The 131,834-nt window shown below is 60.6% G+C and overlaps 2 protein-coding genes and 1 pseudogene across 4 annotated transcripts; 1 reads left to right on the top strand and 2 right to left on the bottom strand.

Annotated features, from left to right (window-relative positions):
* Positions 1–14,259: 14,259 nt before the first annotated feature.
* Positions 14,260–92,603, top strand: CAMK2B (calcium/calmodulin dependent protein kinase II beta). 3 transcript variants are annotated; one of them, XM_046020294.1, is made up of 21 exons: positions 14,261–14,418; positions 42,153–42,247; positions 56,486–56,545; positions 62,277–62,331; positions 65,476–65,541; positions 70,559–70,631; positions 72,652–72,754; positions 72,841–72,924; positions 73,490–73,584; positions 73,730–73,852; positions 74,255–74,338; positions 74,899–74,941; positions 75,900–75,974; positions 80,359–80,396; positions 80,503–80,574; positions 81,745–81,789; positions 83,200–83,248; positions 89,961–90,036; positions 90,157–90,251; positions 90,386–90,620; positions 90,874–92,602. In XM_046020294.1, the coding sequence occupies exons 1-20, from the start codon at positions 14,354–14,356 to the stop codon at positions 90,616–90,618; spliced, it is 1,629 nt and encodes a 542-aa protein (XP_045876250.1). In that variant the 5' UTR covers positions 14,261–14,353; the 3' UTR covers positions 90,619–90,620; positions 90,874–92,602. The 3 variants fall into 3 exon arrangements, with proteins under 3 accessions (XP_045876251.1, XP_045876250.1, XP_045876252.1); XM_046020295.1 differs by lacking the exon at positions 81,745–81,789 and having other exon boundaries at positions 14,260–14,418; positions 90,874–92,603; XM_046020296.1 differs by lacking the exon at positions 75,900–75,974 and having other exon boundaries at positions 90,874–92,603.
* Positions 35,332–35,457, bottom strand: LOC123952330 (annotated as a pseudogene).
* A 1,680-nt stretch (positions 92,604–94,283) lies between the features above and the next one.
* On the bottom strand, positions 94,284–103,600 carry YKT6 (YKT6 v-SNARE homolog). The gene is made up of 7 exons (XM_046021438.1): positions 103,357–103,600; positions 101,231–101,313; positions 99,609–99,709; positions 98,687–98,791; positions 98,360–98,425; positions 96,234–96,335; positions 94,284–95,737 (listed from the first exon to the last, which is right to left on the bottom strand). The coding sequence occupies exons 1-7, from the start codon at positions 103,458–103,460 to the stop codon at positions 95,702–95,704; spliced, it is 597 nt and encodes a 198-aa protein (XP_045877394.1). The 5' UTR covers positions 103,461–103,600; the 3' UTR covers positions 94,284–95,701.
* Between the last annotated feature and the right edge of the window lie 28,234 nt (positions 103,601–131,834).

Genomic DNA, 131,834 nt, shown 5'->3' with positions numbered 1-131,834 from the left:
GACTCAGAATGGAAATAATTTTAATTCTGTATGACCTGAGCTGATTTAGTGCACACTACTTCCCCAGAATACTCGTGTGTGTGTGTGTGTGTGTGTGTGTGTGTGTGTGTGTGTGTCTACATGACAAGCTGATTCTGGGAGCTACCTGATATTGCAAGGGACCAAGAACAGGTAAGATGAATTGGAGGATGAGGAAGAACAAGAGCAGCTTAGCTGAAGGCCATGGGCTGGCAGGCATCACCCAGCAAAGCCACAGTGATTCACGAGGTGGCACTGGTCCTCGGTCAAGGAGAGACAATAGACCATTGGAATGGCACCCAGATGTGGCCGAAGTTGACACTTGATTATAATTGGGGGAAGAAGTGTTTTTCGCAAAATTATGGAGTACATATGTGGGTAACAACTCTTTTTTTTTTTTCACTTTCTAAAAATTTCTTTTCAGCGTGACAGTATTCATTGTTTTTGTACCATACCCAGTGCTCCATGCAATACATGCCCTCCCTATTACCCACCACCTGGTTCCCCAACCTCCCACTCCCCGCCCCCTCAAAACCCTCAGGTTGTTTTTCAGAGTCCATAGTCTCTCATGGTTCATCTCCCCTTCCAGTTTCCCTCAACTCCCTTCTCCTCTCCATCTCCCCATGTCCTCCATGTTATTTGTTATGCTCCACAAATAAGTGAAACCATATGATACTCGACTCTCTCTGCTTGACTTATTTCGCTCAGCATAATCTCTTCCAGTCCCATCCATGTTGCTACAAAAGTTGGGTATTCATCCTTTCTGATGGAGGCATAATACTCCATAGTGTATATGGACCACATCTTCCTTATCCATTCGTCCGTTGAAGGGCATCTTGGTTCTTTCCACAGTTTGGCAACCATGGCCATTGCTGCTATAAACATTGGGGTACAGATGGCTCTTATTTTCACTACATCTGTATCTTTGGGATAAATACCCAGTATTGCAATTGCAGGGTCATAGGGAAGCTCTGTTTTTAATTTCTTGAAGAATCTCCACACTGTTCTCCAAACTGGCTGCACCAAGTTGCATTCCCACCAACAGTGTAAGAGGGTTCCCCTTTCTCCACATCCTCTCCAACACACGTTGTTTCCTGTCTTGGTAATTCTGGCCATTCTAACTGGTGTAAGGTGATATCTCAATGTGGTTTTAATTTGAATCTCCCTGATGGCTAGTGATGATGAGCATTTTTTCATGTGTCTGATAGCCATTTGTATGTCTTCATTGGAGAAGTGTCTGTTCATATCTTCTGCCCATTTTTTGATATGATTATCTGTTTTCTGTGTGTTGAGTTTGAGGAGTTCTTTATAGATCCTGGATATCAAACTTTTGTGTGTACTGTCATTTGCAAATATCTTCTCCCATTCCGTGGGTTGCCTTTTTTGTTTTGTTGACTGTTTCCTTTGCTGTGCAGAAGCTTTTGATCTTGATGAAGTCCCAAAAGTTCATTTTCACTTTTGTTTCCTTTGCCTTTGGAGACATATCTTGAAAGAAGTTGCTGTGGCTGATATCGAAGAGGTTACTGCCTCTTGGATGTTCTCCTCTAGGATTCTGATGGATTTCTGTCTCACGTTGAGGTCTTTTATCCATTTCGAGTTTATCTTTGTGTACGGTGTAAGAGAATGGTCGAGTTTCATTCTTCTACATATAGCTGTCCAGTTTTCCCAGCACCATTTATTGAAGAGACTGTCTTTTTTCTGTTGTATATTTTTTCCTGTTTTGTCGAAGATTATTTGACCATAGAGTTGAGGGTCCATATCTGGGCCCTCTACTCTGTTCCACTGGTCTATGTGTCTGTTTTTATGCCAGTCCCACGCTGTCTTGGTGATCACAGCTTCGTAGTAATGCTTGAAATCGAGTAACGTGATGCCTCCAGTTTTGTTTTTGTTTTTCAACATTTCCTTAGCAATTCGGGGTCTCTTCTGATTCCATACAAATTTTAGGATTATTTGCTCCAGCTCTTTGAAAAATACCGGTGGAATTTTGATCAGAATGGCATTAAAAGTGTAGATTGCTCTGGGCAGTATAGACATTTTAACAATGTTTATTCTTCTGATCCAAGAGCATGGAACGGTCTTCCATCTTTTTGTGTCTTCTTCAATTTCTTTCATGAGTGTTCTGTAGTTCCTCGAATACAGATCCTTTACCTCTTTGGTTAGGTTTATTCCCAGGTATCTTATGGTTTTTGGTGCTATAGTAAATGGAATCAATTCTCTAATTTCCCTTTCTGTATTTTCATTGTTAGTGTATAAGAAAGCCACTGATTTCTGTACATTGACTTTGTATCCTGCCACGTTACTGAATTGCTGTATGAGTTCTAGTAGTTTGGGGGTGGAGTCTTTGGGGTTTTCCATATAAAGAATCATGTCATCTGTGAAGAGAGAGAGTTTGACTTCTTCATTGCCAATTTGGATACCTTTTATTTCTCTTTGTTGTCTGATTGCCATTGCTAGAACTTCTAATACTATGTTGAACAAGAGTGGTGAGAGTGGGCATCCTTGTCGTGTTCCTGATCTCAACGGGAAGGCTGCAAGCTTTTTCCCATTGAGGATATTTGCTGTGGGTCTTTCATAGATAGATTTTATGAAGTTCAGGAATGTTCCCTCTATCCCTATACTTTGAAGCATTTTAATCAGGAATGGATGCTGGATTTTGTCAAATGCCTTTTCTGCATCAATTGAGAGGACCGTGTGGTTCTTCTCTCTTCTCTTATTGATATGTTCTATCACATTGATTGATTTGCGATGTGGGGAACAATTCTTGAGGCCCACTGTTACTACACATGTGTGTGCATAGCCACGCACACACACATGTGAGCACATGCCTCGTTCCTAACGGTCATAGAAGTCAAAAGGGGGCACAAACAACAAAGTAGTAGGGAAAACACATAAGAGAGCATCTTTATGACCTAGAGGGCAGACAGTAGGTCCGTAGAGAGAATATACAAGCACAGTGCCGGTGAAGAAAACATTTGTGAATTTGATCATGTTGAGGTGAAGAACTTATGAATGTGAAAAGACGACCGATCATGTGCAAGCTGGTGAAAGGGCCAACCACAGAACTGGGAGAACCATCTGCCATAAACACATCTGACAAAGGTCTCTGAGCCACACTATAGAAAGAACTTGTACCCATCAATAAGAAAAAGGGAAATGGGTGCCTGGGTGGCCCATTAGGTAGAATGTTCGGTTCTTGATGTCAGTTCAGGTCTTCATCTCAGGGCCTCGAGCTGGCATGGAGCCCACTTACAAATAAGCAAAAAAAAAAAAAAAAAAAAAAAAGAGAAACAGCCAGTAGTAACTTCACAAAAAGGCTCAAACGGTCCAAAACCGTGAGAAGGTGCTCACCCTTGAGTTATCGGAGAAATGGAAGCTGAGACCACCGTGGGACATATACTTGGCTGGATGTCCCAACCTGGTGCAGTGCCAGGGCTCACGGGCCAGGTGGTGGGGCAGCTGGGACACCCACACTGTGTTGTGGGGACATAACCCCATGCTGCTGCTTGGGAAACTTTCTGCCGGGTCCTGAAAGGGGTGCAGACTTGTGTCCAGTGACTCTGAAATCTCACTCCTAGGTGTTTGCACACGTGTGCTCCCTAAGATGTGAGCAACGATGTTCCCAGCAGCATGGGACAGATGAATATAGTCACACGATCGGACACTTCACACCAACAAAATCACTGCTGCTCCTAGACGCAGAAACATGTTTGCATATCACAGCATAACTTTGAGGAGGGAAAGCCAGACAAGAGAAAGTGCAGTTCCAACTCTTAATTTGGCCAGACCGGACTAGCGGGAGGAGGGTCAGTGACTTGTACACTTGTCTGTGTGGATGTTAGACCTCAGCAAAAATACTTCCCCTCTGTGGCCCCTGATCCATTCTGTTGTTTTCTCTTCTTCCTTCTTGCCCCAAGGAAGCTGCTGTCTTCTTTTGAAATAATCTCAAATATATAGAAAAGCTGCAAATGCAGACGAAATTTCATATGTTCTTCCCCTGACCCCCCCAGTTGTCAACATCTCCCCACATTTTCCCTACAAATCTTTCTCTCTATAGGTGAGCATTTCTCTGACTCGTCTGACTAATGAACTGGAGACACAATGCCCCATTAATGATTCCCTCACGCCCTCGTGCAGGCCAAGGGTCCTTTCCCTTATAAACACAGTGCAAGTATCAAAATCGGGAACAGATCTGGCTCTGTTCTCACCATTGGCTCCGCAGACCCCACATCAGGATCTCTGTTGCCTTCACTGTGACCTTGACCCGCTCAGCACGCAGCCCAGGACCCTGCACTACCAGCGGCTGTCCTGTGAGTCAACAGCTGTCCCGGCCTCGTGGGCCTCACGGGCTTTGAGGGGTGGAGCTCAGCTGCCTAATGAATGAGTCCTGTTTCACGTCCCCTGTGTTTCCGCCTGGTCAGTGGTGGTGATGTCCATCTGTCCTGCTCCCCGTGGAGTTCCTTCCTATGGGTGTACCTTGAGCCAGGATCGTCCTCGGTGTGGACCGCACTGCTGGGTCCGTGCCTTTCTCTTAGTTTCCTTTATGCCGGCCTTGCTTTTTGGGGACATTTTTACTGGATGAGGACTTGGGGGGCACTGGGAAGATGCCATGTCGTCGCCATCTGGCCCTGGCGGCTTCTGGTGGGAAGTCAGTTCTGATTGCTACGGCTCCCCTGGGAGCGACGCGTCTGTACTCTCTGGCGGCCTCCAGGAGCTTCTCTGGTATTCAGAACTTTGTGTGACTGTTGTTCTTTTATATTTATCCTCACTGGGGCTTGCGGAGTTATTGGAAATGTAAATTCATGTTTTCCATTAAATTGGGGACGTTTTCTGGACATGATGTCTTCAAACATTTATCCTGCCTCAATTTCACACTTGGTCTGGAGATTCCAGGGACCCATGCAAGGGACCGGGTGACCTTGTTTTTCAAGGTCAGGCTGTGTGCTGGTCCGGGGGCAGGTTGCGTCCTTCCCACTCATCTGTGTGGTCACCGAGACTCCCATCCATTCACTAAGGCCACAGCTTCTCCAGTCTTCGAATGTGTTTATAACAGTGACCTTAAACTCAGCAAAGTCCAACATCTGGGTCATCTTGGGTTAATGTCTCAGTTTCTGTAGGTGACTTTTTTCTTGCCTGGGGATCCCATCTTCCTTTATCTTTGTATTCCTAAGTGGTTTTTTTTTTTTTTTTAGTTGAACAGTGGATGGTTGGGGTGGCTTAGATGTGAAGTTCAAGGTTCTGTTAACTTCCTCTGAAGAATGTTGACTCTTGCTCAGACCTTGAACTTGGCTTTGTGCTTTGTTAGCACAGATCCTGGAAAATCTGAGGTGCTCCCTGGGCCCTGTAATGGGGCACAACCCAGACCTGCCCCTTGTATGGGCAGCTGAGGACCCGCGGGTCCCTACCCACTGCTACCCCTTCTTTGGCGTCCTGTTCCTCACGTCCCAACTGCTGCCGAGGCCCCTCGTCCAGTTCGCGTGAAATCTGCCCTCCGGCGCTCCGAGCTACCGTCAGGGACTGCCCCCAGGTGACAGCCGAGCCTTTTTAAGTTGTACCCCCCACTTCAGGGCCCCCAGTCTGGCACTGGCTGGCGTTCATGTCCGAGAGCAGGTGTCTCCTGCATTCTGCCCAGGTGGAGGTTCCTTCCTGCCGGAGGGTGGTCCGCTGCCCGGGGATCCATGTCTGTAAGCGAAGGTCACATGTCCGCTTTGTGTCCGAGAGGGGAGTGCTCCGTGTCCACCCCTGACCCTACGCGCTACACCCCAGCACCCCACTACCCCACTGCACCCCAGCAACGTCTCCACGCGGAGACGCTTCTGCCTGGGCTCCCAGTGCATGTCTGTGCTGGTTCCCTCATCCTCCGTTTGCCGCTTCCTGTGGTTCCAATCAGCCCTCCTGCAGCCTCCCCTGCACTCCAGCTTCCCCGAGAGCCCCCCTCTTTTCTCTCCTCTTGGTAGCACTCACTGCTGTGGCTCCTGCCCCCTGCTGATGGTCCTGTCTGTCCCTTCCATTCCCGTCTTCACTGTTCTCACCACCCCGCTGCCCAGAGCAGGATCCCACACTCGCTGCTCACCTGCATGGCCCCCAAGGCCTGCTTTCCAAGTGCCTTCCAGATGAATCCTTCTATCCCCCCCATTATTAGTCTTAATATCAACACCATGAAGGGGGTAGTATGTGCAGTTTCCAGGCTGTGACCTCCACCCGCCGGTTTCTCTCGGGCAGGGGAGGGTTACGGAAGGTGGGGAGCGTTCAGGAGGCCCTGGGTCCCACAGAGGTCAACGGCCTGGCAGAGAGCCCTGGCTACAGGCACTCTGATGGGGGTCTGACTGGTGGGGGCTGGGACTGACCCGGCCCGCCAGGCCCAGGAGTTGGGGTGTTCCAACGGCCGCTGGCTTGGGGGTGACGGCAGGTGGGGTGGCCCACAGGATGGTCGCCCCCGGCTCAGGTTCTGCCCTCCAGGGAGGCCCTCCTCTTGCAGCTGTGCTGTGTGGGACCTGTGGGCTGGGGAGTGCAGCTGGGGCAGGGTGTGGGGACTGGGACAGGAGGGCCACGTCCATGTGGGAAGCGTCCACCGAACCCACAGGGAGACTGCAGGCAGCAGCTAGCAGAGGCCGAGACACCTTGGCTGGAGTCCTCCTGCCCCCCTTCTCCACCACTGCCCTCAGGGCCCCTGAAAGGACATGGGTCCAGAAGCTGGGAGTCCCTGTGGGGAGACTGGCAGAGCTGGAACTCCAAGCGTGGGGAGCATCGCAGAGGAGGGGGAGTCCCAGTAGGATGTGTGTCGGGGGAGGACTCTCCAGGGGAGCTTCAAGTCTTAGGTCTTCTCCTGCTCCTGCAGATCCGCCACCCGCATGACCAGTGGAGGCAGCAGGGAGCTCAGAGGTGGCTGTTGCCTCCCTGGGCCAAGGCCCGCGATCTTAAAGTCTGTTTCCATCATTTGGAGCCCGGGCCGTCATTTGGAGCCCTGGCCGACGGCTTGCTGGCCTGCCCGCGGGCCCTGCTGGGGGTGCCCAGGGCAGACCGCCGGCCTCCCACTGCCCCCCGACTCCGCCTCTCAGAGCCCCGTGTCCACATTGGCCAAGCAATGAGGGGACAAGGTCCCTGCGGGCCAAGGGCTGCCCCTGGAGCTGCTCTGGCTGTTTTCCGCTCAGCCTTGGCCTGACACCTGTAAGTCAGTGTGAGCCTGCAGTGTCCCGTAATTATGGTCGCTGTGTGCAAACTGCATTATATTTGGCTCCCCCCACGCACGGAGCTCCTGTCGCCACTGAGCTCCCCCTCCCCATGCGTCACGTGGCCAGCATCTCCTTCCCCTCCTCTGTGGATCTGCCAGGCCGGTCCCTGTGGGGGCGATTTGGGTTGATTCCAGTTTTCTTGGTTATAAATAGCACCTCTGTTCATGTCTTTATTACAAATCCTTCTTTCCTCTGAATCCCTGAATAACTGAGCCCCTGCGCCCAGGACTCAGCGAGCGTGCGCAGCTGACAAGACCCAGCTTGCTTCCTGGCCCGGCTGTCCCTCCTGGCCGTGCGGACCCCTCACTCTGCTGGACCAAGGGGGGTGGGGCCGGAGTGCAGGTTCATGGGCGCATGTGACCCTGAATCAACAGGGAGGGAGAAGCTCCCAGTGTGTGCTGACTTGTCCGCTCGGAGAGGGTCACGGCGCGCGCTCCCTCATCCACACTCTGCCCTTCCTACAGATGTAGCACGTGAAAACGTTCTCATTGTGCAAACTTCAAAGCTTCTACATTCTTCTACGGCATTTTACTTTTTTGTGTGTCGATATAAGTATTTATATTTTCCCAGAAAAATTTCCATTTCCACTGTATTTTTTCCCATTTATTGGCAAAATGCTGTGCATACTGTTCTTTTATAATCTTTATCTCTTTGTTTTGCTTTTATCGCCCTTTTCATACCTACTTTTGGGGCTGACTTGACATGTCAAAGATCTCTCTGTTTTACTGCTAGAAACGTCTCTTTTCAGGGGCGCCCATCTGGCTCATTCAGAGGAGTGTGTGACTCTTAATCTCAGGGTCGTGAGTTCAAGCCCCACGTTGCAGGTGGAGTTGAATTAAAAAAAAGAAATCTTAAAAAAAACCACAAAACTTTTTTTCTCCAAAGATCTAGCTTTTGTCTCACTGATTGGTTGTGCTATTTGTTATTTTTCATTTCACTAATTTCTGTTTGGTTCTATGAAACTCCTCCCTTTAGCTTTCTTGGGGTCCTTTTGTTATATGTTCCCAGTTTCTTCAGCTGTAAACCTTGGTGTGTTTTCAGTCGTGCTCGTTTGCTGCTCAGTCAAGCTGGCTTGTCGCCCTGAGCCGGGCGTGGCTGTGTCCCCATCGCGCATGATCCCGGTGGTCTCACTCCGGTCCGTTCCTAAGCTACATCTGGAGAGCTTCCAAAGTTGGAAATTTAAATTTCCTGCTGAGTGGGTTTCCTTGGCTTCCTTTGGCTATTTATTTTTTATTTTACTGCACGGTTGTCACCGATGCCTGCTTTTGTAGGGTTTTGTGAGATTGCCTTTGTCTCCTGATGCCCGGCCAAGCTCAGAGCCTCCCCCGTGACGCTGCGGGCAGGGGTCCCCAACACCGGTATGCGTGGCATGGAAGCGCACCCATTGTGCCCGCGTGGCGCGCTGGGGTTTTGACAAACGTGTCCACCTCAGAAACGCAGCACATTGCCTCCCTCGTGGGGGAGTCAATCCCAGCACAGCCTGAGCCCCTGGTGGGCGCGGCCACTGCTCCCGTATCAGCAGCCATGGCTTGTCGTGGAATTCCGTGGCAGTGGGAGCCTGCGGTGTGTGGTCTTTGTGTCTGCATCCTTCGAAGGCTCACCCGTGCTGTGGGGTAAGCCGGGAGCCCCTCTCTCACGTCCACATGCCGATTTGTTGAACCGCAACAAATGTCCCTGACTTCTGGGTGGAGATATGTGATGTTTTTATACAAATTCCTTTTTTTTTTTTAAATTCCTTTTTTTTTTTAAATATATATTTTTACTTCTTTCAGGTAAATTCTTAAGGGAGGAATTAGTGGGTCTCAAGGAAGGTATTTTTTTAGTTTTCTAAGACACAAGCGAGGGGTTCCGCAGAGTGGCTGTCCCATATTGATGCACGTTTTCCTTACCGTGTTTTATGTCTGTCCACAAGAGTGGATCCTGATGATGAGGGGTCTCCTAACTCGGGTCAGGGTTAGAGCCCAGCCCGCTGTGCCCAGGGGTGCCACCCTGCCTATTCGATGAGAGGGCAGCACATGTGTGTCTGATCAGCACAGGACGTCTGTGTTGGTGCTGGGACCCCCCAGGCCCGTGGCCTATGCCCACAAAGCTTGAGGGGGGATGGTGAGCAGGTGGGCACAGGGACCTGATTCATGCCTGGAGACCATTCCCATGACAAGTCCTGGTGTTCATGGTGAGGGAAACAGTAGCTGGGGGTGACTCCCTGGCCCCTTCTGGCCATTGGGGGCACCAGGGCCATCCTGCCTGTCCCTGCTGGCCTGAGTAGCTCTGCTTGTTGGGATAATTGTGCAAGCCGGACGCTGGGTCAGGGCGCTGAGCAGGGAGCATGCCAGGCCTTCTGGGCCTGGGGCCTGGGCATTTCCAGGAGGCTGGCAATGCCACTCACCAGAAGGAAATTGGACAGGAAGGGCCACTTGCTGGGGGCAGCCAGAGGCCTGGGTGGGGTGCTGGGGAGCCGCAGGAGCAGGGCCAGCCCTGGGCCTGGGAGTGGGCTCAGCAGGAGCCCCCACAGGTGTGTGGCGGAGGGATGCCCCCTGGTCAGAGAGCAAGCCCCTCTTGGACACGCAGTGCCATGCACCTTGTGCTCGGCTGCCTCTTGAGATAGAAGGAGCTCTGCAGGCTCTGTGCTCTCCTGGCCTCGGGCAGGATATTTGCGCAGGCCCAAGGGCACTGCCCGTGTCCCACCGGCTTGCTGGCTAGCTTTGTTTCTCTGCTTGTCAGTCACTCAGACGGCTCACACTCCCTCGCAGGGCTCAGGTGCTGAGCAGAACATGCAGACGGACAAATGGCGGGGCATGGGCTACCTTCGCAGCCCCCTCCTTCACCTTCTTCATTCCTGGTTCCAGCCGCAGGGCCTTTGCTCAGCTGCTGCTTCTGCCTGCAGTGCCCTTTCCCCTCATCCCTTCTCTGTCACTCAGATCTGAGCTGAAATGTCACCTCCTCAGAGATCACCCCCCGCCGCAGCACCCACTCTGAAGTTGCTGCCCTGTCAGAATCAAGCCAATCACTTCGTTTTAAATCTACATAGAACAAAAATGACTGCTCGATAGCTTCTGGTTTGTGTCTTGCTGGTCTTGGGCATAAGCCCTGCAAAGGCAGCAGCCCTGTCCACCTCCGTCCCCAGTGTGACCCAATGCTGGGCAGAGCTGGGCACAGAGGTGCTACATGGTGGCCACACCAGCAAGGCCAGTGGTCACCCATGAGCAGAGCACAGTGGTTAAAGCACCAGCTATAAAGCCACGTGGACTGAATGGCAATATTGGCTTTACAGAATCCTTTTGTGCCTCAGTTTCCTCACTTGTAAAAGAAGAATAATGATAACCCGTATCTTGCCAGGTTGCTGTGAGGTTTATATGAAGTGGTGGGTGTTGAAACTTTAGAGCTTTCCAGCATGTAGTGGGTACACTGTGAATTGTAGCTATGGCTTTCATCATCACCATCACCATCACCACTATCACCATCATCATAATCACCCCCATCACCATCATCACCCTCATCACCATCACATCATCACCCTCATCACCACCATCACCATCATAATCATCCTCATTACCATCACCACCATCACATCATCATCCTCATCACCATCATAATCATCCTCATTACCATCATCACTATCATCACTATCACCCTCATCACCATCATCACCACCACCATCATCACCATCATCAATATCACCACCATCAGTATCACCATCACCACATTCATCATGCCTAGTATCGTCACCATCACCATCATCATCACCATCACCACCTTCATCATCCCCATTATCATCACCATCATCATCACCATTGTCATCAGCATCATTAGCACCATCTCCACCATCACCATCATCAACATCATCATTACCAACGCCACTACTATCATCTCTCCACATACCTGCCATGATGTCTTGTTGCCATGTCAAGGGCCAGGTGATTGAAGACTGATGGATTAGGGTCTTCCTGTTTTGGGAAACCACAACCTGCTCTTCCAGGCAGATGGCTGGGTCTGGGAGAGGTGGTGGCACTGACATCAGTTCCTGGAGGTGAGGGGGACAGGAAAGGCTGTGTCTTTCCTTGGGAGAATGAGCCCCACGTGCAGCACTTTTGGCTCTGCAGATGTGATGCTTGTTGCCATGGTGACTGTCCTAACAATAACCTCCCAGAACTGATATTCCCCACACCCGCCCCAGCTGCCACCTGGGAGGGAGAGCCCTCCTTGCTGATGAAAGCCAGCTAGAGAGGATAAGGTGGGAGGCAGAGATGATGTGGGGGTGCGATGGAAGAGGGCCCTTCCTGAAGGAGGGTTGGGGGACGGAGCCAGATGACAGGGCTTCTGGGGCCTGGGACTCCAAAAAGAGTCATGGCTGGCAGCCCTTCTCTCTTCCAGCTTTCTACTCTGCTGGGGAGAAGTTCTCTGAGTCTGGAGGTGGAGAGTAGGTTGTTCTGTGAGTGGGGTGCAGGAGCAGTCTGGGTCCCTTCGGTAGCTCAGCCTGCCCTGCCTGCCTTCCTCTGAGTCCTTCTACATCATACCTTGAACATTCCAGCCCAGACGAGGGGCTGCTTGGGTGAACCTCAGTTCCTGACAAGAGTAGAACAAGGGCCTTAAATCAAACACTTTAGCGATCCTGACTTCTTGGGGAAACTTGGTTTTGGGCAGCCTCCCCAAGCAGAGAAAAGAGGGACTTCAACACAGGCCACCCAGAATGCTGCTCTGTTCTTGCCAAGGGCTGCAGGAAGAGAGAGAGAGTGTGTGTGTGTGTGTGTGTGTGTGTGTGTGTATTCTCTGTGTGTGTGCATGCCCACATGTGCATGCATGGGTGTGAAAATAAACAAGACAAGGGAGGGTCTCTGGGGCAGGGGGGTTGGAGTCCCAGCCACCTCTTGGCTGTGTGACTTTACCTCTGTCTCTCCATTGTCCCATCTAATGAAATGGGGAGAATAATAGTATATGCCTTGTGGGGTTGTTTGATAATTAAATGAAGTAGTACATGTAAAATGCAAGTAAGCAAATCAATGTCAGCTGTCTCCATGATTTTGATGCCACTTTATCCTGGCCTGGACTCATCCTGGCAGGAGTGTGTTTGACCTTGGAAGCACACAGGGTCTAGCAGCAGCCTCAGGAGAGGCGGACTGGCTGAGGGGTGCAATTTCGTTTTGTTTGTTTTGCTAATTGTATTCTATTGTGAGGGACCCTCAGAAGGATGTAGATGGCCCAGCAGCACGTGAGGTTGAACACCCTCAGCGCCTGCTGCCCCAGGAGGGGTGGCCCTCTGCCTGTTACCAGGCACCAGGCATGCTTGGTCCTGGTTTGAGGCATGAGAGGGGTCTCCCCTCTGGCCTGGCATCGCTGAGGTCAAAGTCAGACCCTCCTTCCCCATGGGTGCCCCTGCTCCAAGCCAGCGTAGTCCTCAGACTCTGGTCACCTCCTGGGCGCCCATCGGTTCTGCAAAACCAGGCAGAACCCGAACTGGTTGCCACCCGCTCTGCTCCCCTGCCTGACAGCCTGGTGCCAAAGGCCCCAGGGTTGGGGAGGCCCTGGCCGCCGCGCCCCAGAGTGCCTTCATTTGATCTTTGACTCAGGAGGCACTTGCTGTGGCTTCTGGGGTGAGCCACAGACCAAGGTGACCGAGATGCGCAGGTCAGGCCCACACCCTATGCCTGGGGAGCCCATGGTACAGTAAGTAGCTCACATCAGGGCAACTGCACGACCTAAATCAGGAGCTGGCTGCTGGAAACTTCTGTCCTCAGGGCCTGCCCAGGACAAACCCCAGCTCTGTCCCCTCAGAAGAGTTTGGGTGCCAGAGCCCAGGGAGTCCTCTGCCAGTTTTCAAGTCCTGGTTCTAGACGGCAGCCTGGGTGTGGCCCTAGGGGAAGGCTCTTTTGTGGGAAATGGGGTCAGCCCAGCCTCTCCTGCCCCTCCCTCCTGCTCTCTCCTCGTCCTCTGTTCCAGGGTCAGTTTCAAGATGGACCCTCTTCTAGGCCAGAGCAGGGGCAGGCAGGTGGGCGAGGCCTGAGAGGAGAGAACGTGTTCCCCTAATGGGGCACAGGGCTGGGCATTCGGACTCCTGACTTACCGTAGCTGGAGCAGTCCTGTTCCCCTAACTCAAGGGCTCCCTGCCTTTCTGCCTGCACTGGGGCACCCCAGCGCTGAGTCTTCAGGGATCCAGGGAGAGGGCCCTAGGACCATGGGGAACAGGCTGTCCCCACCCTCTCATCCTGTTACCCACTGTCCCCAGTGTGTATACTGGTTTGGAAGGCCCCAGGGCAACTCTGCCAGGGGGGACAAGGCTGTGCAGTGTGTGGAGTGCTGGAGACAGGACAGGAGGGTCCTGGCACCATCTCCTCCTGGCGGTGTGAGGAATGTCCTCTGGAGGGTGACACACGTGCCCCATCCACCCATGTGTGCCTGAGTCTCCTCTTGCGGTTGGGATGAGGTGGGCACTCAGGGGACTGGGGGCGGAGTTCATTGTGTGCAGTCCCCTGTGTCCAAGAGGTCTCCAGCAGGGAACAGAGAAATTGACTTAGGTGGCTTCTGGTGCCTGGGTGTGTGTGTGCGCCCGCGCCCAGGCACGGGTGCTGGTCCCGGCACAGGGTGAGCAGGGAGAGGACCTGGGTGCAGGACACGTGTGCGGGCGCGGTTGCAGGAGTGGTGCAGGTGATGTGACCCGTGTGTGTCAGCGTAGGATGCGGGTGCGTGTGCATGTGCGGGACAGGTGTGGGTGCGTGTGCAGGGCGACGGCGCGTGTGCAGGTGCAAGGTAGAGGTGCAGGAGTCGTGCGGGTGCGTGTGCAGGACGCGGGAGCGGTGCGGGTGCAGGGCGCGTGCAGGGCGCGTGCAGGGGCGGCGGGCGCGGCGGCGGCGGCGGCGGCGGCGGCGGCGGCGGCGACAGCCGCGCCCGCGTTCCCCGCGCGTAGGTGTGCGGCGCGCTCCTGGCGGGGACGGAGCGCGCAGATCTCGCGTGCGCTCGCCGCCCGGCGCAGCCCAGCCCGGCCCCCGCCCGGCGCCGCGAGCCGAGGTGTCGCCCGCGCCCGCGCCCGTGTCGCCGCCGTGCCCGCGAGCGGGAGCCGGAGTCGCCGCCGCCCGAGCGCAGCAGAGCGCACGCCGAGCCCGTCTGTCGCCGCCATGGCCACCACGGTGACCTGCACCCGCTTCACCGACGAGTACCAGCTCTACGAGGATATTGGCAAGTAAGAGCCGCGGCGCGTGCGGGCCGGGCGGGGACCCGGGAGGGCGCCGCGCGCGGAGGGCTGGGACCCCGGAGACCAAGACCCTCAGCGCTGCTGGTTCCGGGCGCACTGCGGCCCCGCGCGCCCCCGCTCCTCCGGGCTCGGGGCCCGAAGCGCACGGCCCCGCGCGGCCTCGACCCCCGGGCCCTGGGCCAGGCTGCTGGACCTCGGCGCGCGCAGCTCTGCCCGGCCCTGTTCAGCGCGGCCGCCGGGCCAGAGGCCGGGACTCGGGACTCGGGGCGCAGGGCTCCGCGCCGCGGGGGCGGCAGCAGGTGTCCCCGGAGCGCCGGGCAGACGTGACGCATTTGGCGGCGGGAGGTCAGAAAGGAGCGGCGCGCGGGGGCGGCCGCGGGGCCTAGAGCGCGGGGGAGGGGGCGGCTCTGGCCTGAGGGTCGCTCCTGGCGCGGGCCGCGCTGTCCCCACCCCCACCCCAGCGGCCAGGCGCGGGGGCGGCGGGACCTGCTAGGCGCCTGCTCCTCCGCGTGGCTCCATCCGCGCCGGGGGTGCCCGCTGCGCTCCCGTCCGCGTGGGAACAGCCTCTGCTGCGGGTTCCCAGTGGAATCAGGGGTTTGGAGGATTTTCCCCCGGATTCTTCTGGAAACACGAGTCAGGAGAGCTGAGGGGCTGAGGTCAGGAAGCTTGGCAGGTCCCTGGGTGGAGATGAGGGGGTGAGGTGGGGAGCCGAATGGGCTCCCGATTTCAGGGTCATCGAAGTAGGCGGGTGTGGGGGTGGATTTCAGAGAGTTATTGACGAGCCTGCGGGGAGGGGGGAGGCTGAGAGATGAAATAGGGAGGGGCTTCAAAGGCTCCTTTCAGGTAGGGCCTCACCCCTGGGGAACAGGTGGCTCCTGGGCTCTGTTCTGCAACACGCTCTTGTGGGGCGCCCGGACTCCGAGTCTGTCAGGGGCTGCTCTCTGACCCCGGGGTGAATCAGGGTGGCTGATCCTTGGTCGGCATCCCTTGGTCGGGCTCCAGAACTCCTGAATCCCTAGGCTCCATCCTGGTGCTGCCGGAGCCCCGCCGTCCTCACTCCTCCTCCAGCCCTCCAGCGTGGTGGGGGCGCTGGCGAGGTTTCCTCGTACACATCCAGCCACCGAGCCTTATTTTTCTTTTTCTAAAAATCGTTTGTGGTAGTGCTTGTGTTGGTGAGATGGGCCCCGATTTGGGAAGACTGAGGCGCCCTGCGGATTCCCCCATTCTCCCTCGATGTGGGGGAGGATGCGGGTCAGGCCCGAGGGCTGGGGAGCTGGGCTGGGCGGAGTGGAGGAGTCCCCTGGCCTGGGGTTCTGGGCAGGGCCGTGCCCTGCAGGCCCAGAAGCTCCCTTCCATTCCTTGGGTGCTCTTTGCGTGCCTGGCCTTGAGGCTGGGGACCTGGAGAGCTGAGCAGAGGGATGGGGAGGGTCCAGCACACCCGCTGTGTGTCCCCCTGAGGCCCTGAACACAGCCTGAAAGAAGCTGGAAGGGGTAGTGGGCTGGGGTCCTCAGAGGGAGGAGGTAGTTCTAGGCAGAGGATGGCCATGGGAGGAAGTCACCCTTTCTAGGGGAACTTCTTGTCCTTTCTGTGCTTGCTTAGGAGCATGCAGACCCTCAACCAGGCACCCCTTCCCTCAAGCTGATGCTGCCTCTGCTGATACCCCTACACTTTTCTGGGAGGTTCTGTGGGTCCCGTAGGGCATAGGGAGGCCCACCCAACTGGGGGCCTCTGGTTCTAGCAGGGACTATTCATCCTGGCCACTGGCACCCACATCCACACCTGGGAGTGGAGGTCTCAGCTGCCCTGGGGAAGGGCTGAGAGGGGTCCACACAGCAGATGCCAGATTCCTCCTGGGCAGCAGGAGCAGGAGCAGCTTCCAGAAGGGAGCCACGTGGATGCCTACCCTGTGGTGGAGCTAGGGCCGGGAGTGGGAGTGAGGGAGACATTCGTGGTAGGCAGGGTCTTGGGAGGGGAAGGGAACACATCCCAGGACCTGGGGCCCATCCTCTGGAGCCAGGAAGCTTTCTGCTCTGCCCAGCACTCCTTTGTGGAGCTGCCCAGGTAGTGGTCCAGGGAGTGACCTGGGGGGCTTGGCACAGCCCTGCTGGGGTGTCCTGGGTAGGGGAGGCCAAGCAAGTGCAGGGTGAGCTGTGGCGGGGCAGGCAGCAGAAGGCCCGCACCTCTGCCCAGGGCTGGGTTCCAGGTGGCCATGGTGCCCGCCTGCCGCTTGTTGACAGCGCCTGCCTGAGGCAGTGGGTGTCGCTGCCCTGGCCCCAGGTGCATGCGTCCAAGTTTATTTAAAGCTGCAGCCCCTGGCACCAGAGGACACAGAGCTCTTTGCCCGGGAAGGGCCAGGCCATGGGCCCGCAGCTGCCTGCGGGACACGGCCTCCACCGCTCCCCTCCCTGTCCCGCTCGGAATCCTTCCCTGGGCACGCGGGTAGCAGGGTTTGAGGGCCAAGGGGGGCTCTTGTCCGGGGCTCTGCCCTCTCTGGCCTGGTGGGGCACGCCCGCCGGAAGGCCCACGTGCCGGGTCAGGAGCCACCCGGAGTGGGAGGTCCCCAGCCGGGAGCCCAGCAGGGGAGCGAGGCGCGGCCCCTTGTGCACTGGGCACCCGTGAGCTCTCCCCAGCGTTCACGGCGGACGGCTTCCAGAGCCGAAGAGCGACTCCAGGGGTAACCCTTCCGCCGAGCATGTAGAGCTCTGATTCTTCCGTCCTCTGGCTTCGGTTGTTTGTTTCCAGTGAGAAGAAAGCACTACAAGTGGACGGTCGGTGTCGCATGGGCGGCCAGCGCCGCGGTTCTGGGGAACCGGAGCACGCGCTGCGCTTGGAACCTGCTAGGGGAGAGGGTCTTCGACGCTTTCAGGGCGCACGCGCCGCACTGCGCACAGTACGCGCATGCGCAAGCACACACCTGCGCGCGCGCGCAGGCTCGCTCGCACGCACGCACGCACGCACGCACGCGGCGGTGACCCCGTGAGCGGGCGGCTGGGTTGGCAGTGGCAGGGTCGTCACCTCGTGCTCCAGGTCGTGCCGCGCGTCCCCGCGTCCTCGCGTCCCCGCAAAGCAGGAGGGAGCGCTAGGGAAGCCCCGCGGCCGTAGCCGCTCTTTGCCGGTTCCTTCCAGACTCTCCGCTTCCTCTACCCACGGGCGCGCCCGGAGCCGGCGGGTAGGAGCCACCGGCCGGACTCGTCGTCACTTTCCAGAACGCTGGGACCGCGTGTGCACGCGGCTGCGGGCCAAGCGCACCTGTCGCCCGTCGTGCCCTGGCCTTGACGCCGTGGCTGCTGGCCTGGGTCCCCCGGTGGAGGCCTGGGGGCTCCTGGGTGCCGCGCTCTGCGGTCGCGTGGGAGCTCGGGGCGTGAGGCCTTGTGCAGGGTTGGTCCCGGGCGGAGGGGCTGGTGGCGGGCCCGTGACTCCGTGTGCGTGCAGCGGCTCCTGGTGCGCTGCCCCTCGGTGCTGGCAGACCTCTGCCGCTGGACAGTCAGCTGGGTAGGGAGGTCTTCGTGTTGGGCTCCCGAGCCGGCCACTCGCGGGGCTCCTCTCCTTTAAAACGCGGGTGATCTCTCCAGAAGAAAGCTCCCACGAGGGCTGGGTTTCAGGGGTTCTGGACGCTCCCCCGGGGTAAAGTGGCCCCGTTGGAACCAACTCTGATGTGCAGGTCACTTGATTCCAGTTGACCAGGAAGCTGCCCTCCCGCCCCACTTTACAGACCCAGTACCACGGCTCAGGGAGGGTGCACCTTGGGCACCCCACCCGCCAGCTCCCCCTGAACTTTGCCAGGCCCAGGGCTGACCTTGGTGTGTCCTTGACTGCATCCCATGTCCACCGGTCAGACGGGAGCAGGCCCTGTCTTGGGGCACGAGCCCTCGCCGGCCATGGGCTTTTCGGCCAGTGAGTGACCTGCTAGGAAGTTAATAGATAAACAGGATATTCAGAGCAAATTGATGGTTGAGTCTCCCAAGCGGCAAAGCCAGGTTGCCAGGGAAGGAAGAGAGGGCTGCAGGGAGGAGGAGTCAGCTGTTTGCTCTCTCGCCCCCTCCAGCGAGCGCTTCCCTCCCTGGAGCCTTATGCCAACACTGCCTGCTGCCCTGGCTGCTCCCCCAGACGCCCCCATCCGCCCAGGGCCCACCCCTCCCCCGCCCCGCTTTTGGCTGGCCCTAGCGCTCGGCCCCTGGGACATGCAGGCAGCCGACCACTCTCTTGTCTGCAGGCGGGCGCAGGCCCCTTTGGGGCCGTGTGAGGCTGCACGTTGGAGGGAGGGGTGAGCAAACTGGCCCCAGAGCTGGAGTCCCATCCTTAGTGGAGGGTGTTTGGGGAAGAAGTCACACACGCCGAGGCTGCGGCAGGATGCACATGAAGGTGACGCTCCTTTAGTTACTATTGAGCGGTATTTTTATACCATAACCTACTTTGCTGGGAGCTAAGAATATACCTCGCGCTTGCTACCTGCACTCTTTCTCTCCTGGTAGCGGTCCCAGCAGTTAAGTGGTGCTTATTACATCAGCGTGCTGATTACATCCGTGAGATCTACACTGTGACCATTCCCAGGTCATGGCACAGGTGGATGAGGCACCGAGGAGCTCTATTTGGGGCCAAGGCCGCGTGGACCTGGATTCAAATCCGAGTAGTGGGCTCCAGCGTCCACCTTCTGCTCCTCACGGCAGCTCATGCCCCAACTCTGTTCTTTCCACCCGCTGATTCGGCCTGCTTGTGGTCGACTCTGACCCTTGGCTTTTCGGGACCCGCCTGCCCTCAGCAGACGGCTCACCATGCCCTCTGTGCTTCCCTGGCCCCCACCCCATTCCTCTCTGTAAAAGCCTCGTTTCCTTTGGTTGTCCTTCCGCGACAGCCAACATTCTGCCCCTGTTTGGACCAGCAAGGCTTGGGATTTTATTGCATTAATTAAACAAATTGCAAGGACGATATCCTCTCATAAAGGGAAGTAAATATACACGTGTGTGCAGTGAAAGTGACTCTTTGATGGGTTCCTCAACCGGAGGAGCCCAGGCAGACCACGTCAGCGTGAGGACACGCGTGCTCATGTACACACAAGCAGTACATGTCATGCATGTATCTGATTTTAAAAACACAGCTGGAATCACCATACATGTGATTCTGTAGTCTGTTTGCTCCTGTTCACACCCATCCCTCCAGTCGGAGTGTTTTCCTACAGCTCAGGGCCTGTCTGTTCCCGTCCATTGCACACGGGGTGAGCTGGCTGCTGTTTTTAAGCCGAAGATGGGACCCATCCTCTGATAAGCATGGTGGGGGATGATATGCGGGCTCCCATGCTTTCTCGGAGAGCGTGATCCCTATGCAGGAAAGAGGGTGGATTTCGTCTGTTGTTGGCTGGGCATAGAGACCCCCTTCAGAAAGAACCCAAGACCGGATTCCTCCCCTCTTTTATCTCATCTAACAGAGATTTTTTTCTTACACCTAAAAAGACACTGTTCCCATGAGGGTCCGTGTTGGCCCCACTGTGGTTTAACAGGTGCTGAACAGGACCCACCGGGTGGAGGTGACGGGAGTGGTGTCTGCTCCTTGGGTGCATCCCATCCCTCCCTCTGCTCTCCAAGGCCACCTCTCTGGTTCAAGGCATGCGATGTGGCCTTTCTGGAGATTTCAAATATATTTTCAAAAAATTTAATTCCCTCTTTCTCTCCCACAAAAATGGAATCTGATTTTTAAAGCATCTTTCACAGCTGCGAGTCACTTTGTTAGTGTAGAAACATAAAAATGCATTATGTATCAACTTGGTTTTCCAAAAATTATCATATTGGCATATTACATAGAAATGTATACTTTATTCCTATAAAAATCTGAATCTATTTAAAATAAAAACATCCTTGTATGTTAAAGCGGCAGGACTCGCCGCCCAGTCCCGGGCCCCTTGTCCCCTGGCGTGTGGCAGGCCGCTAGCCTGGCCAGTGGCTCTGCCCCCGCCACACGTCATTCTTCCGCGCGGACACAATGATCCTGACATAACTAAGACTGTGATTCTTTGTTAGGCCAGACACAGGCGTTCGTTGAATTCTGCAACAGATTGGCCATAGCTGGGCAAAGATTTAAGAAAATTCTACGGAGGAAGGATAAACTGCTCTGTTCCATGGGGGGCGGGGCAGGGGACTAATTTCAGAGCCACCACCCTTCCCACTTGAGCAGCTTGTGGGGGCCTGACCTCAAACAGCAGAGTCACTGGGTCCCGCCTGAGGTAATGCCCTCTCCATGGGGGCCAGTTTCCTGGCTGGTGCCCATTTCCTACCGAGCCGTGGGGCCGCCCCGCCTCTCTGTTCCCCAGCCCACCCTGAATTCTAGGGCTTGGAGCCAGGCACGTGGTTGGTGCCCAGCACAGTGGCCTCGAAGGCTGCGTGTTGGCACCCTCACCCTGTGGGTGGGGGGAGGCGGGAGGTGCTGCTGGTCCCAGGGACGCTCAGACATCTGGCTTGCGGGGCCACCGTCTTGTTACCTGGTGAGGTGTGGCTGCAGGGCAGGCTTCTCAGAGGCACCTGCTGTGGACTTGACGCCGAGGGTTTGCAACGTTCTTTCTGTGTCTTAATAAAGTTCTTCATGTGGCTCCTGTTCTTGTATATTGAGGTGCAGCCTGGTTCTTAGTCGTTGGTTTGAGCCAGGCCATCTGTTTCTGTTTTCTTTCTTTTTTTTTTTTAAAAAGACTTTATTTATTTATTTGACACAGACAGAGATCACAAGCAGGCAGAGAGAAAGGAGGAAGCAGGCTCCCCGCTGAGCAGAGAGTCCGATGCGGGGCTCAGTCCCAGGATCCTGAGATCATGACCTGAGCCAAAGGCCTAGGCTTAACCCACTGAACCCCCAGGCACCCCTGTTTTCTTTTTTTTTAGGTAGGGTCCACACCCAGTGTGGAGCTCAACACGGGGCTTGAACTCACGACCCCTGAGATCAAGACGTGAGCTGAGATCAAGTCGGATGCTTAACAGACTGAGCCACTCAGGTGCCCATGCCAGACTGTCTGTTAAGGACTTTCTGTCCTTAGAGTGCTTGTCTACTAAGGAGTGCACCTGCCAGAAAGGTGGCCAATACAGTGGTTCCCAGCCCTGGCTGCACAGTAGGGACCCCGCCCCAGATCCGCTGGGTCAGACACAAGGGGCATGAGGTCTCCAGGGCAGCAGCGGGCTGCACAGATACAGGCCCGAGGCCAGGCCCAGGCTCCTTCCCCCTCCCTGGGCTCTGTGTGAGCCTCCCCTGACCACGGGTGGGGAATTGGCCTCCTTTTTCTGAACACGCAGCCATGTCACTTCTGATCCTGTTTGCCTAGAGCAGCGCTGTCCAGAAAAGACACAGATGTGAGTCACATGTGTCCTTAAAATTTTTCTACTACTTAAACAGATGAAAGGAAGTTTAATAAGCAGATGTATTTAGTTCAGTGAATCCAGAGTATTATTTAAACACGAAATCAATGCAAACGTTATTGTTAAGTATTTTATATTTTTAAAAATATTACATATTTGAAATCTGTTGTGCATGTTACAGCACATCTCCATTTGGACCAATCTCAGGTCATTACGACTGCTTGTAGGCTGTGTTCACACACTAAACAGGGCATGTCTAGGGCATCAAGGCCATCATTTATTTATAATTTATTTGGCAACTTTTCTGGTATCTTTTGCTTTTCTGCAGACTTGCTCATCCCGTAAGTCTGCTAGCACACTTAACTGTTTACGAGACTCTCTAGGTGTGGGGGAACAGTCGTGAAAAAGGGTACTTGCTCCCAAGGAGCTTATACTGCTGGGGGAGGCAAGTCATAGACATAAACACTAAACACATCATATGATGGGGTAGAAGGTGATTAATATCTCTGCTCAGGGAAGAAGTGCAGAGACTTGGGAGTGCTGTTTAGGAGGAAGGCTACAGTTGTAAAAGGGGTGGCTGGGGCATGTCAAAGAGAGGAGACTTTAACTGCTAAAAGCAGGGATGAAAAAGGGACAATACAACTGACCCTACAGAAATGAAAAGATGATAGGGAGTCTGCGCAGAAGTGTGTGCCAAGGTGGATAACCTAGATGAAACAGACAAATTCTTGGAAGGACACAAGCAACCGAAATTGACTCAAGAAGAACCAGAAAATCTGAATAGGCCTATAACAATGACAGACTCATTGATGAGTGACAAATTTTGAAATCTCCCACAAAGAGAAGCCTAGGTTTCTGGTCAATTCTGTCAGACATTTAAAGAAGAATTAATAGCAGTCCTTCATAAAGTCATTCAAAAAATTAGAAGAGGAAGGAATTTTTTCCCAACTCATTCTGTGGAAACAGTAATACCCTAATACCAACCCCAGAAAAGGACCCCATAAGAAAGAAAACTGTGGACCAATATGGATATAGATGCAATATCCTCAAGAAAATATTAACAAAATGAATCTAGCAACATAGAAAAAGGTTATAGATTATGAAAAAGGAAAGTTTATCCTTGGAATAATGGGAAGTTGGTTCAACATACAAAATTCAGTCACCATCATACAGTATATTAATAGAATAAGCAGAGAGATTATCTGATTCTCTCAATAGATGCAGAAAAGTATTCGACAAGATCTAATATTTTTCCCTGGTGAAAATACTCAACAAACTAGGAATAGAAAGGAATGTTCTCAACTTGATAAGGGTCATCTATGAAAAACCCACAGCTGACATATTGGACGATGAAAGCTGAATGCTTTCTCCCAAGGTCAATGTCAGGTCAGGACAAGACAAGGATATCTGCTCTTTCCACCTCTGTTAACACATGCAAGACATTCTAGCCAGGACAGCTGGGGAAAAAAAAAAAAGAAAGCACCCGTACTGGAAAGGAATGGGTAAACCCATCTCTGGGTTTGCAGTTGCCATGGTCTTATATGTAGATTATCCTAAGGAACTCCCAAGAGGATGATCTAAAATAAAAAATGAATTCAGCAAAGTTGCAAGACACAAGATGAAGTTATAAAATTCCATTTTATTTTATTACACTAGCAACGTTTGATCCCAAGATAAAATTAGGAATTAGGATAATTCCATTCACAATAATATCTAAAAGAATAAAATACTGAATAATCGATAAAAGGAGTGTAAGAACTTGAACACTGAAAACCACAAACTACTGTTGGAAGAAATTCAAAACATAAGGAAATGGAAAGACATCCCATGTTCATGAACTGGAAGATTGAATGTTAAGACAGCTGGATGCTGCAAATTGACCTACAGATTCCATGTGATACCTGTCAAAGTTCCAGCTGCCTTTAAAAAAAATCAACAAGCTGGGGCGCCTGGGTGGCTCAGTGGTTTAAGCCGCTGCCTTCGGCTCAGGTCATGATCTCAGGGTCCTGGGATCGAGTCCCGCATCGGGCTCTCTGCTCGGCAGGGAGCCTGCTTCCCTCTCACTCTCTCTGCCTGCCTCTCTGCCTACTTGTATCTCTCTCTGTCAAATAAATAAATAAAATCTTTAAAAAAAAAAAAAAAAAAAAAGATGGCGGCCCTCTTTTAAAAAAAAAAAAAATCAACAAGCTGATCCTAAAATTCATATAGAAATGTGAGGAGACCCAGAAAGAGCCAGAATATTCGTAAAAAGGAAGAACAACGTGGAAAGACTTACACTTGCTAATTTCAAAACTAGGGGTGCCTGGCTGGCTCAGTCAGGGAAGCATGCGACTTTTGATCTCTGAGTTGTGAGTTTGAGCCCCACATTGGGGGTAGAGAGTACTTAAAAATTAAAAAAAAAAAACTAATTATACAGCCACAGCAATCAAGACGGCATGGGTACTGGCATAAGGGTAAATACATAAATGAGGGGAATAGGACTGAGAATCTAGGATAAACCCATATATCTTATCATTGGATTTTTGACAAGGACAACAAGACACTTCAATGGGGAAAGATTACTGTCCATTCAACAAATGGACAGCTGGGTGTCCATGTGCAAAAGAATGAAGTTGGAACCCTACCTAATACCATAACACTATGATCTCAAAATGGATCATAGACCTAATCGTAGGAGCTAAACCTATAACATTCTTGGAAGAAAACATAGGAATAAATTTTTGTGATTCAGGATTTGGGAATGTTTTTTAGGTAGGGCACCAGAAGCATGAGCAACAAGAAAAGGAGGACATAATCAGCATTAAAAAGTTTTGTGTTTCCAAGGACGCCCTCAAGAAAGTGAGAAGACGGGCGCCTGGGTGGCTCAGTGGGTTAAGCTGCTGCCTTCGCCTCAGGTCATGATCTCAGGGTCCTGGGATCGAGTCCCGCATCGGGCTCTCTGCTCAGCAGTGAGCCTGCTTCCCTCTCTCTCTCTCTCTGCCTGCCTCTCTGTCTACTTGTGATCTCTCTCTGTCAAATAAATAAATAAATCTTTAAAAAAAAAAAAAAAGAAAGTGAGAAGACAATCTGCAGAACGGGAGAAGATATTTGCACATCAGATAAGGAGTTCGTATTTAGACTAATCCAAGAATGTACTGTCTAACAGTAAGACAACCCAATTAGAAATTGGGCAAAGGACTTAGATAGACATTTCTCCCGAGAAGATGCCCAAGTGCATGATGAGCGCATGAAGAAAGTCATTTGGGGAGATGCCAGCGAAAACCACAAGCAGACCGCACCTCACTCCCACTCGATGGTGAGCATCACGAAGGCTGACAGTGGCCAGCGTTGGCGGGGGTGTGGGCTGGAGCCCTCACGCTGCTGCTGGGGACGTGGACTGGTGCAGCTGCCGTAAAAAGCCGTTCCTCCCAACGTTCAATTCCTAGACATGTACCCAAGAGCAAGGAAAGCACAGGTCCACACAGAATCCTGCTCCTCGGAGCCGGAACCCTAACAGCCAGAGAGTCGAAGCCCCCCAAATGCCCATCGCCTGATGAATGGGTGAAGAGAACAGGCCGTGTCCACGAGATTGGGAAGCCTCGGCATAAGAAGAGATGAGGTCTGGTGTGTTTGGTGCGCGGCGCGGCTGCATGGCCCGGGGAGCGTGGAGAGAAGCCAGTCTGGAGGCCCACGTGTCGTATGGTCCTGTTACCTGACGCGTCTGGGGCAGGCGGCTCGTGGGCACAGAGGGCAGCGTGGGGGCACAGTGGGGAGTGCGACGGTCGAGCGCGGCATGTGCCAGGCAATGGGAATGTGAGCTTAGCTTACGCCGTCCGTAGTGACGGACGGACGGTTCTGTGCTGTAGTAACAACCATTGAATTATACACTTGAAGTGGGTGAATTGTTTGGTCCATGAATTCTATCTCAATAAAGATGTTTAAACCTAAATAAAACCAACGTAGAAAAAAAGAGAGAACTCTAGCATCTGGCTCTCAACCCCCAAATTGCCAAGAAGTGAGATTTGCAGTGAGAGCAGCTTTGGCTGGCAGCTCCCTGGCGCTGTCCCCGCCGTGCCCGTGTGGGGCCGTGGCCCAGCCGATGTGAGCCATTCCCATGGCCCTCTGCCCCCTGGGCCGCCAGTGGAGGCAGCAGAGGCCGGAGCCTCTTGTCCACCGTGTTTCTGAAGCCAGGCCTGGCTGGCGCTGGTCCACAGCGGTCTCAGAGCAAACAGAGTGGCGAGACTGGGGCCAAGGCCCACGCGCCTTGGTTCTGGAAGGCACAGTGCTGGCGGGAGGTCTGTGTTCCTGTCTCTGGAGGGCGAGGCTCCCTGGGGAGCGGGAAGAGCGGGTCCCAGGGGGTGTGGGACCAGCCTCGGAGAGGGGACTGCTGTCAGCAGGGTTGGCCATGACGAGGCCAGGCGGGCTGGAGTGGGGGCAGCAGGGAGCCCAGACCCCAGGTCCTGTTATTCCTGGATGTATGGCCGCCTCTCTGGGTCCTCAGCAGGGCTTTCTCCTTTCTTTCTCCCTTCCTGTACCTCTCCTTACCTCCTCTCTGTTCCCCCTGCCCATCCTCCAGGCTCCCACTGTCCCCAAGGACCCTCCGAGGTGCCCCCAGCCCCCCCCCCCGGAGCAGGGCCTGAGCTGGGCACTCTTGTCTTGAGTGGAGCTGCAGGTGGGGTGAGGGTCCTGCAACCCCTCTGGACACATGTTGGGGAGGGGACCCCTGAAACACTTTGCCTTCGGGTTTCGTCCTGGGACTCCAGTGGCCTCTGGACTGTGCCATCTGGGACTCCCAGCCAGGGCCTTGCTCCTCGGGGGCCCTCGTCTGCACTCCCCCTCCCTCCCTGGTGGGTCTGCTTGGGGTCCCGTGGCAGCACTGCGGCTTGTGAGGTACACAACTTCGAGGTGCCTGTCCAGCCTGGTGCGCAGCCGGGATGGCACGTTTCCCTTCCTGGAGGACGTGAGCAAGCGCCCATCTTGGCCGCCTGCTGGACGGTCTGCCCTGTGGGGGGTTGATTCCCTGTCTCTTCCAGTAGCCGTTCGGAGTATGCTGACCGAGGGCTTGGCGTTCCCCTCCCATTGCTGGGGGCCTGGGGGCGGGTTTGTCCCTCTCTGCCCCTCCCCCTTCCCTGCCCTTGAAGGGTCCTTCGGGGTCCCCCCTTGATGCCTTCCTAGGGACCACGGCTTCCCCTCAGAAGGGGGTGTGGCGGGCTTCATGGCCCCTGACCTTGCACGGGGCGTCGAGGGCCCTCCTCGGAGCGGCTGTTCCGAATGTCAGGATGTCTGCTTCCCGGCTTCATCTGAGTCTTCTGTGCTGTCCCATGTCGGGCAGATAGGGTGCCAGCCTCCACCCACATAGCAGTGCGTCCTGCCCCATGTGGAGCCGGCCAGGTGCCCGGGCCCCCACTCTGCACAGCCCGTGGGTGTGTGGGCCTCGCAGGGCTCGCACAGGTTGGCCGTGGGGCCGTGGGTGGACGGGGACGCCTCAGAGCCCCAGCTGTTGTGAGGGTGGGTCGCACAGATGCCGGGAGCTGGCCCCGTGGCCGCCCGCCCCAGTCCAGGCTGTGACGTGTCCCCCGTGTGTCATCCCAGGTCCTGAAGCCTCCTGTGGCGGCAGCATTTCCCCGGGGGCTGGGAGGAGGAGCTGGCTCAGAGCCAGAGACCCCCGGTCCCCAGCGAGCGTGGTTGGGGCTGTAGACCGGCCGCCCTTCTGTGCCCAAACCGGGGAGCCGATGGGGCCCAGCTGCTGCCTTGCCTGTGCCGGGCCCCCACAGATGCTTGCTGCCGTCCATCCCCTCCTGGCCTTCTGCCCGGACCCCCACCGCCTTCTTCCGATGCACATGGAGGGAAGTCTTCTGAAAAACCTGGTTGTCAAGAAAGTGTTACAAGCCCCAGCCTCTACCCTCCCCCTGGTTTCTCGGAGACCCGGCTGCGCACAGCACGAGGACAGTCTACTGTGAGATGCTCGCGAGGTCACTCTCCCTGTCCTCACCGGCTCGAAGCGCACGCTTCAGTGGCATCGAGCACATCCACTCTGGGGGCGGTCACCACCACGGTCCGTCCCTACAACTTTCTCCCTGGCACTGTCCCTCGCGAGGGAGACACTAGCCCCCATCCCCTGCTCCCACACTGCTGCCCCCCCGTCTGCTCTCCGTGCCTGTGGGTTGGACGCCTCCCAGCACCTCCGGGAGCCGGAACCCTCCAGCGTGTCCTTCTGTACGCGGCTCCTTCCACTCAGCGTGGCGGCCTCTGGGGTCAGCCACGCGGGAGCGGGTCGGGGGTCCTTCTCTTTCAGGCTAGGGACAGACCACGTTCTGTTCATCTGTTGCCGGACGTTCCGGTTGTCTCTGTCTCCCAGCTGCCGTGAACAGGTTGTGCACAGGACATTTTTAAAAGACATTCACGTGGTCTCCTTCTGGCCGCAACTGTGTGGCCCTGGGCCTCCATGGAACATCGCTGGTTTCACTCCCCCTCTACAAACCAGAAGGTTTGGGGCAGGGACTTTCTGGGGTCTCTTCTGACCCCGTATGCTGGTTCTGTGGAAACCCACACCTTTGCTCTGAGACCTGCCACAAAGCTTACCTGTTCGCAGCTCAGGGGCCCCTAGGCCGATCACATGGATGTTTGCATCCTTCCAGAAGAAAACTAAAGAGGGTGGACTTCTGATCGACCTGAAACATAAAGCAAAAACAAGTCCCCAAAGCTTTAATTGAAACACACCTTGCAGGAAAAAGCCCAAGCCACTGTAAGTCCCCATGCCCCTCTGCCCTCTGCCGCTGTGCCGTAGACACTGGGCACCTCGGGGGGCTTGTGCGCAGCATGCAGTGTGTCCCCTGAGGCAATGGAGATACTGGCTGTCCCTGTTGTTGGCCGTCCTCTGGTGGCTGCTGCAGGAGTGACCTGGGCAGTAACTCAGGGCTCTCCAGGGGTCTGGCTTAGCTCTGTCCCTGTCCCTGACTGCCTGGCCCTGTGTTTCTGGGTGGCTGTGGCTTGGCCCCTGTGGAGCCCCGGCTGGAAGTCCCAGGTGCCGTTTTGTGGGGAGCCATCACTATGGTGGACCTGTTTCTTCCCGGTGGGCTTCTGGATCTGTCCTTGGTCACTAGTGGGGCAGCGACACAGACCCCTTTCCAGGGAGGGTGCCGGGCCCATCCCAGGGCCGAGGACATGGAGCCAGGCTCAGGCACTATTGGGGGCAGCCCCTGGACGTGCAGTGGGACATGGAGGCACAGGGTGGGCTGCAGGCCAGGGTACCCTCTCTTGAGAGCTCAGTAGCCTGGACGTGATGTCATTGTCCCCATGCAGGGCAGGCAGCCTCAGCACCTGCTGCCCAGGACCCTCTGTGGCCACCTGCACCTGCTCCCTCGGTGCCTTTGCTGGACCCTCCTGGGCCCACCAGTCCTGATGGTCCATGGAGGCCACAGACCATGGACAGGTTCCTCAGGGTGTGCCCTTGCTCTGGGGGGCCCCTCAGACACTCCCCAGTGCAGTTTTCCTTTTGGACCAGGATTCTGAGGGGGAGGACCTCTTGGGTCCTCGGGCCGTGGGCAGAGACCACACCCCCCTTTCTCCACATCTCCCACCTGTCCCGTGCCTTGCCGAGTGGACATGGGGACAGGCCAGGGCGGGGTGCAGGCACCCCAAGGCAGGGTGAGGGCCTGGGTGAGGCACAGAAGAGCCGTGTGGTGGAGGCTCCGGGCCTGGCTGGCCTTGCCTGTCCTGTCCCAGTGTCACTGCCTCTGTGCCTGGCCCCCAGCTGAGGACCAGTTTCCACAGCAAACTGCAATCCCTGCCATCCGGGGTCTGGGAGCAGACGCAGTGTCCAGGTGCATTTTAGGGGATAGCACAAAACTCACCTTGCTGCTTCCCTCCCAAACATGTGAGGCACCTGCCCCCTTCAGGTGGAGCGGGGAAGGGGTGATGGCCCCCCACAGAGGGGCTGCTCCAGCCTCCATCCCACGTCAGACAGCTTGGGGAGAAGGAGGTGCAAGCTCCTGGTGGCCCATGGACACAGGGAAGCCGTCAGCCCCAGCCCCGCCACCTCACCCTAAGTCCATGGCGGGTTTCGGGCCCACAGATGCTCCTCCCTGTTGGCTGAACCCCAGCCTCCAGGCTCAGCCCTCCTGTTGCCCGGGACATGGGCCCTGGACTGACTAAGGCCTCCCTGTGCCCACAGGAGAGGAACTCCAGAGACGAAGATCTGACCTAGCCAGCCTGCGGGGAGCAGCGGTCCGGGTTGGTGCTGGGGCTTCCCTGCCCTCCTGCCCCACCTCTGTCCTGATTTTGGCCTTTGCTTGATGCATCCCTGGCGCTTGGGTTCGGTCCGTGGCTTCTGCGAGGGCCCAGTGTGGTTGTCACTGGAGAGTCCTAGAGAATGTTGGTTACTGGAGAGAAGAGGGGAGGGACAGCGGGGGACGGTGAGCAGGCAGCCCGCAGGGTGGCCGGATAGGCTGCATGGAGGGCAGCCTCAGCAGGGCTCTCTCCTGTCCCCCGGGGTGTCCCCCTGCCCTCCCTCCACCTGTGCCTCCACAGTGGCAGGGGGATGGGCAGTTCTTTGGGTAAATACCCAGTAGTGCAATTGCTGGACCCTATGGTAAGAGAGTGTTGGTGAGAAATCCCCAGTGTTCCCCAGAGCGGCAGCACCCGTCTGCGCCCCACCAGCAGGGAGGGCACTCCCGCCGCTCTGTGCCCAGCACTGGGCTTTGTCGGGGTCCTAGATCTTGGGCGTCCTAATCGGGGCATAACAGAGTCTCCTTGTCATTTTAATCTGCGTTTCCCTGACGACACTGGTCGTGGGGCGTCTGTCCACGTGCTTACTTCGTCTTGGACAAGGTGTCTGTGCCTGTCTTCGGCCCATTTTTAAACTGGAGCGTTTGTTTTTCTTATTGTTGCGCTTCAGTAATTCTTTGTGTATTTTTAATGCAAGTCCAGCCCCAGATGTGTGTCTGGCAGATACTTCCTTTTGTCTGTGGCTCATTTTCTCAGTGTCTTAACCTGTCCCGGAGCAGAGGTTTTATTCTGGTGAAGCCCATTCGGTCATTTGTATCCTTCATGGAAACGCTTGTGGTGCTGTATCTGAGAAAGTCATTGCCAAGCCCAAGGTCACCTAGATTTTCTCCTACAATGTATTCTAGGACTTTGATAATTTTGCCTTTTACATGAAGGTCTACAATCTGTTTTGAGTTAATTTTTTTAAAAAGATTTTTATTTATTTATTTGACACAAAGAGAGAGGTAACAAGTAGGCAGAGAGGCAGGCAGAGGGAGAGAGGGAAGCAGGCTCCCCGCTGAGAGCCTGATGGTGGGGGAATCCCAGGACCCCGAGACCATGACGGAGCTGAAGGCAGAGGCTCAACCCACTGAGCCACCCAGACGCCCCGAATTAATTTTTGTAATAAATGTAATGTCTGTCTAGATTCTTTCTCTCTCTCTCTCTTTTTTTTTTTTTTTGTCACCTGGAGAGTGAGTCGTTCTAGGACTTGGTCTGTTCAGGCTACCGTGATCAAAATACCACAAGCTGCGTGGCTTATGAAAAATGATTTCTTACAGTTTGGGGGGCTGGAAGTCCAGGGTCATGGTGCCCGCACATGTAGTGTCTGGGGAGAGCCTGCAGCCTAGACAGCTGTCGTCCCTGTGTCCTCCCGCCGTGGAAGCGTGGCAAGATCTCTCCGGGGTCTCTGTTCTAAGGCGCTGGTCCCGTTGGTGCAGCTCCAGCCTCCCGACCCCCTCACCTCCCAAAGGCCTGAGACCTCACCTTGGGAGCTCAGATTCGAACATGTGGATTTGGGGAAACACAAACATTCAGAGCACAGCAAGCACCATCTGTTGCAAAGGTTTCCTCCACTGGCTCGCCTTTGCTCTTTGCCACAGGTCAGTTGACGCTGCGTATGGGTCCGTTTCTGGGCTCTCTGTTCACTTCCATTGATGTGTTCTCTCTCCTTCCACCAAACCACACGGCCTCGACTACCGCAGCTTCGTACTAAGTCTTGAAGCCGGATGGCATCAGCCTCCGACTCCGCTCTTCTGTGGTCTTGTGTCGGCTACTCTGGGTCTTTTGCCTCCAAATGGACTTTAGTAGCAGTTTCGGTTCTTTCTGGGATTTTGATCAGGACTGCGCGGAAGCTAGGCCACGTGGGGAAGAACGGACGTCCTGACAGCATACGGTCTCCCTACCCATGGACGAGATCCATTTCGTTCTTGGATCTCGTTCGTGGAAGTTGTGAGTTTTTCTTCTGTGGATTTCGCATGTGTTTTGTGATACCCAAGTATGGTTCATTTTTTGGTGGTGGTGGAAACAGTATAGCGTTTTAAATCTCAGATTCCGTTTGCTTGTTGCTGGTGTATAGAAAAGCAGTTAATTTCGTATATGAGTCTTATATCCTGCAACTTTTTTATAATCGCTCATTAGTTCCAGGGAGATTCGTGGTTTTTGTTTTTGTTTTTTTAATCCATTTGGGAGACTTTTTACATAGATAATCATTCATCTGCAAAGAAAGACAGTTCTATTTCTTTCTTCCCAATCTGTATAGGTTTTATTTCCATTTCTTGTCTTAGTGAATCCGCTAGGATTCCCAGTACGATGTTGAAGAGGAGTGATGAAAAGGGACATCTTGGCCTTGTATCTGGTCTTGGAGGAAAGCATCTACTTTCTCCAAAAGTATGGGGTTAGTTGTAGGTTTTTTGTAGGTTCTTGCTAAGGATTAAACTGTGGCCTGCCCCTCCAAATTCATAGGTTAAAGCCCTAGCCCCAAGTGGGACTGTATTTAGAGATAAGATCTTTAGGAGGTAATTAAGGTTAATTGAGGTCATAAGATTGGGTCTTTATAAGAAGAGGCACCGGAGAGTTTACTGGCTCTCTCTTCCTGTGTATCCACCGAGGAAAGGCCCTGTGAGCATTCAGGGAGATGGTGGCCGCTTGCCAGTCTAGAGAAGGGAGCTTACAGAAGAGCCCAGACCCTGTGGGACCTTGATTTTGGACCCCCAGCCTCCAGAAGTGTGAGAAAATAAGTTCCTGTTTTTAAGCCACTTGGACTCTGATATCTTGAGCCAATGCAGTGTTCTTCATCAGGTTACGGTAGCTCTGTTCCCAGTTTGCCGAGATTTTTACTACGGATGGATGCTGGATGTCGTCAAAGGCTCTGCTGCATCTGTTGATACGATCACGTGATTTTCCTTTTACATCAGTGGGTGTGACGGGTTCTGTGAGCTGGTTTTCAAATGTTGAACTAGCCAGCCTTGTCTGCCGGGGAGACGTTGCTTCTTGGCCGTGGAGTGTACTGCTGGACTCTGTTAGGATTTTGTTGAGGATTTTTGCATCAGTGTTTATGAGAGATGTTGGTCTGTAGTTTCCTTTTCTTATAATGTCTTTGTCTGGTTTTGGTTTTAGGGTAATGATAGCGTCACAGACTGAGTTAGGAAATAGACCCTCTGCTTCTTTTTTTTCTGGAAGAGATTGTAGAGAATTGATATAACTTCTTCCTCAAGTGTTTGGTAGAATTCACCAGTGAACCTACTGGAACCCACAAGAATATCCATTTGGTGTTATGCCAAACACCACTGGACCTATGCCTTCTGTTTGGGAAGGTTATTAATTATAGATTCAATTTCCTTAAAAGATATAGGCCTCTTCAGATTATCTGTTTCTTCTTGTGTGAGTTTTGGCAGATTATGTCTTTCAGGGAGTTGGTCCATCTCATCTGTGTTATCAACTTTTGGGCATAGAGTTGCTCATTGTATTCCTTTATTATCCCTTTAATTTCTGGGGCATCGGTGTTGGCCCCTTTCATCTCTGATGTTAGTAATTTGTGCCCTCTCTCCTTTTTTCTTATCCTGGCTAAAGGCTTATCGATTTTATTGATCTTTTCAAAAGATCAGTTTTGGTTTCATTGATTTTCTCTATTTATTTCCTGTTTTCAAGTTCATAGATTTCTGCTCTTTTATTATGTCTGCTGCTTTCTTTGTATTTATTTATTTATTTTAAAGATTTTATTTATTTATTTGACAGACAGAGATCACAAGTAGGCAGAGGCAAGCAGAGAGGGAGGGGGAAGCAGGCTCCCTGCTGAGCAGAGTGCCCGATGTGGGGCTCGATCCCAGGACCCTGAGATCATGACCAGAGCCCAAGGCAGAGGCTTCACCCACTGAGCCCCCCAGGTGCCCCTGCTTACTTTGTATGTAATTTTCTCTTCTTTTTCTAGTTTCCTAAGGTGGAAGCTTAGATTATTGGTTTAAAGTATTCTCTTCTATTATATACATTCGATGGCTTGAATTTTCTTCTAAGCACTGCTGTTAGTAAGTCCTGCAAATTTTGTTAAGTTTTATTTTCATTTTCATTTAACTAAATAGTTAAAAATTTTTCTTGAATTTTTTTCTTTGACCCCTGTGTTTTTTGGAAGTGTGTCGTCTGACCTTCCTGTGTTTTGAGGTTTCCCAGCAGTCTTTCTGCTTTTGTTTCCAGTGTGATCCCACTGTGATCTGAGAGCACGCTGTGTATGATGTCTCGTCTGACAAGTGTGTTATGGTGTGTTATGGCGCAGAATGTGGTCTGGGAGCGTGTGTGTGTGAGCTTAGGAACTTGTGTTCCACTCTTGCTGGGCGAAGGCGCTGTCAATGTCCTGTAGCTCTAGCTGACGGATGGTGCTGGAGAGTTTGGCGACGGCCTTTGTGGTTTTCTGCCTGCTGGGTGTGTCCGCTTCCAACGGAGGGTGGCGAAGTCTCCAACCATGAACATGGATTCATCGACTTCTTACAGTTCCGTCAGGTTTTCCTCGTGTGGTTTGATGCACTTCCAGCGTCCACACTAAGGATTGTCTCATCTTAGACGTCGTGGTGGGAGGCACCTCTTTACCCTGATAACCCCCCTCGCTCCCTCTGCCCCGTCGGAAGTCAGTACAGCTGCTCCCGTGTTCTCCATCCCTTTGTTTTTTCCCTTGTGGTAAAATACACATAATACAAAATTTACTATTTAAACTGATTGTAAGTGTCCAGCGTCCGGAGCCTGAGAACATTTGCAGTGTGCACAGCCATCGCCACCGTCTCTCCAGAACCTTCTCGCCTTCCCACAGTAGCTCTGTCCCAGCGTGTTCCTCCCCCTCCAGACCTCACTGCATCCCCTGGGCTGATGCCCGTCTTGGGCCCATCCCCTCTGCTGCTTCGAGCCCTCCAGGAAGCTGCTCAAGGGTGTCTGTAGGCCGCAGGGGAGCGCAGCCGTGGCGGGGGAGGGGGATGGCACGAGCTGTGCGACTGAAACCGGAGGCTGCGGACACGTGCCAAGGTCAGGCTCTTCATCTGTGTGGGGCTGGCTGACCTTGGTATGACTGCGGAGAGTCACAATGATTAGACACCACTGTGCACACTCAAGCCTGGACCTTGTCAGGGCACCCGGCACAAGTGCTCCTGCGGGGCCCTGCCGGGGTCTTCCTCTGAGCTGCGCCGCCTCTTCTCGCATTCGGGTGTGTGTCCGTGGGCGGGCGGGGGATGCCAGCTGGCATCTTGGGTGGGTTCATTCAGAAGACATCTGTCGCTGGACTTCGGCGGGCCTCATAGGGTTTCAGAAAGGGGTCAGGATTGAGGCCCGGAGACTCGAAGACCCTCTGCCCCCATTCCTGGCCCTCATGACACTTCTTGAGTAAAGATTTCTGTGGTGAAATAATTAGGTTTCAATTAGCAATAATCGTGCCTCGGATAAACCTCATTGGCTACGATACTGCCACTGCACAAAGCTGTGGTGAAATAATTAGGGAGAGGCTGCACCTCATGACTCCCTAGTTGGACACTCCTAGCACAGATGACCATATTAAAGGCTCTGAGAAGTCCTGCAATAAAGAAAAGCAAGCAAGCAAGGAAGGAAAACACCATTTAACTTACTAGTTCTCAAACTTTGCCCAAAGATCCCCCTTTGTACCTACCATCTGTTGACTTCCTACAGAGGTAAAGTCTGAGGAACATCATTTGGGGAATGTTTGCCTGGTGCGCACAGTGGCACATCGGGTGGAGCTGAGGTGAGGGCCCGTGTGTGTTGGGGGTTGAATTAATTGTGTCTCCTCAGAATTCACATGCTGTAGTGCTAACCCCGGGATCTCAGAATGTGACCCTCGATAGGGTCGTGGCAGACGTAACGAGTTAAGATGATTCATCCTGGTGTAGGATGACTCCTCATCTAATATGACTGTGTCTTTCTAAAAAGGGGAAATTTGGACAGAGACAGGCACATAGGGAGAACGCCATGTGAACATGAAGGCAGAGGTCGGGGTGATGTTTCTACAGACCAAGGAGCACCAAGGATCTCCAGCCAAACCCCAGAAGCTGGGGAGAGGCCGGAACAGACCCTCCCTCATGGCCTCAGGAGGAACCGGAACCTTGATCTTGGACTTCTGGCCCTTGGGCCTGGGAAACAATACCTTTCTGCTGTTTAAGCCACCAGCCTGTGGTGCTTTGCTGAGGTGGCCCCAGGACATTAGCACAGGAGGGATGGTGCAGAGCTTTAGTTTCTTGCAGGGGCTCAGAGGTCCAGGCTGTCAGCCACCGTGATTTCAAGGGCCTGGGAAAGGCCTGAGTTATACACTGGGCAGCCAAAGAGCAGACGGTTTTTATCACTGTTGGTGTGGTAAGTTGTTGTGAATTGCCCAGCTAATGTGCCTTAATAACTCTATGGAAATAACCAAGATGTTCATGGCAGGCCATTTCTGAGGAGGGACATCGGACACATCCCCAGTGCCTGTTGGCTGAGAAAGTGCTCGGCGACCCCTGGAAGAAATGCTGTCTGCTCCGAAGAGGACAAGTCGTGATCTAGGTCAGAGCGTGGGGACCTTGTGTGAGGTCACACTCGACACAGGAGGCAGTCCACAAACCAGGCTCTCACATGTGTGTCTTGCGTGGACACTGCCAAGGCCACAGGGATGTGGGTGTTCACAGATACGGTGCAGTGTTACCCACACTGGTCTCCGGCCAGGCATCTTCAGACCTGCTTCCCTGTGTTCTCCCTGGACGGTGGTGGGACGCGGTCCCCAGAGTGAGAACCATCCTGTCCCTGGGGATGGGTGGCCCTTGTGGGCTAGGGCTCTGCACATCACTCCTGCAGCGGGACCCGGAGCTCCTGCCCAGTGGGACACACGCTTGCCCAAATCCTGCTGGGGACCAGCACGCTCTCCTCCCTGGTTCCAGCCCCAGGGCAGGGGAGACAGGGGAGGCTGGGGAGGCCTGGAGGCTGACGTTCCCTCCTGGCGTCCCCGGGGTTGGCCTCCTCTGCTGGAGCAATTTGCAGCTGCCACACGTGGAAGGGTTGTTCAGGGTGTTCGAGAGGGAGGGGAAAGCAGAGTGTAAACAGGTGCGGGTCCCCCAGCGGGTCATGAAGGTGGGGGAGCCTTCCATTTTCTGCCAGGAGCATGGATGATGCTTACTGGTAATAGTAGTAGTATAAGCAGGAAATACATAAAAACAACAATTGCAGCCCTCCGTTTCATGTAGAACTTAATGTTTTCTGCCCAGTTACCTAAGTCGATTGAAACCATAGAAGGACCCCTCCCTTCCTTCCCCAGAGCTCGTCTCAGTCAGAGGTCGGAAAAGGGCGTCCAGCTAATACACAGACAGCAGCCTGATTCAGTTTAAACGAAAGGGAAGGAACGAGTGAAGGGCGTCCCTGGCTGGTGCGTCCGGGGCCTGGCTGGACCCCCTGAGCTGAGCCTGTCTGGGCCCGGCCAGGCCATGGCGAACGCGGTACTGGCTCGGGCTGGTCTCAGAGCACCGACTCATGCGCGTGCAGTGGGGAGACTGGAGGAGCGGCCAGCTGCTTCTCCTGCCCGCCCAGCCTGTTCCAGAAGGATCGGTAGGCCTGCGGGCGGGGGCTCAGAACGGCCGTTTCCGTCCAGTCCAGAGCAGACCTCCTCCCCCAACTCCGTCCCCAGCTGCGGGGTGCCAGGGCCAGCAGACGAACACGGTTGGGTCTTTTGCTTTGACTCAAGGCTTTACTGTGAGCTCTGAGACCCGCGGGAACGCAGCGGCCTGCTGCAGGCACTGCGGCGGGTCGGAGTTGGGACGCAGCCGGGCTCGCTGCGGGAAGGCCCGCCCCCCAGGGCGCCGAGGGGCACCTAGGCGGTGTGGGCTGGACTCCCGAACTCCTTCCCAAACCTGGCGAGTCCGCTCAGCAGATGAGCCCCCGCGTGGAGGGCGGGGTGAGGCGGGGCGTGACCCCGGTGGGAGCGGCCGGGAGAGGGGCCGCCGCTGCCCCCCAGGGTCTGCCAGGAAACCGGGTGAGAGCCGAGCCGCCCAGCTGAGAAGCAGGGGCAGATGCGGGGGCGAGATGAAGGGTTGACTGTGGCAGGGGGGCGGGGCTGCAGGGGCGGGGGGCGGGGCGGCGTGGGATTGACAGAGGGGGCAGGGCCAGTGGAGGCGGGGAGGGCGGGGCTGCAGTGAGGGCCTGGGGCAGGGGGCGGGGCCGACAGAGAGGGGCTGGCGGGGCAGGGTCGGAGGGCAGGTGAGCACCCGCACAGAGCGGGCGGAGCAGGGAGGGGCAGGTCTCCGTGGCCAGGTGCGGCCGGGAGCGGGCGCTGCGGCGGGCGCAGGTCTTGCGCGTCAGGGGCAGGTTCCCTGTGGCGCTGGGTGTGGGGCGGTATGCGGGGTTGGTTCAGAGACTGGAGGAAAGCGCAGGGCCGGACATTGCTGCTGGGGCCACAGGTTGGGCGAGGACGTGACCCCTGCTTCCCTGCGCTGGCTGACGGGGGCCCTCACGGCATGCTGGCTCGCTGCGTCCGCCCCGGGGGACGAGTGGGCTTGCCTGTGCCTCTGGAGGGGAAGGGGCGGTCCCCAGAAAGAGCAAGAGACTGGGATGAGGCGGACTGCGGAGAGCAGGCCACAGGAGGGGGTGGGGCGCATCTGCCGCGGGATGGAGGATGTCTCCTGAGAGGCTGAGTCGGTGGGGGCCCTGACCAGAGCAGGAGGGGCGGGGGGGGGCGGCCCCCACCAGGACAGGCTCACGGAGAGACAGAGAGGCAGGGGCCGGCATGGTCTCTGGACTGCACCCAGGTGAGGCTGCCCTGTGCGGCTGGAAGCTCCAGGGGCCGTGGAGGGGAGAAGCCAGGAGGGCGGCTGCAGGGGTGCAGGGAAGGGCGGGGAGGAGAGTGGGGAAGAGGGCCGGCCTGGTTGGGGGGCCCGCTCTGAGCCAGAAGGTCGCCCTGCCGCCTGCCTGGGTGGGGCCTTGCTGGTGGAATTCACCGCTTGGGTTCAAAGTGATTAGAAATGAGTGTTCAGATCCTGAGGCCACCGGCAGCAAGGGCGCTGGGGGGCTTTTAAGAGTCAAGTCAAGCTAATTTTAAAAGAATGTCTTTTGGTCCTTGCTGGTTTGAGACTGAGAAAATGACCCCATCTAGAGTGGGACCGCAGTAGCAGAGAAGCCGTCCTGGAGGGGTCGGAATAGAGACCCGGGCCCTTGGTCAGGTAGATGTCTCTTGATGATATGTTTCTGGAGGTGGGATGGGGTGAGTCCCGAGGAAGGACGCTGCTGGCCTCACCTCTCTCCACTGTGTCCTGGATGTTGGGACCCCTGGCGGGTGGCCTGAACAGCACGTTTTTCTCAGCATACTTGCGGTTCTGGGGGACTTCCTTGCTTAGGGTCTGGCAACTGGCCGAGCCAGCAGCGAGGGGAGGAGGCGGCAGCTGCTCTGAGATGCCAGGCTGAGGCCCAGTCCAGGTGCAGGGAGGGCAGGTGGCCCATCTGGGAGGCGCAGTTCCTGGCAGTCCTTCAGGGCCAGCCCAGGGGGAGGGGGCAGATGCCTGGTGTGGGCCATGAGATTGGGGGTTTGCCATGATCAGAGGCCAGAGGGGTGGTGGTTCCTTGGGGCTGCACAGCTCCCCTGTGCTCGTCCTGCCTTGCTGCCTAATGGCCGGCTTCTCCCTCCGGTGAGTCCACGTGGGGAGTCGTCTGAGTGCTTGGCTGGCCTCTCCTGGTGACTCCCACAGCATCTACCGTTGGAGACCCCAGTCCCCCTGCCCAGCCCCTCATCCCTAGACTGGGTTTGAATGGGCATTGGAGTGCAGGTGCCCAATGGCAGACAGGGATGGGGGCAGCCCTTTCTAGAACTTTCCTCTAGGCCAGGCAACAGGGACTACCCCAGAGGTGCCCTCCCCTCACCTGGCAGGCAGGACCTTGGGGGAAAAAGGTCTGTGTAAGCCCCATTATTGAGTGCCTGCTGGATGCACTATGCCTGCTGCCTTCCTTGTTCCCTCCTAGTCCAGTGTCTGTCCTCTGCCCGCCTGCCCCCGGCCTTACACAGGTCCTCACCGTCCTGGGCGTAGATCTGTGCCCCGGGAGGAAGCAGGCCCCCGGATGTGGGGCAGAGGGGCAGCCCCGGCAGGGTCCGCATAGCTGTCTGTCCAGAGTCCTTCTGGCTGTAGGCTCGCTGTCATCTTGTTCGCGCGCTCCCTCCTGTGCACCCCGGGGGACTCCTGCTCACTTTTGTTTATCCTTTCCTTACCCTGTCTGGTGGGAGGGCCTCATGCATCCTTCCCTGCTCCCAGAATGAGCCCACCTCCGTCCCCTGGGGGCCTCCCTTGGGGTCCACCCTGCCCCAACTATTGGCAGCTTCCAGGTGGGGGTCAGGCCTGGGCTGTGAGGTCAGATTTTAGCACAGGAAGTCCTGACTATCCCCCGGAGGCTCACAGAGCCTTGGGTGATCTATAGGTCAGCAGTGGGTGGGGCTGGGTTCCTCTCCAGCAGTCAGTGAGCGTGAGACCAAGGCAGTGGGGGCAGATGGCCTTGCAGGCCTCGCTCAGCCCTTGGGTCGCCCTGGGAGCCTCTCCTGCTCCTGCAGCCGAGGGGAGGCAGGCTCAGAGAGAGCAATGCGGTGTGGACAGAGCAGCCTTCAAACCCAGACCGGCAGGAAGCTTCTGGCTTTTCCCCTCCCACGAGGGTCAAACATCATCCTTCTCTTCCCTATCTTCTGACATACAAGAGGGAGCGCAGCGGTTGAGGGCGTGGACAGAGCCGTGGGTGCCCCCAGCCTGCTTGCTCCCCTGCAGACAGCCCCCACCTGCTTTTCCCGTTGACTTCAGGACTGCAAGGATGCAGCCCCGCGCAGAGCTGTTGGTTACAATGAGCTGCACTGTTAGATTTAGTGCGATACTCACGTTTTTTCAGGAAAGTGCATAGTACGCGTTAATAAGGTTTTTTCTCCGAAAGGCTCCAGTGTGCCCCTCATCAGTGGGGGACATGTCCCAGGGCCCGCAGTGGACGCCTGAAGCCACGCGGAGTTCTGAGCTCCACGGGCACCACGTTTTTTCCTGTGTGCGCGCTCTGGGTTAGGCTCCGTTTATGGATTGGGTTTGGTAAGTGCTGGCCAAGGAGAGCCGTGTCACTGCAGCCTGTCGGAGCAGAGGCTGTGTGAACGCCGTCTCTGTGCACTGGCATACCGGCAGGGTGAGAGGGTGACCGGTGCAGGCTTGGGACACGGCATGAGGCGGCCGCTGACCTTCGGACCGCATGTCTGGAGATCATGACCTTCCGGTTGAGCGAGGGGCCCCGACTCTGTGGGAAGCAAAGCCAGGAGGAAGAGAGACTGTTGCGGGGCAAGTGTTCTCTGTCGGAGACGCTGCGTTCACCACGCCCACAGCAGCCGTGGGCTTATCGGGCTGCGTGGATGGTGGGGAGGCCTGTGCCTGTGGGGCCTTTGGGGAGGAAGACGGTGGAGGGGCCGCCGCCTGGCCCAATGTGCTCAGCCCCACAGGGCCACTGTGCCTGCCTGTCCCCTGTGGCCTCCCAGCTGGACTGAGACCCTCCCCTGTGGCCTCCCAGCTGGACTGAGACCCTTCCTGAGACATTTCCTGCTCCCGGCCGACTCCCGGGGACCTGTGTGGCGTTCTTAGGAAATCAGATTAAACCAGGGCTGGTGACAAGTGGAATACTACATGGGACCCAATGGCACCCACACAGCCTGCTCGGGGCCCTCTGTGCCAGCCCCCCCACCCCCCACCCCGCTCTCAGGAGCACCAGCACTGCCGTGCGACTTGGGAGGGGCCCTGTCCACCAGCTGGGCGGCTTAGTGGCACGATGCTTCTCCCTCCCTCCAGGACCTTTGATGAGTCCCAGCTACATTGCCTGGAGCTGGGCTGGTTGGTGGCTTTGGGGAGCACTCGCTGGGCCTCACGGTTTGGTGCAGAGAGCTAGAGGAGGATACTGGGAGACCCCAGGCAGGCCCTTTATCCAGCGAGTACGGCAAGGCCACAGTCTGGCAGTCTGGGTGTCACAGTCTGGGTGTCCCCCAGGCAGGAGGTCTCTGTCTGGCAGGCGCCCAGCACGCGGACCAGGAGCATGTGGTGCCCCTGCCCGGAACAGGTCACGGCCCAGGCTGAGCTTTGGGGTCGGGTGCTAGGTGCTCGCAGGGAGGTTAATCGGCTCTCCTCTGTCTCTGTCCCCCATTTCCTCCCCAGGGGGGCTTTCTCTGTGGTCCGGCGCTGTGTCAAGCTCTGCACCGGCCATGAGTATGCAGCCAAGATCATCAACACCAAGAAGCTTTCGGCCAGAGGTAGGCATGGCTGCGCCAGTGGGGGCCGGGCTCCTGTAGGCCTAGAGCATGGCGGACGGGGGTGGCCTCTCCGGCCTGGGGCCAGCAGCAGGGGGAGGAACCCATCCGCTCCGACTGGGGTCACTCCTTGACTCTGGTCTGGGTGCTCCTGGAGGGCTGGCAGTGGGCGCACTCGGAGGTCTGAAGATGTCTAGTGACTGATGCTGTGGGGTTGCTGGACCAGGGGACCCCTCCGGGGAATGGTTTGCTGAAGTGGGGCAGGGCTCCGGGCCTGCAGGGTTGAGTGTGGTGCTGGGCAGGAGCTGGCCCTGGGCAGGAACCCGTCCACCTTGTCCCTCTGGAGCCCTTGCTGGGTGGTGGTCCAGGCTGGGCACACAATAGAACCCTGCCCTCTTGGGGTCCGACAGTGATATGTGTGGTGGGGTGCTGTCCTCAGCAGGTTTCTCAGAGTACACATTTGGGGGCAAGGGGCAGGGATCCAGCAGGCCCCCCGATGGACCCCAGGGCCAGTCAGGAGGAGGCCGGGTGACCCCTGGGCAGAGAGACTCAAGCTAGGCCCCAGTCTGGTGCTGTCTCACTTGCCTGGGGACCCCCGGTTAGTGTCCAGACACAGATCTGAGCTGAGAGGCTCCTTCTCTGGCCTGAGAGGCTCTGGGCTTGGGTAGTGCTGACTTACATCCCCCTGGGATGTGGGGTCCAGTCTGTGGGGTCTGCAGGTCAGCCTGGCGGCCTGCAGGGCCGTTGAGTCCCCTGTGCGATTTCTTCAGGCCTGAAGGTTTCCAGGGGTGGGCTCTCCTGTCCCAGCTCATGGTGGGGGGTCTGCAGAGGCTTGGGGAGTCAGTCCCACGTCCTCAGAGCCTGCTGTCCCCATACGGGCATGAGCAGGGGGATTCTGGGCAGACCTAGAAGCATGAGCGCCCGACCATCCCTTGATGACCAGCCCGCCAGGGGGACAGTGATGGGCTCTGCTGGCCTCTGTGGGCCTGGCTGCGGTGGCCGGGCTGGGAGGGGGAATTCTGTGGATCTCCTGCGACTCTGTGAGCCAGGGCAGCCCCAGAGCGCGTGTGCCTGGACAAGGTGCCACCATGGAGCATGCCCTGGCATGCACACACGCATGCACACGTGCACGCAACACACACGCACACACTCACGCAGCACACATGTACACACGCACATGCACACAGCACACACACAGGCACGCAGCACACACACTCATGCATGCATGCAGGACACGCACACAGCACACATGCCTACATGCAGCACATGCACACACACGTGCACACACAGCACACACGCAGACCAGACACGCATGTATGCAGCACACATGAATGCACGGAGCTCCCGAGGTCCCTGACACCAGCTGGAGGGTGCTAGTGGATGCTGGCTGGCGGTGGTTTGGGAGGATATGGCTGCAGGGGTGGAGTCCCTAAGGCAGGAGGAACATAGGCTTGTTCCAGACCATGGGAGGAGGAGAGGCAGCCCCCCTTAGATGTCCCCTAGACTGGTGAGGCAGTCCCTCTCCCCATGCTTGGCGCTGAGCAAACATCCTCGTAAGCCACTGCAACTCCAGGTGTGGGCATGAGCAGGGGGGAGGGCACAGAGCAGTAGGAGGGTCTTGAGGGATGCATAGGAGTTTGTGAGGCTCACGCAGAAAGGGACATGGGTATGCTTCTGTGGAATCACGCGGCTCCCCTGCAGTACGTTCCCTCCTGCTCCATGGGTGCCTTCAACGTGCTCTACAGGCAGGGAGGGTCAGGACCAGCAGAAGCCTCAATTCGCAGGTGTGTTGGGAGAGTACCACCGCACCTGCTCACTCTGCCCTGCAGGAGTGCACCTGCTCACCCCTTCCTGCTTTGTTGCCTCCGTGTCCCTGAGGCCAGGCCCCTGGATCCCCTGCCAGCATGCGGCCGGGGAGCTGTGTGGAGCCTGGGGCTCCTGTCAGCCCTGCTCCTGCCCATGTCCTCACACACGTGTCCTGGGCACAGTCCGGGATGGTGGTGGGAGCAGGGCCACAGCAGGGCCGTGGGGAGCCAGAGTGGCTGGCCCGCCCCGTCCCACCCACCCTCGGGGCCCCTGCTGCTTTGCCCCCCATGCTCAGGCCTCTGCACTGCCCAGCACTGGGGTGGGGGGGTGGGACATTTTTGTTTCCTTTGTAACTCTTTATCATGGAAACTTTAAAACATCCCCAAATAGAGAGAAGGGGACGGCATGACCCACCAGCTTCAACAGCTGTCGACTCTCCGCCGATTCTGCTTCATCGTAACCCCCGTCCCGCAGCCCATCCCAGATGCCCTGTTGTTCTGTATGTTGTTGTTCAGCACGTCCATCCGATGGAAGAGCGATCTACACAGACGACCGGTTGCCTCCCCTGTGCGGGGGTCTCAGGGTCCTTGGGCCCTCCCCAATTCCTCCCAGCTTTCCTAGCTGAGGGGACCAGTGGGAGGGCCAAGGGGACAGGGTCTCTGTGCAGACTCTCACCTTCATGCTCAGCATGGGCCAATGGTGGGCTGGGGCTTGGCACCATGCCCCCTCACCCCATGCCTCAGTGTCCCCGGCCATAATAGGGATGAAACTAGTGTGTACTTGCTCCTGATCGTGTGGGGAGTAAGGTGCTTAGGAGTGGCCCACAGGCACAGTGCTGCCTGAGACCTCCCCTCTCCACCTCGCTCCCCTTCCTGGCCACCCAGCCTGTAGGTCCTAGGCCACCCCCTCATGAAGCTGCCCTGGGTCCTCCCGCCCAGCTTGGAAACCCCCAAGTCTGGAGGCATCTCTCTGCTGATGGCTTGTTCCTGGAGGGCACTAGCAGCTCTGTGCCCTTCCTGCTCCCAGACCCTCCATCAGGCTGCCGGGCGGCCTTCCGTAGGCCCCAAGTTCTCCCCTGGCCTGACTCATCGTCTGGCCCTGTCTGCTCCCTCCCACCAGCTCTCCTCAGGCCGTTGGCTTCTTCCAGTGCCTCATGCCCCTGGGCCTTTGCACGTGTCTGTTCTCTCTGGAAACGATTTTCCTGAACTGTCTGTTGGTGACGTTTCCTCAGTGGGTCTGCCCTCTGCCTCAGTGGAATATGGGACCCAAGTACCCTCTTTGTACTATGGGTGTCTTTGCCACCAGACTTATAGGCCCCAGGGTCAGGGCCTGGATCTGCTGGGTTCACCGCCACATCTCCCACACTCTGACCAGAGCCCGGTGCTCCAGATGTGGTGTGGAGGGGATGGACACATTCCTGGAGTTAATGCATTTCGGTGAGAGGCGTACACAGTGTATGCCGCAGACGGGTTAGGCTCCCAGGTGGGATGCTGGGTGGGGACGGGGTGGAGAGTATCTAGAGGGTTGGTCTGCTGCGTTGGGTCTGTGGGGCACGCCCCTGATCATCTGGGACATCCGGGCACCCCAGCATGATTGGGAAGCCTGGCGGCCACTCTGTAACTAAATCCCTTGGGGTCACAGAACGTGTCCCGAGCGAGGGCACCCAGCCTGTTCTGTGGCATGTGCCAAACCGGCTCCCTTGCCAGGTATCCCATTTCCGAGATCTGTGTCCAGCTGTCCTTCTGGAAGGAGGGATGGAGAGGGGCCCATGGGTGAGGAGGAGTGACCGAGGGCAAGTGCCTTAGAAAGAGGAGTGGTGGGAAGTGGAGACGCAGAGCCCTTGTCCCCCACCGTCCTGTCCACCTGTTGCTAAGCCCGGTGCACTGCAGAGGGAGTCCCCACTCCCCTCCACAGGGGGCAGCAGCCTGGCTCCTTTGAGGCTTCTGGTGATAGAGAAGTGGCCGGCCACACGCAGTGGCCAGGAGCACGGTAGCCCTGGACACACGTCACCTGCCCTGCTCGGTCACGGGCGTTCCTGGGGCTGCAGGACATTTCCTCAGTCCTCACCCCCCCACGGATGCCATGTGCTGTCAGGGCTAGAGCTGTAACGCTTCCTGTGTCTCGGAGGGGGGCACTGTGAGCAGACCTGGATTCCTGGGTACTGTTAACAGAAGAAGCTGGGGAGCGTGAATCGCCTGGGGTCAGGGCTCTGCAGACCACGTGTCAGCCGCACGTGGTTGCTACACTTGGGGAAGGAAGGAGTGGAGGGGGCCTGCCCTGCCCTTCAGCAGTGCCATATCTGCACGAGGCTTCTCCGTGACCTTCCTCACCCTCTGTGGTCGGGCTGGGCACCTGTTTCACAAATGAGGGAACTGAGCCCTACAGAAGTCGGGAGAATTGCTCAGGTTCCCCCACCGGTGCTGAGCAGAGCCTGGGGCATGGGCAGCTTTAGGGTCCACCCAGCTGGGGGGCCTGATGAGGGTCAGGCATGGGGCTGGCCGCACAGGGGAGGGGCTGACCACACAGGTGGGGTTCACCTCATGGGAGGGGCTCACCTCTGGATGAGGGGACTGGGTGACAGGTGACAGGTGAGGAGATGAGGCCTCACCTGTGAGCCTTCTGGGACAGGCAAGCTGATGCCTGGCTCACCCCCAGCTCCTTCCTGGGTCACCTCGGGCAACCCTTTCCCTAGGGCCTGTGTGGCTCCTTGTGCCCTGGGGCACCCCTGCACGAAAGTGTGATGGGGCGGGGCAGGCTCGGTCCCCTCCCCCAGAAAGCTGGACCGGCCCCCTTGGCACAGAGAGTCCCAGGTTTCCTAGGTTTCGCTGCGGGGGGGAGGGGGGCGCCCTCCCCATGACCACAGCCTGGCAGCCAGACCCGGCTCCGCGGAACTGGGTTAATGGAGGACGCAGCGCCGCATTGCAGGGGCGGCTGAGCATGCGCGGCCAGTGCCCCTCCTTCCACCCTCCCCTGCGCTCGCTCGGAGGTGGGGACCCTTCTCCAGCGTCCCCTCTCCTCCTTCCCATCCGTTCCCTCCTCCCCTCTCATCATCCCCTCCCCCTTCCTCCTCCCGTCCCCGCTCCTCACCCAGTCCCAGCCCTGGCCTCCTGGCCGACGGGTCACTCAGGGCTCCTCCCTGGCTGCTTGCAGCGCCCCCTGGGGCTGAGCCAGGGTCTTATGGTGTCAGCAGGTCCCAATTCCAGATAAACAATGATTTTTTAGAATAAGCGTGTCCCAGACCCCCAACCGACTTTTAGTCCACTCAGCCCTCATGTGGGGGTTCCAGGGGACCCTGGACAGTGGGAGGGGTGCTGCAGGGATTTGGAGAGTGTGGGAATGGGGGCCTCTCCCTCTGTGCCCTCCTGCTCCCAGACTCTGTCTCTCAGGTCCTGTGCAGGGACCCTCACTCCCAGGTCAGAGGAGGGGCCGAGGGGCTAGCAGATGCAGCCGGCACCCGTGGGTTTTGGGTGGACCGTGAGGGAAACCAGGGTACAAATCAGGGTGAACGGAATAGGCCGTGCTTACGCTAGGAAGGGCGTCGCGGTGTGTCTGACTTCGGAACTTACTTACACAAAAAGTTCTTATTGCGAACCGGAACCCGAATTCAGCTGGGCATTTTGTGTTTTATCAGCCAGTACTGAACAGAGCTGTTGGAAGAATGGGTTCATCAACCAGGTCGGCTAAGTCAAAACTTCTGAAAACGAGGGTGGAGGTGGGTCCAGGGCAAGGGCAGAGAAGAGGCAAAGGCCAGGCCAGTGGGGGTCCTTGTGGGCTCACAGGTGAGGTGGAGAGCACGGCCTCTGAGGTCCGGGTGACTCTGGGGCGCAGTAGCGTTTGTGAAGGCGGAGTTAGTCCCAGGGGCTGGGGTCTGAGCAGTATTGGTGCTCCCCCTTCCGGGGCTCAGGCCTCCTGCCCCACTGGGTCGTGGGGGGCAGCAGGGGTGAGGGGGCAGTGGCCCCTGGAAGGTGGACTGGCCCGGGGTGATTGGGAAGGTCATTAGGAGGGAATGTCCATGAACTCCTGTGCTCTATCCTTCCCCAAATCTGAAGGGACCCTTCTCAGCACCTCTGCCCGTCCCCACATGCACTCGGAGCCCCCCAGACGTGGATGCAGGCTCAGAGGGGCAGTTCTAGGTCTGAGGACCTAGGTTCTGACCCCAGCCCTCTGGCTTGGCAGGTCTGGGGGCCTTGGGGGGCCTGGGTGTCATCTCTGAGTAGGACTGTGGGGGGTGAGCCCTGCACTGTTGGGGGCCGTGGCCATGTAAGGAAAGCGTACAGTCTCTGCTCAGCGCCAGTAGCATGGCCCGGCTGTGCTGCTGAGGCCGCATCGAGGGTGCTGCGGTGGGGTGGACTGGCACGGACCTTACCCAGTAGGACCTGTGATACCAGGGCTAGGGACAAAGTGGGAGAGGAGGCAGTCCCGGGATATCCCATTACCACACCCTCCTGTCCTGGAAGGTGGCTGTGTCCCCTCTGACAGCTGATGAGACAGAGGATTCCAGAGGACAGTCACCACCGGGGAGGTCGGGAGTCCTGCCCTGTGGTTGCAGACATGACCCAGCCCAGGACCCAGATGCTGCGCAGCTGAGATGGACAGCTGCCTGCGCTGCCCAGGTTCAGAGCCCGAGGAGGGCTGCACGTCACGCAGGCCCATGGGGTGCACTTGGGGACGCAGGAGCAGCCTGGGCTGCGGGAGGCAGGCGTCGGAGTGACGAGAGAGCGGAGTCCCCGGTCTCCACCATGGATGTGGTCAGTGTCTCTGAACGATTGCTCTCTGGCACGGGGTAGGAGGGCCCTGCACCTGGTGTGCCCCGGGAGTGGCTATGGGGCCAGGGCACTTGCCCTGGGAGCCAGGTTGCACAGCGGGGGCCTCACATGTGGGCCCTGTCTCTGAGCTGAGTCACACCTTGTGTTGGGTGATGGCTGTGGGCCCGAGGGGGCAGCGAGGAAGGCCTCCATCCAGGGGAGGCCAGCTGAGGGCAGAGAGGGAGGGCGCTGGGGGCCCAGCTGCCCCCCAGCCCCACGGGGCCTGCACATAGCTCAGAGGCCTGGGTGTGCCGTGTGGGGAGGGCCTGGTGGCTGTCTTTGTCCCTATGGCAGCTGCAGGATGGCACAGATGCCCCTGTGGGGTGGGCGCGGTAATTACTGGTTGCCAAGTTGCCTTTTTGATTTTAGTATATGTGCTGCCGAAGCGAGCACGCCAAGTTGCCTTTTTGAAATAAAACTTGCAGAGAAGTCCGCGCGGGAATCTTTTCTTCTTCCTTGCTCGGCTGGCACCCCGGGGCGCCCGGAGAAGGACGGGGTGCCCCACAGAAGCACCGTGGGCTGGTGAGGGCCTCCCCCCATGGCTGCCTACACATGGGCCTGGGCTGTTGGCAGCCCAGCCCCGCTCCCCCCAGCCTCCCTGTGCCCCCCACCCCATCTCAGACCTGGGGCGGGGGTCATGGCAGCCCTGCCTTGGAGGAGCCCTTGGCAGCTTCGGGGCCTGTGCCGAGCGTGTGGCAGGTGCTGCTCCCAGGTGACTCGGCAGGACCCCAAGCTGCTCCTGGAGTCTCCCCGTGGGCCCCATCTGCAGGCTCGAGCTGTGGAAGCTCCGACTCAGGGACGTCCTTCCTGAGAGCCGTCTCTTCCCGGCAGCCGGCAGCCTTGCGCCAAGACCGGACACTGTCAGCCGGACAGAGCCGAGGTGGGATCCCCCACTGTGAATAGGTGTCTTCCCTGACCTGCTCCCTCCCCAAGCCACCCCCCTCCCGCTCACGACCCTGCAGGTGTAAATGTCCAGGACTTCCAGCGGCTCAGCCACCAGGGGGCCAGCTCTGTCCCTGGAGATTTTGAGAATTCCGGAATAGGAGAGTTTAGGGGTGAAGCTGGATGGCGTGGGCCTGGGGCGATGGGTGATGTGGATATCTGTGAGCCTCCTAGGATTCTAGAAGGCTCCCTCTTGCCATGTGATGGTTCGGGCATGTATATGGGTTGGAAGGAGGGGAAGGATCTCTGAGTGACGTCCCATGGCCCAGTGCGGGGGTCAGCTGAGGCAGCGGGTTCTCAGCTGTGTGCGGTGCTGCTGAAGCCCCCAGCAAGGGGAGCGAGGACACCTGCCGGGGGCTCGAGCAGCTTGTGGCATGGGGCTGGAGGAGGGACAGGACAGGTGCCCAGCTCTGCAAGGCAGGCTGGGAGTGGGGGGGACGGAGGTGGGGCCAGGACGAGGGGCTGGGGTCTCCTCTCTGTCGAGTCCTCTCCCTGGAATCCCCCCACCCTTTCTGCACATGGGAAACAGACTCAGAGCTAGGTTTGGCTGCTCCAGGGTCCCCACGTCCACCAGAGGTTGGAACATGGGCAGTCCCCCAGCTCCGTGATCCTTGTTCAGCTTCCAGGCTCGTTTGTCTTGGAGGGAACAGGAGCCCAGGCAGCCCCAGGCCCTATGGAGCCCACAGCTGAAAGCAGGATGGGACAAGGGGGCCGGCTCCCCCCAAGTGCCCTGAGGTGGTCAGTACCTGGCCTTCTCTTGGGAGGGGTGCTCTGTCTCTGGCTGGGGAGTGTGTCGGACTTCCCATGGCTTTGCCCACCTCTCTATGCCACCAGGCCCTCCAGTGCTGGTCCATGTCTGCTTCTGGGACCAGGGCACACGCACACTCCCAAACCCTGTAGCCTGAGGGCTGGCCATCCTCTCCTGGGGCCTCAGTGGGCATTCATGTATGTCTGTGCAGAAGTGGATGGTGACCCTGGGCAGGGGCCTGACCTTGACACAGATCCCCACGGGCTTTGTCTGTCCAGGAGGTGCTGGACTCGGTGGGCCATGCTGGGCAGCAGCCGCCATGGCCTGTGACCTTAGCTGGCTGCCTGACATGTCCCAGTCTCCCTGCCCCAGGCCCGAGCCCTCTGCCTTCCCTGTGTCCCTGGGTCATCCTGCAGACAGGGTCGGGGAGCTGGTGGTGGCCCTGGTGCTGGCGGGGCTCCCCAGTGAACATAGCCCACCTGTCCCATCCCAGGGGTCCTTGGGAGTCCAGCGGCTGCCCTCTCAGCCCCTGCTGCCTGCCAGGCTGTGTGGGCTCTCCATGTGGGATTTCACATTCCATCTAGCACGACTGCTGGTTTTTCCCAAGAGGTGGCCCCACTCGTCCCAGGGCAAACCTTGGCGCGCAGGGGGCGGGGATGGGGGGACGGCTGGCAGCTCCTCCTGCCAGGTGGGCCTGTCTCCCCCTCCCATCCCTCCGCCCACACCAGTGCCTTGCGGGCGTCCTTCTGCCCATGACAGCTCTGCTGCTGCTCCTGGCAGCTGGCGAGGGGCCAGGCACCCACGCACATCCCTCCTGTCCCCCTTCTCCTGGCATTGCCCCATCTCTACTCTGAGTCACCCACAGCCGGGGAGCAGGTGGGGGCTGGGGGGACGGGTGTCAGGGCTGTGTGGGCCGCATCCCTGAGGGGCTGTGAGAAGCCCACTGTCTGGGGTCGCGTCCTGACCTTGGGGACCGAGTGCCTCTGTGCACCTTCTTCCTTGTCTGGGACTGCCAGTCACGCTGAGGGTGGCAGGAGCCACAGGCGACCTCTCCCACTTGTGGGTGTGTCCTCCACCTCCCTCAGCTTCCTGACTCAGCCTGGGGGGCCCCACCTGAGGGGACCCTGCCTGAGGGAAACCCTGCCTTGGGGAGACCCTGCCTGGGGGTCCCTGCCTGGGGGAGACCCTGCCTGGGGGTCCCTGCCTGGGGGAGACCCTGCCTGGGGGAGACCTTGCCTGGGGAGGGCTCTGCCTGGGGGAGACCCTCCCTGGGGGGCCCTGCCTGTGGGCCCTTGCTGTGTGGAGCTGGCTGTTCCTTGGGGCATTATTGGAATGAGGGTGAGGCCTGTTGTGTAGTGGGGCAGGTGGCTCCCATGTGTGGCCCCTTGGGGGCCCTGCCCATCGCCCTCCTGGCTTGGCAGTGACAGCCCGGAGCAGCCCCTGCCTCCTCCTGCTCACAGGGGCTCCTGAGGTCTGGCAGCTGCTGCCCCGTGGTGGGTGTGCAGGGCTCTGCTGCTGCTGCCCGCCTTCCTGGCCCCCAGCCCCTGAGCCTGCTCGAACTCACCTTGGGAACACCGACAGCGCAGGACGGGCCTGGCATGGGTGTGGTGGTGGAAACCCAGGAGGGTTTCCTGGCGGTGCAGGCCGTGGGTGGCCGGTGGGAGCCTCACGCACACACGTGGCATCTCAGGCAGGCGGCAGCGGGGTCACAGCTGTGGTTTTGTTTTGCTGCGTTGGACGCACTGTCGCGGTCTAAGTGAACGCTGTGTCTTGTCTGTAACCCTGTCTCTCTGGCTGGAGAACAAAGATCTGGTCCTCGTGGGCGCAGGTGTGCCAGCGTGTCTCGAGTGTACCAGCGGCATCTCCAGCGGGCCCGGGCTTGGGCAGGCTTGTGCAGGGTGTCTGAGCATCGAAGAGACGGTTGAACTCGAGAGTCCCCAAGCACTGTCACATCACGTCTGTCCCCCATGAGGGCATGTTCCTCCAAAACCTCTGTCTGGTATGGGGGCCCCCTTGAGGCTCCCGCAGGGCCACATCGGGGCTTCCACATCTTCTGTCTCTGGAGCTCACAGCACGGCTGCACCTGCTCCGTGTGGCCTGGGGTCCCTGGACATGGTTCGCGCTGGCCTCCCGCAGGTCTTCAGGAGGGAAGGGGGCAGAGAGACCTCCCCTCTATGAGCAGGTTTGCCCTCATTCCCTGGGCCCCCCACTCCTGTCCCTGTCCTGTCCCCTGTCACCCTCAGGCTCGTCCATGGAAAGCCACAAGGTGCCGTCCCAGGGCCGGTGCGCGTGGAGGGTGATGCAGGCCGGGCCTGACATGGGAGACTGGGGAGAGGAGGCCGCCCTCTGGGGCCGGGATGTGTGGGGTGTCAGGCCAGATTCTTGGGGCTCTGTCAACCTTGGCACAGGCTCTGTGTATGTCCTGTGACATGTGCCAGTGTTCCGTACCAACATGCTAACCTGGGGCAGTGGGGCCCCAAGCGGCAGGTGCTGGGCCACAGGGCAACTTTGGGTGCCCCGGACACACGGGACAGCTGGCCACAGCTGTGGAAGGGCTCTTTTGAGCGTCGTGGCCAGCGTCAAGGCTGGCCTGGTTGCTCAGACCTGGCAGCCCTCCAGCACTGGCAGGTGCCTGGTGAGGCCCCTGGCGTAGCCTGCTGCCCCCCAGCCAGGACGTCATTGCACAGGACGCAGCTAGGAGGGGTGCTGGGCTGGAGGCCCTGGGGTGCTGGTGAGCCCTGGACAGGGTGGGCAGCGCTTCAGCTGCATTCCGCCCCAGGCCTGCTCAGTGGTCACTGCCATGGTATCTGAGGTCCCGCAGCTAGAGCCCCGAGAAGGAGGCGGGTGCGGCTGTGAGCAGGTGCAGGGAGGTCCCGGGGCCGGTCAGGGGCACTGCTGCCTGCTGGGGAATGGAATGGGCTGGGGGCATCTTTCCTGATCCAGGTGAGCATTTAAGGCCGGGACGTGCTCCTCATGGACCAGACTCAGTTATATTTGACTCACTTCACCATGAGCACAACGGGGTTCTTGATGTGGAAGTTAAGTAATAACTCAGCACCGCTGTGGGAAGGGATCAAAGGCTGAGGGCAGATTGGAGCACTGACTGCGTAGGCAGGGGACAGCCTCCCGTCCGCGTCCCTGTCCCATCCCCGTCTGGTCCCGGCTCAAGGGTGTCAGCTTAGATGAGCACTGACTGCGTGAGCGGGGCACAGCCTCCCGTCCCGTCCCTGTCCTGTCCCCCGTCCCCGTCCTGGCTCAGGGGTGTCGGCTGAGATGAGCACTTTCCAGGCAGAGGTTGCCGTGGCAGGTTTTTGGGACATGCCCTCATTAATCAGTGGCTTTGTGCTTGTTGGAGACGGGATCAGACCCTTTTTTTTAAAAACAATATTTTGCCTCATCTTAAAAGGAACACGAAATTGTTGGCAAGTTGGGGGAAAATGTAAAGAAAAAAGTAATTTATTGTTTAATGATCCCATCATTCTGCTTCTTAGGGGGAAACGCGGTCACGGTCTGGGGGTGGGGTGCACTCTCACGTGCCTGTTGTGACTTCGTGTCAGAGCCGCTCCCCGCCCCACGCGGTCGGCCTGACAGCGAGGGGGACAGCCCGCCCGGAAGGTCAGTGACCTTCTGCGGCCACAGGTGGGTGCCCGCATCTGCTCGGCTCCTCTTCTCTCCCCCTGTGCACTTGGGAGTCGGCCAGTCCTAGGGATGGGGCTGCGCCCTCAGGGACAGCTTTCAGGAGGAAAAGACAGTCTCTCCAGTTGCGTATTTCTGAAAAGGGGATTCCCACGTGCATTTTCCTTCTGTCTTTACATATGAAAACGACCCCAGCTCCCTCCGCCCGACCCCCCTGAGAGCTCTCCCTGCCTCCCTCTGGGTCCACACACGGGCGGGCTTCCTGGTGGTCATCCACATGCGGGCAAGGCAGCTCTGACGGTCCTGGGACGATTGGCAAAATCGGAACGCCGATGGCAGGTTGGTTCCCGTTCTGCAGCGCGTTCGATGTTCTGCACTGAGGTCATGCCCGAGAGCTCCCTCGCTCTCAGGACACGTTCCAGGGCTGTCACCTGGTAGGAGGATGGGGACCTTGGGGCTTCTCTCAGACGCTCAGAAAAAGTGTATACATATGGAAGGACAGATTATACAGAAGTGCTTTTTCTGAGGGCATAGTAGTGTCTGTGCAACTTTTCTCGAGGTTTGAAAACCGTTCAGAGTAGTCACTTAAGAGAAAGCCCCAGGAACAAAAAAGCGAGGCTGTGGTCGCCCCCGCTGCACCTGCAGGGCTGGTCCTGGCCGTGGCGACAGCCCCTTCCCACGAAGATGAGAAATGAGATGTGGCCCCTCAGCCGGTCATGCGTCGCCTGTTCCGAGTTTCATCCGATGGCAGACGGGGATCCATGCTGTGTGTGTTCTGTCGTGACGGTGCTGGACTCGTCCCTCCGCACGGCGATGCTCGGACCCGCCCCCAGTGCCCGCTGTCACAAACACTGCTGGGTCCTGTCTGCTGGGCTCAGCTCCCACCGCAGAGGGGACAGGATGGCACCTGGGCGTGCTGCACCGGGGGTGCAGGGCAGGGAGCGCGGGGTGGGGTGAGGCTTGGGCCCTCTGGCCAGCGCCCACCTGCTGTTCTGCCAGAGCCCTCCCCGTGCCAGGGTGCCTGGCCACACAGAGCGGGGGGGTGGTTTCCGGGGGCTTCAGTGCTGGGAGGAGGGAGGGCCAGCTGGACCGGAGGTGTCCCAGAGAGTCCTGTCTGCAGGCGTGACATGCCCGCTCAGGAGAAGCACAGGTGTGTTCACAAGTCTGTCCGAGCCCAGTGCCGGCATGTGGCCCAGGGAGAGCCCCCGACAGATGCGGCAGCAGCTCCCTTCCTGCGGAAGGGCCTTCCGGTGCCCGGGTCTGTTGCCCCCAAGCCCAGGCAGGGCCGGGGGCCAGCAGGTGTGGGGAAGGTGCGGGGTTGCCTGCTCATTTGTCATACCCGGCAAAGGCCGCCGCAACCACCAGCATGGGCCGGCGGTATGCACCTGCCGGCGTAGCGCCGTGCGCCCCACACCATTGCTCTGAGGGGCTCAAGACCCCTGGCACCCCCTCCCTGGGTGCATCCTATTCTGCGGCAGCTGCCGTCCTGAGTGGGGAACCCCCGCCTCTCTTGACGGTCTGGCCACAGTGTGTGCCCGGCCACCTGTGTGCGCTGACCTCTGAACAAAAGCACATTTTGGGTCTCCCTTTGTGAGCGGCTTGTCCCCCGGCCTGTGTTGGGGGCTGTGGTGCTGCTGTCGCCGGAGGCCGCGTGCTGTTGTGCAGCCATAACCGCCTTCCTTGTGCCTTCCCTAGTCAACAGAAAGGAGGGTTTTTCCAGTATTTTGCTCTTAAAGTCAACATCAAATTTTAAAATCCTGCTACCCCGATTGTCTGGCATAGACGTTTCTGGTAAGTGGCTCAGTCCTCAGAGAACCAGCTTCTGGCACAGAAGCGCAGGCCTCAAGGGGCGGGGTGGGGGTGCTGGGAGGGCTCCCAGGACCCTGCTGGCCGCCGGCCCTGCCCGGCGACAGCCGCGTTCTGCCAGCCCCACAGCCACTGGCGGATACACTAGGCTTCAGCAGGAGGCTCCAGGGAGTCTGGAATCGGGACACAGTGAAGGATAGATTGGTGCCATCAGCTCTGCCGTGACCTATGCAGCATTTTCTCTTCCTGAACCGCCTGGGGCTCCCCACCTCTGCCTCCGTGGGCCTCTCGCGGCAAACACTTGGCAGCCTCTTCCCGCCCTGGCGCTGTCAGCCAGGATCTCCGGGCCGTTGGCTGGTGCGTGTGGAGGGAGGCAGTGGGCACCTCCCCGGGCTGGGAGTGTGTCTGGCAACCACGGGTCTTGGCGGTACTGGGCATGGGGGGGTCACTGGCTGCTGGGGTACAGGGGGGTCACAGTGCGCTGCTTTCTGTCCACAGATCACCAGAAGCTGGAGAGAGAGGCTCGGATCTGCCGTCTTCTGAAGCATTCCAACATCGGTGAGCTGCCGTCTCTGGTGTGGGGGTGGGGTGCCATCTCTCTGCCCCCTGGCCAGCGCCTTTCTGTCCCAGAGATTACAGTGCAGAGGGACACCCAGAGGGTCCTTTGCCTTCTCCATAGAGGTGTCCCACCCTCGGGCACCCGGCAGTGGCTCTCTCTTCTGACCTGCAGGGGCCCTGGGGGGTCTGGGCAGCCGCCTGCGAGCTCTGCCTGGGTGGGTCCCGGCCCATCACTCTAGCTCCCAGCTGAGATCCTGACAGAAACATCGTGTGGTTTCAGAAAAGCCACAAGACAGTCCAGTTAAGAAGAAAAACGTTTGGGAACCAAAAACCTCAGAGGCCACGGCTTGCCGACCTGGCCTGAGGTCTGAGGGCTCACTCTGGAGAGCCGCCGTTGTCCCCTGCTGGTCGTTGCCACTGTGCCCTGGGGGTGTTGAGCCGAGGGAGCCTGGGGCCATGGCCTCAAGGATGGTGGCCCTTTTTTTTGAAAGCCCAAATCGCCTCCTTGTGCACCCATAGGACCCTAGAAGTCAGCTTGGGCCTCCTGGGCCACTCAACCTGCACTCAGCCCTGTGCCCCACCCCCCACCCCGGTGGCTGGGGGTGGTCCCTGCCTAGTGCCCCAGGGAGCAGGTGTGTGTGTCCACCTGCCTGCCCGGCCCCACCCCCGGTCCTGGAGGGACTTCCAAGGAGCCCCCTGTGGGAAGCAGCAAGGAAGCACAGAGGGGCCAGTGGGTTTGCTGCCCTGGGCACACCCGGGGAGCTGCTGCCACGATTCCAGCTCCGTTGGGCCAGGACAGGGCCCAGGACTCTGTTTCAAAGGAACGGCAGGTGGGGTGGCTCCGTCACTTCTGGAGCCCCCGGCCTGGGGGGAGGTGCTGCCACTCCCAACTCCCGGGCCAGGGCCTCAGCCGTGGGGAGGCCAGGAGGCTGTAGGAAGCCTCGGCCGCTCCTCAGAACCGATCCTGGGAGCGCGTGGGCCCGTGGTGGGCTTCCGTCAGACCCTCCGCCGCCCCTGCTGTTGTGCTCTGCACGTCGGAGCCCGGCAGCAGTCACCAGCTCACCCCCACCACCGCCCCTTGCCAGTCGCCTCCCCTGCATGGTCTGAGCACTGGCCAAGAGTGGGTCGGGAATTCCCTTTTAATAGGGGAGGACCCAGGTGTTCTCTGGGTGGGCGTTTGTGGCAGTCTTCAGAAGACATCTCCTTGCTCTGCCTGGAGGCCCATGTTGTTCCTGGTCAGCTATGATCAGTCCCTGAGTCTTCTTCATAGCAGCTTCACTCCAGAGCACGGGGCAGGCAGAGCCCAAGATGAGGGAGGTGCAGAGGGAACATTCCAGAACACGGGGGAGGCAGAGCCGAGGCGAGGAGGATGCAGAGGGAACATTCTAGAACACGGGGGGCAGAGCCGAGAGTAGGGGTGTGCAGAGGGAACATTCCAGAGCATGGGGCAGGCAGAGCTGATGGGGGTGTAGAGAGAACATTCCAGAACGTGGGAGAGGCAGAGCTTAGACACAGGTGCAGAGGGCATATTCTCTGTATACTTAGGAGGGGCTCTCTGAGGACTGGTGGGAGAGGTCTAGGAGAAGGTGAAGGGGTCCCCTTGCTCCCAGGCCTGGGTTTTCCCAGCCCCACCGTAGACAGAAGTGTCCCCAGTGCCCCTGGGAGAGGCAGTGGGACGTTGTTCAGCCAGGTGCGGGCAGGGGCTCTGGGAGGGGCTGTTCCTCGGAGCAGTTGAGTTCAGAGCATGGGGCGGGAAGGAGCCTCAGTTTCCCCATCTGTGAAGTGGAGATGGTCCCTCACAGGGAGTCCCTGGGAGGCCCTGAGAGAGGAGTCAGGTGGACAGCAGGAGCAGTGAGCGCTGGCCTGCAGAGGGGACTCGGGGAGGCTCAGGGTCAGAGTCGTCGGGGGGTGGGGGGGCAGCCTTCCTGCGGACGGGCTGCTGCGGCCCTGAGCCCCTGCAGGGTCTGTGTGTGGCGAGCGGGCTGCACAGGCCACAGGCTTCTCTGGCTCTTAACCCACGTGAGTCATGCTCGCTGCATAACAGGCAGCAACGCTCAGCCCACGGGGGCTGATTATCTGTGGGTTCAAGAGCTATGGGGCTGGGGGCTCAGGCCTGGTATGCAGCCTGTGGGATCCGTGCAGAATGGCCGTGTGGGACTTGAGAAAGCAGGACGGGCCTGGGCCTGGGTCTGGGCGGCTCCTCCGGTGCTCCCGTGTGGTGTGGACACCAGCCCGAGCTGCGTCTCTGAAGGTTTGCCTGCGTGTCTGGGGTTTGCTCGCAGGCTGTGGCTCATGTGGTTGCCGGGGTCTCATCAGGGCCACGTGCGTGTCTTTAGCACGTGGCAGGTCCCCAGAGTGCGTAATGACAGGGACTCAGAGGGAGCCGGACAGGTAAGGGAGGGAGAACGAGAATTCTGACCGCCTTTGAACTTGGGGTCCAGTGGCAGCGTGTGTGTTCACAGCGTTGCGTGGTCACTGCCGCTCTCTGTGTCCACACTTCTCGTCGTCCCAGTGAGGGTCCGCGCCTGGAAAACACGACCTCCCATCGGGCCGCCCAGACCCGGGGAACTGCCACACGCTGCATCCATGGGTCGGTCCCACGAGGACCCTCGCGGCGGTGGGATCATAGGTCGGTCCCTTCATCACACTTGTTCCGCTCGGCGCGGGGCCCTCAGCGTCCATCTGTGTTTAGGCGAGTTTCGGGATTTCCTTGCTTTTCCAGGCTCCGTCATAGGTGGCCGTGTGGACGGAGCGCGGTTGGCCTCCGCTCTCCCGCCAGCGGACCCGTGGCTTCTTGCCGCCCGTTGGCCTCACACACAGTGCTGCCGTGAACGGCCGTGCGCGGAGGGCGGGCACCCAGGTGGCTCCCACGCTCCCACCTTTGGTGACACGCGCAGCAGGGGAACGGCTGGCCGCCGGCAGGTTGGCGGGGGTTGCTCTGCAGGACCACCGTGCTCCTCGAACCAGCCCGGGGGCTGCGCCGCTGCCCGGCCGCATGTGAGGGGAGGGAGCGACGCTGGCCGAGCAGCGGAGGCCCATCCCCGCTGTGGGCACGTGAGGCCTCTGCTGCCCTGTCGCACTGGGAGTGGGCTCCATGGGGCCGGCCTCCCCGTCACCAGCCGTCTGGGCAGAGCGCTCCCCAGTGGGGGCAGCTTCTCCTCCGAGACAAGGGGCTGCTGCTCAGAGGACGCAGCTGTGTGGCCTGGCTTCAGCAGTGCCTTTTGTGGAGATGGGAGTAGGCCTGGGTGTCTGGGATGCCTGACCCAGTGTCCCCCCAGCCTCCTCCAACTCCCCCAGCCTTCCCCAATCTCCCTCCAACTCCCCCGGCCTCCCTGAATCTCCCCTCAGTCTCCCCCACTCTCCAGCCTCTATCCAGCCTCCTAGCCTCTCTCCATTCTCCCCCAGCCTCCCCACGACCTGCACTCAGCCTCCCTCTGCAGTGACCTTTTCTCTTCAGGACCTGCTCAGTGATGGCAAGTCTCCACCTTCTGTTTTCTGGGGCAGGAACTGAGCTCCTTTGCTGGGTGGTTCACCCCTGAGCTGGGCAGGTGGGCACCACGGGGGACACACCATGGGGAGACTTCCTGCCTGGACAGTGGAGAAGGGTCTCCAGTCTCCCGCTGCTCAGCCCCGCAGCTGGTGAAGTTCCGCATCTGGGCCGGGCCCTCCTGCCGCAGGCAGCAAGGGCATCCCTGGGGCAGTCCAGAGGCTGCCTGGGAGGTGGAGGGACCCTCCCCCCCTTCCCCAGAACCTCTCAGCCAGGGACTTGGGACAGGCCCTGGAAGAGCTGTGGCCCTGGCGAGGGGAGTGTCCTGGATGCACCCCTGTGCCCTCTGTGTGACGGCCCCATAGGGCTTCTGGGAGGGACTCTTGGGAGTGCACGGGACTGTGTCGTGGCCCTGTGCCTCACCCGGTGTTACTAGTGTCCTGCTTTACTTGGGTGGATCCTGCGAAAAGTCACTTTCTGCCTCAGCTCTGGCAGGAAACATCTGATATGCTAGGTAGCTTTCCTTCTAAACCATTGAAATAACGTGCGACTGCTTGTTAAATGTTAAAAATGGTTTTTTTAAAAAAAGGGTCCAAGTGCACACAGCCTCCACGCCCCCCAGGCACCCTGTGTCTCCCAGGCAAGGAGGTGGGACCCACCAGCAGGCCTAGGAGCCCGACCTCCTCCCACCAGCACTGGGGGCTGGGGCCTCCCGCAGCCCTCCTGGACCGCTGGGGACCCCCCAGGAAAGGCGAGGACAGCCCCCAGGAGTGTCCCTCTGGGGCCCCAGTCCTTCCTTGCTCAGTGCGCTAGGGCAGGCGGTGGGCCGAGGAGGCCACACCTAGAGAGGGTGAGCGTCTGTTCCCCGCACCGATTTCCCAGACAGTCCTAGGAGGGTGCTGTGGGCAGGGCTCCACTGGGTGTTGGGGAGAAGTAGGCCAGCCTGAGGGCATCACTGGGCAGGAGGGAGGTCAGCATCGGCTCTGCGCGCCCGGAGGTCTCCGTGACATCCCGGGGAGAGGGGACGGAGCCCAGGTAGCTGGCAGAGGCTGGGGCCCCGGGAAGACCTCGTGGGGCCAGAAGGAGAGGTGAAGCTGAGCGGGACAAGGCTGGAAGCCGGGCCTTTGAGCAGAGCCACGGAGCCAGAAACGGGAGGGCAGCAGCCAGAGGAGCTGGCCTCGGAGTTGGCACGGGTGCCCCTCCCCGGTGACTGGACGCCCCGACTGCTTGGGCAGGAGCCCGGTCTTGGTGCCTGACTTTGGCCTGGGTCAGCCACTGCTGCCGCCGGACTGGGCTTTCAGGCATGAACACGCGGCCAGCCAGGCCCCCGGGAAGATTACGGTGGGAGGAAGGAGGAGGCTGCAGGGCAGGCCACGAGAGCAGCGTGGAGGGTGGGCGCAAGGGGCTGCGGCCAACCCTCCTGGCGCTGGCGGCCAGCCCTTCGGGGAGAGGCCCAAGGAGCCATAGCCCCGGGGGTTCCGAGCCCCACTCTGCATGCTGCTTGGCCTTCGGGGAACTGTGCCTCTCCGCTGTGTGCACGGCACCTTGCGTGCTGGTGAGCAGGTGGGGCGCTTGGGGGGCGCCGGAGGCAGGGTCTGGCACAGGGGACGGTATCCAGAGTGAACCGTTCCTGGAAATGCATGCTGTTCAGCGTGGGGTGCGTCTCCGGCTCCACGGGGTGGCGGGCGTGCGCTGGCCTTGTGCGCTGTCCACTCGCCGGCTCATGGACGCTAGCCTGCACCCTCGGGCCAGGCGCTGCTCCAGGCTCGGGGATGCACCCAGCAGGACAGCCAGGCTGGGGAGCACCTGAGGCCCAAACCCAGGGCCCGAGCTTTCAGAAGTGGTGCCGCACTGGACGGCCTTCGCTTGTCCCAAGAGGCAGGTGACAGGGCCCCACGGCGCTCCTGTCCTGTGAGTGGCTCCTTTCCAGGGCCTGGTCCAGTGAGCCACAACCCTAGGGCCCCACCCACCTGCGGCCCCCTGTGCCCTGGCTGGGGGGCTAAGAGGGGCCCAAGTCTCTGTCTGGCAGAGGAGGGGGACCTCGGACACCTAGAGCCCCCTGGATGTCCGCCCGGGACCCGTGGCTCTCCTGTTGGGCTCTGTCCTGCCGCACCCCCCCCCCACTGTGGGGAGCCCCAGGCCCTCGTCGGGATGGGTGGGCCCCCTCCATGAAGGAGGGGTGCTGCGTGGCGAGGGTGGGTCCTGGGCTGGGCCAGCCCCTCACGGCCTCTTCTGTCCCCACAGTGCGGCTGCACGACAGCATCTCTGAGGAAGGGTTCCACTACCTGGTCTTTGATCTGTAAGTGTCTGAGCTGGGGATGCTCCCCTGCACGGCTCTAGGGGTGGGCAGGGGAGGGACGGGAAGGGGGGCATCCATGGCTTCCGCAGCCCCTGCCACCCAGGCCTCCTCCCTTCCAGCCTCACCAGCACAGCCTCCCCACCGGCTGTGTCTGGATACCCACAAGCTTGGGGCTGCCCCCTGGGCCCTTGGGGTGGGGCGCAGGGGTGAGGGAAGGGAGGACCCAAGGGGCGGTCGTGGGTCTTCCTTTGCAGATGTTCCCTGGGGTCCTCATCACGGCCAACTGGCGTGAGTGTGTGTGTCCTCATGAGCACGTGTGGTTTCTGGGGGTGCGTGCACGCATGTGTGTCTGTGTGTCCACGTGTCTGCGTGTGTGGCGTCCGACGTGCGGCTTTGGGGCCTCTGGTGCCTCTTCCTTCCTGCCTGATTCAGGAGCAGTGAGCTCATCCCCATCCGTCCCTGGCCGCTCCCGCTGTGCGGCTATATTTAGCTGCCCGTGAGTCACTGCCGCTGGGCCCTGGAAGTGGGTGAGCAGGGGCCGCGGGCTTCGGGCAGCCCCTAGTGGCCTCCTGATGACCACAAGGCCAGGATGCTGTCACCTGTGTGATGGGACACCTGCCTGGGGCAGCTGCTCCTCCCTCTAGGACAGATGCCGCCATAGCCACGGAGCCCTCAGTGCCCTCCGGGTCCCGTGGTCAAGAGGGGCCAGGACTGACCCTGCAGGGGCTTGGTCCTCTCTCAGTCCCCCAGTGTCCCACCAGACCGTGCTCTGAGTAGCCGGCCAGGCAGCCCAGGCTGGGCTGAGACACAGCTGTCACTGCCAGGCTGAGGCTGTGCCCTCAAGTTCTGTCCCGTGGTCCCTGCGGAGGGGGGCAAGCTTGCTGTCCCCCCACTCCGTGTCCCCCCAGGCCCACCCAGTGTCACAGGGAGGGTAGAGGCTGTGTGGCTAGAGGCAGCCATGCCTGGGCCCTGGTGGCAGACAGCCGTGTGGGTGTGATTCAGGAGAAGACAGGAGGGAGAGAGTGGGGTGTGGGTGTCTGTGTGCACACGCGTGTGCTCGTGCATGCAGTGCCCGTGTGTAACTGCGTGTGTGCATGTGTGTGCACATGTGTAGGTTCATGTCTCGGCCTACACGGCAGGCAAGTGTGGGGAGCCTGGGAGCCCAGAGAGAAGTACTTGGTGGTGTTTCTGGGGGGCGGGGCAGGGGAAGGGCTCAGGTCCTTCACGCCCTCCCTGAAAGCCTCTGTGGCTCATAGGCCTGCGGTGGTTGGTCCTGACCCCGCGGAGGCCTCTGTTCCGGGGCCTCAGGCAGCCGCTTCTGGGGTGTGCCAGGAGAGAGGGGAGCGTCAGATTGGCCCCGCCCCACCACAGACCCCCCAGCCACGCAGCACCCCCCCCCCGCTATGTGGCACTACAGCCGGGGAACCACTTCTTGCCAGGGAGGGGTCACCTTCCGGAGGCCCCAAGTTTGGGGAAAGTGTGGATTCAGGAGTTGATAGGTTTCCCCACTCCCACCCCTGGGAATGTCACAAGGCCTTGGGGACAACCGCACATCAGCCATGTTGTCCCGCTGAAGACAGGGGGGACAGGAGGAGATGTCGGCCTCTGGGTCAGGTTGCCTCTCGCCTGCATGAGGCGCCACCCTCCCCTGCCAGCAACCAAGTCCCTGCCCTGCTGCTCTGGACCGCATGGCCCAGGTGCGGGGACCCCCAGGCCTGTCCCCAGCCCGGGCGAGGCCTTGCTTCTGGGGGGGCTCCCTGGGTTTGGACTCAGGGTCTGCAGAGCCTCGCCAGGGAGTCTGGGTGCAGGGAGGTAAACAGCGAGTCCCCTCTCCTGGGCTGGACCCCTGACTGCGCCCTCCTGCTCCATGTGCACACATATACATGCACACGGACACACGCACACGTGTACACACGCACGCGGGCAGGCACATAGGCACACACGTGCACAGGGACACACACACACAGACACACATGCACGCGCACATGGGCACATATACATGCACACACCTGTGGGCACAGGCCGGCGCACACACGCATGCCCAGGCACACGTGTGCACACGCCCGTGAGATTCGGCCTCCGTTAGGCCGTCGCCGGCTCTGAGCCTCGGGCTCTTCTGGTGGCAGGTTGGACCCCAAGAGCTCCTTCCTCCCGAGCAGTTGGCATGTCCAGGGGAGTCAGAAGCAGGCGTGTCGCTGGAGAGGGGCATGCTGAGCCCCGACATGTCCTGTTTGTCTTGCCGTCTGACTTTAAGGGAGCATTGACCCATGCCAGGGGCATCCACTCAAGCAGGCCCGGTGCCTTGTCGCCCCTGTCACAAGCCAGCCCGCCGCAAGCAGGGGCACAAAACTGAGGCCCACACAATTCCCACCTTTGTGAACAGAAATGCCCACGGAGAGGGCACAGCCCCTGGGGCCAGCGCCGCTGCAGAGGGAGGCAGCTCTGGCCTGGCCCGAGCCTGCGGAGCTGGGGGAGGGGCTGGGGAGTGCCCCAGGAGGCTCCTCCCTGCTTCCCCTGCATCTGTACCTCACCCTTTTTGTCTTTGCCTTTCTGTCCACCCTTATTTTCCAACTCAGAGGACCCCGGATAGCCTGGAGTCTTTCAGGTGTCCCAGAAGCCCTCCAGGCAGTGTTTCCTGTCTGGGCGTTCGTCGATCTTAAGGCCCTCACTGAGCAGGGACACGTGTGCAGACAGAAATCCCGCCCCACTCCTAGATGGGGCTTGGGACACCTCATGGGCTCACCTATGCGGGAGGCTAGATCCAGGCACTGGCCCTCTGGCCCGTTGCTCTGTGCGGGGACGCAGCTCTGGTTCGGGGACGTGAGGAGGGATCCGGATCTCGCAGGCCCAGATTGAGCATGACAAAGCCTGGGTGACACTGCAGAGGCCTGGGTCAAACTCCTGTGCTGCCCACTCTGGGCCACCACTCGTCGAGAGTCCCCTTTCTGAGCGTGACAGTGCCCATGTCGTGGAGCGGCTGTGCGAGGGACATGTGAAATGACACTGTGTGTAAGGACTCGGTCGTTATTAGTCCTGGGAGATGAGAGTGGGGAGGGGGAGGAGGAGTCGATGTCAGCAGTGACAGGGATGGAGTGATGAGGCCGATGGGGTCCTCAGAGTCCGTGACCTGTGCTTTGTCTTCAGGGTCACGGGCGGGGAATTGTTCGAGGACATCGTGGCCCGAGAGTACTACAGCGAGGCGGATGCCAGGTGGGTGTGCAGGCCTCTGTCCTTCCAGCTTCCTTCTCTTCCCACCCCTACCTCACTCGGTCGCCTCCGGCCCCTGGGGCCCGCTGTGCTCCTGTGGGCAGAGCAGCTCCCACGGCTGAGGCAGACGGTCTGCCTGGCCGAGGTGGCCTTCCTGCTGGGAGTCTGGAGCATGTCCCAGGAGCAGGCGCTTTTGTGTCCTCCCCCAGATCGCAGGCGGCTGGAGTCAGGGAGTGCCCTGCCGGCTCCGCTCCCCTGGGGGCGGGGATGGCCCGGAGAGGGGCTTTTTCACTGGGGGGGAGGGGGAGTCATAGTGTGCCCCCCGCCCCCGCCTTGAACATCGGTCTGTGGCCCACAGCAGGCACCTGGCAGGGCCTTCCTTGAGGAGAGGGGCAGTTTCCAAATGCTTTTCTGGAGATGGGGCAGGGGTCCCTTTCTGTGCCGTCTTTCGGGGGCCAGAGGCAGGAAGGGCGAGCCTGTCCATGGTGGGCAGGAAGCCCGGGCCCTGTGTGGAGGGATGGAGGGGCTCCGGCTCCCTGTGGCTGAGGCTCCTGTGGGGGCCCTGGGCAGCCCTTCCCCCTGGGGTCAGCCATCCCAGGGCATGAGGGCCCCAGGGACGTCAGGGGGCCACCTGCAGCCTGCTGCTGGGTCCACAGGGCCTCCTTCCTGGAAGGGAGGCTGTCGGTGGCCAGCTGGCAGCTGTGGCCCGTGCATGTCAGCGTGAGGACAGCTGGGCCCCGGAACCCCTCTTGTGACAAAGACAAAAGGCCGCTCTGGCCACTCTAGCGAACACTCTAGCTGGTGTTCACTGTGGATGCGTTTTATTTTTAATTTTTTATGTTACTTGCTCCTAAAAATTTCGTTAATGAGCATATATTCCTTTTCTAATCCAGAAAATGAATATTACTATTTCATTTTAATTTTTTAAAAAAATGTTATTTGAGAGAGAGAATGAGCCTGGGGGGAAGCAGAGGGAGAGGCAGGCTTCCCGCTGAGCAAGGCGCCGGTGGACTCGGGACTCGATCCCGGGACCCTGAGATCAAGGCCTGAGCCGAAGGCGTTTGCTTCACTGACTGAACCCCCGGGCGTCCCTTGGATATTATTTTTAAAAGTAGCTTTTTGTGACTTGTTTCTTTACCCACGGGCGACTGTGCCTGCTGGCAAAGTCCCGAGCAAGTCCCGCAGCTGCCTGGGTCCTCCAGGGTCGGGGCCGGGGTTGGGGGGTGTCAGGGACGGGCGCAGGGGCACGGGCTGCTTTCCCAAGGCTCCTAGAGGAAGGACCTCGGTTTCGTCCACTCCCTGGGAGTGGCCGGTCCCCTTCAGGAGCAGATCGGTCCTCATTTCCTCCTTCAAGAAAAGTAGGGAGAGGAGCTGAACCGTGTGCCTGGGCTCTGTGGGGCCGGGGTGGGGACGTCCGCAGGGTGGGCGCCTGCCTGCCGGGCCTGGGCTGTTCTGACCTCTGCTGGGGTGGGAGGAGCTCTGGGGAGGCCAGGTGGGCAGGGTCCTGCTGGCTGGCCCAGGGCCTGGGGCCCACCACCGGGGCAAAGCCAGCACGAGGAGGGCCTGCCTTCCCATTCTGCCGCCACGGCCATGTGGCTGCCTGCATCCGGGCAGCGGGCCTCCAATGGCCCTCTTCCTCACCGGCAGCGTCCTGCCTCTGGGGCCTATGTCCTCGGCACCCTGCACCGCCTGGGGCCTGGCCCCTTCCCTGCATTCTGCAGCAGGTGCTCCTGGCTCAGGGGTGTCATGGCCCGTGACTGCAACTCCCTCTTGGCTGGGAGCCCCTGGGCGCTGCCCCCCACCCTGGCCCGCCCATGCCCAGCCGTGCACACACCCTGTGCTCCCCGACGCCTGTGACCTCTGAGCTCCTCCCTCACCCGACTGCCCCTCCTGCCTGCCCTTCAGCCTTGTCTCCAACACCCCTCCAACCCCCAGCCTCACCGCTTGATGCCCGATGATCCCTCTGGCCCTACTCCTGCTGGGGACCCTGTCGTGGGGGCCCCCTGGTGTTAGGGGCCCCTTGGAACCGGCCCAGAGGAGACAGGGCTGGGGTTCCCCCACGAATGCCTAGTTTTCTCTCACGAAGTCTGCCTTGCTCATTGCCCAGCGCGGAGAAGGCGACGAGGGGACTCAGGGCACCTCTTTTCCCTGGAGGTCTGGCCCTGCATTTGACCTTCGTGCTGGTGCTCTGTTTCCGGGCAGGAGGACCTGACCCTCTGCCATAGACTCACCCACGGGCATCATCAGGAGCCGTGGCAGATGTGGCCCAGGCTAACTCCCATCCTGGGAGGGCTGCCTGGCTCCGGGCACCTGCCCCTGAGAGGCAGGGAGGTGCGGCCTGGGGCCCGACAGGGCCAGTGCTGTTCGAGGCGGGGAGAGTCTCTGGAGGGGGTGGGAGGAAGGCAGGCGCGGCTGCTCTGAGCCTTTTCCCGATCCCACTTCAGAGGAACGTGGCGGTTTGTGGGGAACCTGGAGTGTCTTCTCCCAAAGCAGGGAAGGCAAAGGTCAAAACATTTAGGACCCAGTTTTTAGAACCCTAGAAAGCTATGTGGGTTTTGAGAGATGTTTCAAGGGCCCCCGAGAATCTGACTGCCCCAGCGAGGAGGAGGCGGCAGCAGGGGTGCAGCTGGGGTGACTCCAGAGCCCAGTACTGGGAGAATGGGGTCCAGGACCCAGCCAGCGTCTAGAATGCTCTTGGCAACAACTCTGACCCAAAAAGGCCCCGCCAGGAAGGTGGTACAGTGTGAGCAGGAGGGAAGGTGGGCAGGACTCCAGGCTGTGCTCCCAGGCTGGAGTGGGGAGGGGCCGGTAGTGCCCTGGAGCCCCCCAGGCCAAGGCCTCCCGGAATGGGCTCCTGCAGGCTGTGACATCGGGCTCCCACCACCACGTGGCCGGCGGGGAGCCCAGCTTAGGGGGGAGAGAGTACGAGTCTGTGCCCTGCCCACCGGTTTCTCCCTCCTGGCGCCCGGGATGCCCCTGCAGTGGGGTCTGTCCTCGGCCCTGCGATGCTCTTGGAGAGACATGCTGGCCAGGAGTGGGCTCATGTCTCTGGTGCTGCTTTGGGCCCTGCGTTCCCGGGAGGGGACAAGGAGGAAAGCGGTGGTGCAGCCCCCAGTCTGAGCCAACATTCCCAGTCTGTCCTGCAGCGCACAGACCCGTGGGTCCAACAGATATTCTCGGAACCTCTCCCTGCTGGGTGCGGCCCGATCATGAGGAAGAACCCCGAGGGGACTGTTGCAGAGACTGTGGGACTGTGGGACTGTGGTGGGCGGCCCAGAGGGTATTATCGGGCTCAGAGCCAAGAAAGGGTCTCCAGGGGCAGGTGGAAGATGGGCTTGACCCAGAACTGGAGCAAGTTGTGCCGCAGGCTCAGTGGGTTTGACGGGAGGCCGGGACCCAGGGCCCGCCGGAGCAGCCAGAGTCCCAGGCCATGTCCCCCTGTGGCCCGTGAGGGCTGTTGGTGCAGGCAGGGCAGGCTCCTGCGGGACAGCGGGGTGCAGGCCAGCACCGAGCGGCAGCAGCTCTGCCAGGGCTCCCCACCGCCCCCCGGCTCCCCACCGCCCCCCGGCTCCCCGCCAGTGCCACAGTGCGAGGTGGCCTGGGGACCGGAGGCGGAGCGCCGGGTGTGAGCGCTGATGCCCCGGGGCTCTGCCTGTACCCCGCGTCCTGCCCCAACCTTAGAGGAGGGGCCCCCATGGAGTGGTCCCCCCAACAAGCTTGCCGTGGGGGTCAGCCCACAGGTGCTGAGCCCATGGCCGCCATAATGGGGGGCTGGTGCCACTAGGATGGGGATGAGGACCATGGGGGATGGTTCTAGGCAGATGAGGGCTTTGTGGGAGTCGTAAGAACAAGGCAGGTTTCGAGAGTGAGTTAGGCCAGGACACAGGGACAGGAGACCCCAGGTCCTGAGATTCAGGGCGTGGGGGGGCGGGGGCTGTGGTTCCAGCCTGTGGTGGCGCTGACAAGAGGTGGCCTCCCCCAGGTCTGGGCCCAGCTCCTTCTGACTCTCTGCAGAGTTCAGGCACTGTTGTCATTAGGGTTCCCAGGTCCTGGCTCGTGCAGGGAGGAAGCTTGGGTTTCCTTGTGCCGCGGGCAGATGTCCTCCACATGTATGCTCTCCCAGCCGTGCCCAGAGCTACCTGAGGACCCGGTCTGGTCCCTCACCCCTATGCCACGCTTGCGGTTAGGAGAATAGCTGACCCTCAGTCACCTGCCAGGTCCGGCGTGGCAGGAGGGGTCCTGAAACAGTCTGCCTCCCTGCCTCGCCCCCACCCGAGGGGCTGTGAGTGCTGTCCTGGGCAGGGGGCTCCTGGCGGCCTGTGGCTGGCCATGCTGCAGGAGTGGCTGGGACCCCAAAGAGTTGGGGGCTGACTCTGGGGCAGTTGGCAGCCATGGGCACCCTCGGGGCACCTGGGGGGGGCAGGCTCGGGCCCCAGGGTGTTGCGTCCTCAGGGCCTGGGGCGTGGGTGATGTGCATGCACAGGTGTGTGAGGAGCCCGAGGGCAGCCCTGCGCTCTCCCTGCAGCCATCACCCGACATCTCCCTGGCTCAGGGCTCAGGGCAGAGGCAGGAAGCTTCCAGGACCATGGGGCTGACCCAGGGCCGAGCAGCCAGCGTGGCCGGCTGTGGGATTGCCACTGAGCCAGGACCGCGGGGCTCTGGTGGCCACCCCGTGCCACATGGCTGGCCTGCATGGCAGGGTGTGGGCTCAGCCCTGGTCCCCCTCCCAGAGGATGTCTGGTGTGGGGTCAGGCCCGGGTGGCATGAGCCTGGGGAACAGGGGTGTGTCCTCTGAGTGCTGCTGCTGTGGGCCTGGTCAGAGGAGAAGGTGGGGCACGGGGGCTGGCCCTGCCCTGTGCTGGCCTGGGGAGACCCCCTTCCAGCTAGCATCTCCTCCCCTGTGCGGTAGGGGGCACCTTGACTCTCTGCTTTCCTGTGACCCCAGTACCACATAGCAGCCCATTCCCACAGCCCTGCCCCTCGAGGCCGCCCTCACTAACACGCCTGCTGTTTGCCACAGTCACTGTATCCAGCAGATCCTGGAGGCGGTTCTGCACTGCCATCAGATGGGGGTCGTCCACAGGGACCTCAAGGTGAGCCCCAACCCCCCTCTGGGCCAGCTGGCCATTGGCGGCTGCATGTCCTGCAAGAAGGGGCCCAGGAGGGGGGGGGGAGCGCAAAGACGAGCACGTGTGGGGGCGCATGCAGGGGCGTGTGTGTGTGGGAATGCACACGTGCACACACGTGTCTGGGCTGCAGGGGGGAACACACACCCAGCAGGGGGGCACACAGGTGACCTGCACACAGGTGGAGTGGATGCCAGGGGAGCAGGGTTGGGGGGGTGGCCCCGCTGGCCTCTGCCGGTGTCCAGCCCATCCTGCTGCCCTGGGCTCCCTCCGGGCAGAGCGGTCTGTCCCCCTGCAGGGCACCGCGTGGCCTCATGGACAGCAGCACCTCCACCTTCCCTGCCTCTCAGTGTCTCCCAAGCGAGCTTCCTGTTTGCTTTCCTCCGGGCTGGGCTGTGGGGGAAGGGCCTGTCATTCCTGCCGAGAGTCCCCAGGTGGCACTTGAGACCGACCTTCCCACGCTGAATGGGGTTGCACCTCCCTTGGGCCCCGGAGGGGTGTGCGTGTGAGCTGATCTTTGCAGGGGCTGCTCTGGGGATGGTGTCGCACCAGGAGCAGGCCCGAGGTCCCCTCCCGTGCCCTTTCCATCTGTCTCTGCACGTCCCACATGGTCTTGCGCCTGCTCTGTGTGCCCATGCCGTGGGCCTCAGCGTCGGGCACCACGTTTGGTCTGAAGCTGCGTCCCGTGGCAGCGTGCCCCCCACCATGGCCATGGAACCCATGAGGCATGAACATATGTGGGCCCCCCACCCCGGCCCCGGCATGTCCCGGGCCACACCAGCCTGCTGAAAAGAAGAAAAGGGCAGGATGGTGGACCTTCTGCCTCCTGCCGGGTGTGGAGGGCAGATGGCGTCTCCTCCTCCAGAGAGGACACCTGTCTCCTGATGGGGACAGACCCCCAATGCCGTCCTGTGGTGGGTTTGCGCTCAGCCGAGTGCGGCGTGGGGAGAGTAGAGGGATTTGGCACCGTGTTGGGGGTTGTGAGGGAACCGGGGGGAGTGGGGGTTCCCCACTCTGCTCTGGGGCTGAGCCCCTCATCCGTGGCAATCCTGCCTGGCCACTTCAGACCCTCGATGTGGGTGCGAGGGGAGGTGGGGCCCCCCAGCCCCACTCACGTTGACCAAAGACATGAGGGGGCCTCTGGGCTGTGCTGGGTAGGCAGGACCCCTGTCTCCAGCACATCTCACACAGGTGACATGCTGGGGACATGGGACCCGGCCAGCTGTGTGGGGCCTGGGGAAGCCCTGGTCTCTGCCATGGGGCTGGCATGAGCCATGGGTTCCAGGGACCATGGGCACATTCTGCCGCCTCAGGGTCCCCAGCACCGTTAACAGGGTCTTCCCTGGGGCACCGCCAGGGCTGTCCTCTCGGTGGGCCTGCCTGCCAGGACTGTGGCCTGGAGTGGGGACTGAGGGCCCCTGGCAGTCAGGGATGAGGGAAGCTGGAGGCCAGAGCTCTGAGGGTTCTGTGCTGACTGCCGAAGGTGGCCAGGCCGGGATGGGCGGGCCCGTGGACAGGGCACAGTGCCCAGAGCACCCCGTGGTGCTCCTGTGAGATGGGGGACAGATGTCTCTTCAGCTTGCCCAAGCGCTCTGCTCCTGAGGCAGGGGGCATGTGAGGGGCCTTTTCCCACTGGGGCCGCTGGATGGCCCGACCAGAGGGATGGGGCGGTCAGACGCTCTCCGCTGCTTCCTTACACTGGTCCTTGGGGGGGCGCCATTCCTCAGGCAGCCCCCCAGCGAGTCTGAGCACCCAGATGTGGGACATGGCGGGCGCCCTGCCTGCCGGGTCTGCTCGCCACACTCTGAGTTCTTGGCCCGGGTGTGACAGCTCCCCTCTGCCCCCTCGGGTCACAAGGAATCTGCTGGGGCAGCACCCACCTGGCAGGGTGTCAGCCCGCAGACCGCCATCCCATCTGCTGTGCCCCCTTCCCTCTGTGCCCTGTGGTGTGAGCCACACGCGCACTGGCGCGTCGCCTTCCCTGCAGCCCGAGAACCTGCTCCTGGCCAGCAAGTGCAAAGGGGCGGCCGTGAAGCTGGCGGACTTCGGCCTGGCCATCGAGGTGCAGGGGGACCAGCAGGCATGGTTCGGTGAGTGGGGAACCCCTGGCCGCCTGGAATGAGGGAGGGGGTCTGCTGCCTTCTTGGCCCTCACACCGCCCTGCCCTTGTCCCCAGGGTTTGCCGGCACGCCAGGCTACCTGTCCCCAGAGGTCCTGCGCAAGGAGGCCTATGGCAAGCCAGTGGACATCTGGGCATGTGGTGAGCCCTCTGTGGAGGCGGGCTGGGGCCGCGGGGCCACGGTGGGGGAAGTCCTGTGCCCGTGCCAGGCTTGCCCCTGGGCTGACTCGGGGCTGCTGTCCACCAGGAGGCCCCCTCCCCACCCAGACTAGAATTGCTCATGTGACCCTGGCTGGGCCCGCCTGGCTGAAGCCCACCACTCCAGTGCCCCCCCTGCACCCAGAAGAGAGGTCTGGGCCAGGAGGAGCACATAGCGTGGGGTGGGCGGGGGGCGGGGGGCCTCATGCCGACCACTGTGGCGGGGTCGCTACAGGAGCTGAGCCCTGCACGTGACACTTGTGTTCCAAGGGCATGGGGGTGGGCTAGGGGTGGAGCCTACAAGGGGAATTCAGAGATTGGGGGGCTGGGGGGTTGGGTGACTGGGGGCAGGGAGTGGGGGGCTGGGGAGGAGGCTTGGGAGAGGGGTGCAGGGAGGGGTGTAGAGGGGTGTTAGGGGGCAGGGAGTGGGGGGCTGGGGAGGAGGCTGTAGGGGAGGGGTGGAGGCAGGGCAGCGCGTGAGGCTGGTGCTCTGCTCTGCTCTGCGCAGGGGTGATTCTGTACATCCTGTTGGTGGGCTACCCGCCCTTCTGGGACGAGGACCAGCACAAGCTGTACCAGCAGATCAAGGCGGGAGCCTATGACGTGAGTGCTGGGACCCTTTCTGCCCCCTCCTCAGCTGGGGGAGGCAGGCTTCTCAGAATCAGGGCCCACGTGAGAGCCCTCAGAGGACCCTGGCTGCTGTCTGGGGAGGGGCTTCACACTCTCTCATTGTCGCTTCTGTTTCTAGTTTCCATCTCCTGAGTGGGACACGGTCACTCCTGAAGCCAAAAACCTCATCAACCAGATGCTGACCATCAACCCCGCCAAGCGCATCACAGCCCACGAGGCGCTGAAGCACCCGTGGGTCTGCGTAAGTCCCCGCACACAGACCCTGGGGTCCCCCGCCCGCCGCTGACGCGTCCCCTGGTCTCCTGGCTGCGCGCCACCTGGGGACCCACTGTGGGGCTGTCAAGGCCTCCGTCTCTGGTCCAGCCTGTGTATGAGGGGACGGAGTGTCGAGGCAGAACAGGGGGCCTGGGTAGGGGACATGGCCGTTGGGAGAGCCAGGAAGGTTGGGGGGGGGGTTCCAGGTAGAAAGGGGCGGTGGGCTCAGGGCTGGGCAGCCGGGGGACAGCCGACCTCTGGCTGCAGTGAGTGGCTGGTGGCTTTGGCACAAGGGCCGTGGCACAGCCTTGCTGTCCTGAGCCCTCTCCCTGAGGGACAAAGACCTCTTGGAGCCTTTAGCAGGGTGTGACGGCCCCTCTCCCCACAGCAACGCTCCACAGTGGCCTCCATGATGCACAGGCAGGAGACCGTGGAGTGCTTGAAAAAGTTCAACGCCCGGAGGAAGCTCAAGGTGAGACCTGGGCCCCAACCCCCAGCCCGCCTGCCCCACGGCCCGTGTGCTCGCCCACTGGGGGCTTGCCTGTGACTTGACGGCCCCAGGCCAGGAGTGGCCAGAGGGGTGCCGGTGGACTGGGTGAGGGGAGGCACGGGGTCCCGGCGATCCCGGCACCCTCCCAGAGCAGACAGTCAGGTGGACCCGGCCCCTGCACGGCAGCGGTGCTCAGGGACCCCCCGGGCTGTGGAGGCGCAGGTGCCCCTGGTTGCTGCCCTGTGCCCCAGCGTGAGTGGGTAGGCAGCCTCGGACCCCGGCAGGCCTGGTGTGGACCGCAGCCTGAGCTGCCGGTGGCTGGGTGCGGGGGAGGAGGAGGCCGCAGCAGCCCTGGGGGTCCTGAAGGCCCCAGAAGCCGTGCTCAGACGGCAGCCTCTGTGTTCACTCGGGAAGCGGGGGCCAGTCCCTGAGCAGCTGGACAGTCGGTAGACTCTTGGGGCACAAGGCCGGGACCCAGGTCCTGCGGGTGCCCCAGGCTAAGGGCCGGGCTGCGGCGGCCTCAGCTGCATGTCTCTCCCCAGGGCGCGATCCTCACCACCATGCTGGCCACGAGAAATTTCTCAGGTGAGAATAGTCTGCTCGCGGAGGGGAAGGTTTCCCGGAGGCCGCCGCCTGTGGCCCGCCCCTCTCACACCCCCCACTCCCCGGCCCTTCTCCCCCACGGCGCAGCGGCCTTCTGCCTGCTCGGGACCGCAAGGCCTGAACTCTGGGCAGCACCCCAGGGTCCACCCCCACCCCGACCCAGCCCAGCCTGGGAGGCCACCCGGCACACGTCCCCGTCCCTGCGTGTTGGGTCTGTGTCCTCGCCTGACGCCTTTGTGTCCTCGCTGCCGTCTGGGCCGCAGCCCTGTGTGTCTGTCCAGGTGTTGGTCGCCACTTCTGTGGCCTCGTCCTGAGCCCTCTGAGCACCCGTTCTGTGTGTGGGAGGGGAGAGGAGGACCCGGAACCTCTCCACCGAGCTCTGGACTCGCTGGCGGCCACCCGCCTGGGGCGCTGTGGGTGGGCGGGGCTGGGGGCGTGCGGCTGCTGGGGGGGCGTCTGTCAGCGACCCCAAGGCCAGGGGCCCTGGCAGGCCCACTGGGCAGAGCGTCGCCTGCGGGGCAGGTGGCCCCCTGGCTGTCCTGTGGTTGTGTGTCGCCCGCGTCACTGGGTGCGAGAGCGTCTGGGGTCCATCCCTGTTCGTCTGCATCTAGCTCCCCATCCTGTTCCTTTGGCTGTGGTACCGTGATGCCGGGACCGGGGGGCTGTGTCACTCCAACACTAACGGGTCCTGTCCTGTGCGCACGCCCACTGGGCGCGAGAAGCCCCCGCTGGGGTTTTCTAAGGAGAAAGGAGGCAGACGCTTTCCAACTGTCCGTCAGTCCCAGTCCTGTTCCCACTCTCCTGTGAACGGGACTCTGGAACCATCCGCCACCCAACTGTGGACTCTAATCTTCTTCTGCTTCCTTTGTCTCTCCCCTCCCTTCCCCTGCCCGCCCCGTCTGTGTCCGCCCCTCCCTCGTCTCTAACCCGGTGCTAACAGTGGGCAGACAGACCACCGCTCCGGCCACAATGTCCACCGCGGCCTCCGGCACCACCATGGGGCTGGTGGAACAAGGTAGATGCTCTTGCCCAGGGTCCCGCCTGTTGGCATGCAGCCCCCTCGCTGCACGCAGCTGCCGGCCGGGCCTCCGCGGCTGCCCCCGAGGTCCCGGGAGCCCCCGCTCCCGCTGGGGACAGATCCCACACGGCAGCCCCTGCTGTCCCGGCAGCCTCAGACCCCATGCGCTGAAGGAGGGCTCAGGCGAGGGGACACCCGAGCCACGCCTCCCCCAGATGCATTTCACCGGACCTTGGTCCTGGCCCCTGAATCTGGGGGTTAGGAGACCCCTCTGGTCACAGCCCCGTGCTCTGTGCTCTCTCTCCCTGCTTGTCCGTCATGACTCCCGTTCAGAGCGACCTTGACTACCTGCCGGAAGCCTTAGGGCTGCTGCTGGGTCTGAACCCTGAATGGGAGCTCTGGGGAAGAAGGCTTGGGGGCAGAGGTCCTGCACCATGAGAGCTCCTTGCCAGCCCCCGGCCCCCGCCCTCCCCGCCTGGCCCACCCCTGCCCCCAGGCACCTGCACCGAGCTTGGAGATGGAGGTCTGTGTGGGTCTGGCGTGCGCATGTCTGCCCCGTGAGCTCCGGGACGGGGCCTCAGCCCCCAGAGAATGTCCAGTCAGGTCTTTGTGTGAGGCCCCAGGCCTCCTCCCAAATGCGTGAGCGGAGAGGCTGCTTCTCTGGATCCCATTCCTCCTAGGGGCCTCAGGCCAGCTCCTGCCCATCCCCCTGTGAGCTGGCCAGAAGCCCTAAGGGCTAGTGGACCCGGGGACCTGCCAGGGGCCCAGCCTGAGCCGAGGCCAGTGCGGGCGTAGGGCACACAGAGCCTGTTGCAGCCAAGGGCCAACCCGAGGGCTCCCCAGATGGAGCTGCGGGGTCCGGTTTTCTGCTGGTGCCTTGTGCCAGCAAGGCCCCACCAGCCGTCCACCCCATTTCTTGCTTCAAGGTCCCGCAGGGGGTGTATTCCTTAGCTGCCCCCTCCTGGGGGTACTCTGGGCGGGGGTACTCTGGGCAGGGCCACCCTTGGGAAGAATGGTCTGTGCCCTTTCTGTGAGCCCAGTGGACATGTCCGGCAGGCAAGGCCCCCGGAGGGCCGTCCGGAGCGCATGGGGTGGGGGGCAGGGTGCCTGGGCGCTCCTGGAGAAGCGTGGCTGCCCAGCGCAGTGAGCGAGGCCGCTGGGCTGCCCTCTGCGGGCCCCTGCCTGCGCCCGCCCAGCTACTGTGGATCGTGGATGCGCAGCGAATGCATGCGCCGCGTGCATGCCCAGCCCTTGCGGGGCACCCGGGGCTGCTCTGTCCCGGAGGCAGGCAGTGCATGCGGACGGAGCCCAGCATGGCTGTCTGGGGCCGCCGGCGAGGGCATGAGCCAGACGCTGGGCCTTGGGCTGAGGTCAGCCCACCTTGGCCAGTGGCATTGGGCAGGGTTCTCCGTTTCAAGGCCACGGCTCCTCCACAGGGGACAGCCTCCCCGGTGATGCAGCACCCTGGCCGGAGGAGCCCATGGGGTCTCCGTGGAGTCAGATGCCGCAGGTTGTCAGAGCGTCTCGGCCTTCCCCGAGAGGGGGCGGGCAAGCTGGGGTTGGAGGGCAGCCGTGGCCGGCCTGAGGTCTCTGCTTGTCCACCACGGATCTGGGGTACCCGCTCAGCCCCCGCACCCCCCCCCCACCCCCCGGGCACCTGCTGCCAGCTCATGCATTTGACTTGAGAAAACGTGGAGGGTGTGCCCTGTGCTTTGTACTGCTGGTATAGACGGGGTCCACAGGGCCCTGGAGGGAAGGAATTTCCGGGAGCCGCTTTCAGGAGGGGCCTGCCCCGTGTCTTGTAGCCGCTGGTCCAAGGGAGTTCCTCAGGGGAGGTGTTTGGGGATCGGTTCAGGGGCTGGGTGTCCGTGGTGAGGCTTTCTGGAGCCGGGGCCCCGCTGGAGCCGTCTGAATCTGCAGGGGCGTTGTCGTCTCGGGTAGCAGGGTCTGGAGAGTCAGGGACTGAGGGGGACCCTCTTGAGATCCAGTCTGGGGAGTCAGGGACCGAGGGGACCCTCTTGAGATCCAGGCCTGCTCCAGGGTCTCTGTCCGCGTCTCACCAGGGCTTGGTTCAAGAGGAAGGCCAGGCAGGGCAGGCTGCGTCTCCTCGGGGCGCCGGGCTGGCTCTGACGCCCTGTGTTAGTGTGCGGGCTCCGTGGGGACACATGGCTCCGGGATCCTGGGCTGGACGCCTCTTTCTCCAGGCCCCTGGACGACCCTGGCCCTGCTGGTCAGCCAGCAAGGACGGGATCCCTGGGCTGTGCGACTTCAGCATGACTCCCACATTGGAAGAGTTGGCTTACCTATGCGTTGGACTTGGGGAAGGGAGCAGGGGACTGAGGTCAGCGGGGTTTAGGCACGAAAGCTCCCGTGTCCACAGGTGTGGGCCGTCCCTCCATGGTGGGTTATGGGGAGGTGGGTTGGAGCCGACCTCTGGGGATTTCCAGGGTCCCCACAAGGGGAAGTGGCCCTTTGGGAGACGGCAGTCTTGGTCCTGGGATACTCACAGGTCTGAACCTGCGGGGCATTGGGGTGTGGTCCTGAGCCAGCCTCACCAGGACCAGGAGGGTGTGCTGCAGGGCGGGCAGGCCTGGTGGGCAAGGGAGGGTCCCTATCACCCCCACACTGACTGGGATCCTGCGACACTTCTTGTGGCGGGGAAGCCCGCAGGACTGGGGCACGGGCCCAGAGGCAGGTCTCTAGTGACACGTGGCCCCATGGTTCCTGGTGGGGAAGCCTTTGAGAGAGTGCACTGGTTGTGGGGAGAGACCACCCCTGGGGTGGCGCTTGGACGGCCCCGCAGGGCTCTCTGCTCAAGCACATCACCCATGTCCCTGCACAGAGCCTGGAGGGCAGCAAAGGGACCTTCACAGAGAGAAAGGCGGGCCACGGTCCAGAGGCCTGGGACCCTGACAGTGGTCTCAAACCAAAGCAGCATTAGAGCCCCCTAGAACAGACGCCCCACCACCCCTAGGAGGTCTGCGGGTACCTGGGTGCTGCCGCTGAGGCTGCCAGTGTGGAGACCCGTGGAGAACCACTGCTCTCCCTGGTCCCGGGGAGCATGGCGGCCCAACGCCGCGGCCTCCAGGGATGTTTCCCACTGTCAAGAGTCCCCCCGCCCCCCGCGAACCACCGTGGGCCACAGGACCGGCGGGCCGGCTGGAGGCTGGGGACCCACCGCGGGGTGGGGGGCTATAGCAGCCCTGGGTTCCCACCCCCAACCTTGGCACCTGGTGTGGCCGCTCTGTCCTGCACAGGTGGGGCAGTGCTGGGCCGGGAGTACGGGTGGGGCAGGCAGGGTCAGGCGGGGTCCTGGGCCACACGCTTGCGCTCCTGCCTGACCATACGAATTTGTTTTCTTTCTTTCCCTACTCCTCCCTCCCTCCCTCCTCACCTTTCCTTCCCTGGAAGGTAAGCCGACTTTCCTTGGTTTGGCAACTGTTCCACCAACGCTGCCCACTGCAGAGGGCCCAGATGCTGTGGGACTTGGGGGGGTGGCGGGCTGCCCGGACTTCTGTGTGGTCTTGTTGGGGCAAGCCAGGCTGTCTGCTGGGCGTCCCACAGGTGGTGGGCAGCCGGAGACGTGGGGGGCCCTCTGGAGCCTTCCCCATGGGTGGCACCTTGTTGAGCCCATCAGAGCCCTGGGGCCTCAGGGGTGGGCAGAGGGGCCCATGTTGGGGCTGGTGCTGCCCCGATAAGGCCAGGAAATGACTTCAAGGTCAGGACTTCCAGGACTGGTTCCTGAAGAACGAGGCAGCCACTTGGGTGCTGAGCCAGGGGGTCTGGGCCTGTGGGCAGGGCGCTGAGTCCTGTCTGCTGAGGGAGGGGACCGGGAGGCTGATGGCAGGTGGCCACCCGCAGTTGGGATGAGCCCCTCCCTACGTGGGTGGGTGGTCAGCTGCAGCCCGCCCCTGCCCGGGAACACAGGCAGGTGACAGGCAGATGGCCCAGCACTCCAGCTTGGTGCCCCATCCTGTGTTCCTGTGCAGGGTTGGGGGAGCACCTGCCTCCTTCTTGGTGGAGCCTGCACACTGCCCACAAGCCGCAGGGCCCATGTGGGACAGGAAACCTTGGTGTCCTGCAGGATCATGGAGAATGGCCAGGGGAAGGGGCCTGTCCTGGGGATGAGAGCTTTGGGCTGTCCTGGGTCTCCCATGGGCCTTCTCCAGGATGGCCAGGCTCAGAACTGGGCAGACCTGCTTCACCCCCCACCGATGACGGATGCCACCCTGCCTCGGGACTTGGGGTCCCCTGGCTGCCCCCTAGCTCTTGGGGATCCCCAGAGCCCAGCTGGCCCTGAGGTCAGCTCACACCAGGGGGGTGGGCAGTAGGGGGCTGCAGGTCCTTTGCTCATGTAGCCTGTTTCCTCCCGATGTAGCAGCCAAGAGCTTACTCAACAAGAAGGCTGATGCGGGGAAGGTGAGTGCCCTGGCCCTGGGGCCCACCTGTGGCCACCCTCCCTGGTGGACAGGCCCTGGGAAGGGGTGTGGCTCTGTCCCCCCCTGATTTCTTCCTCTCTCCGCAGCCCCAGACAAACAGCACCAAGAACAGCGCTGCTGCCACCAGCCCGAAGGGGACACTTCCTCCAGCCGCCTTGGTACTGAGCCCCTCGGCCTCCTGCTCCCCGGCCCTCCCGCAGCCCAGCTGTGGAGTGGCCACCGGCCAAGCCTGGGGTGCGGTGGGGTGCAGTGGGGTGCGGTGGGCTGTAGCCCCAGCTACCTCCACTGGGCGATGCCTGGCCCTCCAGCTTCCCCTCGCCCCTTGGGTGTGGAATTAGGGCCAAGCCCCTTTCGGGGAGTCTCGGGGCTGCGCAGGGGCCTGGCCCGGTGTCTCACCTGTGGGTCAGCACTGAGAGGCATCCAGGAGCCCTGCCCTGTGCAACTCTGCCCTCAGCAGGCCCGCCCGGAGTGTCTGTGCCTGGCCACCCTGCAGGGGCCTGGCTGGGCAGGGAGACGCCTTCCAGCTGCTGCAGGGGTGCGCCACCCGGGAGCTGAGGGCTCTGGTGTCTCCCAGGAACCATATGTGGGGCTGGTCTTAGCTGTGGAGCCCCCCTAGTGATCTGGAGGGAGAGGAGCCCCTGTGGCAGTTGGCTTGGTGATGACCCGTGCTGTGCTGGCCTGTGGCTGCCCGGCAAGGGCGGAGGAGGCCCGGGGGCTTCTGGCTGGGCAGGCGTGGGCAGACACAAGTTCAGAGGAGCCCGCTGGCTCTGTCCCTCTCATCGGGGGGCCAGGGGGTGGGTCCTGGCCAGGGCCCCCTCGCCGAGGTTGTTATGGTGCAAGGGTGCTACGTGCCCATGGCGGCCTGTGTAGGGCTGGCCGCCCCAAGAGGTCAGGGTTTGCCGGGCCCCGGGTTCCGAGTTCGTGCAGAGCCCAGCCCCACACTGCCCCCCAGGAAGGCTCGGCTCGCCAGGTGGCCGTCCAGCACGCAGGGGTGGCCTCAGCCCCGGCGGGGAGGGTCCCACACAGCCAGCCCCGTCTCAGACCTCGTCCATTCCATATGCCACCCCCGCTCCCATGCCATCTTCAAAACCGCCCATCCCAGGGCAGAGGGTCAGGCGGCAAGGCGAGGGGCAGCAGGACCTCGTTCCCCGCCCATGCCCCATGCTCTGTGCTGCGCTCCATGGGCGCACGTGCTTCTCTCTGGCCTTCCTGGCCACTGGGCCTCCCTGCTCTGCCTCCTGCCGTGCTGGCTCGGCTGCCTTCCTCCCTCCACCCACCTTCTCCTCTCACTTCCCTCTTTCCTTCCTCTGTGCTTCCTTCTTCTGTAGGAGCCTCAAACCACCGTCATTCATAACCCCGTGGACGGGATCAAGGTACTACCGCACCCACCGGCCCCCTTGGGAGCCTGTGCCCAGGCAGGAGGCAGGCCCCCGGCCAGGGGCAGGTCTGGGCACTGACCCGGGGCAGCCCTTGTGCTGAGTGTTGGGGGGCAGGTGTACAGGGACCCCTCTCGAGTTAGGACAGAGCCCCACAGGTCCACGGCCGCCCCCTCGGAATGAGGCCCCGGGCGCTGCTGTCTCAGGCATGGCTGTACCGAGTCACTGTTGACGGTGGGGGCCCAGAGCAGGGGCCACTGTCCATCCGGCCCTGTCCGCGGACAGGCCTAGCAGAGCCGGGGGCCAGGCATGCAGGGCTCCCTCGGGGTGCCAGGGAAGGAGGGCCAGCGTGGGCCGGGAGGGGGGAGCATCACAGACGCCCCTGGCTGCCCCCATCACTCGCCTCTGCCCCTAGTGCTTCCCGCCGGGCCAGCCTGCCTCTGCCGCTGCTCCGCGCCTGGCATCTCCCGCTGCATGGGCGCCTGCACCCGGGGCCAGAGAAGGGGCTGGCTCTCAGGGTGGCGGGAGGGACGGCGGGCCGCCAAGCTGTGTTTCTAGGACCGGCACCCACCCCAGTCTGCAGTCAGATTCCCCCCGAGCCCCGGGTTCCCCAGAGGGCCCCTCATATCCTGGCTGCAGACCGGGACCAGGGGCCAGTGGCTCTCAGCACAGACGCAATGTGCCAGAAAGGGCCTGGATGTCCTCCTGCCTTGTGGCTCGGGGCAGCTGTTCCTTGGGCCCCTGTCTGGGGTGAGGCTTCTGTTTGTCTTGCAAGGGGCCTCTAGACAAACTTGGGTGGCTGTGGTATGATCCCCGATCCTACAAGCTGCAGGCCACACCCATCACCGGGCAGGGCCTAGCGCAGGGCGTTTACTCGGGGCTAGGAGGAGCCCTGGAGGACCTCAGGGGCAGGCGGACCTCCTGGGAAGTCCGTGACAGGTGACGGGCCGCTGGTTTTTGAGTGGGGTCGGAGGTACTGGGACTGCCCGTCTATGCTCACAGGCCCCCGCAGGGGAGAGACTGGGCTTGGCTGGACAGTCCAGGCCTGAGGGGCAGGCGGCCTCTGCTGGGGCAGGAGCTGTGGATACAGCCAGTCTCTTGAGGCCCTCCTGGAGCCTTCCCGCCCTGTCTGCCACAGTGCACAGGCTGGGGGTGCCTTCCCGTTCCGCTGGGAGTGCCAGCAGCCCGTTTCCCTCTCTTAGTAAGAGTCAGAGGGAGTCTCTCCTCCAGGCACGTCTGGTCAGGAGGAGGCGCGTCTGGGCCCCTGGCCATTGCAGACGTGAGCGGCGGAGGCCTGGGGCTGGGTGACCGCCTGTGGGGTTCCGGGGTAGGCACCTCCAGGCCCCACAGAGGCGGGCTGGGACAGAGACCTCATCCTGACCCGCTGTCTCCCTGTGTGTCCCCCAGGAGTCATCGGACAGCACTCACACCACCATAGAGGACGAGGACACGAAAGGTACATCTGGAAGATGGCACGGTGGGGCGTCTGGGATGTGGGCAAGGGGTGTCCGCGGGGCGCCGGCCCTGCTTGGCCACAGCCCCCGGGGCCTGCCTAGTGTGTGCGAGGCCTGCGCCCTGGCCAGCAGGGGAGCTCCCAGCCTGCAGGGGAACAAGTTCATAGTTGAATTTGCTTTGATTTTTTTCTCTTGAACTTCCTGAAGTTGGTGACTCTGCCTGGCTGGCAGCCACTAAGGACACAGCCAGCAAGGGGCTTTGCCTGGGTTCTGGGTCTTTCCATGGCCCACGAGGGTGGGTGGGCCACACCTGTGTAGGGCCCCTCTGCTCCCAGCTCTGTCCACCTCCCCCGGGAGGGCAGGTGGCATGTGGGCCCGCCGGAGCCTTTGGGCCACACGGTCACAGTTCAGCCTTGAAGGCCGCAGGGCTGCCCCAGGGCCCAATGGCCAGCCATCGTGCCAGTTTGGGGGACACAGTGACACCCCAGAACAGAGGTGAGCACAGGCCCCTGGATGAAGGGAGAGTGGATGTTCACGTGGTTTCCGTGAACAGACAGACACGGGCCCTTGTCGTCAGCGTGGAGGCCCCCTGAGGCCCTGTCTTTGCAGTTCTGCCCCGACCCCGGCCCTGTGGGCGTCCTACACGCCTGGAGGCTGCCGGAGTGTTGGCCGGCCTGCTCTGGCCCAGACCCCAGTGTGCCATCAGGCTGGGAGAACGGCCTCGGGCAGCGGGGCCCAGGCCTGCCCCTCCTGCCGTCTCCAGTCCTCTGTGTCCCACTCCCGGACCCAACTGTGAGCTGTGTCTTGGGTCCTGCAGCCTGACCCCACCCGTCCTCGTGCTGTCCCGTCTTGCCCATGTGCCCCCTCCTGTCTTCCATTAGCGACTCATCTGTCTGCCCCGACCCCCAGGGCCCCTGACACCCTGAGCTCTGTGAGAGGGGCTCCGCGAGCTCTGAAGCCAGCCCCCTACCTCACGCCCACCTCCCACCAGCCCCCTGCGCGCTCCGCTTAAGTCGGTGGGTTGGGGGCCCCGCTGCGGGCGGGGTCTGCCTGGGGGACTCTGTAGCCGTCTGTCTCTGTAGGGCTGCCTCGGCCCTCCTGCCCCCCGCCATGGCGGCCTCCCCCCCGCCCCCCAGCCTGAGGACCCCCCTCCCCCTCTCCAGGCTCTGGCCAGGGGCTGCTTGGGTGGGGGCAAGCAGGGCGCTGCTTCCCCGGGCCGCTCACGCTTGGCCTCCTGTCCACCCCAGCCCCCAGGGTCCCTGACATCCTGAGCTCCGTGGGGAGGGGCTCGGAGGCTCAGGGGACGCTGAGGGCCCCCTGCCCACTCTGTGTAAGTAGCGCCCCCGGGCCCGCTGCCCTGCTGCCGAGTGGCTCCTGCGCCCACCGCGCACGTCCTCAGCTGCCCCCGCCGCCGGGTGCTCCCGCCAGGTGCTCCCGGCCGCTGCCCTCCCTTCCTCCTCCCTCCGCCAGCACTGCAGGCAGCCCAGGCCACTCCCCAACGGGGTGTCCCAGGCCTGGGCATGGGCAGGGCCCTCCGGGGCAGTCCACAGTGCTTCTCGCCTCCCTTGCGCCACCTGCCTGACCTTCCCAGTTGCAGCACCCAGTGGGGCCCCACGGACGTGTAGCCTCTCCTGACCGCAGGCCGCGGTGAGAGGGAGGCCTGGCCTTGCTGCTCAGCTGGGTCCTCCCTGGGTTCTGCACACGCCGGGCTGCCTCTGTCTGGGGAGGGGCGGTGCCCTCTGCCAACAGCGACTGAACGGCCACGGGCCGAACAGCACCGCCCTCATGTTCCTGAAGCCCCTCCTCTGTGCCCCCTGTCCCCCGTCCCCCTTCGCCCCCAACATTCCCCACCCCCCCCATCCGTCCACATCCCCTCTGTGCCTCCTTGTGTCCCTGGCCCCCTCTGTCCTACCATCCCCGGTCCGTCCCGTCCCCCGTCATCCCCCACGTGTGCCCATGGTCCCGTCCCCCACTTCCCCGTCCTTCCCCCCACATCCCCCTATGCCCCTGTATTCTTTCTTGTGTCTCCCCCACACCCCTGTGTCCGTCACATCCCTCTCTGGGCCCCACATTCCTCCTTGTGTCCTCCGTGTCCACCTTCATCCCCCCACGTTCCCTCTGTCACCAGTGTCTGCCCAGCGTCTCCCTGTGCCCTTTCGAACCTCTGGCTTTGCTCATCCGCCCATAGCTTCTGTCTCACATGCCCCCCACGCGACTCCCATTCCGTCTGGTCCTCTCCGCCCCAGACCCCAGGCTCTCTGACAGCCCTGGACGCCCAGCAACCCCCCCCCCCCGCGTTATCTGCAGGTCTCCCGGGCCCCCCGCCCGCCCTGTGTAAATAGCACCTTGAGGGGCCCCCTGGCTGCTCCTTGGGGGCTCACAGGTGTGGAGACCCCGGGCTGTGTTGTGCTGGGGGGTGGTCCCTCACTCTGGGAAGGGGCCAGCTTAGGGGGCGGCAGGCAGAAAGGGGAGCGCAGGGAATTTGACACGAAGGTGTCATTTGGCCTCAGAACAGGAGCCGGTGGCTAAGGAAGGGCGTGTGAATGCGCATCGGGAGGAATCAGATGGTCAGGGAGGACGAGGGTCTCGCGCCTGTGATCTGCAGCCCATGTGGCATGATGCAGTGTTGGCTGCAGGGGCCCAGGGCGAGGGGTGGGGGGTGGTGAGGGGCAGGCGCCGGGCTGGGGCCCCTCCCCAGGCAGGGAGGGAGGAGCCGGTCGGTCTGCCGCCGACTGCCACCAGGATCGCTTACAGGGATGGGTGACATCCCCAGGCTGCAGCCCCACCCCACCTGCCGGGAGACACCAGGCAGGGAGGCGCCTGGGGATGAGAGGCTGCAGGCCAGGGGCTGGGCATGGCTGGGGAGTGGCTGGGTGAGTGCGGGGCCTGAGGGCCTGGGTGGGGAGGAGGGGGAGCAAAGCTCAGCGACAGGGGAGGGGGGCACAGGGGCTGTGGGGAAGCTGAGCCCACCCCAACGGCCAGGAGGGCACAGGGCGGCCTCCGGATAACAGTGCCCCCCGCGGAAGTGCTCTGTGCTCAGCCAGAGGGACGAGGCCAGGTGTGGGTGTCCAGGCCAGCTTGGCCTGAGGACAGAGGCTGGCCACGGGGCCGGGGCAGTGGGGGCGTCTTGTGGTGAGGGAGAGGATGCAAACGGAGTCTGGGAAGGGGTCGGCAGCACCCGTATGCCCGCCTCCCGGGCCCCTCGTGGCCCTGGTTTCACAGATGAGGAAACTGGAGGCTGGGGTGTGGAGAGGTGCCCCTAGGGGGGCTGCCCGCCTCAGGACCCCCACCCGGGGGCTGCCCTCAGTCTGCATCGCGGGCCAGGTTGGGGGCTCTGAGGACAGGGCATCCCGGGCTGAAAGTGGGAGTCTGCCCTGAACTAAGCTGTGGAGGTGACGGCCACAAGGAGGACCCTGAGCAGGACTGAAGAAGGGGCGCTGGGGGCCAGGACCCTGAGCAGGACTGAAGGAGGGGCGCTGGGGGCCAGGACCCTGAGCAGGACTGAAGGAGGGGCGCTGGGGGCCAGGAGCGGCAGGGGACTGGGGAGCCCTCGGGAGCTGGGGTCCCCGGGGGACAGCGTCCTTGCTGCGGCAGGTGCCCCCGCACGAGTCCCCGAGTCCCCAGCACCGCAGCCCCTTCGAGAGCAGGGGCTCTGCCAGAAAGGATGGGTGGAGTCAGCCCCGAGAGGGGACTCAGCTCTCTAGACCCGCGGTCATGGGTGCCAGAGCCGGGGCGCCCCCGTCTCCACCTCTGGGGCCAGGGTTACGCGCCCACCAGCTGTCTTCATGTGTAAATGGGGTCAGTGCCCATGGGCTCAGGCGGTGCTCCCCATAATCAGGGATTACAGCCGATCTGCTGCTGCCTGCCTGCGGAGGCTGTGGGCTCTTGGTGCCCATGCAGCTGCCGAGGGACACGGATTAGGGCCAGCCTGGGGCCACTGGGGTCCCGCCAGACCCTTTCCCAGCCTGTTATCTTGTCCCAAGAGAGGGAATGTAGGGGCACCGCTGGGACCCCTCCCACACCAGACCCTTGCCCACATGCCTCTGCTCAGTCTGCAGAGCTGCCCGGGCTGGGGGGCGGGGGCAGATGGCAGGTCACAGCCCGTGGCTTCACCTCCTGGGGAGCCCCTCACACAGTGTGCCCCTGGGGGAGGAAGGGCTGCCACGCAGGGCAGGCGTGGGTCTGGGCAGCAGCCCTGCTGCGTTCTCCCCCTGCTTGTCTGCAGATCGGTGACACCAGGTCCCAAACTCCAGACTCGGCGATGTGTGCTGTGACCCCAATCCCTCCCGTTGACTTTCTACTCTCATTTTGTCTTACAATTGGCTTAGAAACACGCCACACGACTTCACTAAGGGCAAGATTGGGGTGACTTAACCACAGTACGGGATGCACGGGACATGAGACAGAGGACATGTCAGTCCATTCTGGTCACAGGGCTGTTGGCTGAGGGCTCCCACAGGGTGCTGATGTGGAAAAGGGGGCCCAACCGGTGTTGGGTGTTGGACACACAGGCGCTCTCCTCCCCCACATGGGCAGGGGGGCCTGGCTTGGGGTCCCCAGGGAAAAGCTAGGGACCTGGGAGAGTGGGTGAGTGTCCCCAAAGCGGAAATGCTCAGGCAGAGGGCAGAGGGGTGGGCAGGCTGCCGGGAGGTCACACACTGGGGATGCAGAGGGACCCAAAATGTCTGATGACGTCCTGCTTCGGGTCCCAAGCCCGAGAGCAGAGTATGGTGGGTGCAGGGACAGAGCTCTGCCAGTGGATATGGGCGGACGTGGGGTCCCCGGAGCCTGCAGCCCACCATGCTGGGGACCAGCTTCCAGGGCTGACCAGACAGTGGGGCCTGGGCTTGCGCGAGACAGCCTGGAGCCCAGACCCTGGCACGGTCCAGACACAGAGTTGGGTAAGAAATGGAAAGGGGGCCTTTGCACAAACACAGCTAGGTCCAGAGGGAGGGGTTTCCGAGACTGGAGAAGCTCTCAGGTCCGTGCACACAGGAATCTCCACGTGCAAACAGGCACCTGCCCTCCTGCGTGACACCAGCGCACACGTGCACCCAAGCTCCCGGGTGTCACGGAGCTCTTGCTGCCTGGACTCTCCAGACCCCGTGCAGCACACGAGGCCTGCCTGGGCCCACATGCACTGCGCGGCGCCCACCGTTCAGGTGGGCAATCGTGGGAAGGGGCACACAGGCAGCCAAGGGTGCTGGCGGGGAGGAGCCTGGGCAGCCCCATGCCAGGGCGGTGGGCACACGCTTCCAAATGCGGAGTCACCCTTGGGAGATCCTGCCGCATGTGCTCTGGGACTGGAGCCCACGCATCAGCGTGCGGGGGTGCTTTCCCAGGGGTGCCAGTGGCTGGAGTGCAGACAGATGCCCAGTGGCAGGGACAGAGAGCCGCTGGGGAGCCAGGGAAGCTGCTGGAAGCGCAGTGACCTGGCAGGGAGCCCGTGGGGAGGAGCTTGTGGGATCCCACACTGGCTGGGTCTGAGGCTTACTGTGGGGAGCACTGCCGTTCGGAGGTCCCTGGGAGCCGTGTGAGCGCACGCACACTCGACGTATGTGTGTACTTGGGGATGTACATGTGCTCATGGAGGCGGCTAAGCACCCACCTGAGGGCAGTCCTCCTCTGGGGAAGGGGTGCGAAGCCCAAGATTTAGGGGAACACAGGCTCTCACAGCTCTATCGGGTTTATTTCTATGAGCGTCTCCGTGGCCGTAAAAGTGATCCAGGTTTGAATCTGCAGTGGGGTGCGTTATTCTCTGAAACAAGTTGTGATTAAAGAGAGAACGGGGGTGGGGGGGCGCCTGGGTGGCTCAGTGGGTTGAGCCGCTGCCTTCGGCTCAGGTCATGGTCTCAGGGTCCTGGGATCGAGCCCCGCATCGGGCTCTCTGCTCAGCGGGGAGCCTGCTTCCCTTCCTCTCTCTCTCTGCCTGCCTCTCTGCCTACTTGTCATCTCTGTCTGTCAAATAAATAAATAAAATCTTTAAAAAAAAAAAGAGAGCGGGGACCCCAGGTCAGCACTTTGGGGCCAGGCCTGTCCCAGTGCAGAGGCCAAGTGGGCAGAAGCCCAGAGCCCTGGGACGGAGGGTGCTAGGTGGGCTGGTGATGACGGGGGCGGGGGGTACGGAGGGGGGCTGGCGCCCGAGCCCTGGACTGCACACGGGTAGAGACCCAAGCAGGCAGGAGGCCAGCCGGCTGGCTGTGGGCTTCCAGGGAGAGACCCGCAGAGTCAGTGTCTCCCTTCTTGGTCCCCCGGCCCCATCCCCTGCCCTCTGCTCCACCTTCGCCCTGTAGACCCCAGTCCCTCCCCGCTTCACAGCCGGCCCTTACCAGATGTTCCTGGAGAGGGTCTGGATTCGGCAGGGGCCTGTGAGCCGAGTCTAGGTGGGCAGAGGCCAGGAGGGCTGGTTCCAGGGCACATGCCCAGAGGGACAAGGGGCCATAGTCATTGTGGGCTTTGCTTCCCCTTTCTGAGTTCTCCAGACGCGGTGTTTCTATCACATGGAGACCTTCTATGTAAGACAGACGGGGCTCTGTGGACTTGGGAATGTGGGGGCTGTGGGTGACCTTGGAGGGAGCCGCGTGAGCCGGACTGATCGGGTGAGGGTCCCTTCTGAGGAGGAAAGGTGGGTGGGGGCTGGGGACGCTCTGCCCTAGGCCCTCTGCGGGGCCACCCAGGGTGGTCCTCGGTCACTGGGCGGCTGTGTCCCCGCAGCACGGAAGCAGGAGGTCATCAAGATCACCGAGCAGCTCATCGAGGCGGTCAACAACGGGGACTTCGAGGCCTACGCGTGAGCGGGGCATCTGGGCTGGATCCCGGGGGGCCTGGGGCAGGCTGTGGGGGCTTCCCTGCAGTGAAGGGAGGGGCAGGCGGAGGCAGGGGCCTCTCCTCACCTGGGTCTGCCCCCCAGGAAAATCTGCGACCCAGGCCTGACCTCGTTTGAGCCTGAAGCGCTGGGCAACTTGGTCGAAGGGATGGACTTCCACAGATTCTACTTTGAGAACCGTGAGTGCCGGGGCCGGGCGTGGGGGGCACCCCCGACAACAGCGCGGGGCCCCGGACCTCCAGGTGGCTTCCCTGCCCCCCCCCAGGCAGAGTTTCCCCAGGGCACCCAGCAAGGCCCCTGCCTCTGCCCACAGTGCTCGCCAAGAACAGCAAGCCCATCCACACGACCATCCTGAACCCGCACGTGCACGTCATCGGGGAGGACGCTGCGTGCATTGCCTACATCCGCCTGACACAGTACATCGACGGGCAGGGCCGGCCCCGCACCAGCCAGTCCGAGGAGACGCGCGTGTGGCACCGCCGCGACGGCAAGTGGCAGAACGTGCACTTCCACTGCTCGGGCGCGCCCGTGGCGCCGCTGCAGTGAAGGTGAGTACAGGCTTGGGCCCTTTCCTGGGGCGCACCTGGGGCGCCGGGCAGAGCCGCCCCCGCACTGTAGGCAGGCAGCACCCCATCCCTGCCCTCCCCCTCCTCCCTGGGGGAGCGGACGGGAGTTGACCCCCCCCACCTTTACCTCCCTGGGGGAGCAGTTGAGAGCTGACACCGCGCCCACCCCTTCTCCCTGGGTGGGGACGGACGAGAGCTGACCGCCCCCCCCCACCCCACCCTCCCCACCTTTCAGAGCTGTGGCCGGCTTCGTGGGACAGACTCAGTGTTTGGAGCCCGGCCGCCCTCGCGCGGCCTGCCTGTCGCATGTTTGTGTCTGCCTCGTTCCTCCCCTGGTGCCTGTGTCTGCAGAAAACCAAGACTGGATGTGATTTCTTTTTAACAACAAGATGACAACCACCACCAAAAAAACAAAAAAACAACAAAAAAAAATTGATGTTGGATGAAACAGGAGAAAAAAAAGGCAAAAGCTGTACAAACCACTGGCATCTGCGGGGCCTTGAACCGCCGGGCGCCCCCCACCCACGATCCACGTGTCTGTCCACTCCTGGCCCCTCAGGGACCGGTAGGGCAGTGACCTTGTCCACAGGGGCCAGGCCGAGGAACGGTGTTTGTTAGGTCTGCATACCCCTCCCCTAGCCCCCGCCGTGCATGGCTGCCGTCAGGAGTGTTGGCCACCTGGGGCCAAGGGGACCCGAGCACGGCTGTTCCCCTCCCTTCCTCTCATGCCCCCAGCATGGATGAGCAGTGCAGAGGCCGGGCCGGCCCCCGGGGGCCCGATGAGCCATCTGAGAAGCCCCCGTGGGCCTGGGGCTCCCGCTCTGGTCCCTCCAGGTTCGGGGAGGTACAGACCTCCCAACTGGCAGTGTCTGGCCGAGAGGATGCTGTTGGCGGCAGCCCGGTTGGGAGGGGAACCCTTGGGTTCCCACAGCACCTCCCTCCTCTTTGGGGTGGCTCCCCTCCGCCCACCTCCCTCACCAGCCTGTGCGGCCACAGAGGGGCTCTGGGCTTGGTCCAGAGGCAGGAGAAGGAGAGGGGTCAGAAGGTGGTGCGTGGCACCCCGTGCTCCCAGGCCGGGGCAGGCACAGCAGGGGTTTGCGAACAGTGCGCGTTCAGAGTCTAGGCTCGGAGCCGAGGGAGGGAGGGCTACCCTGGGCATGAGGGGCAAGGTGCGGTGGACCCCCCAGTAGGCCTCACCAGGCTGCCGTGTGTGGGGGGGCGGGCGGGGGTGACAGGGACCCCGGGATGAGGAGAAGACGGGCTGAGCCCATCGCAAGGTGCAGAACCTGCAAGCTGGTGGGCATCATGGTCCGGCGGCAGCAGAGCGCGCCCCGGGCAGCCAGCCAGGTGGGCTGGTCAGGGGCTGTGATCGCCGAGCTGCGGACCCTGCCACTCCAACACCTGCCCCTTAATTCACATTTTCAACAAGGATTTTCTTTGTCCTCCCCCACAAATCAAGCCACGGGAGGGGCACAGAGTGGGGAACGGGACACAGGACGCTGGTCTCCAAGGGGACTGTCCCTCAGCAGACACTCCGAATGGACACTCACCTGCCCGTCCACGGCTGTGTTCAGGACAGCTGTCCCCACCCATGGACACAGGGTAAACATCCGCCAGGCTCCCTGGGCCGCAGGCAGCGGCAGGACTCACCGTGGACAGCGTGTGGCCTGGCCACCCTCACCTCCGGGGGCCTCCTCCCCTCCTCCCCTCACCTGTTATCTCCACGGAGCTGCCTGTCTGGGGATTTTTTCCGGGGGATAGTTCTTTTGCATGACCCCTCTCGGGCAGGCCACACCTGCTCTTCTAGCTAGATGTCGGAGGTGTGGCCGCTCTGCGGAGGGCCAGCTGCCCACAGTGCTGGCCGACCCCCCTTTCTCTTTTTGCTGAGTTCCATTGTCTTTTCTTTCTGAGCCTTGTAAGTGTAAAAAAAATCATTATTTTGTTCTGTCTCGGGAAACTGCAAATAAAAGAAAAACAGGACAAACGGCTTCAAGTGCAGCTGGGGGATCTACGCCGGGGCCCCTTCAAGTCCCAGCCCAGCCCGCTCCCCCACTGCACCGCCCCTCTGCCGCTGCCGCACCCACCTCTCCACGCCCCCTCTTTGGGCCCTGGACGCCCCGAAGCCCCTGCCTCTTCGGTGGCCTCTCAGGGGGAGGCCAGACGGTGGTTCTGTGTGGGAAGAGCCGGGACCCAGCCTCCATCTCTGTGCGTCCGTTCCACATGCGTGTGGCCGGGGTGTGCAGACTGTCGGCGCACAGGCCAGCACGGACCTTGCGGTGCTGTGCAGCGCAGGAGGGTGGTGGTTGCTGGGACTCCCAGAGCAGAAATCTGGGGGACGGAGGAGAGCAAGAGCCTTCCTTCCTTCCCCTTCCCTGGGACCCAGTCCCTGCTCTTCCTGTCATCCATGCCCCTGGCCTGTCCCTCAGCAGCTGCCCACCACACCCCTGCAGCATGGGGACACTAGGCCACCTGGGGCCACCGTTGGCCTGTGCCAACTGACTTAGCACTGAGCTCACGGCTGCAGGACCGTGTCACCCCAGGACTGCCTAAACACACCTCCTCGTGACCACAGGGCTGTCTCAGCCGAAGGACCTCTGACCGCACAGCCGCCTGCAGCCCTCGCACGAAGACGGGCGGCCTCCTCTCCACACTGGCTCCCTGGGCCCTGCTGGGGCTTGTCTGTGCCCCCGGCCTCATGTTTTCCTAGGACAGCACTGTGTGCCTCGATACCAAACACTCCCAACTCGTGTGTGTAGGTGGCTTCTGGTGCGATGGGTGCCCCAGGGGTCACCAGGACAGGAGCCCTTGGCTACAGCTTCTTGGCGCCCCGCTGGTGCACTCTGGAGGGCGGGCTGTGCCGGGAGGCCCAGAGGAGCCGGGAGCAGGCGCGGAGAATCTGGAGCGCGGCGCTTGAGTGAGCGGCAGCACCGGGCCGGTACAGTATCTAGGGCTCTGCTTGCCTATCAGCTGTAATCCGAGGCGGCTATCCAGGCCAGGCCTCCCCGCTGCAGGCAGCACAGCCCTGCCCAACCCCCCCCCCCCCAAGGATCCTGAGCCTGGCGGGGTGGGGTGGGAGCCCCACGCTGGCTGGGTGTAGTCACTGTGCCGGAGCCAGGCGGCGAGACAGACTGCGTCTTGTCCCTGATCAACAGCACCAGCTTTGAGCGAAGCTCCAAAGACCCCATACTCCAGCAGGTCCTCCAGGCAGGAAAAACTGGTGCCCTTAGTCCAGCCAGAAACCCCAAGCCTGCTTCTCACTTCCAAGGGCACAAATAAGGCTGAAAGCAAGGCCTGGGGCCAGCAGTGAAACAGGTGAAGACTTCAGACCTTCTTACGATCAGCTGGCACACTCATTCCCTAAACTGGGGCCAGACTGGAGACTCCTCGGCCTGCACGCACCCCGGGAGGCACTGGACGCCCCCAAGCCTGCAGGGCCGCCCCCCCTAGCTCCCAAGGAGTTTCCATCTGGCCCAGGCTGCTGTGGCGTAGCTCTCTATGCTGGTTCCCCTGCTCCAGTGCTCCCTCCCCTTTCCTGCTAGAAAGGTCTGGGGGCAGGACCCAGGCACTGCCCCAGGATGCCCTGCACCCCGCAGCTGCACACAGGGAGGGATCCCTGAGGCTTGAACAAAGCAGAAAACTATTACGGAATTTCAAAGACAACTTTATCCAGATAAGAACCTTTCAAATAGAACAGAGAAGTCAGGCGATAGTTATTAAAACACACCCTTTGCTAAATGCTTCCACAAGAGACCACAACAGGAGCTGGGGAAATGCCAGCTTGGACATGAGCCTGCGCCACCCTCCCCACGGCCCTCCCTGCAGACTCGCACCTCCACACCAGCTTCTCCCCAGAAGCCTCCCATTGAGGAGTCAGATACCGCCATCCGCCGTCCTTTCTAAGGGGAGGTCACAGCCCCCTGGTCACCAGGGACCAGGCTGGGTCTGTACACCCCAGGGGGTACCTCAGGCGGGTTACCTTCAGGGCTGGCCAACTCCTTTGACCAGCACAGGACCCAGCACAGGACTCCTGCGTAAACCTGTTGGGGCAGGGGATCAGGGTCCTCAGAAGCACGTAGATGTCACCTTACGGTCCAAACAAGGCAATTCTGGGCCTGGCACTTGGTGCAGAGGACGGGACCCTGTGGAGACCAGGTCCCAGGGCAAACCATGAGCTCACACCTCAGGAAGCATTGCAGGACATGGGGAGGCGATCTGGAAGATGGTAGTGGGGCCCAAGGATGCGGGCTCAGGGCTGGGGCTTGTGCCACTGGGGAGGGGGCAGGGGCTCTTAGCAGTGCTCCTGTGGGGGCCAAGCTGGGGTCAGGCCACACGTGCGGCACTGGTAGTCCTTGGAATGGCTGGTACCTGGTCTTGGTGGCTAGGAACAGTGGCCACAACAAAGGCCACTTACTAAGGCACGCGGGCCCCAGGTGGTCACGACGACAGTCTCGCTGCCAGGGAGGTGGGTGAACAAGGGTGGAGAGAAGCCACACCAGTGCCTGTGACCTGGGCAGCGCCCTCAGCGAGCAGTCCGCCCAGCCCCAGCGCGAAGGAGCCTTGGAGTCCGTGCGGCCGGGCTCCTCCCGGCGCGGGTCTTGGCCTGCTCAGCCCCAGCCCTCGTGGCTGCCCTGCCCCTTCAGCCCTGCAGCCGGGGCAACCCCGGCTTTACTGCAGTGTGAACACAGCGCACAAACACAGCCCCCAGGCAAGCTGAGGGCCCACAAGGCTGGCTGCGACCTCCCCTGGGGCCTCGCCCTGGTCGCTTTCTCGGGTTAGAGACAAGCCCTGCAGCATCTATGTGAGTCATTCGAGTTTATGGTTTCATCTGGCCCAAGAACACGTCATCGGGGGCCTCAAACGAGCTTTTCAAAAATCACCAGACATGTAAATTTGAATGTTCCCAAGCCCCAGGCCCTTCCACGACCCCTCAGTTCCTGCCAGGAGCTCCCAAGTGAAAATGTGTCCCCACGTGGGTCTCTCCACCATGGCTCTGCTTCTCCAGGGGCTGCGGTTCTGACGCCAACAGCCAGGCCGTCTCGGACGGGGGCCTCCGCGAACTGCCGTCACATGATCGCGCAGCACGAGTTCTGCTTCCGAGCCTGGACAGAAACACACCGGGGCTGGAGAGGCGGACGCGACCCACAAGGCAGGGGATCCCAGGAGGCGGGGGCCACGGAGCGGGCTGGGGGGGAATGGGAGAACCCCTAGCGGATGGAGCCATCTGACTCTGCATCACCCCGGGTCCCCCAGTGCCACCTGCCCCCGCGCGCGTCACGAGAATGCTTTGAGACAGCAGGTCCGCGGATCCCCGAGCCCCACTGGCTGCCTCCCTCCCAGGCTCCCAGAAAAGCACCGGTGCATGCACAGCCCTACTGTGGCCCGCGCCAGCGAACCACTTCTGTCCCGGGGAAACAGAGGCACAAGGGCCGCTGTAGGAGGCCTGGAGGCCCCACCGCTCAGCGGGCAGCAGGAGTGGCGGGGACAGGCCTCTGCCCACACGCGTTATTGCCGGGCTGCCACCCCCGCCCCAACCCCGCGCCAGGGAGCATCCTGGGGGCGCGCGCGGCAGCGAGCACGCACACGTTCAGCACTCACTGTCTTGTAGAAGGCTTTGGACTGCGTTCCCAGCACCTCAGACTTGGACACCAAGTCGTCCAGCCGCTCCCCTCGCTCCAGCAGAGACTCCATGGTGTTGTGCTGGACACAAACAAGCAGGCGCCCTGCCGTTGGCGCAGCAGGAGGATGCGAGCCCCCCAGGCTCGGCCATGGGAAGCGCTTCTCCCGTGGGCTCCTCCCGCCACGTGAGTGTCCAGAGCGTCCCTGATGAGCAGGACCCAGAGCCCGTCCCGGGCACCCCAGCACAGGCTCAGAGCACCATGCTCACGGCAGTGTTTCCACATGCGGACTCCCGCTGAACACGCTGCCCCGGCTCCCTGAAGGGCCCGTGCGCAGACGCGCGTTTGGCAACACCGCAAGGCCGCCAGACTTCCTCGGAGCAAGGAGTGCAAACCTAGGCACCGGACAGGAATGGGCCCAGAAGGAAGGCACAAAACCAGCCCCATCTACACAGAGTTCCACGACGCGGGCTGCCGGCACAAGAAGCAAACCAGATGGACACGTGCACAGACAGGGCAGCACCAGCAAGCCTGTTTCTGCAGACACACGGGGCTGCGCCACACCTGCTGTCCATGCTCCGAGAGCAGGAGCAGCCAAGGGGCGCCTAGGGCTGCAGGACGCACCCAGCGAAGACGCAGAGAAGCCCGTGAAGAGACAGGGAGACACCTCAACACGCTCACACCTCACTCCCGATCCCAAGTCCCCAAACCATGTCATTCAGCGCAAGGTGTCTGCAGCACACAGCTTCCTGGGTCCTGCCCAAGCTGGCGTCTGACCCTAGGAGGCAGCGCTGAGCACGCAGCGGGGCCGGAGCCCGCAGGTGTCCTGGGCGCCTCTGCTGGGCTTCAGTTCTACTCACTTGAGGCTTGCTGGGGCCTGGGCGTCCCACATGCCGGGAGTGGGGTGGTAAGGACAAGCGCCCAGTCCTGAGGGCTCACACGCCCATCCGGGAGATATGTGCGCCAGTCATGACCACACAGTGGCGACCGGGAGGGCTGCGCATGGGACCCTGGCATGGGCGCCACACAGGAAAGAGAGAGGCCCCAAGGCCGTGGGGCTGTGCCAGGGAGTGTGCACCTGACTCCAGAGCCTTCCTGAGGGCTACTGGGGGACGGTAAGCGGAAGAGCCACAGATCAGTGGCTACTGTCTGTACACACTGGTGGCAGGTGGGAAGCCAGGGGCCAGTGATGAAGCAGAGGCCACAGGACCAAACTCAAGGTGAGAACAAACACAGAGAGTGCTAAAGAGAGCTTCAAGTTACAGGGGAGGAAGAAACAAAAGAAGAGAAGGAGACAGAGACAGAGAGAGAGACGGAGAGAGAGATGGAAAAAGAGGGAGGAGGAGAAAGAGGGGAAGAGGAAAGACAGGGAGAGAAAAGAGAGGGGAAGAGAAGGGGGGGGAGATGGAGAGAAAAGGGAGACAGAGAGAGATGGGGAGGAGGACAGACAGGGACAGAAGAGAGAGGGAGAAACAGAGAGAAGGGAAAGACAGAAGGGGGAAGGTGGAGGGGAGACGGAGCGAGGAAGAGAAAGAGTGGGGGGAGAAGGAGAGGAGGGGAGATGGAGAGAGGGGGAGGATGGGGTGGGGGGAGCTGGATGGAGGGAGTGGAGGAGGGTAAGGAGATGGAGAGAGAGGAGAGAAGCTGAAGCAGCAGTTATAGCCGAGCAGAGCACAGGTAAGACGCGGGCTTCCTGCCCTTCTGACCAGGCCTGAGGACCCAGGTCTGTGTTCAGTGAACACAGGCGGCTTTTCAGGCCCCCACAGCCCCCACCCTGCAAGGAGGCACCTGCTGGGCTTGGAGACAAACGGTGGGGGGCAGCAGTGGCAAGGAGCCGCTGAACAGAGACTGTCGCAGCAGGGAGGCATCGGGGCCACAGGAGGTCTCGGCTGGGGTCCTCGTACAACAGCGGTGTTGAACCCAGACGGGTGCGGGCAGCACAGACTCAGGGTGGCCTGAGACACTCAGGGAGAGGCAGGCAACCGCCCCTTCCAGCAAAGCATCTGCATGAGGACGTCCCCAGAGCCCCAAACCCAAGCCTGGACTGCGCACCGGGCGGCTCCCCACACTCAGCTCCAGGGGGCGCTCGCCTCTGCCCCCACTTACCAGAATGATCTTGGTCTCATCCAGTTCGGCCTGCACTTTAGTCATAGGGTCGGCTTCTCGTGGGTTCTAGGGAAGAGCCAAAGACATCAGGAGCAGAATGACCACCTGGAAACAAAGCTCAAACTGGGGTGCCAGACAGTTTGCCAAGTTCACAAACCACAGGCTGCGCACACACACCCCAAAGAAGGGAAAGCCCACATGAGCTTGGGGGCCAGGTCTCAGAGTGGGTCCCTGTGTGTTTCATGGGGACGCCGACACCAAGGCTGCTGGGAGATCGCCCAGAACCACAACCCGCAGGCCCGCTCCTGGAGGCTTCTGCCCACCTACCTGGTACCGACTCAGGTAGCTGTCCAGGGCCGCGTAGCGGATGCTAGCAGGGGATCCGACTGGCCACTCTATCCTGTCCACGTCCTTGGAGAATTCGTCCAGTACCTGCACGACAAAGGAGCCCATCCTATAGCCACGTGGACCTGAACAGAGAGCCCAAGAGAGGAGAACAGCTCACGGCCAGGAGCAAATCTAGGCTCAAGGTTTGAAGATTTCTGGAAATTAGAAACAAAGTGTACCCAGCCTCACCCCAATCTCATCTGCAAGACTACAAGAGCATCGAATATTAACCTACAGACTTCCCCTTCTCCCGGGTTCCGCAGTTCTAGGAGGAAAAGTCCCTGCCCTCTCGTCTTCCAGAACAGCTCTTTGAAAAGGGAGCTAGATCCTTCGGACTCAAGCAATCAGCACATCTCATGTGCTCGTGAATGTATCGGTGCTCAGGGAGGCCAGAGGCCAGCATCCTCGAGATATTTCTGACGAGCACTACGGTGCTGGGCCCCACGACGGTGTGACTCCCATGTGGGGGAAAGGAGCAGCCCGGGGTTGTCACAGGACAGTGCAGAGTCGGCCGTGGCTGGGAGGAAACACAGTCGCCAGTGGGGAAGGCAGCAGCCTTTAGAGCGGCCAGCGCAGTGGCCAGGGCTGAAGGTGCAGCCACAGCCGACCTTAGGCCCCAGCCCAGAGGGCTGCAATGCTGTAGAGGGGCCAGGTCACGGGGCCACCAGGGCCACGAGCCCATATACAGGCAGAAACCAGTGCCAGGAAAGGAAACCGGGAAGGGATGCCAGATCATCTCTTGGTTTAGAGCAAAAAGAAACGCTGAAAATGGGTTGATTCTGGACACGACTCCGTCCCTTCTACCTCGGGCACCGTCCACCGTTGCCCGTCCCAGGCCAGCCCAGCCACACCGCAAACTCACCTTCTCCAGCAATGTAAAGGCCACCCGGGACGGATACTCGCTGTCAGCGATGACCACTCCCGCGAGACTGTCATTTCGCACATAGACGTGGCACAGGTATTCTAAGGAAAATTTAGACGTGCGCAAGGTGACGTGAGGGCTTTGGACATCTTCACCAGTCATGAAAGTGTCACAATGCTGAGTCCTTGCCTGGTGGCTCAGTCAGACTCACTCAGAACAGCAGAAGAGAGAGCACGGGCAGTGGCATGGCCCAACACCACCTTAGGACAAGTAGGTGTCCAGAGGCCTGGCGGGCCAAGCGGGCTCTAAAGGAGCCACTGCGGGTGCAGAAGGCAACCCAGAGGAGGCGGTCCCAGGTGCCTTTCCATTACATTCCGGAGCCCCAGCGCTGGCCCGCTCGCACATGCTCTGGCCTGCCCCAGAGCTGAAGACCCTGGATAAGACCCGCAGCCTCCAGCTGCTTAAAAGTCCCGAGAGCAGCCCCACATAAGGAAATCAGCTCTCGGGGCATCAGGTCTGCTCCTGTGATGGGCTAGAGGGGGAAGGGAGGGAGAGGAGACGCATGAAGAGAGGACAAAAGGTCCATCCTACAAAAAACCCGGCCCTGCTGGCCTGAGATCATCATCAAATTATCCGAAGGTTCCGTCTGTACAAGCACTTCGGGAAACAGGTCCCATCCCTGGTATGCATTTTTCTCACTTTCAAAAGACTTCAGATGGGACACAGCTGACGACACCCCCAGGGGAAGAAGAACGTGAGGGTCACAGCTGACAAAGGAGAACCTTCCCATCCTGACGATGCTCGTGCAGAACAGCCTGCTGCCAACCGTGGAGAACAGAGAGGAGAGGGAGAGGCCGGGAGCTCTGCAGTCGGCGGAGGGCAGGGCCGAGGAGGACAAGACTGGCGCGGCCGCTCTCTGGGCTCTGCCTACATCCCCAGTAAGCAAGGTGCCAGCGTGCTGTGGGAGCACATGCCCCAGACCAGAGAGGCCGGGTCCATGCTGGAGAGGACACAGCTCTCGGCCAGCCACCAGGGAGGCAGACCCATCCGGAGTGACCGACTACACGCCTGTATTCACGGTCCCATCTCCTGGGCAGGACAGGGAGGCCGCACAGAGCACGCACAGGGGACCCCACTCCCCACAGGGCGTAACAGGCATCTCATCGCTGACATGTGGCCTCCAGGGCCGTGGCCCTGGTCTCCACAGAGTGCGCTTCCCACGATCTATGTGACACAGGTATCCTCCTTGAGTCGTCTGTGTCGCACATGCTTCTCCAAGAAAAGCCTCACGATTCTTACAGGAAACCTGAATTATGAAGACGTGAACGACAGCCAAGAAGAAAACAACGAGTTTCTGGACTCCTGGTCTGAAACTTGGGGAACACAGGACACACTCCCAGCGCGGCGGCGGGGAAGCCTTGTTTGCAAAGCGCCCGCCACAGGCAAAAGGACAAGAACGGAGAGAGGCCGCCGAGGGTTCCACGGGAGTGTGGGCGAGCTGAAGCATGAGGTCTGCAGAGGGGCGCAGTCCTGGCAGCCCCCGTGTGGGGCGCGCCTGTGAGGAGGCCCCGGGCTGCCCGGGGCAGGAGGGACAGGTGCGGCACAAGCACGGGTCCTCTTACCTTGTTCTTTGACAGAAGCTCTGCTGCCTTTCGCCGAGCGCTCCACAATCAGCTGACTCGTGAAGGTCATGAATTCCTGAACGCTAAGGAACAGAACACACGTTACCTCTTCCTGTCCCCGTCCCTAGCAGCACGGAAGGTGACCTCTGAGTACAGACACCAAGGGGCCTCTGTGTCTGGGTCTTATTCCTTTCCCTCCCGACCTCAGTGACTAGAGCAAGAGACACCGTTTAGTCACAAACCCTCACAGCTCTTCAAGCCACACCTGTCTGCTACCTTGCTGACCGGGACAACCCACTTCGAGACTCGTGGGGATTTCTATCGGCTTTACTCGAGGTAAAGCTGTGGCCAGAGCAGGGAGGAGCAGAAGCCAGCGCGCACGACCCGTGATGGCCCCCGCGCATGCGACACTGTGGTGTGACACACATCCACCGTGACAGTGGGCTACGGCACGGAGCACAGCCGCGGGCACGCTGGCTCATCCTGGCACCCCGTCCCCGGAACGCTGAGAGGCCACCACTTGGCCAAGAAGGAAGAGGAAGTGACTTGTGCAAAGGCTGAGAGAGAAGAGGACCCCCATGGGCCCAACAGAGAGACGGCCGGAATGGAAGGGTCACAGGTGACAACAGTTCGATCGGAGGAACAGGGGCTCTCAAGACTCTGTGGCAGCCCCCTCGCTGCAGAGAGCAGACCTCCAGCCGTGGCGTGTCCATCGCGGCTGGGAGCTGTGGGACCTGCAAGCTCTGCCCGTCGTGAACCCAGGTTCGCGGTGAGGGGCGCACAGCACTTAGCACAACAGCTGGGGCCCAGTGTCACCCTAAGAGCGTGATGTGCTCAAACTCAACCCACGGAGAGAAAGCCTCCAGGTGAGGCAGGCCCTGCGGTAAAACCGAGTGAAGGCGGAGCCTGCGGCACAGCTGTGCCTATACGCAAGGCTGACGTCCGTGGCAAGAGCTCGCAAACAGGGGCGAGAAAGGCTGGGGACCCATCGGCAGGTCTGGAGCTCAGGGTCCGGCCGCCACGAGGCAGGAAGAACAGAGGCGAGAAGCCTGGACTGCTGCCGCTTTAAGAGGCACCAGTGAGGGCACGGCCAGGTTCCGAGTGCGCCCGTTGTCTCGAGCTGGCAGGGGTATCCCGGAGCAGCGAGGTGAAGGTCTCATGCTACAACTGCTGAGCACCTTCAGGATACACGGACAGCCCAGAAGAGCAGCCAGAACGGAGCAGAGGGTGCGGGAGAGAAAGCGGTGCCTCCGCAAGAGACCTCCTGAAGCTCCCAAAGACCAAACGTTTCCACGGAACCACAAGAGAAACGGTTTTCCATCTGGCCAGCACAACACTGATCAAGAACTGCTGCCCAGGGGCACCTGGGGGGGGGGGCGTGGGGGACGTGTCTGCCTTCCGCTCAGGTCATGATCCAGGGATGGAACCGGGCGTTGGGCTCCCCGCATCCCCCTCTCTCCTCTCTCTGACAAAAAGAACAAGAGAACTGCCGCCCAGAAGCAGTGAGGAACGAGCCAGAGGACAGCGTTCCGGACTCAGACCTGCGGGGTCCTCCCCGGGCGGCGCCGCCCCACCCCTCCCGGCAGCAGACCCAGCGCCCGCGGCCTTCCTCACACACAGCTTCCCGCAAGCCCGCAGGTCCCGCGCCTGCAAACCTTCAGCACGCGGCCCCTCGCACCGCCAGACTCAACCGGGAAAAGCACGAGAATCGGGGTTTGCATCCTGGCCGGCTGCGGTTTAATTTCTCGTGGCCGCACGACTTCCCCCATAAAACCGGGCGTGCCAACCCCTCCGACCCAGCTGCGGGGAAAACCTCATCAGCGGACAGAAACGGGCCGTCAGGGTGCGGCCCGAGGACGCCTGGTTAGAATCTCCGGGAAGAAGGCGCAGGTTGACAACACACCAGGTTCCCGGGCCGCCACCTGCCAGCTCAACACGGCCGCGGGCGACGCCCCCGCCCGCTCGCCGCAGTCCGACGCCGGGCCTCCCCCGACCACCCCGATGCTCCCCCGCCCCCCGGGGCCCGGGGCCCAACCCCACCCCGGGGCCACCCCCGCCCCCGGGGCCTCGCCCCCACCCCGCAGGCCTTCCCCGAGCGCCGGGCCTCGCCGCCCGGACCCACCCACCTGGACTTCTGGAAGAAGCTGAAGGAGGACACGTCGTACGCGGCTTTGAGCAGCACCGCCTTGACCTCGCCTTTGTACAAGACACTAAGGCTGTACAGCTTCATGGTGCCGCGCCCTCGGGCCACCCACCCGCCCGCCCGCGGGACCGCCTCGCAGGGAGCAGCGCGGCCGCCACCCCTGGAGACCACCGCAGGCTGCTGACCGGTCGGACGCCGGGTTCCCCGCCTGGCTCGAGGCCGACTTCCGGTTCCGGTCGAGGCACCGCCCCAGAGCCAACGGAGGGTTTTTTTCGTGCCCCGGATGCAGAAAGGAGCGGCCGGAAACACGAAGGCGGCGGGCTGGGAGGGGCGGGGAAAAGACGCCGCGGCGCATGTGCGTGCGCGTAAGCCCGGCCCGCCCCCTGCCCTGGCTGGGGCCGCCTCTCCCTCCTGCGGCCCGCGGACGTCCCCTCCGGGACCTCCCTCTTCTCCCCCGGGGTGTCCTGTCCCCTCCCAGGCCGCCCCCTCCCTTTTGGAGGGTCCCGAGTCCTCCCATCCTCACCCTCTGCCCACCTCCGGGACTGCGCGGAGCCGTCCCGGGAGGCCAGCTCCCGGGCGGCCAGCTCCCGGGAACACACGCAGAGCCGCGCCGCGTGCCGGCGCTAGGAGAGCCCTCGGAGGGACTCGGAGTGACGGGGCCGGCCGGCCTGTCCTTCGTGAGCCCCTACAGCGAAGCGCAGGGACGCCCCTGCTGCAGGCTCTTGCAGGGACGTGAAGGCCGCTAGCCCTTGCCGGCTCTCCCCCCTGCCCCTGCGGGGGCTTCCCGGGCCGGCCACTGCCCGTGCGGGTATGGACCGAGGCGGCTGCGGCACACCGACGGCGGAGGGTCCGCGCCGCGCTCCGGGAGCCGCCTGGTGCGCGGGGACTCTGGAAGAGGCCTTGTTGGCCCGGAGACGTTGAAATAACCCGTCGCCGATGGCCGGGGACGTACGGGGCACGTCCCGTAAGAGTTCCACGTCCTGCCCACGTCGCGTTTACTGAACGGTGTTACGAGATGGGCGTCTCCCCGGCCACCCCGAGGGACCGCGGCCCTCAGAACTGCAGAGGCTTGCACAGCCTCCCCGCTGGAAGCAGCCAGATTGGAGCCGGGGGAGGGCCGGCGCCTGCGGGGAGCCGCGGCACCACCCCACGCAGCACTCTTGGGGGTCATGTTTCATTGGGGTGATGGGGGCTGGTACCCGACTGTTAGGGACCATCCCACGAGGGGTAAGGAGCGCCTTGGGCCTCATACCCACGAGATGCCGGCAGCACCCCATTCCCCAGCCGGCGATCAACAACGTCTCCAGACTTGGGCAAACGTGCCCGGAGGAGCAGGGGTTTGGAGAAAAACGTTTCCATGTCTGAAGGAAGGTCCCGCCGCCTGCCCCTCACCAGCCCTCTTCCTGGGTATTTTCAAGTGCTGAGCGTGGAGAGGACTTTTCCACATCCCCCCTGTTTGGGTGCAAAACATTAAGCATAGACACGGGCAACCGCCAGGCCAGTCGTCCACAGACACGGGCTCACCAGCACCAGCAGGCCAGACGGGTCCCAAGATGCTGTGTGGACACTGCTGTCCTATAGGGGGCAGGCAACAGCCATTGCTGGAGAAAATCCCAGCGCCCCTTTTCTCCTTTGCCACTGAACATTGTTCAAAGGGACAAGGAGGACAGTTCTTGCTCCGAATAGATTTAAATGTGTTCGCTTATTAGGGTGCCTGCAGGGCTCAGTGCGTTAAGCCTCTGCCTTCGGCTCAGGTCATGGTCTCAGGGTCCTGGGATCGAGCCCCGCATCGGGCTCTCCGCTCAGCGGGGAGCCTGCTTCCTCCTCTGTCTCTGCCTGCCTCTCTGCCTACTTGTGATCTCTGTCTCTGTCAAATAAATAAATAAAACCTTAAAAAAAGAATGTGTTCACTTGTCACGTACTAGTGGATACCTTACCATTGGCCTTACCCCAAGAACTCCCCACGTGCTCCCTCACAAAAGAGAGGAGGATTGTATCATCATCTTAGAGACACAGAAATACGTTCAGGTCAAGGGCATTGCGAGTCCACACCACAACACATAACACAGCACAGCTCCACTCCCGGATGCTCTCCCATGCTCTCTGGCATGGGCCCACCTCCCCTGCCTCAGTCTATGTGGTTGCAAACTTCCCAGCCTCGTCCCTCTTTCTGAGAAGTAACCCCACCTTCGACTCCACCACCCAGCCATCACCCAGCGTGGGTGCAGCCCCAGCCCCGCTGCAAGCCCCTAGAGCACAAACGTAGGCAAAGCACTAACCTCTCTCTCTCTTTCACCTGCAAAACTGGAAAAATAACCTGTTCCCTCGGTGTGTTGCTGGAATGGTAAGACGCTATATTCCAAACACTAGTCTTGGTAGATGTTTAGCAAGTAAAAAACATGATGATTCCCTGCATTGCTATCATTTAGGACAAAGAGGCGAGATCATCGCAGGTTGAAGGCATCAGGCATCCTGCAGGGAGCAGAGATCAGACAGGCTGAGTGAGGTCTGCAGATTGGAAAATATTATTGTCTGTCCTGTAATTTCCTGGCTTTGATCACTGTGTCGTGGTTATGTAAGAGAATTCTTGGTTTCTGGGAAATCCACCCAAGCAGTTAGGGGTAAAGGGACATCATGTTTTCACCTCGCCTTTGCAGGATTCGGATGTGGGTATGATGTAATGCAAAGCGTCGTGCGCACACAATTAATAGAAGGAGTCGGGATGCAGGTATCCCAGAACGGTTTGTACTGTTCTGTAAGACTTAAGAGGTGCGTATGGGAAAGACCGCAGGCAGGAGGCACTGATGTTATGCATGCGGCACCCGTGGGACTGGGGGTGGCCAAGCTCTCTGAAGTCCAGATTCTCCCTCGTGCACCAGGTCCTAGAGGAAGAGCTCCCTTGTAAGCTGACCCTGAGCCATGCTGTCACATCACGACATGTGGCCCAGCTCTGCGAGTTCACCCCCGCCGGGCAGGCAGGTGCCCACCCACCTTCAAGGCCTTGCTCAGCTCATAAAGGGACACGTTTTGAACTGCACAGCAGAACCCCCACAGAGCTGGAAAAAATCAGCTGAGGGGCATGCCAGGGGTTCCTGGGGGGAACCTGGCCATGCCATGGCCTTGGCCTCCCTACCCCCTAGTCCAGTCAGCAAAGGCCAGAGGGGAGCCAAGGCCAGCGGGGCTGTTTTCACTGTGATTGTTACGTGGACCTCAGCAGCCTACCCAGGACAGGAGCCCTACCAGGGACCACAGATGTGATCAGGCCTCCCAAGGAGCCCCAGGGCCTTCCCTCCTACATGTGCCGATTAGACATACCGACTGCTTTGAGCCAGTGGCACCCAACAGACAGCAGAGGTGAGAAGCCCGCTCTGACCCTCCTTTTTTCCCTTCAAACCAGCACATCAAACCCTCACATGAAAGGCGCACTCTGGGTAGCAGGAGGAAGACATTCTTGCCACCAGAGATGAATGAGGCTGAGAGAAATCTTTGCAAACAACCCTATCCTGCAAGGACTCCCAGCAACGTCCTCTCCCTGCCGCAACCCTCTGTCACGTCGGCTCTTCACTACTTCTTTGTCACCAGAGTGTTTGCCATCGTTCCTGTTCTGGTCATGTCTCTGGGTCTTCAGTCTCTTGTGAAGGCTCGCGTGCATCTGTAAAAGCTTGAGTAAAACTTGCACACTTCTCTCCTGCTGATGGCAGTTTGGTTCTTAGGCACAGCTGGGGACCCAAAGAGGGCAGAGAATGTGTCCTCCTGGTCACCTTCTTAGTACTTCCCCAGCCTAAGGAGCACAGACTCGGTGCTAGAAGCCAGCCATGGCCCCCAGGAGCACTGCTCACTACCACAACCCTCCCCACAGATTCCCCAGGCCACCACCAGCCCGGACGAAACAGGAGATGTCGGAGCAGGAGAGGAGGGGGCATACTACAAGAAGATTCACCTGGAGGTCGGCACTGGCCAGGGAAGACCAGAGGCATGTGAGTCTGCTGGCAAAGACCCCTCAGAACTGCCTCCCTTGTAGGGGCTTCTCAGAAGCTCTCATTGTACCCTGGGACCCCTCCCCAGTTCAGGCGCTAGGGATGGATGTGTAGCCCAGGCTGGACATGTGGTCACATCTAAAGTCTGGGGGCTTGACCTTCTGAGGAGCTGCCCTGCACAGGAAGGAGGAGAAAGTCTGCAGAGAAGGAAGGGGACCAAGGGGGAGGGAGAGCCCTGCAAGACCGGAATCTGGGCCCCACAGCAGCTGGTCTCCAGGACTCCCAGGAATAAAAAGTAGGATGGGAGTTACCACAAAGGAGAAGTGGTCAGGAAGGTTCTAAAAAGCAGAGGGGCTGAGCTCCCCCTTCCTTGACCTCACTAAGCTCCCACACATGCCAAGGGTCCCCCTGAGGCCCTCTCCCGCCCCCCATGCCCCTTATGAACCCCGCCCTCTAGCCACCCCCTGCCCTGTGAAGCCCCCTTCCATTTAGGCCTCCGGAGACCCCATGTGAGTCCCTTGGTGAACCCCTAGCACTTTCTTCTGGGTCTCCCTCCAAGCCTGCTCCCCAACCCCCCAGCCCCCTTGAGCCTCACTCTGAAAACCTCGCCTAGTTCTCCTCCCCAGCTGGGCCTAAAGTGCCCCCACCGCTGAGGGCTCCCTGGCCTTCCCCGTCCCCTTGAGCACCCCTCTGAGTGTCCCCAGCCCTCCCCCCACACTGATCACCCCCTCCTCCTCAGCCCCCCACAGGGTGCCCCAGCCCTCCCCGACGCTGGTCACCCCCTCCCCTCGTGACCCCCCTCTCAGTGCCCCTAGCCCACAGCTAGCAAGTGGGCGCCCAGAGATCTCAGCAATTGGTTTCTAGGTTGGCACGTGACCCGAGGCTCAGCCAATCCACGCAGCCCCCGCGGTGGGCCGACCAATCCGAGCAGAGCGGAGGACGCGGTGGCGTTCGCGCGGGGAGAAGCGCGGGGGTCCGCCAGAAGTCTGGGGCGGGGGGTGGCGGCTTTCGGGGGTACGTGGAGCGTCGCACCGTGTGGCCGAGTGAGCGCGCGGCAAACCCTCCGCCGGCGAAGAGCCGCAGCCGCGCAGAACCAGCGGGAGGTGCTGCCCAGCCCGGGAGGGGCGCGGGGAGCCCGGGAGAGACCCCCAGCCCCTCTCCGCTCCCGCTCCCGGCGGCGCCTCCGTCTGCCTCCCGCCCGCCCCCCGGGAGGAAGGCGCGGGATCGGCGGGGGTCGGGGCAGTGGGTGGCTCCGAGGTTCCGCCGCCCGCAGGGTCCGCTGAGGGCGCGGTCCCCCCCGGAGGCCGCCCCAGGGCCTGTGCCACTCGGCGTCTGCCCGCGGGCGCGAGGGGCGGCCGGCCTGTCGGGGGGTGGTGCAGCGGGACGCGCAGGGGACGGCTGGGGGCCGCGAGCAAAGGCCCGCGCTGTGCCCGCTCCCTCCAGCGCGGCCCTCCAGCCGCCCGGCCGCAGTGACCTCCCGCGAGGGGACTGCCCGGCCCCGCCTGCGCCCCAGCTCGCTCCCGGAGCCGCAGGCCCCTGCCTTGCGCGGGCGGTGTAAGGACAGGCGCCCCCCCCCCCCCGTGAAGCCCACACTTTCCTCCGGGGCGACTCACGGAGGGTGTGGGATCGGGGAGAACGTTCACCCGCTCACCCGGAGGTCGGGCAGGGGATCCGGACGAGCGGAGCAGTGGGCCCTGTTTCTGAGCGAGGACACTCGGCGCGCAGATGGCTGCCCGCGACGGTGCCTTCTGCACTGCAGCCCAGAGTGCATGGCAGGTTGTGTGCGAGAGGCCGAGTTCCAGCAGAGGAGAGACTTGTGGTGAAGGGGCGGGAAGGACGCCCGTCCTGTTTGTGAGCAAGTTCCAGCCGAGCCAGCTCGGAGTGTGCGTGGCCACCGCGGGGCTGCGAGGGGAAGGAAGCCGCGGCTCTTCGGCCCAGGGAAGAAGGACAGGACGGGAAGGAAAGGGCAGGGAAGCAGAGCGGAGTTTTACTAAAATGAAGAGGGGCTGGTCAGAAGAGACAAAGGCCTGGAACAGCCAGCGTGTGGGCTCCTACCACTGTTTTCCGGGGTGTGGGTCCCAGGGTTGCGACATTTCGAGCAACAGGCCTGGATTGTATAATCATCAGCCAACGGTGCACTGAGCTCTCTCTAGAAGCATTTGGAATGCCTGCAAGGGGCAAGAAACCACGTCGTCATTTCTGTGCTGGAGACAGAGGTCAGATAAGGACAGACGCCTGCTTTCTGCACAAGCCCAGCAAGATGACAGACGGAGCTCCCCGGCAGCACACTGTAACCACAAACTGACTGCCAGACGGGTGCACGGCGGTGGTCCCTGGGCGGTCCTTGGTTGGGGCCGTCTCACAGGACCCCAGGATGTCCTAGGTCCATCCACCTGTCGCTCAGGTCTACCGACGTGGGCCTAACAAATGGACAGACAGATGTCCTGCATGCCAGCAGACCTGAGGCCAGGCAGAGTACGAGAGCCACGCTTACATTCAGACAATTTGTTACTGATAGCAAAGAAAGAGCACCCAAAGGGGCCACCCCTTGTCCTGTGCCCTGCCAAGGACAACATCCAAACAAAAGGGGACAGTTGCCTGCACCTCAAAATCACAGCATCGCTACGAGCCCACTCTAGACATCAGGCACACCCCACAGGGCACGGGCAGAAAGCCTCACATCGCAGAACTGGAGACTATGGGAAAACCTCCTGACCGCCTCCCGGGCAGATGGCAAGACAGTAGGATGTGGCCTCTGAGCTGGTCGCCAGTCTGTTCTCTGGTCCCAGAGGAGCACAGTTATGTGACAGGTCAGCTTAGCTGTGGTTCCAGACCTGACTTCATAGCCGGTGGCTACTCCTGCAAGATGACCAGAGCCAGGCCGTTCCCTTAAAATAAATAAACCAAACAGTACGGGACCCGCGCTGTGATGCCAACAGTACCCATCAGCGGAGAAATGATCACCCACCCAACAGATAGACACCCTACCTCACACCACACATGAAAACAAGTTGCAGAAGGACCAAAGTGCTGAACAGGAAAAATTTAAAAAAGAAAAGAAAAGAAAAATATTAGAAGGCAATGTGGGAAAGCATTTTTCCAATTTGGGATGGGAAACGTTTTCCTTAGTAAGACATGAGTCTCAGAACAAGAAAGCCAAGACTGAAATTCGTAAGAAGGACACATGTCCGTATGAAGAAGACCCTGGTGATCAAGTCTGAGCTTAGGATAGACTGCGGGAGACACCACATGGATTTGACAAGGGATTAGTAGGTATTACAAATGGAACACACAGGGGCGCCTGGGTGGCTCAGTGGATTAAAGCCTCTGCCTTTGGCTCAGGTCATGATTCCAGGGTCCTGGGATCGAGCCCTGCATCGGGCTCTCTGCTCAGCAGGAAGCCTGCTTCACCCTCTCTGCCTGCCTCTCTGCCTACTTGTGATCTCTGTCTGTCAAATAAATAAATAAAATCTTAAAAAAAAAAATGGAACATAACAAACCTGTCCTATTTTATTGAAAAATAAAAGATGATTCCATAACAAAATGGTTAAAAAGTATAAACAAATCAACCTTAGAGAAAAATGCAAATAACCAGGGAACAGATGGAAAGAACGCAGCGTTTTGAACGACAATGAGACGACAGACAGGTCAGCCCATAACTGTTGAAGTTTACAATCTCAAGGATGGGCCGGGGCGGAGCCCAGCTCCTGATGTCGGGGGAGGGCTAATGAGTTGGAGCCATCGAGGGAGCCCTGTACTCTCGGCCGCCCAAGTGTGGGGTGTGCAGAGCGCTTCATCTGGCGGTTCAGCCTCTAGGAATCATCTGGAAGAAACACGTGCATGTGAAGAAGAGGAGTGGCCCAGATGACCATCAGGAGGACACTGGCTTGAAATGGGACTACACACACATCTGGAGAGTCTCACTGGCCACTGCTTCTCACTCCCTCTGCTGGACCCCGGGCTTGGTCCCGACCCTGCTTGGCTCTGTTCCCACACTCTCCCCTGCAGCAGACCCTGATCAGGCCTGTGCTCTCCGTGTGCTGGCGCTGAGACGTGCTGTGAGCGTGCCAGACTTCAGAGGCTGAAGCCAGAGACTCCGGTTGAGATGGTCCTTGGTCTCCCACCACTTGCTCCCAATGGCTGATCCAGCACCTGGCCTCTGCTGGGTTCCCAGTGTGCCAGTGGGTGTGCACGTGTCCTGAATTAGGGCCCCAGGCCTCCGTTCCGTGCGGGCCAACGTTCTGGCTCAGGTCATCAGGGAAGGCAGCCCAGAGCTTACAGGTGGCCAAGCCGCCAGTACCCTTTCCTCTAGATTCCACTCTTGCAGGGGCCTCTGCTCCTTAGGACGTGACTTTGGAAGACCCCGTGACCCTGCCCTGGGAACTGGACAGGTGGCGAAGTCCGTGGTGACAGGGTGATTGGGCCGTCGCTATGGTGATCGGGATGGAAGCCTTTGCCATCAGCCCAGTTTTCTGCATGGCAGGTCTAATGACAGGATGGTCAGCCCTGCAGAGGCCGGAGGCCGCCAGCGCAGGGGCCCTGCTCCTGGTTGCCATGGCAGCACAGGCCCTGTCGGGGAGCACAGAAGGCCCTGTGGGGGGACTCCCCACTCCACACCTGGTTGGAGCAGGAAGTGCTGGGTGACCTGGAGCCCGGGGAAAGGCTGGGGTGTGAGGGGGACACAGTCACTGACAACCTAATTACTCAAGAGTTGTCCCTGGCCACGGGAGGGGAGCAGACCTTTTTTGCTGAGTCTGTCCAGAGGACGCCGTGCCCCATAGCTCAGCACAGCCCGGAGAGAAGGCTGACCGGCTCTGGTCAGCTCCAGCCTCCAGCAGTGGCCGGACGGGCCTTGGTGGGGAAGGGTCCCAGCTGCGTCCCCAAAGAGAAGCCTCACCGGCTTGCTGGTCAACAATGAAAAGGAGGAAACTCTATGCCTGAAGCTCAAGCCAGAAGCCGGCGGCGAGGTGGACCAGAGGCTTTCTTCAGATCCTTCCTCAGCTTAGGGTCTTTCTGCTTCGGAAGCTGTCAGGGAACGCTGAGGGGTCCCAGCTCACCTGAGCGGGCCACTGCACGATGCTGGATGACAGAGCCAGGATGGACATCACCAAGAAGGAAAAGGTAATGCACCCGCTCGTGGGCTTCCTCAGAAGTGCAGGCTGTGGTCTGCTCAGCACGGACCAGGCCGGGCGTCCCAGAATCAGACTCTGTGCACAGCCCTTTAGGGAGGGCGCTTGGGGGAGGGAGCCCAGGGCACGGAACCTGTCTGGCAGGGAGGCCCCTTCTTCCCAGCAGACCCGGGCCTCTCCTGCTGCTCGGGCTCCAGCCCTGTGACCTGGAAAGCAGGCTGCCGGAGATCTGGCAAGCAACCGCTGGCTGGAGGATCCGGGGAATTTGGAGCTCCAGCTCGGGGGTTGGGGACCTGGGGTCTCGGGGCAGAACCGTGAGGCAGCCCTCAACAGGAATTGTGACAGGCTTGAGACACCACACTTCTTCCCAGGAATCCCTCCAGAAGGAGGACCATGGCTTCTGGCGAGGAGCAGAGAACATAGTTTTTCCACGACAAAGAAATATCCACACGTCCTTATAGCCAGCCCTGTGCCCAGGCAGTGAGCAAGGAGACAGCTGGTGCCAAGGGCGGGGGGAGTGGGGTGTCAGTCACGCCTGCAGCCCCGGGCCGGGACCCAGGCAGATCCGGGGAGGTCTGGGAGAGGGCCGGGATCTGGTCCCTTTGGCATGGTCTCCTCCTCACATGTCTTCACTTCTCCTGTGACTTGACGAGGTCAGCACGAACAGAGCTGGTTCTGCTCCCGGCTCAGCTGATGATGTTAGAGAAAAAACAACCAACCCGAGCCAGGGCGCCTGTAGCCAGGGGCAGCAAGATGGGCCCAGGCCTCAACCAAGTCCCACATCTGCTGGTGGGGTGGCTGTAGTCAGGATGAGAAATCCTGCCCAAGGGGGGGCCCCTGGGGAGGCTACCTGGGAAGAAGGGAGGTAGCGTCTGGGGGACTGGGAGTGTCAGGGCCTGGGGCCTGCTGTATGGAGTGGCTCGGGGACCCCGTTTGCAGACTCGGGGCTGGTCCTCCCCCCACCCATCTGAGCCAGTGGACATGGTACCCCCCAGGTGACGGGCTGCTGGTCCCAGGCGGGGAACCAGGGCGGGCTCCGGAGCCCCAGGCCAAGCACCGAGGGAGGCATCAAAAACATTGATCATCAAGATAAAGGATATTTTCATGCAAATTCTAAAGAATTGAATTCCTGCAAAAAAGTGGGAAGAACAAAATACAAAGGTGTCATGAGAGGCAGCATGAGTATTGGGGTTTTTCCACGCGTTCCAGCCTCGTGTGCGCTGTCCTCAAGGGTCAGTGAGCCAGGCGGCCGCGGCCATGCAGGGAGGCAAGGGGCTGGGCAGAAGACCCGCGTCTTGGCATGGTGGGGAGGCTGGCCTGGGGTCAGGTCCCCCCTAAGGAGCTGAGGTGTGGCTCCAGCCCTGCGTCCCCCCACCCCACGCCCATGTTTGCCCTGGAGCACGCGTCCAAAGGGGACAAGAAGGGTTCAGCGTGGCTGTCTCCACCTTGGGCTCCCAGGACCAGAGCCTTCTGGTAGCTTCGCAGGGAACCCAGCTCTGCTCCCCCGCAGCTTGCAGGTGGCTCTGGTGCCTGTGTAGACCTCCCGACCCTCGCAGGCAGTCACCCCTCTGCCATCACCCTTCTCCTCATGGCCTGGCCTTCCCGGTGCCTCTGTTGGCCCCCAGGGGCAGGACTGCGTCTGCCTGTGCCTCCAGCCCAGCCGGGGACCACCTGACCCCCCCACCTCCTCGCGGCAGGTGCCTTCCTTGGGCCTGGAGCCGCCCCTGGGAACCCCCTCGGAAGCGTCCATGCGCGGCTCCCTTCCTCCTATGTGCTGGTCCACACTGCGGGGGCAGGAAGGAGGGGGCTCCACAGGCACAGGGCCACAGGGCGGCTCTGGGGAGCACTTTCCCAGAAGAAAGCTGCTGGGGGTCCCATGCTCGCTGGGGGAGCTAGAACCTCATGTCATCCACTGAGGGGTTTCAACAACCCGGCTTCTTAACAGCTCCAGAGACTGGAGGCCCAGGTCGGCGCCCGTGGGTTGGGCTCCTCATGGCTGCCTTCCCCAGCAGAGAGACAGGGGCTCTGGTGTCCTCCTCTCAGGCCCCCCCCTGGTGACCCCATCCAGCCCTCGTCGCCTCCGAAAGGCCAGCCTTCTCGCCGTCACGCTGGAGGGTGGGACTTCTGATGTGAATTTGGGGACACAAAATTCAGTTCTGTGTCCCGTACAGCAGAGCCCCCAGAATTCAGGCCTTCCAGCTGCCAGGGGTCGATGCCCTGCGGAAGGAGCAGCACAGAAGTAGGGCGAGGCTGCGCGGGGCCCCTCAGCCAGGAGCCACTGGCTATGCACACAGCCCAGCTGTCCCCTCCAGGGGCCGGCAGGGTGAGGAGGGGGTGTGGGGCGCTGGCTGGAGAGGCCCAGAGGGCAAGCACCTGGCCTGTGTCCCCGCCCTCTGGTCAGAGCAGCAGTGGGAGGCAGCCATGTCTGGGGCAGCTTGGGGCAGGAGCAGGCTGAGGGGACCAGCACCTGGCCAGGCCCACGTCTACTCCTGTGGCAGCAGGACTGGGACAGAGAGGCACAGGCCTCCTTCCCTGTGCTTCTGCAGAACTGGCCCAAAGCGGGACAGAGCCGGACAGAGCGGGATAGAGCTGGGCAGAGGAGGAAAGAGTGAGACAGAGCTGGACAGAGCTGGACAGAGGGGAACAGAGCCAGACAGAGCGGGGCAGACCCAGACTTAGAGGCCTGGCCGTGAGTTCCTTAAGTAGTGGGCCCAGAGGTGGCCCCCGCAAGGGCTCCCGTGAGGCCCGCTGCTGCCGAGTGGCTCTGGTCTGGCCTGCCTGGCCTGCGTGCGAGAGGGGTCAAAGCAGTGTGTGTCCGGTAGGATGGGCGTGGAGACTTCTCAGAGGTGTGGCCAGAAGTAGATCAGCCGGGGACCCTCAGGGAACCAGGAGCTCCCAAGGTGGGCGTGGTCTGAGATGTCCCAAGGCTCTGCGTGCTCCTGACACTGCCGTCCAGGAAGGGGGGGCCCTCTCCCTCCAGCTGCGGTACTGCCCTGCCCAGGTGGGTCACTGACTGCCCCACAGGGCGGGGGCGACAGCCAGGTGTCCGTGCTTCCTGCCCGTGAGGCCCAGCTTTGTCCCAGAGAGAATTAAACCCAGTGCTGCCCCAGAGAGCTGAACTGAGCCGGGAACCTGGGGCTGAAGGACCCCGTCCGCACATCCCACGGCTGCCCTTTCCTCCCAGCCCTGCCCCCCAGCTGAGGCGGCTCCCAGGCCTCATCTCCAGCCAGCTCCCCCGGCTCCAGCAGGGAGGCCTTCCCCAGCCTGCAGAGCCCTCCAGACCTCAGTCCCCCTGTGTAAAGGGCCCCCAGGCAGACCTCCTCGGGAGGCTCACAGTCCTGAGCAGGGCGGGAGCCTCGTGCCACATCACATGCGCCCTTTCCGGAATCACGTAGCTTCCCCGACAAACGGAGGTTCCAAACGGTCCTGCAAGCATCCCGGTGAGGAAGGCATGCGCGCCCCCCACCCCCATGACACAGTCTTTTCCAGAGGACGCAGGATCCACACGCGGGGTCGGTCACCCTGCCAAATGACATCATTTACCCACAGACGGGCTCCCCCAGCCCGCGGAGGGCCCGGCCCAGAGCCCGCAGGGGATGCTCGGTCTGGCACACACATCGAGGCAGGCACGCAGGGGGCAGCGCCGGCCTCCCCCGCCCCCGCCCCGTCTCCAGCCCCGCAACCCCCAGGCTCACCTGCGGCACGGTGCCCGCGGACACGCTATGGAGAACTGTGGCGCGCGGCTGTAAACAAGGTTGGGTAGAACGAGGGACAGCTGGCTGTCAGAGGGGCTCCCGAGAGGCCCAGCAGTGACCGGTGACTTCAGCAGGTGACGAAGAAATGCTGGGTGTTCCCGTGACAGACACACGCTCAACCCCCCACGGGTGGTCAGCTGTTCACTACTTAGAAATGACAGCATTGCATGAGCAAACATTGGCAGGCTGGACGCTGGGTTCCCAATAGCGGGAGCCCCCAGTTCTGCCCCGAGGGGAGTGTCCTGAGCTCAGCGAGCCTCTGTCCTCTGTGACCCCGGCCCTGCCCCCTCACAGCCCCTCTTCGCATATCCTGGGGGGTGGGCAGCAGGGTTCCCCCAAGCCACTGATAGGCCTCAGGCTCGGAGGTGTGCGTTGGGGGGCGGCCCCCTGTGCAGGGAGCACGGGGGACGCCCCGCCCTGCAGTCCCGGGACCTGCACAAGTCAATGGAATGCTTCCCCAGAGAGGGGGTGGCCGCCATGTCCACCCTTTCCCTGGAACCCCAGGCACAGCAGGTCCGTGTGCCACTGGAGAGCTGTGGAAGTGGTCTCTGGGTCCATGCAGCTGGGCATCGGCCTCACCCAGCAGAGTTTCAAACGGACTTGCTCTTTTATGAACAGGTGTAACAGGCTTCAAAGTACAGCCCAATCTCCAGGAGTCTAGCCTCAGACCAGCAGTGATGGGCACCAGCGTCTTTCCACAGCTGCGATGCAAGCATCTCCCTGGCTCCTCTCTTACCCCGCTCTAAGCTGGGGCCCTGCTCACCGGAAGGGTCTCCTGGAATTCCTCTTAACACTCGTCCTCCAGAGTGGGCATGGAGCTCAGCTCCAGCTCCGGCCTGGCTCCTGGGTCTCCACAGCCTGGGGGGAGCAGTGGTCCATGGTGTGGCCCTGGATTGGCACAAGAACCCGTGACCTGGCCAAGGCCAGAACAAGAGACAGTGGCCACCGGCCCATGAGCCAAGGATGCCAGGGCAGGGCCCGTAGTCGGGTGACCTGGCCCTGAACACCCACCCCATGCCTGGTTCCACCTTCTATGTCTCTGCCGCCCTACCCCTTGCCTTTGGCCCGGGCTAGTGCCCGGTGCCCACCTCTGGCCAGCTCCGTGCATCCTGGTCATCACAGCCGCCCTCCCCTGGGGGGAGAGCACATAGCCCCAGAGTGGACAGACAAACTGCTGTGAGCCCAGGAGTTACCATGCGGCCCCTTGGGCGTGCCTGTCTGCAGCCAGAGGGAAAGGAGAGCCCGGAGAGCCTGTCCCCAGGAGTCCAGCTAGACATGGCCGCCCTATGTCTCTTGGCCCTCTGGGTCTCCTGGAAAGGACCTAGGGTCACTGGGCCCCAAGCAGTCCTGCCTTCCTCTCCTCACGCCTTCATGAGGCTGTGCCGGCGGTCCCGTCCTCCGCACTGTTCACAGAGTGGGTCACATGTGCAGATGCCGATGTACCTGCCCCCTGCACGGATGCTTCTAGAGCTGGGGCGTAGAGCCAGACTCTCAGCGGCAGCCCACACTCCAATCTCCTGTGCGGTGCCCACCGCCAAGCTCTGGCTGCCCCAGGTTTGGCACCCTTCCCTGCACCCTGCATCCAGCCATAGCCTTGGCTGTTGCTGGGGTCGTGCCCAGAAATCCCTTGTGCCCTCATCACCAGGCCCTCTGTGCGTAGCAGGCTTGGGGGAGGCCAGGGAAGAGAAAAGAATGCAGAGGGAGCCTCGTCCAAGGCCAGTGTCGCTCATCTGGGTCTCCAGCTTCCTGGGGTCCTAGCCCTGAATCCTCTGAGGCATCTGATCAGGTAGCTCTGTGACTCAGTGTGTGCTTCTCAAAGAGGATGCCAGCACCGAGCGCTTCAGAGATCACACGGGGCCAGGATGGAAACGGAACAGCGAGGGCCTCCGTCGTGACCGTTGGTGGGTGAGGGCACAGGACTGCGCTGTCAGGGTTTGGGAGAGATGGGGCCGCGGTAGGAATTCCCAGCAGGAAGGTTTCGCTGCAGGGCATTGGGTGCTTATAGGAGCAGAGCCAGGGGCTGTGCAGTCACTCCTGCAGCCGCGTCCCAGGGCCGGGCCTGGTCCATGTGTAGGGTCAGTATCCCGTGTCTGTGTCAGGCCAGGCTCCCCACATGCGGAGGCAGAGAGTGGGGATTCTGGGAGAGTGGCTTATGGAGGGAGTGCTCTCTGCAGAGCCTGGGAGGCAGCGCAGGGCCGAACAGGGGAGGGCCACACCGGCTGTGGCCCAGGACTGTGGGGACACCTACAGTCGAGGCTCGGTGAGGTGGTCTACAGCTTCCTTGTCTGCAGGTGGTCCCGAGGCTGGATGTGATACTCCTCCCACCCTGAGTCCGGGGTGTGCACGCGGACGCCGTGTCTGTGCCACACTTACTCGTTAGGAGGGCATTGGGCAAACCTGAGCTGACCAGGGGAACCACCCACATCCCCTCCACCCGGTCACTTGCGGCATCTTCTGTGGCCCCTGGCCCCTGGCGGTGGGCGGTCTCAGGTTATGCCCCTCGTGGTCCTCATGGTCTGGCACCTGCAGGCTGTTCCTCACTCTGCCAGTGGGTCCGTGGACACCTTTCCTTCGACCACGTCTCTCTGCACACAGAGTGAATAACCACGTGCCGTGTCCAGCACGCTGACCCTTGGGAGGGTCTGTCCTCCCATGGCCCCGGGGCCGCCCCAGAGTGGGGCTCTTGCGCGTTTCCAGCTTGCACCGATGGTGAACGGACCTGTGCACAAACCAGCATCTGCTGGGTTCCACGCTTCCGGCAGCCGGGCACAGGGATCCCTGCTGCGAGGGACGCAGGTCTGAGCCCAGGGAGAGGCACGGGGCCTCCCTGCAAGGCACTAGGTGATGGCAGGTCTGGGCCACCGTTCCTGCAGCTGACCTTCACTCTGATTCCAGACGAGCTGTTTCTGTCTAAGGGGGTATGCCTGCTGGGCCCCTGGTCTGATGACTCCATGAACCCCGAGGCACCCAGCTCATGCCCGGTCGTTCTGACCACGCAGGCGCTCCATGTCCCGCGGTTGGCTGCTCCGTCTCTCCCAGGGCCCAGTGGTGTGTGGCGGTGGTTGGTTCTCTACTGAGGTGCGTGGTCCCGTTCTGCTCTCTGACCCTCCCCTCTCGGGTCCTGACCGCATTCTGCTCTGTGTTCCATCTCAGAGCAAACCTGCCACTCACCGGGCCTCCTGGTTGCGGCCGGCTGTGGCATCATCGGGACCTGACCCAGACCCCTGTCTTGCTCTGGCTGTGCTTGAACCATTGGCCTCTGTTCCGTCCGGCAAGGGAGCTGGACTGCTGTTGCCAAGCGCACAGTAGGCGTCCTCCCGCATGTGAGGAGGCCGTGCGACGAGGTGCACCTTCTCTGCTGACAGACGGAGGCACCACCGTTCGTCACTCTGAAATGATTGTCCCGGCACGTCCCAGACCGCTGGGCTCCCCAGATGTCACTGCCGCGGCAGGCCCCTGACCTCTGCTAGAGAGCACAGGTCGCCCCCACACACCCAGGCCCCTGTCCCTCCTGGCTCCGCCGCGTCCAGCCCCGGGCATCCTACGGCAATGCTGAGAGCCCAGGTCTCGTGGGAGCGCAGCCCTCCCTGTTCTTCCTCCCCGAGGCGCCTGCCTGTTCTGAGGCTGGGAGTTGGAGGTTGGGGCACCAGCAGGGCTGGGTTCTGGTGAGACTGTCCTCCTGGCAGACGCCATCAGAGCCGCCATGGGGAGAGCGCGTGCTCCCACCGATGTCATGACTTCGCCTAACCCAGATCACCTCCAAACACCGTCACGTGAGGAAGAGCTTCCATACTGGAATTTCAGAGACATGCTCAGGCTGCAACGGTGGGTCTGCCGGTCTGGAGCCGCCACCGTGAGCACTGCCTGTCTGCTCGGGAAGGAGCTGCGTCCACGGCAGCTGGAGTTGTCTGTGTGGCTGCCGTCCCCCATCCTGGTCCCATCGGCCTGCGTGGGGACCAGACTGGAGACTTTCACAGTGACAGGTTGTGACCCGCCACTCTGAACCTTCAGGTCTCTAAGAAAACAACAGTTTCTGTCGTTCTTCTCAGGACTGATGCTTCTCTTCCGGCTGGTGAGTGTGAGCACCTGTGTGTTTGTGTGAGTGCGTGCACGGGGGTGAGCGCCTTGTGAGGGTGCATGTGTGCATGCATGGGTGGTCGGGTGAGTGCGTGTGCACGTGTGAGTGGGGATGAGTGTGCACGTGAGGGTGTGTGCATGCATGTGGGCACGTGTGTGCACGTGAGTGTGCAGGGGTGCGCGTGCAGCAGTTTCGGGGACTTGCACTTGGCCATTCCTATTACAAATCCTACAGATCCAGGGACCACGTGAAGGTTCCTCCAGCAGCAGTAAATCCCCTCCAGCCCCGGCTGGGACCTCCAAGGGGTCCAGGGAACGAGCAGAACCGGTGGGAGGCAGACGGAGGCCACCTCACCCCAACACGCCACTGTGCTGACTGGGGGACCACGATGGCTCTCCAGGACCCAGGGTCAGTGTCCACTTTCGTGGACCGGCCACCAGAATCTCTGAGTGTCACTCTCGCCCCAGCACAGCCCACAACAGGCTCGCTTCGGTGGACTTGATGCATTATCATGGAGATTTTTGGAAACCGAAGGTGTGTGGCGACTCCGTTCAAGCAAGTCTCCCAACAGCCTTTTTCCCAACAGCATTTGCTCAGGTCATTTCTCAGGGTTGCAGTCTAGTAATTGTCGTGATACTTCAAACTGTTTAGTGATTAACGTGTCCGTGCGGCGATCTGTGACCAGTGCTCCTCAACGTTCGTGTCGTAACTGTGAACAGTGCCGTGTAAGATGGCGAACCCAGTTCCCTGAGACACAAGACTGAAATGAGGCCAATTAATTGCCCTACAGTAGCCCCTACTTGTACGAGGAAGAGGCGGGCGTCTCTCACTCTAGCTCAGAAGCTAGAAACGATTGAGCTTAGTGAGGAAGGCTGGTCAAAAGCCGAGATCATCCCAAAGCGAGGCCTTGTGCACCAAATGGTGAGCCAGCTTGGGAAGGCAGAGAGGAGTTCTTGAAGGACTTCGCACGTTCACCCCAGGGAGCACAGGGCTGGTGAGGAGTGGAACAGCCTTGGTCATCGGGACGGATGACCAAGCCTGCCACGACACCCCCAGCCACCAAGGCCTCACCCAGAGCAAGGCCTCAACGTTCCGCGGTTCTGTGAAGGCGGAGGGAGGCAGGGAGGCTGCAGAGGAAAAGTTGGGAGCCCGCAGAGGCGGGTTCATGCAGTTTAAGGAAAGAAGCACCTCACAGGGGGCAGCGGGGGCTGACGGAGAAGCAGCAGCAAGTCAGCAGATCTGGCTGAGTCACGAAGGCGACTATGTCCAGCAACAGACGTTCAGTGTAGATGGGACAGCCTTCTGCCGGGAGCGGAAGCCGGCTGGGATTTTCACGGCCAGAGAGGGGAGGTCAGTGTCTGGCTTCAATTCTCAAGTCTCAGGCTGACTCCTGGAGGGGCGAATGCCGCTGGGACTTGAAGTTGAAGCCATTGTTCATGGGCCGTTCCGACAGTCCTAGGACCCTTAAAATCACGTCCAGTCTCCTGCTCCTGTGCTCTGGAAGTGGAACCCACAGCACATCTGCTGGCAACGCGGCTGACGGCACACCCCAGCCCACCGTGGGAATCCACGTACGGCTCGGGAAGAAAGGATTCCTTTCCTAAAGCAGCGCTCAATGACGAGGTAGCCAGTCACCTAACAGCTCCGCGGGACACCGACAACGAGATGGATGTTGGCTTTGTGCCTGACGCCACATGCATTCCACAGCCTGTGGCGCCGGGAGTTGTTCTGCCTTCCACAGCTTATTATTCCGAAATACGGCTTGTAAGGCCGTCACTAACCGCAGGCAGGAACTCCTCCGAGGTTATCTGGGAAAAGTACATCGAAAGCCTCCGGAAAGGATTCACCACTCTAGACGCCAAGACAGACATTCACGATTTATGGCCAAAGGTCAGGATATGGGCATCCACAGGAATTCGGAAGGAGGTGGTTCCAGCGCCCACGGAAGACCGGGAGGGGCTCCGGACTGGCGTGGGGGGAGTGTCCCTGCAGGGGTGGTGGGGGCAGCGGCCGACCTAGCGTGGGTAGGGCACCTGGAGACGGGGACGAGCCAAGAACCCGTGCCCCTGCTCCTGGTGAAGACGCCGGGAAGGCTGCTGGGGTGTCAGCGAAGGATCTGGAGTCTTGCGGGAGCCAAGTGGACGGAGCAGCAGCAGGGCTTGAGAGGATGGACTCCAGAGCTGACGGACATCCTCCTGCGGGTGAAATGTGGTCAGACGGCATTACAGGCTCCAGCGACGATGTTCATGCCGGGGAGACCCGAGCAGCATGGCCCGGCCCGCTGCTGTCTTCACGCGGCCATGGCCGTAGCCTCTCCACCCTGGAGCTGTCGCTGGCCTGAGGAGCCTGCGGCCACCGACATCAAGGCAGACCCTGCACTAACAAGAAGACTCGGCCTGTCTGGGAGCTCAGATGATGGCAGCCCATTTTAGCAATACAGTGGTTTTTTTCAAGATTTATTTCAAGAGAGACGGGGGAGGGGGAGAGACAGAGGAAGTTCCCGAGCTCACACTGACCTCTGCATGGGGTCCGAGGGAGAGGAGGCGTCCCTCCCGCAGCAAAGCCATTCTGTGAGCCCAAAGGATGCTTGGCAACCCGCAGTTCAGAACCCTCCACGCACAGAAAACTGACCACACGCGCCTCCATCTCCCCACTCAGCGGTGCCGCAGTGACACGTCGGAGGGAGCACCAGCACGAAAATCAGACAGCGCTCTAGACCACGGCCTCCACATCCCTGAGCGCCAGTCCTGCACCATTTGCTGGCTCACTGCTGCCCTCCGCGTCCTCCTCTGGCCCCGCACTGTGCCACCCACCCAGCTCTCCAGCCCCATTGGCTTCTGGCTGCAGGAGACAGACTCTGCCGGGCGACTGTCTCCTGATGCTGGCTCTACATCCAGAGCCCTGAGCCTGCCATTTTGTCTTCAGTGCATCGTGCCTTATCAACAGCTCCTTGGCCACACAGTCCTTACGGCTGGTATCTCCCCCCGAGCCCTGGGTGCCCGACATCACACGGGGGACCTCCTCCCAGCAGCACCCACACACAGGGGCAGGGATGGGGGCTGCCCCTGCGGGCCCCGCCCTCCAGTCACCCTGCTGCAGGCAGCCACCCCCACAGCCCCGCCTGATTTCTAGGGCCGTCCTGGTCCCGAGAAGGGAGATCTGGGGTGGGGGGCTGTGAGGAGGCTTCTGGGGCCCACTGTTTCATAAGGGAGCATGGTCAGAGGAGGCCTGCATGGTGTGGGGCTGGATGAGACTGGGCCGGACGTAGATCCCATGAGGAACTCTGGAGCCTGGACAGCATGGTGAGCCATCTGTCCTGAGGCCGCATGGACGTCATGCCCCATGCCAGTCAGTCATCGGCTGGGGGTCCTGGGGAGGCAGGCCAGGGCCTCCCGCTTTGAGAAATGAAAGTTCAGAATGCCCAGCCGCATTTGAATTCCGGAAAAACTAGAAAAGGGTTCCCATCTGTCCCCAAGATAGCGGGACACGGCACCTCCTCGGCCCACCCTCGGGGGCGCAATGGTCACGGTGCTTCTGGGTGGGGGGACTTCGCAACGGAGGGGCTCCCGGCGGCTCCCAGCGCTGTGTGTTCCAGGAGGCGAGGCCAGCACCGCGGCCGGGAGGGCAGGGCGAAGCGCTCGCACCAGCCGGGATCCCGGAGGACGCTGTGGGCTTTCTGACATCTGGAGACTCAGGTGGAATTCTCAGGCGGACGTCATTTTCTTCACTGGGAGCAAGTGGTGTGCACTCCTGCTATTGTAAAGCATCTGCTCCGCACGTTTCGAGGTGGCTGCAAGGTCACGAGTGTGGTTCAGCCGCCAAGAGTAGGACACGTGTGCGGGGAGCAGTGTGTGCCCGCGACGGGCCGGCCACGCTGTTCCCCAGGAGTGAGCCAGAGGGGAGAGTGGGGCGCTGGCCTCGACCCCTAGACACAGCCCACACTGCCTGTTTCTAGTTCGGAGTGAGGGGCGGCGTGTGCGGAGCCCCCAGCAGACATGGGCCACGTGGGCCGGATGATCAGGTCCCAAAAGCCTGGGTGGGAGGTGGGGGTCTGTTCCGCTCACTACCTCCGCTAAGGTCCCTTTCCCGGACAGCCAGCTGCTGCCCGACTTCCCTCAGCTTGAGGCCGGTGCAGCTCCTGCCTTGGCCCCCTGGGGCTTTCTGGAGCCGCCCCAGTAACCACGGGCCACGCACGCCCATACCTTGCTCCCCGCGTGCCGCTGGGAGGAATGGCTTGTGAGCCCCCGTCCTTCAGGCTGCACCCAACACCGGCTACCAGGGAGCTTACCTGAGGGGCCCGGGATCTCACGTAATAAACAGTGGGAGTCCGAGGCTCCCAGCCCCATACAGCACCGGCCCAACGCCAGCTCTGGGTGGGCCCCGCTGACGCTGCCCGCCACCCCCTCACGGCTGCGCGGTGCGGCCCGAGAGCAGCGACACCAACGGGCCCAGGAGGCTCCGAAGCCAGGAGAGTGGGACTTCTGCCTGCATGTCTGCTTAAAGGTCTCCCCCTTGGCCTCTCACGGAAGAGGGTGTGCAACAGTGAACACCGAGGCTGGGTGGTCTGTGCCCCAGGGCTGGGGAACAGGGGGTCTCTATGCGAGAAGGGGCAGGGGCTGTGGGGGCCGGAAACAGCATCGCCCCCGCCCCCACCTGGGAGCACGGGCGGCCCAGGAGCATGCCCGCCCTCTGGCCAGAGCCAAGGCTTGTGACACTGGGCCGATGGGAGCAGACCCCATCTCAGGGACGGCTCCCAGGTCGCTCTGGCCTCCAGCTGAGCAGTGCAGACCCTCCGTCGGCCAGGATGCCATCGGGTCCTCGGTCTCCGGGCAGATGCGGTCTTGCTCTCCGGGGCACACTGCCTCCTAAGAGCACAAGAGCTGCTCCTGGTGCTGCTCTCCAGGGGGCATTTGGCTGTGGCCCGGGGAAGAGGAAGCTGGGCGCAGACGTATGCCATGCCTGGATCTCTTGGTCCCATGGACCCAGATGACTCTGGCTCTGGCAAAGCTGGGCTGAGGTCGGGACACTGCACCGGATGGGGCGTCCTGGCTCACCTGACCCCTGTTGGGCCCGGCTCTGTCATCCCGGTAAGAGCAATCTTGTGGAATGGTGGGCTTTGTGAGGAGCAGGAGGGAGCAGCTCGGGTCTGCTTGATCGGTGCAGAAACAAGTATGCGGGAAGGAACTTGGCTGAGGCCAGGTCACTGGCCATGAGGGACTGGAACCGTGCCTCCGAGGCAGGCTGGCTGTCTGCCCCCCTACCTACCTCCTGCCCCTCCCCCGGCCCGTGCCCCGTAAGCCTCACTTGCGGCTCTTCCTCCTGGGCCGGGAGTAGGAGGATAAAATTCACAACTTCAACGGTACAGTCCGGGGATTCCATCAGATGTAGATGGTTCCCCGACTGCTGTCACCGTCAAGGAAAAAGAATCTTTCCATGTCCCCTTGGCCCCGCCTCCCTGCTGTCAATCACCCCTCCCACACCCCGACACTGGAAACCCCGGGTCTGCTTTCTGTCCCATCGGTTTTGTCTTCTGTGTAAACAGAATAATTGAGAACTTCCTCATCTCGCCTTGGGAGAAACTGCCAAGCTGCTTTCCAGAGCGAGCTGTGCCCCTTCGTATTCCCACCAGCGATGTCTGAGGGCCCCAGTAGCTGCATATCCTCCTCGACTCATGGTTTGGTCTGTCTTTTAAATTTCATCCATTCTGGCCTGTGTGCAGGGGCATGCCCTTTGGTTTGAATTTTCATTTTGCTGACTGACTAATAATGTATATGTTTATATTCTTATTGAGTATTCTTCAGTGAGGTTTTCAAAATTAGGTGTTATCTTCTTGTTGAATTTCCAGAGATCTTTATATATTGTGGGTACAAACTGTTTAATTGGACACTGTTTTGCCACAAGATGAGAGTAACTCTACCAGGGTCCTATTAGGATCTTGGAAGCAGGAACTGGATTCACAGCCCTCTGCTCCCACTGCCTACACGCTGGCAAGAACCCCTCGGCCATCATGGAGGCCTTCCTAAGCTTCTGCCCCAGCTGGCCCGTCCTGTCCCCGCTCCTCCAGAGGGAGGACGGCACAGTGAGTAGTAGGAGGCCTGGCTGACAGAACCTCGTGTTTGCAGGCTGCAGGAGGGATGGCGGACCTCTCTGGGGCTGGTGTCTGTGCCGCTCATTCCAGGCATGGTTGTGACCATCATGACTGTCCCCTCAGCCCTGTCCCTCCAGGGCTCTGCCTTGTAACTTCCTTGCCTGTGGCCACTGTGCTGTCACCAGAGACTGGTGAACACTCAGCTGTGTCCCAGCACCAGATCCCTTGCACACAGCCCCTGCCCGACAGGTTTCGTCTACTTGTCAGCTCATTAAATAAGCATCTATTAAGACCTGTCATGGGGGACGCCTGGGTGGCTCAGTCAGCGAGGCATCTGCCCTCAGTTCAGGTCATGATCTCAGGGTCCTGGGATCGAGCCCTGCGTCAGGCTCCGTGCTTGGTGGAGAGTCTGCTTTTCCCTCTGCCCACTGCTTGCTCCACCGGCTTGCGCCTCTTTTTCTCCCAAATAAAAACAAAAACAAAAACACCCAACTTGTCATGAGCCAGACCTTGCATCAGACATTTCCGCGTCCATAGTTTTTTAAAACTTTCTGGGTCTGGTGTTTCGTTAGGGGAAGGTTTTGACATCAGTTACGTTTCTTCTCCTAATCCACTTGGTCAGGCTGTTCTAGGTCTTCCTGAGTCAGTTCTGGTCATTTATACTCTTTTAAAAATCATGTTTTCTCCAGGTTTTACAGGTGTATTGAAGCAAGTCTTCTGTGTAATTGTAAAACTCTTCAAAGTCCCTTTCTTATCCCTGAAGTTGTTCATTGGTGCCTTTTACCCTTGATCAGGTCAGCAAGTGTTTGCGGCTCTACTGTGCTTTTCCCAGAATTAGGTTTGGGGTTTGTCTGTCACGTTTGCCGTAGGTTCTCTTTGTGCGTTTTCTGTATCCTGCGTTTCTGCTCTTACCATTATTGGTGCTTTAATTCTGATTTCTGTAGGCTTACTTGGTTCTCTGAACGTGTGGGCATTTGGCACCCTGAGAAGCAAGCTCGGCTTGCAGATTCTGTCCTTGTTTTCTCTGTCTGTGCACGTGAGGGCAGGACAAGCTCCTGAGAGCCCCGCTCTGGCTGTCAGCCAGGCGCTCAGTCCCCAGCGCACTCGCCCCCGGTTACTCATTTATAAAGGGTCACGAACCCCACCCAGATTGCCTGTTTCATCCAAAGGCTGTTTACAACAGCCCCACTTGCTGCATGTGCGTTAGCTCAAGTCACTTGAAATATGTGTTTCTCCGATTGCCTCCGACACTGTTGTGCTGGTCCCTCTGTGGGGAACGTCCCTCTCTACCTGCCCCTTCTCCCTCACACACAGCGCTGTAGGAACAAGCCTCGGGAAGCCCCGTGCCGGGCGCCCAGAGCCCCGTCCGTGTCCTGCACGCCCCCAAAGACACCCTCCTCGGCCCACATGAGCTTGTGCTGCTTCCTCGCTAGTGTCTCCTGCCAGATCCAGTCCCAGAGAACTAACCACGAGTCCCTCCCGTGACCTGGGACTGAGCACAGATCAGGTACCCGGTAGGGTTAAATACACAAGGGTTTCAAGTCCCTTTCCAATCTCCGATTTTGGTCGTTGATGCCATCCTTCTGGGGGCTAATTAGGGCATGCTTAATTGCTGTAACCAATGCACTGAAACAGGAACCAGGTCTGCTCTGCAGGGCTGCATTTCTCGCTCCCATGACAGCCAAGAGAAGGTGTCAGCCTGCTGGTGGGGTCTCGCCTTCTCCTCCTCGTCTTCATGCAGCCCAGAGAGACAGGGGACAAGCCAGAAGAGCCGTTCTCTTCTGAAAAGCCTGGACCCAGCAGGGATGCACTGTTTCTGCCCATGTTTCCAAATGCATCTCACTACAAGAACCGCCGCCAGCCACACGCCTGGCTTTGTAAGCCGGGCCACCTGGGCCCACGACTGGCCATGTCTGCCAATGTCCACTCCTCCAGCCACCATGGGTCCCTGCATGCCTTCCTTCCTTACACACAGAATGCACCCTAACTCCTCCCCAGAGGCAATGCCCCCAGGTCTCGCGCAGTCCCCGCACCAGCGGCGGGGGCAGGCACCTTTGTTGGTCCCTCCTCACTCATGGGGGAGGCCGCATGGGCTGCCCACAGCGAACATCCTCGCTGGGGGGAAGGAACGATGAAGAACAGGGAAGGCCGTGCCCTGTGGGGACACGTGCCACAGGACTGTGGGTCTTCCCTGCGGGGAGACTCGGCAGCCCAGGCCACTGCCCCCCCCACCCCGGGACATCCTTCTCCACAAAGGACATCCACCCTCCACAAAGGCAAAACCTCTTCTTTCTGATAAAACGTAAGGGCCCAAGGGTTATTCTGTGGCTCGAGACAACGCAGGCGTAGTCAGGCCACACTCATGGAGTTTGGGGCAATGCGATTCCGCAATAGCTCCCCAGGAGTTTGACCCGCTGGCTCCGAGGCAGTAACTGGGACCAAAACCCTCCGGACGCGATTTTCATAGCTCCTCCTCCTCCTTTCTTCCCAGCCTGCAGCCCCTCTTAGGTTAGTGACATTTCAAACAACAGGCCATGGAAACATGGCCTTACCATCCAAAGAGTCTTTGCTACAGGGCTGAGACCCTCTGTTTACCGGGATGACCGAGGGGGCCTTCTCAAACACTCTCCAGGCTCACCTCCGGTCTGGGGGGAACGTGGGAGTAGCTGACTTCCCCAGCTCTGTTCCTGTCCCTGCAGTGTCTCCTCTGGGGTGGAGAGTTGCTGAATGAAAGAACGCGGTCCGGGCTTCCATGGTGGTCCCATCTGGGGGAGTCAGAGACACGCTCTTACAGTAAAAACAGACCAGCTTTTTACTCATTCTCTCTTTCTGTCATTGTGGTAAAATACATAAAACATAAAACCCACCACCGTAACCACATTTTACGTGTGCAAGGCAGTGGCGTGACTGACCGTCATGATACTGTGCAACCAGCGCTTTTCCCAAACCTTCTCATTATCCCAGGCAGAAGCTCAGTGACTCCCCATCCCTCCCCTCGCACTCCCCTGGGAGCCACCGTTCTGTGTATGGTCACCATGAATTTGTCTGTCGTGACGTTTTATCTAAGCGGAATCCTAGAACAGCCGTCCCTGCGTCAGGCTTAGGTCACTCCGTGTCATGCCGTCGTCCACATCTCGCGTGTCAGGATTTCATCGCTCTTCAGGACGGAAGAGTGTCTGTCTCACTTTGTCTACGCACTCACCTGCTCACAGAGAGTGAGGTCGCTTCACCAACACTTCCTTTCGTTTTTAACCTAACCACCCTCAAAGGGTGGAAGTGGTACTTCCCTGTGCTTTGGTCTTCATTTCCTGAGTGACTAGGGGTACTGAGCATTTCCTCATGGGCTTCCTGTCCACTTGTCTGTCTTCTTTGCAGAAATTCTCCTCCAGGGGCACCTGGGTGGCTCAGTCCATTGGGCGTCTGCCTTCCGGTCAGGTCATGATCTCGGGGTCCTGGGATTGAGTCCTGCATCGGGCTCCCTGCTTGGTGGGGAGTCTGCTCCTCCCTCTCCCTCCCCCTGCTCATCCTCTCTCAAATAAATAAACAAAATCTTAAAAAAGAGAGAGAGAGAGAGATTCTTCTCCAATCCTTTGCCCATTTTTAAATTGGGTTGTTTGTCGTTGAGTTGTGAGAGTTCCTATTAAACCCTGCACATCAGACCCTGGTCTGATGTAAGATCTGTACAAGTTTTCTCCCACCAGGAAGACCCTGCAGGGGTCTTCTCACCCATCTGGTGACGTGGACAAGTTTTTAATTCTGGATTTTAAAACCGGATGAAATCCCATTTACCTCTTTTTGGTTTGGGCATCGTAGTTAAGAAAAGTCATTGTCAAGCCAAGACCATGAAGATTTACACTTATGCTTTCCCCTCAGAATTTTAGAGGATGAGCTTCTTGAATGTGGACATTAATGTACTTCATCAAGTCCGGGAAGTTGTTTCCCCATTATTTTTTTCAAATACTTCTGTGCCTTTACATTTCTCAGGGCCTGCTGGGACTCCCACAATACTCATGCTGCTCTGCTAAGTGGCATCCCGCAGGCCTTTTGCCTTTCTGCCAGGCAGCCTGGCAAGTGCAGTGGCCTAACCTTCATGCTCATTGACTCTTTCTTCCACCTGCTCAAATCTGCAGTTGACCCTCCCCTAGCATTTTTTTTTTCAATTCCATTTCAGCTATAGTACTTTTCCATTCCAGAATTTCTGTGTGGTACCTTCATATGATTTCCACTCTTCGCTGTCATTCCCTGTCTGTTCATACATCTCCCAACTCTTTTTAGATCTGAATTTGTGGTTTCCTTCAGCTCATCAAACATGTTTAATTTAATGTCTTTGATTAGTAATTTCAATGCTTGGGCTTCCTCAGGGAAAATGTCTATTAAATTTTTTACCTCCCGTGGATGAGCCATATTTTCCTCTTTCTTTGTGTGCTTTGTAGTTTGGGGTTGTTGTTGAAAACTTGGCATTTGAGGCGTAGCAACTCCAGAAGTTAGGCTCTCCCCACCCTGCATAAGGGTTGGTTTTCTTGCTTGCTGAGGACTGCAGTTGTCAATTTGTATGGTGACTTTCCCAAACAATTTTCTAAAGGTCTACATTTCCCGTGTATCTTTTTTTTTTAATTTTTAAAAATGTTTTTCAAAGTATGTATTTTTTTTAAGATTTTACTTATTTGACAGAGAGAGAAAGCAAGAGAGGGAACACAAACAGGAGGAGTGGGAGAGGGAGAAGCAGACTCCCCCCACTGAGCAGAGAGCCCGATGTGGGACTCGATCCCAGGACCCTGGGATCATGACCTGAGCTGCAGGCAGATGCTTAACGACTGAGCCACCCGGGTCCCCCAAAGTGTGTATTTTTCACCTGTGGTCCCTGAAGAAGTTTCTGTTCTGATGTTTCTGTAGTCAGACTGTGACCTGACAGAGAATTTCTTAAATATCTGGATTAAAAAAAAAAAAAAAAGATAAAAGAGAACATTGGCATTGTGTATCTCAGGCTGAAATAAAGGAAGCTATGCCCAGAGCCCTCAGGAGCCCCGAGCACCAAAGAGCCCTGCCTCCTCCAGCCAGCTGCTGTCCGGACATGGGTGCTGTCCCCAGGGCCAAGACAGGGAGCAGGTGTGGGAACAGGTTTGTGCATGCTGCTCACTCACAAGCCATCAGTCCCCGCTCCTTTCCTCAAGCACTCCCCGCTTGCTCTGACTGTCTCATTGGGCTCCCCAGTTCCCACCTCCTTTAGTCTGATCCTTTTTTCTAAGTAACAGCTGTTTTGCTGGAGGAACTAACCCTGGGTATCCTGCTTCACTGTTCTCTGGGGTGTCGCCGCATCGTTCTCTTTTCAGACAATAAGCCACGCTGCTCTAGGGCAAGGCTGGCCTCGACGAGACGGGCCACCTGCCTGTGTCGTTGGAGCCTCCAAAAAGGACCAGCAGAAACAGGCTGGGCG

Source organism: Meles meles, chromosome 10, assembly GCF_922984935.1.
Source record: "Meles meles chromosome 10, mMelMel3.1 paternal haplotype, whole genome shotgun sequence".
In the NCBI taxonomy this organism is placed as follows: domain Eukaryota; kingdom Metazoa; phylum Chordata; class Mammalia; order Carnivora; family Mustelidae; genus Meles; species Meles meles.
Note: the sequence above shows the minus strand (reverse complement) of the source record. Positions and strands in the feature narration are given on the sequence as shown.

Bases quoted from the DNA above. Each gene is read 5' to 3' on its own strand.
- CAMK2B (XM_046020294.1), top strand. From the start codon at position 14,354: ATGGCCACCACGGTGACCTGCACCCGCTTCACCGACGAGTACCAGCTC. The intron at 65,542-70,558 runs GTGGGTGTGCAG...TGTTTGCCACAG, and splicing joins TACAGCGAGGCGGATGCCAG to TCACTGTATCCAGCAGATCC. The intron at 74,942-75,899 runs GTGAGAATAGTC...CGGTGCTAACAG, and splicing joins GGCCACGAGAAATTTCTCAG to TGGGCAGACAGACCACCGCT.
- YKT6 (XM_046021438.1), bottom strand. From the start codon at position 103,460: ATGAAGCTGTACAGCCTTAGTGTCTTGTACAAAGGCGAGGTCAAGGCG. The intron at 101,314-103,356 runs GTGGGTGGGTCC...TCTGTTCCTTAG, and splicing joins AGCTTCTTCCAGAAGTCCAG to CGTTCAGGAATTCATGACCT. The intron at 98,426-98,686 runs GTAGGTGGGCAG...GCTCTTCCCTAG, and splicing joins GCTACCTGAGTCGGTACCAG to AACCCACGAGAAGCCGACCC.